We start from the raw sequence: 133,799 nt of genomic DNA, 5'->3' as shown, positions 1-133,799 counted from the left end.
AGTTCCCTCATCTGTAAAATGGGAATTAAGATCGTGAGCCCTATGTGGGACAGGGACTGTGTCCAACCCGTTGATCTTGAATAATAATAATAATAATAATAATAATAATAATGGCATTTATTAAGTGCTTACTATGCACAAAGCACTGTTCTAAGTGCTGGGGAAGTTACAAGGTGATCTGGTTGTCCCACGTGGGGCTCAAAGTCTTAATACCCATTTTACAGATGAGGTAACTGAGGCACAGAGAAGTTAAGTGACTCGCCCAAAGTCACCCAGCTGACAATTGGCAGAGCCAAGATTTGAGACTCTAAAGCCCGGGCTCATTCCACTGAGCCATGCTACTTCTCTCCCTCGAAACCCCCTGCCCCATCATATCTGACAGACTACCACTCTCCTCATCTTCACAGCCCAACTAAAATCATTATCTGTTCTAGAAAGCCTTTCCTGGCCACAGTCTCTCATCTCCACCAATCCTGTTCTCTCTTCCTTCAGCATCACCTATGCACCTGAGTTGTGCAGAGCTGGGATTTGAGCCCCTGACCTCTGACTCCAAAGCCCATGCTCTTTCCACGGAGCCACGCTGCTTCTCTCCAGCTCTTAGAAGAGTGCCTGGCATTTTGTAAGCGCCTAACAAATACTATTATTATTACTTAAATACCACAGTTATTAGAGGCTGCTACCCTTCAGTAGTAATAAGTCTTATCAAGCCGCCATTGGATGTGATGCACCATTTTAAGCCTTACAAAAAGTATACAGAAGCATGAGAAAAGTTCCCTGCTTCCAAGGAGCTTATACTCAACAGGGGGGAAAAATGAAAAAAAAAATTAAAAACAAAGTAATCAGAATAAATAATTGAATATACAACTGAATCTACATCTATTCGCAAGTGCTGAGGTTGGATATAAATAAATACAAGAATGCTAGAGGCGGCTGTGGAATCCATATGACTGAGTATTGTGACAATAGTGGAAGGCTTCTTGAAGGAGGTGAGATTTTAGGTAGCTTTGAACATCAGGAGAGCTGTGGGCTGAAGGATTTGGGGGAGGTGGGGGAAAGTTCCAGGCTAGGGGAACAACATGAACCAGAAATAGGAGGTGGGAGAGTTAAGAGCAAAATACAGTTGTAAGGTTATTTTGGTAGTTTGTGAGTCCCCCGAGGGACAGGGACCATGTCTAATTTCCACCTCTGTATTCTCTCCCACTTCTTATTACATATATTGTTTTGCACCCAGAAAATGCTTAACAAATACTATTATTCATTCATTCTTATTTATTGAGCACTTACTGTGTGCAGAGCACTGTATAAGCGCTTGGAAAATACAATTCAGCAACAAATAGAGGCAATCCCTGCCCACAACGGGCTCACAGTCAAGAAGTGGGGAGGCAGACATCAAAACAAGTTAACAGATATCAAGCATCAAGATAAACAAGTAAACAGGCATCAAGAAAAATAAATAGGATATTATTAATAGTAAGCTCCCTTGTGGACAGGGTTCCCAACATTACTGTATTGGACTTTCCCGAACAGTGCAGCACTCTGCACCCAGTAAGTACTCAGTAAATACCAATGATTGATTGATTAAGTGATAGCAATAGTGGTATTTATTGAACATCCACTTGATGCAGTGCACTATACTAGGCACTTGAGAAGTAGAGAATAAAGAAGTGAAATGTTCTGTAATGACAAGGAGCTTATAATAATAATAATAATGTCATTTATTAAGCGCTTACTACGTGCAAAGCAATGTTCTTAGCGCTGAGGAGGTTACAAAGTGATCAGGTTGTCCCACGGGGGGCTCACAGTCTTAATCCCCATTTTACAGATAAGGGAACTGAGGCCCAGAGAAGTTAAGTGACTTGCCCAAAGTCACACAACTGACAAGTGGCAGAGCCAGGATTTGAACCCATGACCTCGGACTCCAAAGCCCGTGCTCTTTCCACTGAGCCACGCTGCTTCTCATATACACTAATAAGAGACACCAACCGGAAGGTATTTACAACTAGAGTAGACAAAATAAATAATTGAACAGATGTACAAGAGTGCTGAGAACTGGGATAAATGAATTTGTAAATGCTAGATTTGGCTGATGGTTTTGTACAGTTTAGGGGGCTGGGGAATTAATCAGGGAAGGCTTTTTGGAGGAGGTGGGAGTTAAAGAAGAGCACGAGCCTGGGAGTCAGAAGGACCTGGGTTCTAATTATGGCTCCACCACTTGTCTGATGTGTGACCTTGGTCAAGTCACTTCACTTCTCTGGGCCTCAGTTACCTCATCTGTAAAGTGGGAATAATGACTGTGAGCCCCGTGTGGGACATGGACTGTGTCCAACCTGATTACCTTGTATCTACCCCAGCACTTAGAACAGTGCCTGTTACACAAGTGAGGAAATCTCATAGAAAAACTTTTTAAAAATTCTGGTGTCTTGAGCAACACATTTTGGGGTGTTAATACTAAGCATGTCTATTTATATATTTTTGTTCATTTATATTTTGGGGGCTAATGATGGGTATCTTGCCTGTTTTGTTTTGTTGTCTGTCTCCCCCTTGTAGACTGTGAGCCTGTTGTTGGGTAGGGACAGTCTACATATGTTGCCAATTTGTACTTCCCAAACACTTAGTACAGTGCTCTGCACACAGTAAGCGCTCAAGAAATATGAAAGATAGGAAGGAAGGAAGGAAGGAAGGAAGGAAGGAAGAAAGAAAGAAAGAAAGAAAGAAAGAAAGAAAGAAAGAAAGAAAGAAAGAAAGAAAGAAAGAAAGAAAGAAAGAAAGAAAGAAAGAAAGAAAGAAAGAAAGAGAGAGAGAGAAAGAAGGAAAAAGAGAAAGAGAGAAAGAAAGAAGGAAAAAGAGAGAGAGAAAGAGAGGAAAGAGAGGAAAGAGAGGAAAGAAAGAAAGAAAGAAAGAAAAAGGAAGGAAGGAGGAAAGAAAGAAAGAAAGAAAGAAAGAACGAAAGAAAGAAAGAAAGAAAGAGAGAGAAAGAAAGAAAAAGCAAGCAAGAAAGAAAGAAAGAAAGAAGGAAAAAGAGAAAGAGAGGAAAGAAAGAAAGAGAGGAAAGAAAGAAAGAAAGAAAGAAGAAGGAAGGAAGGAAGGAAGGAAGGAAGGAAGGAAGGAAGAAAGAAAGAAAGAAAGAAAGAAAGAAAGAAAGAAAGAAAGAAAGAAAGAAAGAAAGAAAGAAAGAAAGAAAGAAAGAGAAAGAAGGAAAAAGAGAGATAGAAAGAAAGAAGGAAAAAGAGAGAGAAAGAGAGGAAAGAGAGGAAAGAAAGAAAGAAAGAAAAAGGAAGGAAGGAAGAAAGAAAGAAAGAAAGAAAGAAAGAAAGAAAGAAAGAAAGAAAGAAAGAAAGAGAAAGAGAGAGAGAGAGAAAAAGCAAGCAAGCAAGCAAGAAAGAAAGAACGAAGGAAAAAGAGAAAGAGAGGAAAGAAAGAAAGAAAGAAAGAAAGAAAGAAAGAAAGAAAGAAAGAAAGAAAGAAAGAAGAAGGAAGGAAGGAAGGAAGGAAGGAAGGAAGGAAGAAAGAAAGAAAGAAAGAAAGAAAGAAAGAAAGATAGAAAGAAAGAAAGAAAGAAAGAAAGAAAGAAAGAAAGAAAGAAAGAAAAAGAAAGGAAAGAGAGAGAGAGAAAGAAAGAAAAAGCAAGCAAGCAAGCAAGCAAGCAAGAAGGAAGGCAATAAAGAATAGTAAGCACTTAACGAATACCACAAAAAAGTTTATATAGTGGAAGAGCTGTGGTCTGTCCGATTTGGGGAAGGAGGGAATTCCAAGCCGGGGGGACAGTGTGAGAGAGGAGACAGAGGAAAGAGAGAGACGCAAGTGAGGGAGGAGCAAAGAAAACAAGCTGGAAAAGAGCAGTTTATGAGACCAACTAGGAGAGGCGGGATGAGTTGGTGGAGAGCCTCGACGCTAATTATGAGGAATTGCTCTCTGATGCCAAGAGGCACAGGAAGCCAGTGGAGAGATGTGAGGGGGGAGAGGCCGGAGGTCCAGGGAGGAGGAGGATGCAACAGCCTAGCCGAGATCTGACAAAAGCTGGGTCCCAAGTGGTCGCAGTTTGGATGGAGAGGCATGGGCCAATCCAGGAAATGTTGTAGAAGGAGAACCGGCAGAATTTCACATGGATTGAATGTGAGAGCCGAAAGGCAGTGAGGAATCGAGGATGACACGGAGACTGCAAGCTTCAGAAAGGCTCCTCCGTAAACGGAGATCTTAAAGCAAAGACCACACATTTCCCTAAGGACCATTTTTGCTCTGTGTAGAAATCCTTATAAACAACCATTGTCTTAGAAACCCTAATTATCCATCTGCATTTGGTGACCAAGAAAATTCAGCTGGTTGGAATAAACAGATGTCCTGGCCTCATCTTTAAATATCCCGTGCTTTGATTCCTGGGTTTTGGTACCACCCGCTCTGTACCCCCTTTCAGCATACAGACCTCACTCCTGAGAGATTAAACTCTATTTACAGTGTGTACGTGAAAAATGGGCTATGCCCTTTACCCCATATCTGACCTTCAGGGGCCTGAGTATGCACAGTTGTAAAGCACTTTCATTTTCTCTGTGGATTCCAACATGTTCTATTTTTAAAGACAGAGGCTGACATAAAAATCCCCTAGAGATAAAATACAGTCTAAGTGCTGGCCAGAGTTGACTTGTCTTTAGGAGAGGATAATATTTTCTAAACATCCTGTTGAGACCAGCAATTTAGGAATACAAAAGTCAAAGTGGCAAAATGGCAACTACCAGTTCTTTCTCCAGCGCTTAGAACAGTGCTTTGCACATAGTAAGCGCCTAACAAATGCCATTATTATTATTATTATTATATTGTTCTCTATGCCTTCACTGCGGCCTGAACAGTGTCTACAGGGGCCATGAGACACGATTCATTTAGTATAGGTAGTCCAACTAGATTGAAAAAGAGCAGTTGGTAAATCTCTGCTAGTTCTGAACCACTGGGAAGGTTGACTGCCACTTGATTTACAGAGCTAAAGTTCCATTACTGTTGCCTGAGAAGCTACAGTCAGCATATATCAATCAATCATATTTATTGAGCGCTTACTCTGGGCAGAGGACTATACTAAGGGCTTAGGAGAGTTCACTATAACACCATAATGGGCTTATGTGCTCTGGTTCTCCAGAAGTAGTGATTCTCATTACAACTTAATATTTAGCAGGGGAAGAAAGGGAACAGTGTGGCCCCATGGAAAGAGCACAGACTTGGAAGTCAGAGGACTTGGGTTCAAGTCCCAGTTCTGCTACTTGTCTGCAGTGTGACCTTGGGCAACTCACTTAACTTCTCTGGGCCTCAATTCCCACATCTGAAAAACTGGGATTCAATACCTGTTCTCCCTCCAGCTTAGACTGTAAAACCAATATGGGAGCTGATTATCTTTTACCTACCCCGTGTTTAATACAGTGCTTGGCGCATAGTGAGTGCTTAATAAATACCATTATTATTTTTAAATCGTTCAGGCTTCCAACATTGTCTTCTTTAGTAGCAGAGTTTTCCTTCCTGAATGATGCGGATAATCATCTCAATTGCCTCGTTGTATAGACCCAGCCCATAGCACAGGAGATATGAAAACTCCCTCCCAAAATGAATATTTCGAGGGTGGTTGTATTTTCAATTGTTCTGAGCAGTAGTGCTGACCTGGGTTTTCTCTTCATACTAGGAAAAGGGTCTCTCTCTTGAACTGTGATATACCATAGTCTAGGGGAAAAAGCACGGGACCGTAAATCAGGAGACCTGGATTCTAATCCCACCCCTTCCATACCCATCTCTTCTTTCTTTTTTCCTTTTTTTAAATGGTATTTGTTAAGTGCTATGTGCCTGCTACTGCTAAACTAAGTGCTGGGATAAATGTAAAATAATCAGGTTTGACACAGTCCATGTTTCACATGGGGCTCACAGTCTTAATCACCATTTTGCAGATGAGGGAATTGAGGCACAGAGAAGTGACTTGCCCAAAGTGACACAGCAGACATGTAGCAGAGCTGGGATTAGAAACCAGGTCCTTCTGGCTCCCAGGATCAAGCCCTTTCCAAAAGGCCACATTGCTGCCCTGCTGTGTCATCCCTCTAGACTGTAAGCTCGTTGTGGGCAAGGAATGTGTCTGTTTATTATTGTATTGTACTCTCCCAAGCTTTTAGTACAGCTCTTTGCGCACAGTAAGAGTTCAATAAATATGATTGAATGAATGAACTATGCTGAGGGATAGAGAGAGGTGGCCACTCCTGCAGGCTAGATCCAGCACTTAATACAGTGCCTGGCACATAGTAAATGCCCATCATCATCATTATTATTATTATCTATTAGTTGCAATGGCCTGGGTGCGAAAGCTTTAAAAATACAAGAGTGGGTGGGCCAGGCTGGCTAGAAGGAGAAAGGGAGCAGAGCAAAGGTCAGAAAATATAATTTTGTCACCAGTTTAGGAATTCTTGTACACATCCTTCACCCCAACTCAGCACATCTACTGTCCTGGACTCTGCATGTGAATTTCCCCATTTGCACACCCCTTGACCCCCCACCCCCAGACACACCTACACATACAGACTCATCCATGAACATGTACACACATACACTCGTGTGTGAACATGTACAAACTCTTGCACACAAACTTACTCAGACACAGAGATGTACACACACTTATGCAAACACACCTCCACACGCATATACTCTATTGCCCTGGAGAAAATGAGCAGGAGACAAGATGAAAAGCAGTGACATCAATGAAGATGCTGTTTTGTTAATATTTCATAGGACCGTCTTCCAGCATCTCATTAGAGCAGACTCCCTAGTGGTTTGCCAGAAGTCATGATGACGGAGAAGCGGGAGATGTATGTTTCTGAAACTTGAGAGCCCTCTTCATGGAGCTCCAACAGCTCTTGGGGCTCGGTGCCCTGAAGGATCTGAAATTTTGCTGAACATTTTTGGGGTTTCTTTCATTCCACCCAGAACAGATAGATGGAGTTGCACCTGCTAAACTTCTTTCTTTTCCTCTTTGTCTGTGTTCCTCATCAGAATAATAACTACCGGGTCTCTCCCCTTGGGAAGATAAGATTTATAGGCCTCTTGCCTGCCTATGAATTTAAATGAAAATTTTCCATACCTTTGTATTCACAGCAGGAACAATCTGCAATCTTATTACATTTTGCTAGCCTAGAGTTTTGCTTTGTGGGGAACCTCCTCCAATGTATTTTTCTCGCTCTCAAGAGGATATTTTTCTTTTTTTAAAGATCTAAAGAAGGGTTGGATTTTCGCAGCCTCTTTTGGGGGAAGGTTAAATGTGGGAAACCCAGGAACAGGACATATCTCCTTTTTTTTGAAAGCAGAGGTGGACAGGTGGAAAGCGTAAGGGCTGGACATTGATCTGCCCCTCATAAAACAAACAGGCATGATTTTCCATCAAAATTCACTCGCAGGGAGGGTGAATTTGTTGGTTCTATTTCCTGTTGGTTTTAGTAAGTTCCTTGTGGTCAGGTAGGGTGTCTTCCAACCACAAAAAAGATCACCTAGACAATGAAGGGAGAGGAAAAATTTAGGTAGTCTGCAGGCAGTGACACAGATTACAATGACATTGGTATATTTGTTGGAGGGGAGAGTGGGGTTTTTATTTTAATTTTTTGCCTTTGAATCCCCCAAGACTCTTTCAAGATGTGTTTTTCCTGGCTCTGACACACATATTCGTTTCTGGAGATATTTTTATTAGGCCCCCTAATATGTTTCCGGCTAAAAATCTTTAGGCTCTGACAAGCTTTCTGAAGACAGCTTTCTGAGCTTGGAGAGAGATTTTCAAAGGGGCTTTGTTTATCAAATACAAACGCTTTCCTGGCTCCCTTCCACCTACATGCCTCTAAGGATTTCCCCCAGGCTATCCCTTGACATATGGTTTTCTCACCTGGCGCTTCCAGGAGAATCCTCGGGCTTGGAAACCTGGGCCGTGATGGGGGGAGACAGCGGTGCAGAGCAAAGAGGTAGTCGCCAGGGCAGTCTTGTGAGTTTGGCCTGGTGCCTGTAGAATAGCGAGGGGAAGTGGTCAATGCTGCCAGATCTAATAAAAAAACACAAAACAAAAACAATCTGCTGCTGTGCAGAGCAGAAGTGATTTGGTTTCGAAATGAAGGGAAACGTGGCAGGCCTCATAATACCGTGGCCTCCTTATCCCTTCCCTGCTCCAGTTCTCTCTCCCTCGCACACCTGCTGCTTGGTATTAAACCCTTGTCCTCACAGAAGCCCTTTCTCCTAAAGAAGCCCTTTCTCCTAAAAGGAGAAGGCGCAAAGAAGCAGTGCAGCCTAATGGGAACAGTAAGGCGCTGGGAATCACAACCTGGGGTCTAATCCTGGCTCTTCCACTTACCTGCTGTGTGACTTTGGGCAAGTCACTTCACTTCTCTGTGTCTCCATAACCTCATCTGTAATATGGGGATTAAGATCGTGAGCCCCTTGAGGGACAGGGATTGTGTCCAACCCAATTTGCTTGTATCTACCCCAGTGCTTAGAATACCCCAGCACTTAGAACTGTGCCTGGAACGTAGTAAGCGCCTAACAAAAACCACAGTTATTATTAATGAGAACGATGGGGGTGTTTCCTTCTTTGTCTCTCCCAGGGTTGTGAGTTGAGCAGAGCACCGCATAGGTGCCTATAAGGGCAGCTGCGTTAAGTGAATAATTGAAAGAGAAATCCACCACAGGCTGTCCAGAGTAACTCCTGATTGGGATGGCATCATGACCAGTCCTTATTCCCCTACTCACATCCACCCTCTGGCCTGGAGCACCCTCCCTCCTCATATCAGACAGACAATTACTCTTCCCTACTTCAAAGCCTTATTGAAGGCACATCTCCTCCAAAAGGTCTTCCCTAACTAAGCCCTCTTTTCCTTTTCTTCCACTCCCTTCTGCGTCATCGCCCTGACTTGCTCCCTTTATTCATGGCTTCTAATCCCAGCTCCACCACTGTTCAGCTGTGTGACCTTGGGCAAATCCCTTGATTTCTCTGTGCCTCAGTTCCCTCATCTGTAAAATGGGGTTTAAGACTGTGAGCCCCACATGGAACAACCTGATTACCTTGTATCTACCCAACACTTAGAAAAGTGCTGGGCACAATAGTAAGAACTTGACAAATGCCATCATTATTATCCCCCCTCCCAGCCCTATGTACATATCTGTAATTTATTTATTTATATTGTCTGTCTCCCCTTCTAAGCTCATTGGGCAGGGAATGTATCTGCTGTATTGTTATAGTGTACTCTCCCGAGCACTTGGTACAGTGCTCTTTGCACAGTAAGTTCTCAGAAAATATGACTGATTGACTGCCTCCTTGCCTGGCCAGCCCCTCCCACCTGGGCTCTGCTTGCCCAGTGATTTGGTTGCCTGGAGAGGCGAGTTGCGGGAGCACGTTGGTGCCTAGGCCCTATTGTACCCAGTCCTGTCAGCTGGATGGGCAGGCCTGGGGCAGTTATGGGTTGATGGTCTGTGACCTTAGCTCGGGAACAGCATTAAATACAGTTCTCTTATGCCAGTATCTTACAGACAACCATGCAGACGCTGGAGTTCTTCCCCCTGATGGAGAGCGTTCCCAGTAAGGGCTCGGCCTGGATTAACGGGACGATTATTTTTTTAAAACATAAACATTTGTTAAGCACTCACTATGTGCCAGGAACTGTTCTAAGCACTGGGGAATCCAGTTGGACACAGTCCCTGTCCTACATGGGGCTCACAGTCTTAACTCCCATTTTGCAGATGAGGTAACCGAGGCCCAGAGAATTGAAGTGACTTGCCCAAGGTCACAAAGCAGACAAGTGGCAGAGCCGGGATTAGAACCGAGATCCTTCTGACTCCCAGGCCTGTGCTTTAACTACTAGGCCACGCTGCTTTTCTAGAGTTCCCTGCTTCAGAAGAATATATTTCAGGAATAGCTCCTGCCAAGATTTACCCACTGCCCCAGCTGCCCGGCAAGATTGGAAGTGCCCATTTCACACCATATCTGAGGGCAGCAAGTGCTTAGGGCCTGGTCTTCCAGCTGCCCCAGGGGGCACGGTGTCCTGGGCTGGGGGACCTGGGAAGCTGAAGACATTGCTTGGTCCTGAAAAGATGGTGAGGAATCTTTGAATAATCAAAGGTAGCCCTCATTTAAGAACCAGTTCGCTTAAGATTCCTCTTCGAAGAAGAATCTGACATCCAGGGATGCACCAGAGAACATGAGGGAATTTACGAGCTGAATTTTAAACATTCACAAACCAGAGCCCCTGAGCAACTTGAGAGCTGCTTTAGATTTTCTTCAGGGAGGCAGGCCCCCAGACCCCGCCTGAGCCTTCCAATCAAACTGTGTCCACAGACTATGTGGTGGGCAGGTGTCTGGACTCTGTGGTGGGCAGGGAGACGTCCAGGCTCCTAGCTCAAGAGCTCCAGGTCTCAGCCCTGAGCATGACAGTCTTCTGGGTCTGAGGCAGCCTCAAAGTGTCCTTCTGCTTCAAAGAAGCCTTCTTGGAATTGCATGTCAACTTACTGAATCACCACCTGATTTCCTGGAGTCAGATCTGGGGGGGTTCAGAAAGGGGTCCTGGAAAACGTGGAGACAAGACAGGCCTTCTGTCTTGAAATTCTCAGGATGGGATTAACTCCAGAAAATGGTTTAGCCAATTTTGAACCTCTTCCCCCCAAAAGGTCATAAAATAGTCCCTTTGCAAAGCATTTTGAACTGTTTTCTATCATAGGTCATGAGGTTTTACAGCTCTAGGGTGAGAGCTAACAGTCTTTTCAAGCTTATGTTTGGATAACTAGAGAAGCAACATGGCTCAGTGGAAAAAGCCCAGGTTTGGGATTCAGAGGTCATGGGTCCTAATCCCAGCTCTGCCACCTATCAGCTGTGTGACTTTGGGCAAGTCACTTAACTTCTCTGGGCCTCAGTTACCTCATCTGTAAAATGGGGTTTAAGACTGTGAGCCTCAAGTAGGACAACCTGATTACCTTGTATCCCCCCAGAGCTTAGAACAGTGCATGGCACATAGTAGGTGCTTAACAAAGCTATTATTATTATTATTATTAAAAGGGAGCTGTTGGAGGAAAATATTCAAAATCCAATAGAAAGAAAAGAAAAATAAGCCTGGTGAGTACAGAGGCAGAGCAACATGACCAACAGTAGCAAAAGTAAAATCCTTCATCTAAGTTCCCTACTCCTCTAAACTCTATTCTTTCCCCTAGGACTGCCCAGGCCATCTTCTCCCTCATTATTATTGTTATGGTTAATAATAACAATAAACACTATGTGCCAAGCACTATACTAAGTGCTGGAGTAGATACAAGTGAATCAGGTTGGACACAGTCCCTGTCCCACATGGGGCTCAAAGTCTAAATAGGAGGGAGTAGGATTTAATGCCATTTTATAGATGAGGTAACTGAGGTACAAAGAAGTTAAGTGGCTTGCCCAAAGCCACACAGCAGGCAAATGGCAGAGCTGGAATTAGAACCCAAGTTCTCTGGTTCCCAGGCCTGCTCTCTTTCCACTAGGCAACACTGCTTCTTTCGCCAAACCTTCTTATCCGAGCTGCTCATCAATCAATCAATCAATCGTATTTATTAAGCACTTACTGTGTGCAGAGCACTGTACTAAGAGAGTAGACTATAACAATATAATATAATATAACAATATAACAGAAACTTTCCCTCAGAAACAATCCCAAATGCCTGATGGTTCGTTCCTTCCAAGAAACGTGTCTGTGCAGTGAAACAGCCCAAAGGCTGGCAGGGTTGAGAGAGAAGCCAGGGAACTGAAAAGTCCACAAAATAGACAATGAGCTCCTCCATGAAAACACAAACCTCTCATTTAAGACAGGTGACCTACAGACAGGGCTCTAAGCATTAGTGTAAACTGCACTCCATCTGCTTGGTAGATTAAGACTTGGAGATACTCTTTAAAAGAAATTTAAAGTACCCATTTTTGTGGCATACTTGAAAAATCTGATTGCAAGAAAAACCCAGACTCTCAGAGCGTGGTATCCTAAATAAAAGATTTTTGCGTAAAATTTGTGGTGCAGCTGTAGCACATGATTTCTGGAGGAGCAGAGAGAGCTGGGTTCTAAATCCGACTACACCTTTTGCCTTTTGTAAGACCTTGGACAAGTCATTTAATGTCTCTGTGCCTCAGTTATCCCATCTGTTCAATACCCAATCCCCCTCCTACTTAGACTGTGTGGGACAAGGAGTGTGTCTGACCTGATTATCTTGTATGTTCCTCAATGCTGAGGAAAGTGTTTGGCACATAGAAAGTGCTAAACAAATGCCACAGTTATTATTATTCTGGTTTGGATTTGGAGAGGTTTTTTTTAAGCCTAACCTTAAAAAAGAAACTTTTGCAGGCTACAATGTGAACTCGTATTCTATTTAGATTTACCGGTATCAATAGCATTGAAAAATCCTGAGCTTAGGTAGCCATCTTCCATTACTTTGGAACACGATAGGTCACCCAGAAAAGTTGCCCTGACTCTGAGCTTCCAAGCTGGGCCGATCCCCTGCTGACAGAGGTGAGGTCAAAAATCTTAACTTAGAAACTCACATCCTGTTCCCGGCCTGGCTTACCCCAGAGTCAGTGTTGGGGGGCGGTGGTGTAGAAACTATCTGGCCTGCAATGTGAGTTGACGTCAAATGTCCTAAGAAACTGGTTCCAGGAGAGGCCAGAGGAAAGCGATGTGAGTTGATGTCAAATGTCCTAAGAGACTGGTTCCAGGAGGGGCCAGAGGAAAGCTCCACAGATTCCCTGAAAAATACAAACCTTCCGAGTGCCTGCCCAACTCCATTTTATCCTTGAGTGGGCTCCCTCAGAACCTGAGGGGTAGTAGCAGTAGTAGTAGTAGTAGTATAAATTCATTCATTCATTCATTCAATCGTATTTATTGAGCACTTAGTGTGCGCAGAGCACTGTACTAAGCGCTTGGGAAGTACAAGTTGGCAACACATAGAGACGGTCCCTACCCAACAGCGGGCTCACAGTCTAGAAGGGGGAGACAGACAAAAAAACAAAACATATTAACAAAATAAAATAAATAGAATAAATATGTACAAATAAAATAGAGTAATAAATTAGTACAAACATATATACATAAATAGTAGTAGTAGTCGCAGCCAATCAGTCAATCAACAGGAACCCCCTAAGAACAAATGAAGTCATTTGGTCAGTCAGTCAGTCATATTTATTGTGCATTTACTGCACGCAGAGTACTGTATTAAGTGCATGAAAGAATACAGTATAACAATATTACCGACACATTCCCTCCCACAGTGAGTCTACAGTCTAGAGGTAGCAATAGTAGTAGCAAGTCTTGTCTTGTCTAATGCCGTCTTGAACCCATAGTGCCGCCATGGACACATCTCTCCCAGAACGCCCCACCTCCACCTGCAATCGTTCTGGGAGTGTATCCATAAAATTTTCTTGGTAAAAATATGGAAGCGGTTTACCATTGCCTCCTTCTGCACAGTAAACTTAAGTCTTCTCCCTTGATTCTCTCCCATGCTGCTGCTGCCCAGCACAGGTGAGTTTTGATTGGTAACAGATTGCCTTCCACTTGCTAGCTACTGCCCAAGCTAGGAATGGAATACAGGAATTCCTCCTGTATTCGAGACTGGTAGAGTACTGGAAACTCTCCAGGCGTGACCCCGAGAGGAAAGTAGCAAGTAGAAATAATAATAGCAGTAGACTGTGAGCCCCCTCTGGGAAAAGGACTGTGCCCCCCCTCCATTACCTTGTTTCTACCCCAGCACTTAGTACAATCACTCATATTTATTAAGCAGCACCCTATACTAAATGCTTTGGAGAGTGCAATATAACCGAGGTGGTAGAAACATTGCTTTGCACATTGTAAGTGCTTAACAAATACCATGATTATTAATATTAGTAGCATTAGTAGTAGTGAAATTTACTGAGCACCTACCTACCTAGACTCTTGAGGAGTACAGAGGGACACATTCCCTACCCAAGAAGAGCTTACACTTTTATAGAAGAATATTTACAACTAAAGTGGCCAAAATAAATCAATAAGTACATATGTATCCATGAAGGCAAAGGAAGGTGTAAATATGTTCATAAGTGCTGGCGGTTAGCTTAGGGGATTTGTTGAGTGCTTACTATGCCCAGAGCACTGTACTAAGCACTTGAAAAAGTACAATAAAATAGAGTTGTTAGATGTGATCTCTGTTTGCAGGAGGAGACAGATATTTAAATGCATTAGGGATAGGAGAAACAGTAGGGTATATGCATATTTACATAAGCGATGTGGGGCAGGGGTGAGTGTCAAAGTAGTTAAGAGGTACATGGCTTATAGATGACTCAAAAGTGAGGGCAGATAGGGGAAGTCCTCCTGGAGGAGATGGGATTTTTAAGAGAATTTTGAAGGTGGGGAAAGTGGTGAATGGCCCCTATGAAGGGGGAAGGAACTCCAGGCCAGAGGGATGATATGGGCAAGGGTTTTTTTTTTTGGTAATAATGACATTTGTTAAGTGCTTATTCTGTGCTGGGCACTGTGCTAAGCACTGGGGTAGGTACAAGAAGCAGCGTGAGAAGCAGCGTGGCTCAGTGGAAAGAGCACGGGCTTGGGAGGCAGCGGTCATGGGTTCTAATCCCAGCTCTGCCACTTGTCAGCTGTGTGACTTTGGGCAGGTCACTTCACTTCTCGGTGCCTCAGTTACCTCATCTGTGAAATGGGGATTAAGACTGTGAGCCCCACATGGGACAACCTGATCACCGTGTATCCCCCCAGTGCTTAGAACAGTGGTTCGCACATAGTAAGTGCTTAACAAATGCCATCATTATTATTATTATTACAAGTTAATCAGGTTAGACATAGTCCATGTCCCACATGGGGCTCACAGTCTTTATCTCCATTTTACAGAAGAAGTAACTGAGACACAGAGAAATTAAGTGACTTGCTCAAGGTCACACAGCAGACAAGTGGTGGAGCCGGGATTAGAACCCAGATCCCTCTGTCTTCCGGGCCCATACTCTGTCCACTAGGATATACTGCCTCTTTGGTGGCAGAATAGACAAAATCAAGGTATTGTGTGCAGGTTGTCATTTAGAGGAGCAAAGTGTGTGGGCTGGGTTTTAGTAATCCTTTTCGCTTTTCTTCGTTCTCCCACTGTTTGTACATCAGTTTAGTCTGTCCACCCCAGTAGATTTTAAGCTCCTGGGTAGCCATGATTTTGCTTCTGTCATATTTTCCCAAGTGCTTAGTTCAGTGGTTCACACTCAGTAGCTGCTTACTAAATACCACTGATGATGATGAAGATGACCAGACCACCTTTCTCCCCGCTTTCAAAACCTTCCTAAAATCAGATCTCCTCCAAAAAGCTTTCCCAGATTAAGCCCTTTATTTCCCCTCCCTGTCCTCGCCAATGAGTCAATCAATCAATCGTATTTATTGAGCACTTACTGTGTGCAGAGCACTGTACTAAGCGCTTGGGAAGTGCAAGTTGGCAACACATAGAGACGGTCATCATCATCATCATCAATCGTATTTATTAAGCGCTTACTATGTGCAGAGCACTGTACTAAGCGCTTGGGAAGTACAAATTGGCAACATATAGAGACAGTCCCTACCCAACAGTGGGCTCACAGTCTAAAAGGGGGAGAGAGAGAACAAAACCAAACATACTAACAAAATAAAATAAATAGAATAGGTATGTACAAGTAAAATAAATAGAGTAATAAATACGTACGAACATATATACATATATAGAGGTGCTGTGGAGAAGAGAAGGAGGTAAGGCGGGAGGGATGGAGAGGGGGAGGAGGGGGAGAGGAAGGAGGGGGCTCAGTCTGGGAAGGCCTCCTGGAGGAGGTGAGCTCTCAGTAGGGCCTTGAAGGGAGGAAGAGAGCTAGCTTGGCGGATGGGGGGGTGGGGGCATTCCAGGCCAGGGGGTGTATGGCGGATGTGTAGTGGGCCAAAAGCGAGTAAATTGAGGAGCTGGATGTTCCCCAATACTGCAGGTGCCAGATCCAATTTTTCTTCATAAAACCGAGTAACTAAGCAGAAGCCATCATGAGGCCAAAATGAAAGGGTTCTGCTGAAGCAGTAGCAAGCCGAAACTAGATGGCTCCATCTTCACGCCTCCTAAAGATGATTTCTTACTTTGTCATCGGCAGGCATTGACTGAAAACGTCTGTCTGCGGGGTGTAATGAAACCGATCCAATAATCTGTTTTTAACGCCCAACTCCTCCTCTAAACTCCCTGTGGGCAGGGGTCCCATCGACCGACTCTGTTGGAGTGTACCCTCCCGAGCGTTTTGTGCGGGGCTCTCCACAAAGCAAGCGAGCGCTCAGTACATAGCAGAGATCAATCGATAACCATTGACAGATAAAGCAGTACGGCATGGGAATATGGCACGGGCCTGGGAGTCAGGAGGTTTGCTGCCATTTGTCTGCTGCATGGGGATGGGGCACGGGCCTGGGAGTCACAAGGTTTGCTGCCATTTGTCTGCTGCATGGGGATGTGTGTATATATATATATTAATATATATATAATATATATATTATATATATTATATATGTATATATGTATATATATGTGTGTGTGTGTATATATACATATATGTTTGTACATATTTATTACTCTATTTATTTATTTATTTTACTTGTACCTATCTATTCTATTTATTTTATTTTTTTAGTATGTTTGGTTTTGTTCTCTGTCTCCCCCTTCTAGACTGTGAGCCCACTGTTGGGTAGGGACTGTCTCTATATGTTGCCAGCTTGTACTTCCCAAGCGCTTAGTACAGTGCTCTGCACACAGTAAGTGCACAATAAACACAATTGATTGATTGATTGATTGATTGATGGGGCACGGGCCTGGGAGTCAGAAGGTTTGCTGCCATTTGTCTGCTGCATGGGGATGTGTATATATATATATATATATATATATATATATATGTGTGTGTGTGTGTGTGTGTGTGTGTGTGTGTGTGTACATATACACACACACACATTTATATATGCATATATGTACATGTACGTATATATGTTTGTACATATTTATTACTCTTTATTTTACTTGTACCTATCTATTCTATTTATTTTATTTTGTTAATATGTTTTGTGTTGTTCTCTGTATCCCCTTTCTAGACTGTGAGCCCACTGTTGGGTAGGGACTGTCTCTATATGTTGCCAACTTGTACTTCCCAAGCGCTTAGTACAGTGCTCTGCACACAGTAAGCGTTCAATAAATACGATTGATTGATTGATTGATTGATTGATTAACAGGGCATGGGCCTGGGAGTCAGGTTTGCTGCCATTTGTCTGCTGTATGGGGTTAGGGCACGGGCCTGGGAGTCACAAGGTTTGCTGCCATTTGTCTGCTGCATAGGGACAGCTGTATATATGTATATACGTTTGTACATATTTATTACTCTATTTATTTATTTATTTATTTTACTTGTACATATCTATTCTATTTATTTTGTTTTGTTAGTATGTTTGGTTTTGTTCTCTGTCTCCCTCTTCTAGACTGTGAGATCACTGTTGGGTAGGGACTGTCTTTATATGTTGCCAGCTTGTACTTCCCAAGCGCTTAGTAGAGTGCTCTGCACACAGTAAGCGCTCAATAAATACGATTGATTGATTGATTGATTGATGGGGCTCGGGTCCGGGAGTCACAAGGTTTGCTGCGATTTGTCTGCTGCATGGGGATGTGTATACATATATATGATTGATTGATTGATTGATTGTGGCCCAGAGAAGTGAAAACTCTATTTATTTTATTTGTGCATACTTATTCTATTTATTTTATTTTGTTAATATGCTTTGTGTTGTTCTCTGTCTCCCCTTTCTAGACTGTGAGCCCACTGTTGGGTAGGGACTGTCTCTATATGTTGCCAACTTGTACTTCCCAAGCGCTTAGTACAGTGCTCTGCACACAGTAAGCACTCAATAAATATGATTGATTGATTGATTGATTGATTGATTAACAGGGCATGGGCCTGGGAGTCAGGTTTGCTGCCCTTTGTCTGCTGCATGGGGTTAGGGCATGGGCCTGGGAGTCACAAGGTTTGCTGCCATTTGTCTGCTGCATAGGGACAGCTGTATATATGTATATATGTTTGTACACATTTATTACTCTATTTATTTATTTTACTTGTACATATCTATTCTATTTATTTTATTTTGTTAGTATGTTTGGTTTTGTTCTCTGTCTCCCTCTTCTAGACTGTGAGACCACTGTTGGGTAGGGACTGTCTCTATATGTTGTCAGCTTGTACTTCCCAAGCGCTTAGTACAGTGCTCTGCACACAGTAAGCACTCAATAAATACGATTGACTGATTGATTGATTGATTGATGGGCACGGGCCTGGGAGTCAGAAGGTTTGCTGCCATTTGTCTGCTGCATGGGGATGGGGCACGGGCCTGGGAGTCACAGGGTTTGCTGCCATTTGTCTGCTGCATGGGGATGTATATATATGTATATATATGTGTGTGTATATGTCTAAATATATATATATATATATATATACACACATACACACACACACACATATATATACACACACACATATATATACACATATATAGGTATGTATATTTGTTTGTACATATTTATTACTCTATTTATTTATTTTACTTATACCTATCTATTCTATTTATTTTATTTTGTAAGTATATTTGGTTTTATTCTCTGTCTCCCCCTTCTAGACTGTGAGCCCACTGTTGGGTAGGGACTATCTCTATATGTTGCCAGCTTGTACTTCCCAAGCACTTAGTACAGTGCTCTGCACACAGTAAGTGCACTATAAATACGACTGATTGATTGATTGACGGGGCACGGGCCTGGGAGTCAGAAGGTTTGCTGCCATTTGTCTGCTGCATAGGGATGTATATGTGTGTGTGTGTGTGTGTGTGTGTGTGTGTGTGTGTGTGTACATATACACACACATATATATGTGTATATGTTTGTACCTATTTATTACTCTATTTATTTTACTTGTACCTATCTATTCTATTTATTTTATTTTGTTAGTGTGTTTGGTTTTGTTCTCTGTCTCCCCCTTCTAGACTGTGAGCTCACTGTTGGGTAGGGACCATCTCCATATGTTGCCAGCTTGTACTTCCCAAGCGCTTAGTACAGTGCTCTGCACATAGTGAGTGCTCAAAAAATACAATTGATTGATTGATTGATTGATTGATGGGGCACGGGCCTGGGAGTCAGAAGGTTTGCAGCCATTTGTCTGCTGCATGGGGATGGGGCACGGGCCTGGGAGTCACAAGGTTTGCTGCCATTTGTCTGCTGCATGGGGATGTGTATATATATATATATAAATACATATATATGTATTTGTATGTATGTATATATATATATATATACATACATACAAATACATATATATACATATATATACATATATATACACACACATATATATACACAAATATATATACATCTATATGTATATATGTTTGTACATATTTATTACTCTATTTATTTATTTTACTTGTACCTATCTATTCCATTTATTTTATTTTGTTAGTATGATTGGTTTTGTTCTCTCCCCCTTCTAGACTGGTTTTGTTCTCTGTCTCCCCCTTCTAGACTGTGAGCCCGCTGTCGGGTAGGGACCGTCTCTATATGTTGCCAGCTTGTACTTCCCAAGCGCTTAGTACAGTGCTCTGCACACAGTAAGTGCTAAATAAATACGATTGATTGTTTGATTGATTGATTGATTGAGCACGGGCCTGGGAGTCAGAAGGTTTGCTGCCATTTGTCTGCTGCAAGGGGATGTGTATATATATACACACATACAAATACATATATACATATATACACACACACATATACACATATATATACATATATGTGTATATATGTTTGTACACATTTATTACTCTATTTATTTATTTATTTTACTTATACCTATCTATTCTATTTATTTTATTTTGTTAGTATGTTTGGTTTTGTTCTCTGTCTCCCCCTTCTAGACTGTGAGCCCGCTGTCGGGTAGGGACCGTCTCTATATGTTGCCAGCTTGTACTTCCCAAGCGCTTAGTACAGTGCTCTGCACACAGTAAGTGCTCAATAAATATGATTGATTGATTGATTGAATGATTGATGGGGCACGGGCCTGGGAGTCAGAAGGTTTGCTGCCATTTGTCTGCTGCATGGGGATGGGGCACCGGCCTGGGAGTCACAAAGTTTGCTGCCATTTGTCTGCTGCATGGGGATGTGTGTGTATATATATTTATATATATTTATGTATATATATATTTATGTATATATATGTGTGTGTGTATGTATATGTATATATGTATGTATACACACATATATACATATACATATATATACACACATATATACATATATATACACACAGATATATATACACATATATCATCATCATCATCATCATCAATCGTATTTATTGAGCGCTTACTGTGTGCAGAGCACTGTACTAAGCGCTTGGGAAGCACAAATTGGCAACATATAGAGACGGTCCCTACCCGACAGTGGGCTCACAGTCTAGAAGGGGGAGACAGGGAACAAAACCAAACATACTAACAAAATAAAATAAATAGAATGGCTAGGTACAAGTAAAATAAATAAATAAATAAATAGAGTAATAAATATGTACAAACATATATACATATATACATATATACATATATATGTATATATGTTTGTACATATTTATTACTCTATTTATTTATTTATTTATTTTACTTGTACCTAGCCATTCTATTTATTTTATTTTGTTAGTATGTTTGTTTTTGTTCCCTGTCTCCCCCTTCTAGACTGTGAGCCCACTGTCGGGTAGGGACCGTCTCTATTTGTTGCCAGCTTGTGCTTCCCAAGCGCTTAGTACAGTGCTCTGCACACAGTAAGCTCTCAATAAATACGATTGATTGATTGATTGATTGATGGGCACGGGCCTGGGAGTCATAAGGTTGCTGCCATTTGTCTGCTGCATGGGGATGGGGCACGGGCCTGGGAGTCACAGGGTTTGCTGCCATTTGCCTGCTGCATGACCTTGGGCGAGTCACTTAACTCCTCTGTGCCTCAGTTCCCTCATCTGCAAAATGGGGATGGAGCCTGTGAGCCCCACATGGGTTAAGGAGAGGGTCCAACCCAATTTGCCAGTTTCCACCCCAGCTCCTAGAATGGTGCCTGGCACGTGGTAAGTGCCTAGCAAACAAATAATAATGGTCAACAATAAGTTCAACAATGAAGTTGGCTGTGTACCTCTAAGCACCCTGTTACTCCCCCCAGCTCCACAATATGGGAAGCAGTATAGCCTACTGGAAAGATAACACAGGCCTGGGAGTCAGAAGGAACTGGGTTCTAATCCTGCCTCTGCTACCTGTCTGCTGTGTGACCTTGGGCAAATCACTTCACTTGTCTGGGCCTAATTTCCCTCATCTGTAAAACTGGGGTTAAGACTGTAAATCCCCAAAGGGCATGGATTGTGTCCAATCTGATTAGCTTGTATCTATTCCAGCACTTAGTACAGCGTCTTGCGCATAATGAACACTTAACAAATAGCTTTAAAAAATACTTATGTAGACATTTTATTCTACACTAGTTCCCCTATGCCTAATTTATTTTAATGTCTTTCTCCCCCTGGAGATTGTAAACTCCTTGTGGGCAAGGATTGTGTCTATAATAATAAATAATAATGATGGCATTTATTAAGCGCTTACTATGGGCAAAGCACTGTTTTAAGCGCTGGGGAGGTTACAAGGCAACCAGGTTGTCCCACGGGGGGCTCACAGTCTTAATCCCTATTTTACAGATGAGGTAACTGAGGCACAGAGAATTTAAGCGACTTGCCCAAAGTCACACAGCTGGCAATTGACGGAGCCGGGATTTGAACCCATGACCTCCGACTCCAAAGCCCGTGCTCTTTCCACTGAGCCACACCACTTGTATCATACTCTCCCAAGCACTTAGTACAGTGCTCTGCACACAGTAAGTGCTCAGTAATTACCATTGATTGATTGATGATGATGTAACTCTTGTGACTCTTGTCACCCCATGGCTGCCCTAACGAAACCTCTAGACTGTAAGCTCATTGTGGGCAGGAAATGTGTCTGTTTATTGTTCCATTGTACTCTCCCAAGCGCTTAGTACAGTAGTCTGCGCAAAGTAAGCACCCAATGCAATTGAATGAACTAACCTCTTTGCTTGCACACAGCCTAAGTGCATTATAGACTTTGCTTATTTATTTAATCTACGCTATTCCTTTATCTGAATTTTCATAGTACACTTACCCTTTAGCTTAGATATCACCTAAGTGCACTACAAAACTTTGCTTATTTATCAATTCGGTAGTTGTTCCTTTACACTTTTCACCTAGCCTCTCTAAACACGTGTGACACTTTTTACGATTTTAGCCTTTTATTTATCCAAGCCCCCACTGCCCATTGGATAGAGCATTTCTCAGAGAAACTGAAGACCGATATTTGAATTCATTCATTCGATTGTATTTATTGAGCGCTTACTGTGTGCAGAGCACTGCACTAAGCGCTTGGGAAGTACAAGTTGGCAACATATAGAGACAATCCCTACCCAACAGTGGGCTCACAGTCTAGAAGAGTGCCCTCATAATAATAATGATGGCATTTGTTAAGCGCTTACTATGTGCAAAGCATTGTTCTAAGCGCTGGGGAGGCTACAAGTTGATCAGTTTGTCCCACGTGGGGCTCACAGTCTTCATCCCCATTTTACAGATGAGGTAACTAAGGCACGGAGAAGTTAAGTGACTTGCCCAAAGTCACACAGCTGACAATTGGCAGAGCCGGGATTTGAACCCATGACCTCTGACTCCCAAGCCCAGGCTCTTTCCACTGAGCCACGCTGCTTCTCTGTTGGCTGTGTGACCTTGGGCAAGTCACTTAACTACTCTGGGCTTCGGTTTTTCCATCCCCTTCACCTAGCCGCTTTAAGCATCAAGAAGGAACTTGTTGAGCTTTTTGTCCAGAGATACTTTTCCATCTGACTTGCCTGCAAGAATAGTGACAGAAAAGCCCCAACAGGGGCCTATGGACTAATGCTGGGCCTACCAGCAGTGAGGTTCTGGACCAATAGGGACAATCATTTCCCGGATGGAGCCCAGGTGAGTGGGAGGCGGAGTGTGAGCTGACTCACTAAAAGGGTTTGCTGTACTAACATTATTTAAGGAGGAAAAAAATTGCTGCTTGCCGGGAAAATCCAGGGTGAGGATTGACTTTTTCTCATCAAGCTAGCCTTTTACTGTCCCGTCACCACTCCTCTCAGGCAACTGAGAATATTTAACAGAAGCGAGGCAAGACATCGCCCGCCACTCTCACCCGTGTCCAATTGGTAGAAAGTTGCTCCAAAGAGGTTATCTCGTCCACTCCTTCCCAAACCGTACCGCAGCCAGAGTCTGCTATTTCCTTTTTTTCTTGTTTATTTAAACTTTCTTTTTAAAGCAGAAAATTCCAGAAGGCCCCCAGCCCAATCGCCGCAGCCTGTGGGGAGAGTTTGAGATTCAGAGTTGTGATTTCTGCTCCCTTTCCAACCAATCTCTAAACCTCTTGTCTGTTGTTTCAGTTTGATCCCTGGCTGATGGACTTATGGAATGTAACTTCCTGCATTCAAAACTTTCTGGCCAGCAACTGGGAGAGGAAATGAATCATGCTTTTATTTCTGTAGCAGAGGTCTGAATGAAGGGAAGGACGTTCCGCTTCTCATTCACAATGTCCTGGGTCCTATTTGAATGAATATCAACCCCTCTATCCATCTACCTCTCTCCCTCTCCCTTCAAGGAACTCCCATTTGGGCTTTTGGAAAGAGGGTGCTAAAATCCCATAATAAGAATAATTTTAAAGCACTAGTAAGCACACCGTAATGCTTTAAGTTCTGTGGTTAATGCCGGGTAAATAGAGTATAATCAGATCAGAAAGAGACCCTTTCCCACATGGGACTCACAGTCTAAGCAGGAGGGAGAACAAGCATTTAATCCCCAATTTACAGATGAGGAAACTGAGGCTCAGAGAAGTTAAGTAACTTATTCTAGGTCACACAGGAGGCAAGCTTAGAATCCCATTTTTTGACTCTGGCCTCTGCTCTATTCACTAGGCCATGCTGCTTCCCAGTTCCATGCAGGCTCACTGATGGAAGTCCACCTATTCACCAGGTGTTTCCTTGAGATAATTAGAGCTGTCCCAGACTGCCCCCACTCCATCTCTGCTAGAATTTAGCAACAGTTGCCTTTTAACTCTAGTGGTTCTAGTTGAGGTCTTCATCGGGCAACGTAGAGTGAACTGAGGGTGCTTTATCTGAGAATTTGGAAAGGAGGAAGCTCACCACCCAAATTAGGCAGATTCTGACTCCTAATCATTTCTCAAAAAAACCCCAAACTTCTGCAAATAAATCACAAAGACTTCCTCAGAAGCAGAGCAAGTCATTCACCTACTTAAACAGTGCAAAATATCACCAGAGATTGCCAAGCTGTTTGTTTCTAACCCCGCAACCGATGTGTTTTCATTGTGTTTTAAGCTCATTTTTGTTTTTAATAACAATAATAATAATAGTATTCCAGAGACTCATCCTTTGTCATGTAATCCTGGACACTCTAGATTTTGAAAATACTCCAGCACTTATGAGTCTGACACTGGCATTTTTTTTTAATGTTGGGTGCTTTTTCCCCTCCTGCAGACACCCAGGGGTAAAGGAGAGGAAAAGGACATGAAATATTCATGAACCTGCTCCTTTGAAATGGGTGTGCATAGAAAATTTCTAAGGTAGGCACCCTAAGAGACATGCATTTTGTGTTTACCCCAACTCTTGGGATTTTAGAGCTTTTGGGGAGAATGTGGCCCCAATGACAAGCTTCACAATGACTTGTAGGCCATTTTTATTTAGGTTTCTCTTTCTGGGGGCTGAGGGAAGAGGCAATCCCATGTTGAACTAGATTCCTTCTCCACCAGGCTATTTCATTTCACCATGGAGCTCCCACTAGGGGCCTGAACCTCGGACCTTCATTTTCTTCCATGTCCCTGCCTAGTTGAGGCTGTCCTCCAAGGACCACCAAGCCCCCGGAAGCTGATGGTTACCCCTCCCCTCATTCCTAGGAGAGAAGCAGGGAGCTATGGTACAGCGGGGAGTGGGAGGCAAGGGAGATTATGAACCCAGTCCCCAAACAAAAAGCATTCCTAGTGCCAAGGCAGGAGAGCTGTTTCTAAAGCCTCCTCTGTTCCGCTCTAGTACAGGAAGTGAAGTGTCCGGGCTTCCAGAAAAGTCTGCTGATGTTTATTCCGTGATGTTGAGTTATGGTTAGGCCGGGGATGAATGATTTTGGCATTTACTTCCGGAACTCTTTCCCCCACACTGATGTCATTCTCCTCCATGCTGTGCTGTTCCAGAGTATATTACCAGAGCAGCTAGAGAAGGCTCAGGAGATCGGAGAGATCCAGGGTAGGGCCAAAGCTAGAAATCCCAAGATGCCACTAGGAGTTTAAGGTTAACAGGCAGGAGTTCACCTCAGCCTGCAAATCCAGGGCCATAACCTGACTTTACTTATCGTTTCGGTCGCCACTTGTGCCTCTCCTTTTGAGCTAAGAGTTTCTTCTCTTCCCTGCAGAATGAAAAAGTCAGCTGAAAAATTGGCAGCCACAGAATACTGTGGAGGGAAACCTGCTTACAGTCCAATAAGGTAGACAAAAATAACAACCACCAGGGATATTTAGAAAGCTACCTCTTCCAGAAACTCCAAGGGCTTCATGGATACTGGACGATTAATCATCCCATCCTGTGAAGTTAGGGACAGTCAGGCGTTATCATCCCCGTTTTACAGAGGAGAAGATTGAAGCTTGAAAAGCCTGGGTGACTTTCTTAAAATCAGACAGCACACTGGTGTCCTGATTCCCAAACCAGGACTCTTCTGACCAAACTTGCCAACACTTAGAAAAGTTACAAATACCCTCCACCTATCTTTTGTTTTCCTCAATCCAAATGAGTCATATTTGATAGATACAGTAAGCCCACCCCCTCAGGCAAATCTAATTTGCATGACTGGTATTTAACCAGCAAGTTACTGCTAGTCTCAAGGACCTTGCTTCCAACATAAGCGTTAAATTTCCCTCTGAGTGAATAGGCTTTGAACTCACCCTTTCCTGGACCCCAGGCATGTGACTTCTTTATTCTGGATATCTTTTCTTTTAGCAAACATTTACCACCCAAAGGAAACAGAAGGCCTCATGGAGATTTTTGCTCAGCCTTGGGTTGTGGAAGGAGGGTTCCTGGAGGACTGTAGAGAACAGAATTCACGGTCTTGGTTCCACTCTATAGGAGGGTGTACAGAAGTAATGTGGCTCAGTGGAAAGAGCTTTGGAGTCAGAGGTCATGGGTTCAAACCCCAGCTCTGCCAATTGTCAGCTGTGTGACTTTGGGCAAGTCATTTAACTTCTCTGTGCCTCAGTTACCTCAACTGTAAAATGGGGATTAAGACTGTAAGCCCCCCGTGGGACAACCTGATCACCTTGTAACCTCCCCAGTGCTTAGAACAGTGCTTCGCACATAGTAAGCACTTAATACATGCTTTCATTATTATTATTATAATCGGTGGCATGACGACAGAGAAAACAGCCTGAAAGAGAAGAAGCAGGGTAAAAGACCCACCTGTTCCCAGGGCTTCTATAATATCTGAATTGGGTAATTCTGGTTCAAGGCCATGACCCCTATCGGCTGGATTAGCCACTCCTGGGGCCTGCTTCCTCTGCTTACCTTGGCATGGCTCTGTCCCACTTCAGCAAATAAGAGAAACAATAATCAATCAGTTGTATTTATTGAGCACTTACTGGGTGCAGATCACTATACTAAGCACTTGGGAGAGTACACTCCAACAGAGTTGGTAATCATCAATGCATTCCTCTAAACTGTAAACTCGTTGTGGGCAGGTAACTTGTCTGCTAACTGTTGTACTGCACTCTTCCAAGCTATTAGTACAGTGCTTTGCACATGATAAGTATTCAATAAGTACCGTTGATTGGCTGGTCACATGTTTTGATTTGTTTTCTGTCTCCGTCTTCTAGACTGTGAGCCCGTTGTTGGGTAGGGACCGTCTCTATACGTTGCCAACTTGTACTTCCCAAGCGCTTAGTACAGTGCTCTGCACACAGTAAGCGCTCAATAAATACGATTGAATGAATGAATAGTCTTTTGGAGCAGGAGTTCCAGTCACAGTTAAACCTATGGCAGGATTTCATTCATTCATTCAATCGCATTTATTATGGACTTACTATGTGCAGAGCACTGTATTAACCACTTAACAACAGTGCAACCACAAACAGTGACAATCCCTGCCCACAACAAGCTCAGAGTCTAGAGGTGGGGAAACAGGCATCAATGCAAATAAATAAAATGATAGCTACACATAGAAGTTCTGTGGGGCTGGGGTGGGGAGAGCAAAGGGAGAAAGTCAGGGCAATGCAGAAGGGAGTGGGAGATGAGGAAAAGTGGGGCTTAGTCTGGGAAGGTATCTTGGAGGAGGTGTGCCTTCAATAAGACTTTGAAGTGGGGGAGAGTCATTGTCTGGCAGATTTGAGGAGGGAGGGAGTTCCAGGCCAGAGGCAGGATGTGGGCCAGGGGTCGACAGGTGAGAACGAGGCCCAGTGAGGAGGTTACCGGTGAGGAGGTTAGCGGCAGAGGAGCGGAGTGTGCGGGCTGGGCTGGAGAAGGAGAGGAGGTGAGGTAGGAGGGGGCGAGGTGATGGACAGCCTTGAAGCCGAGAGTGAGGAGTTTTTGTTTGATACAGAGGTGGATAAGCAACCACTGGAGATTTTTGAGGAGGCGGATGACACAGCTTGAACTTGGGCCAGATCGCCTAAATCCTCTCCCATCGTAGACTGTGAGCCCCACGTGGGACGGGGACTGTATCTGATCTGATTGTACTGTATCTACCCCAGCCCTTGGGACACAGTAAGCATTTTTTAAAATGCTGCAGTGATTATTATCATTACTCAAGTAAGATTTAATGAGAGACGCAAACGGGCATAAGAAGACTTTCATCCCACAAATTCACCAGAGGCCAGAGCTTTCAAAATGACTATTTATTAATAGAGTGAGATATTAAAAGCCACTTTAAAGTCATCTTTTTCCTAATAAAAAGTGCAAATTTTTTTGGACCTCAAATAGAAAATGAAGGCCAGATTTTAGCTGTTCTTAAACCTGCCAAAATATTCAGCATGAAAACATTTTTTTCCCCAGCAATAGCCAACTGAATGACATATTTGGTGAACTCTGATCCTGATTATCAACTAATCAGGATACCATGAAAGTTTGTTTCCAATGAATAGAAAGTAGTGTTCACTTTGTGTCACAATGCAGTATTTTCAAAACTAGGAATGCTTTAAGATTTAAGGCATCATTACAAAAACAAACAAAAGTACACTGAAAGACATACCTCAGCCTCTGATTTTTAGGAAGAGAGATATGACTATCTTAACTGATTCTGCTGAAATCTGTAATCTTCCTTTTCCATGGCTAATGGAGCATTATAGCCATGCCTTATTGACACTTTGGGCCTGCAACAATATGCTATGGAGTCATAAAAATAAACAGTGCCTAAGTAGCAGACATGCTTTCAAAAAAGAGCCAAAATGATGACATGAATGCAGCATTTTCACTTTGAAAATGTATTTGCAAACAACAGTAGACTATGCCACTCCTACCATCACCTTGTAAAATAGTGATTTTTTCAAAATTCCTTTCCTGTGAGGTAGGAAAGTATTATTCCCCTTATTTTAAAGGACGGAGTGACTGAAGCAAAAAAGCAAAGCCACTTGCTCAAGGATGTCAAGAGGCTCGCTCTAATTGAACTTTCAGAGTTCTTGGGCCACAGCACTGAGGGGGAACTTGCCTGGATGGAAACAAGGCACTTTGGGAGCTGCATTCTTTCCTCTAGGCTACTACAGTACTTGCTAATAAATTTCTGCTTCAGCATACCTAGTGGCCTGGAAGAATCAATGCAACTACGCAAATTAGCACAGGCCTGCAAGCTCAAAAATCCAGCTGCAGACAAGGAGGAACTCCTATAAATATGTTTAAGATTAGCCTGAGCCCTGGGATTAGCTTCCTTCAGGCTACTGATCAATTCGATCAAACCACCAAGAGGGCATGGGCTGCTTAAACATAAACAGGTTTGGGTGTTTACAGATTCCCCTGCCCCCCCTCCAAAAAATCAACTTGCAAAGACAAGTTAAAGTAGCTCCAAAGTGTCTGACTTGCATCCAGCAGGAGAAAGGACTTGACCTTTCACCTCCCAAGGGGGAGCTTGACTATGGCCCTCTATTAGCTAAACGGGCATTTCCGACCAACTTGGCTTCATCGCTCAATGCGCAGAACCAACGGTCTCAGCCCAAGAGCGTGAGAAAGGGGCATGCATTCTCACTCTCCTGGGCTGAGGCTGACTGCATTTCCTTTGATACAAAAATAGAATAACACTGCAACTTCTTGCCAGGCACCTTGGGTCTAGCAGGTGAAGAGGTCCACTCTTTGGCCTTGTTAATCTGTTTTTCTTTACAGTAATTTTAGATGTGAGATAGTTAATACTTAAAGATTACACCCCCAAGTATATATAACAGTACTATCATAATACAAACCAAGTTATATATATTTGGGGGGGTGCTAAACATGGTGAAAACAGAATCACCCATCACCAATCATTCTTGCACTTCTTCTTCTTCCTCTCCTCCCAGCAAACTTTCTCTTCTTTCTTCTTCTTCTCTCTGGCCCACTGCTTTAGGTCCACTTTACCGATCTCCGTGCGTTCCTCGGATCCACTTCTCATCTTCATTTCCTCCTGTATGAGTCTCATTTGGCAAAGCCATTTGAAAGCCAAATTTCCTCCTCGTCCCCCCAGACCTCCAATGCTGGGCGTCTGAGGACAGATCGGAGGGCTCCTCTTTCCCAGACAATTTTTCGTTGTAACACTCCTACGCAAGCACCTGAAGCTACAAGAGTTAACACAGAACCATATTTCTTTACGTAAACATTTGAGAGGTTTCCACGTATTCTATCCTCCACTCTTGAACACACACCAAAATGTGGATGTTCCAAATCAAGTGAGATATATGTTGGACTGAACCACCACATAGCTCATGAAGGTCATAATGGTGCCATAATAAAATATTAAAATTAATTTAAGTGCCTTAAGCATCCATTATACCTTGTTTATATGCCATATTATTTCATGTGTACACAGTACATGCTTTGGATTACTAAATATTGACCAAAATTGATCTAAATCTCTAGGCTTTGGTTACCATGTACAAGAGAACAAATGCTCACCATGGCATATAAGTTAAAATATATTTAGAACACACACATATGTTCACACACACACACACGCATACACATACATACATACACACACATTCCACTACAATGCCCCGTGAATAAAAAAGTTGAGAATAAATGTGGCTTTCGATTAACTACCTGATAATTAAGCTCCTAAGGCAGCATGATAACAGAAAAATATTTTTAAAATCACTGCAGCATTAAAAAAAAAATCCATGAACCCAGCTGGAATTTTCAATTTGGACAATTAAACTAACAAAAGTTTTAAGAAGCAGTGTTTGTTTAGTTCCCCTCCATAAAATTAGATTAAAAATTATTTAAAAATATAGAAAGAGTTTGAAATTACAGTACTGAAAGTTGTTCCCAGCTCTTCCAGATCTACGTATCTAGCTGCATTGGAAACACTGCAGGCTGGTAACGATCAGCTTTTTTGTAGAGGTAAAAGTATGTAGTTATGGCATTCACAAAAACAAAGACAGTTTATCTTTATAAAAAAAAATAGTTTTTCAGTTATTTGGTAGATACATCTCTTTGGTCGATTTAGTACCTATTTCCTAACACTGATATAGTTTAAAAAAAACCCTAGTAATGGCTTTTTCCATTCAAAATAAAACTTTCCTCTGCTCTTCCACAAATGGAACTGTCTCCTCAGCCTCCCTCTCTGAAGCAACCAGACTTTTTCAGCTCATTTCCTAATTTTCCAGGTGTAGGCTGCACAAGCACTGTTTGGTAGAACACAGTTTGAAATTCATCTAGAAAATACTTCTGACTCAAGGAAAAGTGCCCAGTTGCTCATAAAATGATGTTTTGTTTCGTTTTTCAAGGGGCGTCAATTCTCCGCCCTACTAAAGAATAGCCTTGGGCTCAAGTCTTACCTCTAAGGATCCTGGGCGCTGCATTTCCTTGCTAATTAAAATAAAATTAAGGTCCACCGAAACTTCCCAATTATCCCATTGCCAAATTCAAATTAAGCCCTTGCCAGAAAGTAAGCGCTCGTTAAATACTGTCGATTGACTCACGGGGCTGCATCAGTCACCGAGACTGCAAATCCATTGGTGAATCTGACAGGTGATGCAGCAAAATCAAAGTCTGTTCATTCCAAAAGTGAGAATGAGCTTTTTGCCCATCATTCGTCCCAACTGCCTTAAGAAACACATTTCATGGTTTCTCCCCTAACGTTTTGTGCTATTCTAGCATTTTTTTTCCGGCTCCTGGCACTTTATCAACATGAATAATTCTGCCCGAGGAATCCCACAGCTGTGCAATGTTAATCATAAATTACGACCTTTTTGGAAAACTCAGTGCATGGGTTTCCATGACACGAAGGCGTTTATCAAAATAAAGTGCTCTTTTCTCTCCTGGAATTTCTCTTGAACAAACTCTGCCTGCTAACTTTTTAGCAGATCTGTGCATAAATTAATTCTTTATCGTCCTCCTAAATTTGCTCTCGCATTACGCAGCTCAATTTTATGTTTACATCAATTTGTATGCTCTACCCCTCGAGTTTACATAGAGCCTCCCAAATTATTCCACTGAACTTAATACCCGTTATGATTTAGGAACTAAGTTTACATCTACACACACACAAAAAAAGAGACCAAATCAAAATCAACTACCCGCCACCTGGAAAAAACAGGAAATCTTTGCTGACTTAATTTGGCTTCTCTAAAACTCTCAGAGAAACTCGAATGGTGAATTTAAAGTAAGGCGGGACAAATCCCATCACCTCCCCATTTCCAACTGGCCTCACACCCTGGTCAGAGCGTGGTTGTCCTTGCGTGCCACCTTCTTCTACCGGCTTCGTTAAAAGGGTGCGAAGTCGGGGTAGTGACGATGCTCTGATAGCAATGGGTTGCGTTCCTAAATCTCGCCTTCTCGGCAGCCAGTGAAGACATTAAACAACTGGAAGCCAGAGAGATGTCCCAGGCCCATTCCAATCGCGATTGTCCCTTAAGGATGCGGTCCCCGGCAACGAAGGGAGGAAAGTGCTGGAAAGAAGGCTGTCGCTTTCCAAGGGTTGAGTCTTTTTCCCCCCTCCCCTGCCTCCACCCCTATTTCCCTTTGGGGGCTGCAGCCCCCAACCCCGGTGGGACGGGCCCTGTCCCTTCCCCTCTGGGGAGGGCGGGGATCGGATAATAAGAACGATGATGGTATTTGTCAAGCGCTTACTATGTGCCAAGCACTGGGGTAGATGCCAGGTAATCAAGTCGGCCCACGTGGGGCTCACAGTCTTAATCCCCATTTTACAGACAAGGTCACCGAGGCCCAGAGAAGTGAAGTGACTGGCCCAAAGTCACCCAGCTGATTAGTGGCGGAGCCGGGATGAGAACCCACGACCTCTGACTCCCAAGCCCGGGGTCTTTCCACTAAGCCACGCTGCTTCGGACGGGAAGGGAAAGCCGGGTGGAGCCCCCCGGCTCCTCCCTGGGGGCCGGGGTCAAGGTTGCTGAATAATAATAATAATAATAATAATAATAATAATAATAATAATTTTTAGACTGTGAGCCCACTGTTGGGTAGGGACTGTCTCTATGTGTTGCCAATTTGTACTTCCCAAGCGCTTAGTACAGTGCTCTGCACATAGTAAGCGCTCAATAAATACGATTGATGATGATGATGATGATGATAATAATAATAATAATAATAATAATAATGGCATTTACTAAGTGCAAAGCACTGTTCTAAGCTCTGGGGAGGTTACAAGGTGATCAGGTTGTCCCACGTGGGGCTCACAGTCTTAATCCCCATTTTACAGTTGAGGTAACTGAGGCACAGGGAAGTAAAGTGACTTGCCCAAAGTCACACAGCTGACAATCGGCAGAGCCGGGATTTGAACCCATGACCTCTGACTCCAAAACCCGTGCTCTTTCCACTGAGCCACGCTGCTGATAATCAAAAGAATGATAACGATGGTGGGATTTGTTGAGCGCATACCGTGAGCCAAACACTGTTCTAAGCGCTGGGGGGGGATACAAGGTGATCAGGTTGTCTCACGTGGGGCTCACGGCCTCAGTCCCCATTTTACAGACGAGGTCACCGAGGCCCGGAGGAGTGAAGCGGCCTGCCCGGGGCGACCCGGGCGACGACTGACCCAGAGCCCAGGTGGTCCGACCGACTCCCACGCCCGGGCTCTCGCCCCTCGCTAAGCGGGGGGCAGGTCCCGGGGGAGGCCCCGGGCGCGCTGGTCCCGCGGAGGGCTGCTGGTGAGCAGGTAGCGGGGGCCCCCATAGGCGGCCAGGAGCTCAGGCAGGTGGTGCCACGTGTGCAGCAGCCGGGCGGCCACCTGCTCCCTGCAGCGCACGCCGAAGCCGGCCAGCAGGTCAACCGGGGGCGCCTCGCGGAGCACCTGGGGTAAAGGCAGGGCCTCGACCCCGGCAACCCCGGCGCCCAGGAGGCAGTGCAGGAGCGGGCGACGGCGCAGCAGACAGTCCCTGAGGTGCAGCACCAGTTCCTCCAGGCGGTCCGGCAGGCTCTCCTCCTCCCAGCCCTGCAGGGGCCCGCGCAGCAGCAGGGCCAGCCAGGCCATCTTGAGGCCGAAGGAGGAGAGGACCTGCCCCCAGCGTGCGGCGGCCTCAGCCTCCAGCCCCCGGGCGCCCAGGTCCCGCAGGGCCTTGAGCAGCCGCAGGCACTTGAGGTGGCAGGCCTCGGGCGGGGCCCGGTCCTGTAGCCAGGCCAGCAGGCGCTGCTCGTGGCGGGCCGTGTTCACCCCCCAGAGCACCTGGGGCGGCGGGCCGGGCGGCCGGTCCAGCGGCGGGGCCACCAGGAAGACCCCGTCGCCCAGGTGCACGGCGGGGATGAGTCGCACGGCCATGGACAGGCGGCAGCAGCCGTAGTCGGTGCGGCAGGGCAGGACGTGGAGGGTGGGAGGCCGGTCGTGGCCGCCCGGGGCCAGGCTGACCCGGCAGCGCTCCTCCAGCCGGTAGCGCACGGTGCCCAGGCAGCGCTGCAGCTGCGCCTGGAACCAGCGCAGCACCAGGCCGGACGACAGGTGGGGCCGGCCCCACAGGTCCACGCAGAACTGGTCGGCGAAGGGCCGGCAGTCGCGGGCCCACTGGGCCCCGGCCGCCCGCGGGGCCCTCAGGGCGCACACGAAGCAGGCCCTGGGCGCAGGGGCCGGGCCCGGCCGGGCAACCCAGGCCCGGGGCTCGAGCGCCACGAGGGGCGGCAGCCGCAGGGGCACCAGCACGTCGAAGGCGTCGGGCTGCCCGATCTTGTGGCGCTCGTAGGCGCTGCCCACCCGGACGAAGTCCCCGCGGAAGGCCAGCGCCAGGCGACCCTGGGGACCCTGGGCCCGGCCGGCCCGCACCAGCTCGCCCACGATGCGGCTGACGTGCGCCTTGCTGTGGCCCAGCACGTGGGGGGACAGGCGCACCTCGTGCTCGTAGTAGCTCTCCAGCAGGACCCGCAGCCCCGGTCCCCGGGTGGCGGGCCGGGCCGTCGACGGAGAGGCCCAGCCGGCCCGGGGGCCCGCGGCCGCGAAGCGCTGGCGGACGGCGTGGCGGCAGCGCAGGACCAGGTATCCGAGCAGCAGCAGCAGGGCGGCCTTGAACACCGGGAAGCCGGGGTCCCCGCCGTCGGGGGGTCGGGCGCCGGGGTCCCCGCCCCCGCCGCTCAGGGCGCGGTAGAAGCAGACGAGGGCCGTGCATAGGCCGGTGACCAGCGGCCAGAAGACGCGCAGGTTGAGGGTATAGTGTACCGACATGCCGGGGCCCCGGGGCAGCGGGGTGAGGTCAGCCCATGGCCCGAGCGGCGTCCGACTGGGCCCCGCAGGCGGATGAAGGCCCGGGCCGGGGCGGTCTGACCGTCGGAGCGGCTCCGATGGGTCCCGGCCCTGGCCCTGGCCCTGGCTCAGCTCCTTGCCGTGGCCCTGGCTCAGTCTCTGGCCCTGGCTCTGGCCCTTGTTCAGTCTCTGGTCTGGGCTCTGGCCCTTGCCCAGGCCCTGGCCCTTGCCCAGGTCCTGGCCCTGGCTCTGGCCCTTGCCCAGGTCCTGGCTCCGGCTTGATCTCTGGCTCTGGCCCTTGCCCAGGTCCTGGCCCTGGCTCGATCTCTGGCCCTGGCTCAGGCCCTGGCCCTGGCCCTGGCCCCCTCCCGTGGCCGTCCCGGCGTCCGTGTTGGCCCCCGATCTGGTCCGGTGGGCTCAGTCCTGCAGCTGGGCTGGGCGCTCCCCTCCCCTTCTGTCCTGTCCTCTCCTGTCCTGTCCTGCCCTGTCCTCTCCAGACCTGTCCTGTCCCCTCCAGGCCTGTCCTGTCCCCTCCTGTCCTGTCCTCCCCTCTCCAGGCCTGTCCTGTCCTCCCCTGTCCTGCCCTCTCCAGGTCTGTCCCCTCCCGTCCCCTCCTGTCCTGTCCAGTCCTGTCCCCTCCTGTCCCCTCCTGTCCTGTCCTGTCCTCTCCTGCCCAGGCCTGTCCCCTCCCGTCGCCTCCTGTCCTGTCCAGTCCCGTCCCGTCCTCTCCTGTCCTGTCCCCTCCCGTCCCCTCCTGTCCTGTCCAGGTCTGTCCCCTCCTGTCCTCTCCTGTCCAGGCCTGTCCCCTCCTGTCCCCTCCCGTCGTCGTGTCCCGTCCCGTCCCGTCCCCTCCCGTCGTCGTGTCCCCTCCGGGCCTGTCCCGTCGTGCGGCCGCTGTCCCCTCGGCTCTGGGCCCCAGGCGCGGCCCCCGCTGGCCCTGGGCGGGGGTCCCTTTCCTGTTCCGAGGGGAGCGGGCCAAGGCGGGGCCCAGCTCCGGGAGCCCCGGACCCACCCTCCAACGGCGCCGCCTCAAAGGCCGCCCAGCCCGGGAGCGGGGGAGACGCCCCTGGGCGGGCCCCGAACCGACCCGACCCGCCCCCCGCTCAAATGCCAAACTGGAAACGTGGAAAGTGGAAGCCAAGGAAGGACGGGGATGGGGCGGGGGGGGAAGGGAATCCCGGAGGAAGGGGTCGGAACACCCCACGGGAAACGAGCATCGTAATGATCGTTATGGCATTTATTAATAATAATCACAATGGCATTTGTTAAGCGCTTACTACGTGCCAAGAACTGTTCTAAACGCTGGCGGGGATATAAGCTAATCAGGTTGTCCCACGCGGGACTCACAGTCTTTAATTCCCATTTTACAGATAATAATAATAATGATGATAGTATTTGTTAAGCGCTTACTATGTGCAAAGCACTGTTTTAAGCGCTGGGGAGGGGGGAATACAAGCTAATCAGGTTGTCCCGCGTGGGGCTCACACTCTTTAATCCCCATTTTGCAGATGAGGGGACTGAGGCCCAGAGAATAATAATAATAATAATGATAGCATTTGTTATGCACTTCCGATGTGCAAAGCACTGTTCTATGCACTGGGGAGGATACACTAATAGGAATGATGGCATTTATTAAGCACTTACTATGTGGAAAGCACTGTTCTAAGCGCTGGGGGGGGGGGATACAGAGTGATCAGGCTGTCCCACATGGGGCTCACAATCTTAATCCCCATTTTACAGATGAGGTAATTGAGGCACAGAGAAGTGAAGTGACTTGCCCAAAGTCACACAGCTGACAACTGGCGGAGCCGGGATTTGAACCCACGACCTCTGACTCCAAAGCCCGGGCTCTTTGAGAGAACTGAGGCCCAGAGAATGATAATAATAATAATGATGATGGCATTTGTTAAGTGTTTTCTATGTGCAAAGCACTGTTTTAAGTGCTGGGGGTCGGGGGGAATACAAGCTAATCAGGTTGTCCCATGTGGGGCTCACCCTCTTTAATCCCCATTTTGCAGATGAGGGGACTGAGGCCCAGAGAATAATAATAATGATAGCATTTATTAAGCGCTTCCAATGTGCAAAGCACTGTTCTGTGTGCTGGGGAGGATACAATAATAACAATGATGGCATTTGTTAAACACTATGTGGAAAGCACTGTTCTAAGCGCTGGGGGGGGGGGGGGATAAAGGGTGATCAGGTTGTCCCACGTGGGGCTCACAGTCTGAATCCCCATTTTAAAGATGTGGTAACTGAGGCATAGAGAAGTGAAGTGACTTGCCCAAAGCCACACAGCTGACAAGTGGCGGGGTCGGTATTAGAACCCATGACCTCTGACTCCCAAGCCCCTGCTCTTTCCATTGAGCCATGCTGCTTCTCTAGGGTGATCAGGTTGTCCCACGTGGGGCTCACAGTCTTTAATTCCCATTTTACAGATGACCCATTTTACAGATAAGGGAACTGAGGCCCAGAGAATAATGATAATAATAATAATAACAATAATAATAGTAATAATAATAATGGCATTTGTTAAGCACTTACTATGTGCAGAGCACTGTTCTAAGCGCTGGGGAGGATACAAAGTGATCAGGTTGTCCCACGGGGGGCTCACAGTCTTTAATCCCCATTTTGCAAATGAGGGAACTGAGGCCCAGAGAAGTGAAGTGACTTGCCCAGAGTCACACAGCTGACAAGTGGCAGAGCTGGGATTAGAACCCATGACCTCTGACTCTGAAACCCGGGCTCTTTCCACTGAGCCACACTGCTTCTCAATAATATTCGTTAAGTGCTTACTATGTGCCAAGCACTGTTCTAAGCTCTGAGTTGGATACAGGGTAATCCCAGGCTCTTGGAGATGCCTGCTCGTGTGACCTTGGGCAAATCACTTAACTTCACTGTGCTTCAATTACCTCATCTGTCAAATGGGGATTAATTCATTCTCTCTCCTACTTAGACTGTGAGCCCCATGTGGGACAAAGACTGTGTCCAACCAGATTACAGAGAAGTAGCGTGGCTCAATGGAAAGAGCCCGGGCTTTGGAGTCAGAGGTCATGGATTCAAATCCTGGCTCCACCAATTGTCACCTGTGTGACTTTGGGCAAGTCACTTAACCTCTCTGGGCCTCAGTTACCTCATCTGTAAAATGGGGATTAAGACTGTGAGCCCTCCTATGGGACAACGTGATCATCCTGTAACCTCCCCAGCTCTTAGAACAGTGCTTTGTACATAGTAAGCGCTTAATAAATGCCATTATTATTATTATTATTACCTTGTTTCTACCCCAGTGCTTAGAACATTGCTTGTCGGATAGTAAGTGCTTAAGAAGTGACAATACTATTATTAATTATTAGTAGAAGTACAGTGCTGTGCACACAGTAGGTGCTCAGAAAAACCTATTGATTGATTGGTCTTATTTTTCCTACTTGGAGTTGGATTTTTTTTTAATATTACAAGTGATATAAGGCTGGACAGGATCTTTAGAGGTCAACTGACCTCGGTCCCTGCCTCAGGCAGGTGAATCACTAAAAACAGGTGATTGTCTGTTCTTACAGATCTCCAGGAGAACCTTCTCCTTAGTAGCCTGTCCCAGGGCCTACCCGATAGTTCTTCTTTCTGACCAGTTCATTCATTCATTCATTCAATCGTATTTATTGAGCGCTTACTGTGTGCAGAGCACTGTACTAAGCGCTTGGGAAGTACAAGTCGGCAACATATAGAGACGGTCCCTACCCAACAATGGGCTCACAATCTAGAAGGGGGAGACAGACAACAAAACAAAACAAGTAGACAGGTGCCAGTACTAATAAGGCTCTCCTTTCCTTTCAGCCTGTTTCCTTTTTCTCATTTCTCTTCGGGCTTCCAGACCAACAACCTCGTTATAAAACTGAAATTTTTGCTCCTGGGACAAGATCTCTCTCTGCAAGGTGCCCTGTCTTCCATGCTGCATATGCAGTCTTATCAGTTGGACTGCTGTGCACACAAGAGAACTCCAGAGATGAGAAGGAGAAGCAGTGTGGCCTAGTGGAAAGAGCACAGGCCAGTCAGAGGACCTGGATTCTAATCTCGGCTCTGCCATTCGTCTGCTGTGTGACCTCGGGCAGTCCTCTAGACTGTGTTTGTTGTAGGTAGAGAACACATCTACCAACTCTGTTATACTGTACTCTTCCACGCACTTCTACAGTGCTCTGCACACAGTAAGAGCTCAATAAATACCATAGATTGATTGAATTAACGTCTCTGTGCCTCAGTTCCTTTATCTGCAAAATGGAAATTCAATACTTGTTCTTCCCCCTACTCTTCCCCTTGGGGTTAGCCACTCATCAATCTTCCACTACTATGCTAAAACACCTTCCCAGTTGGCCAAGCAAAAAGTCAGGAGTGACGATTCTGGATTGACAAGGCCCGCTCTCTCCTTCCGCTCCTATTATTATCAGTAGAAACAAAAGAAGTATGCCAGTACATCCCCAATCCACCCCAGTAGCCTCGTCCTCGTTACTGGACCCTGAAGTCTGGCATAGTGGATAGTGTACACTGCGCTCTCAAAGGTCACCAATGACCTCCTGCTTGCCAAATCCAACGGCTCATACTCTGTCCTAATCCTCCTCGACCTCTCAGCTGCCTTTGACACTGTGGACCACCCCCTTCTCCTCAACACGTTATCTGACCTTGGCTTCACAGACTCCGTCCTCTCCTGGTTCTCCTCTTATCTCTCCGGTCGTTCTTTCTCAGTCTCTTTTGCAGGCTCCTCCTCCCCCTCCCATCCTCTTACTGTGGGGGTTCCCCAAGGTTCAGTGCTTGGTCCCCTTCTGTTCTCAATCTACACTCACTCCCTTGGTGACCTCATTCGCTCCCACGGCTTCAACTATCATCTCTACGCTGATGACACCCAGATCTACATCTCTGCCCCTGCTCTCTCCCCCTCCCTCCAGGCTCGCATCTCCTCCTGCCTTCAGGACATCTCCATCTGGATGTCCGCCCGCCACCTAAAGCTCAACATGTCGAAGACTGAGCTCCTTGTCTTCCCTCCCAAACCTTGTCCTCTCCCTGACTTTCCCATCTCTGTTGACGGCACTACCATCCTTCCCGTCTCACAAGCCCGCAACCTTGGTGTCATCCTCGACTCCGCTCTCTCATTCACCCCTCACATCCAAGCCGTCACCAAAACCTGCCGGTCTCAGCTCCGCAACATTGCCAAGATCCGCCCTTTCCTCTCCATCCAAACCGCTACCCTGCTAATTCAAGCTCTCATCCTATCCCGTCTGGACTACTGCACTAGCCTTCTCTCTGATCTCCCATCCTCGTGTCTCTCTCCACTTCAATCCATACTTCATGCTGCTGCCCGGATTATCTTTGTCCAGAAACGCTCTGGACATATTACTCCCCTCCTCAAAAACCTCCAATGGCTACCGATCAATCTGCGCATCAGGCAGAAACTCCTCACCCTGGGTTTCAAGGCTGTCCATCACCTCGCCCCCTCCTACCTCATCTCCCTTCTCTCCTTCTACTGCCCAGCCCGCACCCTCCGCTCCTCCACCACTAATCTCCTCACCGTACCTCGCTCTCGCCTGTCCCGCCATCGACCCCCGGCCCACGTCATCCCCCGGGCCTGGAATGCCCTCCCTCTGCCCATCCGCCAAGCTAGCTCTCTTCCTCCCTTCAAGGCCCTGCTGAGAGCTCACCTCCTCCAGGAGGCCTTCCCAGACTGAGCCCCTTCTTTCCTGTCCCTCTCGTCCCCCTCTCCATCCCCCCATCTTACCTCCTTCCCTTCCCCACAGCACCTGTATATATGTATATATGGTTGTACATATTTATTACTCTATTTATTTATTTATTTATTTATTTTACTTGTACATTTCTAGCCTACTTATTTTATTTTGTTGGTATGTTTGATTCTGTTCTCTGTCTCCCCCTTTTAGACTGTGAGCCCACTGTTGGGCAGGGACTGTCTCTATGTGATGCCAATTTGTACTTCCCAAGCGCTTAGTACAGTGCTCTGCACATAGTAAGCGCTCAATAAATACGATTGATTGATTGATTGATTGATTGATTGTACACGCCTGGGAGCCAGGAGGGTATGGGTTCTAATCCTGGCTCAGCCGCTTGTCTGCTGTGTGACCTTGGGCAAGTCACTTCACTTTCCTGTACCTCAGTTACCTCATCTGCAAAATGGGGATTGAGACTGGGAGCCCGAAGTGGGACAGGGACTGTGTCCAACCTGATTAACGTGTACCTACCCCAGTGCTTCGAACTGTGCTTGGCACATAGTAAACCCTTAGCAAGTACCATCGTTATTATTATTATTACCATAATTATTATTGTTAGTAATAGCAGTACAGATTACCCAGAACATTATTACTCTATTTATTTTATTAATGATGTGTATATAGCTATAATTCTATTTATGTCTATGGTATTGACACCTCTCTACTTGTTTCGTTTTGCTGTCTATCTTCCCCTTCTAGACTGTGAGCCCATTGTTGGATAGGGACCGTCTCTATATGTTGCCGAATTGTACTTTCCAAGTGGTTAGAAGAGTGCTCTGCACACAGTAAGTGCTCAATAAATACGATTGAATGAATGAATGAACATTAGGGGACTCTAAGCCCATAACTCTCCCCAACCCTCCAGTCTCTTAATCAACTGAGACACCTAGTTCAGAATGATATCCTGATGCCCAGGTTTCATAACAGTATGGTCAGTGAGAGGAAATAGAGATTCCTGAGAATTGAATAGTGGATAGAGCACAGTCCTGAGAGTCAGAAGGACCTAGGTTCTAATCCTGGCCTCCACACTTCTCTGCTGTTTGACCTTGGACAAGTCACTTAACTTCTCTATGCCTCAGTTACCTCATCTGTAAAATGGGGATTAAGAATATGAGCCCCACGTGGGACACGGACTACGTCCAACCTGATTCGTTCATATCTATCCCAGCATTTAGAACAGTGCCCGGAACATAGTAAGTGCTTTCCAAATGCCATTAAAAAAATAGTAGAGAACGAATCCATTTTCCCTACCACATTTTATATGTTGTCCTTCACACGCGAGCCGATGGTATAATTGAGAAATCATTTATGGATCACCTGACTATACTGGAGTTTGCTCACAAAATTTTCCAGAAGGGGGGAACTTGACAAATCCCTTTTGCAAGAAAAGGCAAATGGATGTCATTCCCACCACAAATGTTCCAATTGGCCTGCAATGGAAAATTTCAGAGTAAGTCAGATGCTTTGTTTCAGAGTTTATGTTTTTTTCTCTTTTTATGGGAAAATCTGTCTCTTCACATGGGCGATATTTTTCTATTCATAGCTTTCCCCATGGACTTCTGTTGCTTCGGCCCAGCTCTAACCAGAGACTAATGGGACCCTACCAGAGTCAGTCACACTCAGAGCAGACACCGCTAGGTAAAGGAAAGCTTTGGCCTGGCAAACACAAAGCAATAAATGGAGGCTAATGAGCATGTAATGCAATTTTGTGCCCATAAAATGGTGCAGTATTTAATTCAGGCCCATGAGAATTAAACTAAAAACATAACACAATTAGACATTAATAAGCAAACGGATAGTTCAACTCCCCTCAGCTCCATCTTGCGTTTATCCTGAGATTTTTGAGCTCTAGGAAAGTCAGTTTCTTACTGGTGGATGACATGATTTGGATGTTTTGCTCATTTTAATTCCCTTTGGATACATAGATAACAGGATTGGTGAGGGGTGTGTGAAGTGAGATTCAGCCTTAGTGAGATCAATCAATAAAGGCTCACTGTGTGCAGAGCACTGTAACTCGGGATAGTCTCACTCAATCAGTGGTATTTATTGAGCACTTATGTGCAGAACAGTGTACAGAGTACTTGAGAGGGTACAATACAATAGAGTTGGTAATCATGAGCCCTACCAAAAAGGGCACATAGTAAGTGCTCAACAAATACTTTTTTTACAAAAATAGGGGGAGTGCCTTAAAGCCAATAGTAAGGAGTTTCTGTCTGATGCAGAGATGGATGGGCAACCACTGGGGGATTTTGAGGAGTGAGGAGATGTGTGCAGGATCAGTTTTTTGGAAAATGATCCAGGCAGCAGAGTGAAATATGGACTGGAGTGGGAAGTGACTGGAGGCAGGGAGGTCGGCAAGGAGATTGATGCAGCAGCCGAGACAAGATATGACAGTGCTTGGACCAACATGGTGGTAGTTTGGTTGGAGATGAAGGGGCAGATTTTAGAGAGATGAAGGTAGAACTGACAGGATTGGTGACAAACTGAATGTGTGGGTTTAATGAGAGATATGAGATGAGGATAATGCCCGGGTTATCGGCTTGGGAGACGGGGAGGATGGTGGTTTTGTTTAAAATGATGGGAAAGTCTCGGGGAGGGCAGGGTTTGGGTGGGAAATTGAGGAGTTCTGTTTTGGACATGTTAAGTGTAAGATGTCGGTCAGACTTCTAAGTAGAGCTGTCCTGAAGGCAGGAGGAAATGGGAGCTTGCAGAGAAAGAAGGAGGTTCAGGCTGGAGAGTTAGATTTAAGAATCATCCTCAAAGACGAGGTACATGGGAGCGAATGAGTTCTCCAAGGGAGTGGGTGTAGATGGAGAATAGAAGGGGACCCAGAACTGAGCCTTAAAACTTAAAGCACTGTACCAAAGGCAACATCATCCTAAAGTAATAGTAAAATTATGTTTTGGATCCCACCTGAGCCTCTTCAGTCACACACATCTGCACTCATAGGTGAACTTGAACTTGATGATGACTGTATTAAGCTTTGTTAAGCGCCTACTCTGTGCCGGGCACTGAACTAAACGATGGGGTGGATACAGGCAAATCGGGTTAGACACAGTCCCTGTCCCGCGTGGAGCTCCCAATCTTAATCCCCATTTTACAGATGAGGTAGAGAGAAATCAAGGTCCCAAAGCAGACAAGTGGTGGAGCTGGGAATAGAACCCAGGTCCTCCTGACTTCCAGCCCTACGCTCTATCCATTAGGCCAAGTGGCTTCCAATCACACTTCAAGCACACACACGTGTGTGTGTTTTGGGGGTCATCTTTTCTTTTTTTGGTTTGTATAATATCTGAGGCTAACCAGACTCAAAGTATCTATGTGCCCAACTGCACTGTTGCTTGCTGCCCAACTGCTCAGTTGTGTTTGAAGTGCAAATCAACACCCTACAGTGATTCCTGTGATGATGGAACTAAGTGACAGCCTTCATGGGGCTCTGATCAGCAGGAAAACACATGCTGCTCAGGATTGGGCCCGGCTCTCAGTCACACTCGGTAATTTTCCCTTGGGTTGGTTTTTCCAAGGACGAAAATAATTGCTGCGTTTGAGAGACTCCAAGAACCAAATGGAGACCTGTGCGTTTTCATTCCCAAACGGACTCTTTTGGCGGAGGCGCTGGGGCTTCCCGGCAGGAAGGAGGTAGGTTCAAGCTGGCTGGTTTTCTTGGTGGAGGAGAAAGAATAGAGAATAACTGGGAAAAGGAAGATTTCTCCAGGTGAAGCAATAGGCTTAGCCAAAGGAATAAATCAAGAGAGAAGTCGGTGCTGGTGTTTTGAGGGCGTTGCAGGTCTAGGCTGTTTTCCAAGCTCTCACTTCCCCTAACTGCCCTCCACCCAATGCTATCTCCCTTCTCTCCTTCCCCAGCCCAGCCCGCACCTTCCGCTTCTCTGCCGCTAACCTCCACACTGTACCTCGTTCTCGCCTGTCCCGCCGTTGCCCCCCGGCCCAGGTCCTCCCCTTGGCCTGGAATACCCTCCCTCCACACATCCACCAAGCTAGCTCTCTTCCTCCCTCCAAAGCCCTATTGAGAGCTCACCTCCTCCAGGAGGCCTTCCCAGACTGTGCCCCCTTTTTCCTCTCCTCCTCCCCGTCCCCCCACCCTACCTCCTTCCCCTCCCCACAGCACCTGTATATATGTTTGTACAGATTTATTACTCTATTTATTTGACTTGTACATATTTACTACTCTATTTTGTTAATGATGTGCATCTAGCTTTATTTCTAATTATTCTGATGACACCTGTCCACATGTTTTGTTTTGTTGTCTGTCTCCCACTTCTAGATTGTGAGCCCGTTGTTGGGTAGGGACCGTCTCTATATGTTGCCGACTTGTACTTCCCAAGTGCTTAGTACAGTGCTCTGCACACAGTAAGCACTCAATAAATGATTGAATGAATGAATCCATTGAGTGTTTACTGTGTGCAGCATACTGTACTAAGCACTTGACCTGTTCTCTGCCCAATCAGCTCACCCCTCCTCCTCCTCCTCCTACTAATAATGATAGCATTTATTAAGCGCTTACTATGTGCAAAGCACTGTTCTAAGCACTGGGGAGGTTACAAGGTGATCAGATTGTCCCACGGGGGGCTCACAGTCTTAATCCCCATTTTCCAGATGAGGTAACTGAGGCCCAGAGAAGTGAAGTGACTTGCCCAAAGTCACACAGCTGGCAATTGGTGGAGTCGGGATTTGAACCCATGACCTCGGACTCCAAAGCCCGGGCTCCTTCCGCTGAGCCACGCTATTACACCCCAGCACCCACACTTTGCTCAACCTACTCACTGCACCTTCATTTCCTCCATCTTGCTGTGCACACCTTGCCTATGTCCCCCCTCTGGCCTGGAGCCCCCCCACCCCCGCCTTCATATATGACTGATCACCACCCTCCCCACCATCAAAGCCTTATTAAAATCACATCTCCTCCAAGAGATCTTGGAGCTGATGGGGTGATCAAAGTGTGTTTGGGGTACACAGCTAAGTTCATAGTTGATGTATGGGAGAGTGGATAAGGGAAATAAAGGGCTTAGCCTGGAGAGACTTCTCGGTCGTGTAAATTTTCGTACTCCACTATTTAAGCTTGAATGCATCCTCCTAGCCATCTCTCCATTCACTCTTTCTTCCTTTTTTGCAATTGTTTTGTGTCTGTGTTTTTCACTAGATTGTCAGTTTTCATTCAGTCACATCTATTGAGTGCTTACTTTGTGCAGAGCACTGTATTAAGTGCTTGAAGTGTGGTGATTGCGTCTTCATACTCCTCTAAGTGCCTAGCATAGTGTGCTGCACACAGACTGAGCCCCCTCCTTCCTCTCCCCCTCCTCCCGCTCCCCATCCCCCCAGCCTTACCTCCTTCCCCTCCCCACAGCACCTGTATATATGTTTGTTTCTATTCATTTATTTTATTTGTACATATTTATTCTATTTATTTTATTTTATTAATACGTTTTGTTCTGTTGTCTTTCTCCCCCTTCTAGACTGTGAGCCCGCTGTTGGGTAGGGACCGTCTCTATATGTTGCCAACTTGTACTTCCAAGCGCTTAGTACAGTGCTCTGCACACAGTAAGCGCTCAATAAATACAATTGAATGAATGAATGAATCTTCCCCGACTAAGCCTTCATTTCCCTTCTGCCCTGTCCCTTTTGTGTCACCTCTTCACTTGGATCTGTACCCTATAAAGCACTTGATATTCACCCCCGTACAAGCACTGCATCCGACTTTATTAACTCATTTTTACTCTGAGGGCTGAGAACAGTGCTTGACCCAGAGTAAGAACTCATCAAATTCCTTCAATAACAAATAGTTTTGGGGTGGAATGTCACAACCTTAGAGAAGCAGCGTGGCTCAGTGGAAAGAGCCCGGGCTTTGGAGTCAGAGGTCAGGGGTTCAAATCCCGGCTCCGCCACTTGTCAGCTGTGTGACTTTGGGCAAGTCACTTAACTTCTCTGGGCCTCAGTTACCTCATCTGTAAAATGGGGATTGACTGTGAGCCCCATGTGGGACAACCTGATCACCTTGTAACCTCCCCAGCGCTTAGAACAGTGCTTTGCACATAGTAAGCGCTTAATAAATGCCATTAAAAAAAGCCTACCTTAGTGAATCTAACTGAGCTTATCCCAAAGCTTGGAGGGTGTCACTAGAAGCAGGATGGCCTAATGGACAGAGCACAGGCCTGGGAGGTAGATGGACATGGGTTCTAATTCTGGCTCTGCCACTTGTCTGCTGTGGGACCTTGGGCAAGTCATTTCACTTCTCAAAATAGGGATTAAGACTGAGCTACATGGGACATGGGGGTGTCCAACCTGATTAGCCTCTATCAACCCCAGCTCTTGGTACAGGATCTGACACATAGTAAGCACTTAAATGCCATCAAAACAATAATTGTGGTATTTGTTAAGTGCTTACTATGTGCCAAGCACTGTTCTAAGCCCTGGAAAACAAAACAAAACTGGAAAAGCTCCCATTATTCCATGCCCCTTTCTCTGCCTGAAAGATTTCAATTGACTCTCCTTGGCTTGGGTCTGAGATCTGTCGTTGATCTGGTGGGGAGGGCAACTCTCTGGGCACCAGGAGACCTGGGTTTCTAGTCCCGGTTCTGCCCGTGGCTGCATAATGTGGGCTGAGACCGTGATGCTCTTCACCTCTGCCTGCCTAAGCACTCGTGGCACTCCTTCCCCCAGCGGAAACGTGACTGGCAGGGACGAAAGAGGAGCAGTGATGCCCCACAAGCCACTGGTACTATAATCAACTCCTCTGGGAGGTCTCAGGGCCGAGGCTCCTCTGTCATCCCTGACATCCTAAGAAGTGGTGTGGATTTGTAAGTCAGGAGCTCAGAGTCCTAGTTTTGTGATTTTTTGGGGTGCAGGGGGTTGAATTTAAGTGCTTACTATGTGCCAGGTACTGTTCTAAGCATTGGGGTAGATAGAAGATAATAATAATTATTATAATAATGGCATTTGTAAAACGCTTACTATGTGCAAAGCACTGTTCTAAGCGCTGGAGGGGGATACAAGGTGATCAGGTTGTCCCACGTGGGGCTCACAGTCTTAAACCCCATTTTACAGATGAGGTAACTGAGGCTCACAGAAGTGACTTGCCCAAGGTCACACAGCAGACACGTGGCAGTGCCGGGATTAGAACCCATGACCTCTGACTCCCAAGCCCAGGCTCTTTCCACTGAGCCACGCCGCTTCCCAAGATAATCAGGTTGGACACAGTTCATGTCCCACATCAGGCTCACAGTCTTAATCCCCATTTTACGGATGAGGTAACAGAGAAGTGCTTTGCCTAAGGTCACGCATGGGACAAGTGGCAGAGCCATAATTAGAACCCAAGTCCTTCTGGTTCCCAGGCCCATGCTCTGTCCACTAGACAACACTGCTTCTCTGCTGTGTGACCTTGGGTAAGTCACTTCACACCCTTACAACTGTTCCTCATCCGTGAACTGGGACAAAAACCTGCCCCTCTCTACCCCACATGAGGGCTGCTATGACAAAATGAGATCACTGAAGGGAAAAGCTTGGAGAAAATAAACAACTCTAATCAGATCCACGGCGTTTTTATCATTATAATCACGCTTCCCATGATTATGCAGAACCCGATGCTTTCTATGCTAACACCCCGTAGCACCAGACCGTTCCAGATAAAGGTGGCCTGGTGCTGAAGTAACCGACATCTGGTTTAACAATAATAATAATAATAATAATAATAATAATAATAATAATAATAATAATAGCATTTATTAAGCACTTACTATGTGCAAAGCACTGTTCTAAGTGCTGGGGAGGTTACAAGGTGATCAGGTTGTCCCACTGGTGGCTCACAGTCTTCATCCTCATTTTACAGATGAGGTAACTGAGGCACAGAGAAGTGAAGTGATTTGCCCAAAGTCACACAGCTGGCAGTTGGCGGAGCCAGGATTTGAACCCCTGACCTCTGACTCCAAAGCCCAGGCTCTTTCCACTAAGCCACACTGCTTCTCCTGATAGCATTTGTTAGCGCTTACTATGAGCAAAGCACTGTTCTAAGCTCTGGGGAGGTTACAAGGTGATCAGGTTGTCCCACGTGGGGCTCACAGTCTTAATCCCCATTTTCCAGATGAGGGAACCGAGGCCCAGAGAAGTGAAGTGACTTGCCCCAAGTCACACAGCTGACAGTTGGCGGAGTCGGGATTTGAACCCATGACCTCTGACTCCAAAGCCCGTGCTCTTTCCACTGAGTCACGCTGTTTCTGACTTAGTTCTGCTACTTCTGGCTCTCCCAAGGAGCCCGCCTGGCAGCAGGAATAGTCCCACACCCCCTTTTCTGTATGCACTGCACTTAGCCCTGTGCTCTTTCTCCTACTCCCTCTGGCCTTTGTTAAGAGTGCTATTGTGGTGTGCGCTTTCTGTCTTTTTATAGACCTTTCCAAAGGTCACTCATTCTTCAGTAGCTGGAATCGGCATGCAACATACTGCGGGAACAAAATGGGTGGATTACCAGCCATGCCCTCGAGTCCGGAACGGTCCTGAACACATAATGGCCTCTCTTTTCTTTAGCAAAGCCACCTGTGGTCTCTAATTCGTACATTTCCTATTTGAACCCCCACGGAGGACTGGTCCTGTACCCCGTCCTTTAAGAGGAGTCCAACAGTGCTCACCTTTATCATTTTAATCTTAACCATCAGTGCCCGAAGAGTATAATACCTCAGTAATCGTAACCATCAGTGCCCATGTGCCTGAAGAGTACAATACCTCAGTGACGGATATATCATGTCTGCTGGGAGAAGCTGACATTGGGCCCAACTCCCACCCCGTGAATCACACGGTGGGGTGGGCAGGCTGGACACCAAATTTTCTGCGGAGAGTGGGCTTCTCCATGGAGGCATTAACTCCTTTAGAGCACTCTTGCCATCTGGTGCTAAGGGACGTTACCCACCGCTACCCAAGTGGCTATGAAACAGCGAATGTAAGATCGCCTCAAAACCGTAAGCTCATGTGGGCAGGGAATATTTCTGTTGTTTTGTTGTACTGTACTCTCCCAAGCGCTTAGTACAGTGCTCTGCACACTCAGTAAATACTCAATAAATACCACTGAATGAATGAATGAATCAGACATCTATTCCCAGGCTAAAGGGCTGACATATTGGGTTCAATCCTTCCATCTCAGGCCCCGGTGATCTGTTTTTTTACACTGTGCCACTGGAGTTTCCTCATTTGATGAACGATCACCCTCTGCCAGGCTCCTCTCTTCTCCAAGTACGATAAGACCTGAGTTTTATATAGAACTTTTACTTCCAAAGCGTCCTCCCATTACTGCCCTCATTTTTGCCCTCACGACAACCCTGTGGGGCAGGTGGTATTATTCCCTTTTTGCAGATGATGAAACTGATGTACCGAGAGGTTGAGGGCCTCAGTCGCGGTCACAGGGTTCGACTCAAACCCAGGTCGGCCCGTTTCCAGACAGGTAGGCACCCTGCCATTCTGCCACGCTGCTTTGCCTGTGACCCGAGGGGCCTTCCCCTTCCTTCATCAGAAATCTTCTTGGAGGCGTTTAACCAGGCCAGGATTCTTGGAGTGTAGAACGGACCTAACAGTGACAGAAACGCTCACTCAACATTTATATTCACACAACAAATTCTACAAAGTGCTTTTTATGGCCTGTTCGCTCAACCTCGATAGAACTAGCTGCCACCTCTTTGAGTCCAGGGATAGGGTCTTTTCCACAATCTGCCAACCCTTGCACCTCAAAGCACTTAGAATAGTACTGTGAGCCCTGAGGGCATGCGAACATAATAATTAATTGATGATGGCTATGCCCTTGCCCTATTTCTCGAGCCCCACATACACCAGATGACACCTCCAAGCAATCCACCATTGTTTCCATAAATACGCTAGGAAATTAGGAATGGAAACTCCACCGCAAAAGCTGGGCGGTTCTCCTGAATGTAAGGGTGAAATTGTCCTGAATATCACCACTACTGATTCAGGGAATTCAGCCTGCATGTTTCCAGCTGTCAGAGCAGTGAATGGAGTGAAGAAAATAAGAAACACAAGCCACATCCTCTGCAAATCAAGAGAACACAATTCAGGAAAAGCAGAGCAATGCAGTAACCCAGACGTAGTTGAGCTTGGAAATCTAGCCGAAGGAAACAGCTGCTATTTGTTGCTTTAAAATAAAATCCTTGGTTTGAAAACCCAGAAAAGGCTTGAATAAAGTTGCTTTTTTTAAAAAAAATAGCATGAGAGAAATGACACAATCTGCTTAATAGTTCATTTTCAAAGGAAAATTGGGAGTCACAGTAGGATAACTAGGGTAACTTCTAGACTGTGAGCCTGTTGTTGGGTAGGGACCGTCTCTATATGTTGCCAACTTGTACTTCCCAAGTGCTTAGTACAGTGCTCTGCACACAGTAAGCACTTAGTAAATATGACTGATTGAATGAATGATAATGAATGAATGATCATTCACTCACCCAATTTTCAGCTGGGTGACTTTGGGCAAGTCACTTCACTTCTCTGTGTCTCAGTGACCTCATCTGTAAAATGGGGATGAAGCCTGTGAGCACCCCGTGGGACAACTTGGTCACCTTGTAACCTCCCCAGAGCTTAGAACAGTGCTTGGCACATAGTAACTGCTTAATAAATGCCATTATTAGTAGTAGTATTAGTCTCCGCTTCAGTTCCCTCATCTGTAAAATAGGGATGAAGCCTGTGAGCCCCCCGTGGGACAACCTGATCACCTTGTAACCTCCCCAGCACTTACAACAGTGTTTGGCACATAGTAACTGCTTAATAAATGCCGTTATTATTATTATTATTATTATTATTATTATTATTATTATTAGTCTCTGCTTCAGTTCCCTCATCCGTAAAATGGGGATGAAGGCTGTGAGCCCCTCATGGGACAACCTGATCACCTTGTAACCCCAGCGCTTAGAACAGTGCTATGCACATAGTAAGCGCTTAATAAATGCCATTATTGTTATTCTTATTATTATTATTATTATTATTATTATTATTATTAATGATGACACCTGCCTTTAGGACCAAAGAACGAGCAATCTTTTCTGCTGTCCTGTAAGCGTTAGCCTGAGAGCAAAATGCCAGCTATGGATCATGGATTTAGGCCGTTCATTCATTCAGTTGTATTTATTGAGCGCTTACGGTGTGCAGAGCACTGTACTAAGCGCTTGGGAAGTCCCAGTTGGCAACATGTAGAGACGGTCCCTACCCAACAGCGGGCTCACAGTCTAGAAGGGGGAGACAGACAACAAAATAAAACATATTAACAAAATAAAATAAATAGAATATGTAGCCAAGTGCAGGCGGGGGTAGAATGGCCACTGGGGCCATCATTGGTGGGCAAGGTCATTGTGGGCACCATGGTCACTCATGAGCCAGGTGGCCCCGCCAGTTCTAAATGACCTGGGACGGCTGTAGGAGGAGAGAAGGACAAGTGAAAGGAGTCAGCCTAGGGAGAGAGGCAGGCAAAAGGGTTCACAGGCCAAGGCAACAGCAATTATCTTCTCTTTCCCCAAGGGAATGCCTGAATGAAATATCCCGGCAGCGTGGCTCAGTGGAAAGAGCCTGGGCTTTGGAGTTAGAGGTCATGGGTTCAAATCCCGGCTCCCCCAATTGTCAGCTGTGTGACTTCGGGCAAGTCACTTAACTTCTCTGGGCCTCAGTTCCCTCATCTGTAAAATGGGGATGAAGACTGTGAGCCCCACGTGGGACAACCTGATCACCTTGTAACCTCCTCAGCGCTTAGAACAGTGCTTTGCACATGGTAAGCACTTAACAAATACTATTATTATTCTTTGTGCCTCAGTTCCCTCATCTGTAAAATGGGGATTAAGACTGTGAGCCCCACGTGGGACAACCTGATCACCTTGTAACCTCCCCAGCGTTTCGAACAGTGCTTGGCACATAGTAAGCACTTAACAAATACCATTATTATTATTATTCTCTGTGCCTCAGTTCCCTCATCTGTAAAATGGGGATTAAGACTGTGAGCCCCACTTGGGACAACCTGATCACCTTGTAACCTCCTCAGCACTTAGAACAGTGCTTTGCACATAGTAAGCACTTAACAAATACCATTATTATTATTATTCTCTGTGCCTCAGTTCCCTCATATGTAAAATGGGGATTAAGACTGTGAGCCCCACTTGGGACAACCTGATCACCTTGTAACCTCCTCAGCACTTAGAACAGTGCTTTGCACATAGTAAGCACTTAACAAATACCATTATTATTATTATTCTCTGTGCCTCAGTTCCCTCATATGTAAAATGGGGATTAAGACTGTGAGCCCCACTTGGGACAACCTGATCACCTTGTAACCTCCTCAGCACTTAGAACAGTGCTTTGCACATAGTAAGCACTTAACAAATACCATTATTATTATTATTCTCTGTGCCTCCGTTCCCTCATCTGTAAAATGGGGATTAAGACTGTAAGTACCACGTGGGACAACCTGATCACCTTGTAACCTCCTCAGAGCTTAGAACAGTGCTTTGCACACAGTAAGCACTTAACAAATACCATTATTATTATTCTCTGTGCCTCAGTTCCCTCATCTGTAAAATGGGGATTAAGACTGTGAGCCCCACGTGGGACAACCTGATCACCTTGTATCCTCCCCAGTGTTTGGAACAGTGCTTGGCACATAGTAAGCACTTAACAAATACCATTATTATTATTATTATTCTCTGTGCCTCAGTTCCCTCATCTGTAAAATGGGGATTAAGACTGTGAGCCCCACTTGGGACAACCTGATCACCTTGTATCCTCCCCAGAGCTTAGAACAGTGCTTGGCACATAGTAAGCGCTTAACAAATGCCATCATTATTATTATTATTCCCGAAATCAATCCCAGTGCTGGCTAAGCAACCTGAAAACTTGCAGGAGTCGGTAGGAATTCTGGGGCTGGGGCGCCCTCTGCAGGCCAATGCAGGCTTTGCAAACCACGCCGCCTACCTTCCTAATAATAAAATAATAATAATAATAATAATAACATTTGTTAATAGCTTACTATGTGCCAAGCACTGTTCTAAGCGCTAGGGGGGATACGAGGTAATCAGGTTGTCCCACATGGGGCTCACAGTATTAATCCCCATTTTGCTGATGAGGTAACTGAGGAGCACCTGTATATATGTTTGTACATATTTATTACTCTTTATTTTACTTGTACATATCTATTCTATTTATTTTATTTTGTTAATGTGTTTGGTTTTGTTCGCTGTCTCCCCCTTCTAGACTGTGAGCCACTGTTGGGTAAGGACTGTCTCTATATGTTGCCAACTTGTATTTCCCAAGTGCTTAGTACAGTGCTCTGCACACAGTAAACGCTCAATCAATACGATTGATTGATTGATTGAGGCCCAGAGAAGTGAAAACTCTATTTATTTATTTTATTTGTGCATATTTATTCTATTTATTTTATTAATATGTTTTGTGTTGTTCTCTGTCTCCCCTTTCTAGACTGTGAGCCCACTGTTGGGTAGGGACTGTCTCTATATGTTGCCAACTTGTACTTCCCAAGCGCTTCGTACAGTGCTCTGCACACAGTAAGTGCTCAATAAATACGATTGAATGAATGAATGAATGAAGGGACTCGCCCAAAATCACACAGCTGACAAGTGGCGGAGTCGGCAGTAGAACCCATGACCTTTGACTCCCAAGCCCGTGCTCTTTCCATTGAGCCACGCTGCTTCTCTATAGTGACAACTGTGGGATTTGTTGAGAGCTTACTGTGTGCTAAGAGCTCAGGGGGAGCCAATATAAGCAGACTGGACACAGTCCCTGTCCTGCATGGGCCTCACAAGCTAAGCAGGATCTCACTCCCATTCTATGGCGGAGAAAACTGATCTTTAAGCTCCTTGTGGGCAGGAATCCTGTCTTCCAATTCTATTTTACTGTACTCTCCTAAGTGCTGAGTACAGTCCTCTGCACAAAGTAAGCGCTCAATAAATAGCACTGACTGATTGAGACCCAGAGAGGTGACATTCCCAAGGTCACACACGGCAGGCAAGTGGCGGGGTTTCCCGGGGTGAGAAGCAGTGGGGTCTACTGGAAAGAGCACAGGCCTGGGAGTTAGACGGACCTGGGTTCTAATCCTGGCTCTGCCAGGTAACCTTGGGCAAGTCACTTCGATTCTTTAAGCCTGTTTCCTCATCTGTAAAATGGGCATTCAAAACCTATTCTCGCTCAGACTGTGAGCTCCGTGTGGGACCCGGATTATGTCCAACCTGATTATCTTGTATCTTATCCCAGCGCTGAGTTCAGTGCTTGATACCTAATAAGTCCTAACAAATATCACAATTATTATTATTAGGTGTCCTAATTTCCAGGCCCACGCTCTTTCCTCTAGGTCCCAGAACACAGCTTCTTGGGACCCAAAGCCCATATCATTCCTTACACAGCACAGCAGGGATGCCATAGAGAAGCAGCATGGCTCGAGGAAAGAGCACAGGCTTTGGAGTCAGAGGTCATGGGTTCGAATCCCGGCTCCGCCACATGTCTGCTGTGTGACACTGGGCAAGTCACTTAACCTCAGTTCCCTCATCTGTAAAATGGGGATGAAGACTGTGAGCCCCACATGGGACAACCTGATCACCTTGTATCCCCCCAGCGCTTAGAACAGTGCTTTGCACATAGTAAGCGCTTAACAAATGCCATCATTATTATTATTATTATTTTGGATTTAGGAACGGGAAAGGGCAAACCTAAGAGGATTTTTAAATTTTAAAAAAATATTACTGAGAAACTGCTTTCTTGTTCAAGACGACTTTACAGTAAAACCAAAGGGGGGCAGGGGGCTGGGAGGAAGTATTTTGACAGCTGGAAAACTCCTTGATTCTTGCTTACTTTGAGGGATAGATTATTGCCTTACCAAAATCCTCTTGTAACTCCCCATTACCCTCTCCAGCGGCCCCAAAACTGCTAATTAGAGGACAGACTGGGCCAGCGCAGGAAAATAATTGCAGGCCACCCAGATAACCATTTTAACCACACTTATTCCCATACATTGAAACACTCCCTGAAATGGCGTATTAAAATAAGAAAGACAGTAATAGTATCCAATCTTGACATCAGAAGAGAGGACTAGGGTTGGTCCCCATTTAAAGGCAAGATGTAACATCGTTAAAACCCGATCGGTTAGTATGGTGCCTCGCACATAGTAAGCGTTTAACAAATACCATTAAAACCACTCAGGGGAATCTGAAGACTGTAATCGCTCTGCCCCGACTCTATTAAACATTGTATTTATAACCTTTTAAGGCCAGCCTTGGTTTAAAGGCATTAACATGTCTAATAATAATAATAATAATAAATGGCATTTATTAAGCCCTTACTATGTGCAAAGCACTGTTCTAAACACCGACTATTCCCGCTGTTGTACTCTCCCAAGCACTTAATATAGTCCTTGGCATGGAGTAAGCACTCAGAAAATATTATTGGTTGAGTAAACAGTAACAAACTCAGGTTTTTAATGTCATGCAAACCCAATGTAAAGTATACTTGCATATGTTCACCAATCAACCAGTGGCATTTATTGAGTGCTTTCTGTGTGCCTAGCACTGTACTAAGTGCTTGGGAGAGTACAACACAAAAGAGTTGGTAGTTACGTTCCCTGCCCACAACAAGATTAAAATCCTAATCAACAATGAAAATAGAAGTACAGAAGAGCAAGTCACAGAATCTTTCACTGTATAGACCAGAGATTCTGCGTACTACAAGAGTCTTTAAGGTATTTGTTAAGCACTTACTATGTGCCAGGCCCTGTACTAAGCGCTGGAGTATACAGTTATAGTCTCACAGTCTTAGTCCCCAATTTGCATATGATGTAACTAAGGCCCAGAGAAGCAAAGTGACTTCCCCAAGATCACACAGCAGACAAGTGGCAGAGCCGGGATCAGAACCCAGGTCTTCTGACTCCAGGCCCGTGATCTTCCCACTTGACCACGCTGCTCCTCAGGCAGATTGAATACACTTTGTTTAAGAAATGGTTTTGCCAAATGATGATGTAGGTTAAGGACATGGTTTTCTGCAAATCAAATTATTCGGTCATTCCCGAGGACATATTTGATGTGAAAGCCCGACTGTAAGAACCGGGTGGGTCACAGACTGCATCGGATCTGACTTTTTTTAATGCTATTTGTTAGGGGCTTACTCTGTACTGAGGCATTGTACTAAGCACTGGAGTAAATTCAAGTTATTCAGTTTGGAAACACTCCCTGTCCCACACGGGGCTCAGTCTTAATCCCCATTTTTAACACATGAGGTAAAAGGCACAGAGTAGTTAAATGAGTCGCTCAAGTTCACAAAGAAGACAAGTGGCCAAACTGGGATTAGAACCAAGGTCCTTCTGTCTCCCAAGCCCGTGCTCTTATCCACTAGGCCACACTGCTTCTCTGGGTACTGTACCTACCCAGTGCCTAGTAGTGCTTGGCACACAGTAAGTATTTAACAGATATCACAAATATTAAGCCCATACAAAGGCAGACAGCCTGGCTTTTTCTTGGATTTTCCTACCTTTGCCAATATCCTGTAAATTAGCAGCCTCTGCTGATGCAGCTGTGTAAAGATGGACCTTGCGATATCCTCAAAGACCAGTTGGTTCTGGGCATTTGGCAGCCGATTTCTCACATGCCTTCTAAAAACAAGGACCACCTACCGCCAAGCCCTCTCGCATCACAACCCAGGGAAAGAGAATGTTCCAACCAGTTCCAACTGCGAGGATGAGGAGTGGCAGGAGGGTAATTCTTTCATTTTGGTTGGAATCTCTTTTATGTCCTTCAGCAATCAATCAATCGTATTTATTGAGCGCTTACTGCGTGCAGAGCACTGTACTAAGCGCTGGGGAAGTACAAGTTGGCAACATATAGAGACAGTCCCTACCCAACAGTGGGCTCACAGTCTAAAAGGATGATGCAGAGGGGAGCAGGAAAAGAGGAAATGAGGGCCTAGTCGGGGAAGGCCTATTGGAACACATGTGTCTTCAATAAGGCTTTGAAGGTGGGCAGAGTGATTGTGTGTCTGATATGGATGGCGAAAGTATTCAGCAAGAACACCCAAATAAAACCCGAAAGCTCAACTCTTTCCACTCATTTGGAACTTGAAAATTACATATATTGGTAATTTGTTAAGCGCTCACTAAGCACTGGGCAGATATAAGCCAAGCAGGTTGGACACAGTTCATGTCCCACATGGGTCTCACAGTCTCAATCCCCATTTTACAGATGAGGGAACTGAGGTACAGAAGTGAAGTGACTTGCTCAAGGTCACAGAGCAGACCAGTTGCAGAGCCAGATCTAGAACCCAGGTCCTTCTGATTTCCAGGCCCATGCTCTATCCACTAAGCCATGCTGCTTTCCAAATGTTGTTTTTAAAACGTTGTCAAAAAAATAAAAGAAAACATTTTGAAAGCTTTGCCCCAAAGTTTATGAAACTTCATTGATCAGTCAATGGTATTTAATGAGGGCTTATGGAGAACACTTACTGATTGGGAAAGTACAATATAGAAAAATTGGTAGAAATGATCCTTGCCCCAAGGAAGTTAAAGTCTACAGGAAGAGACACACATTAAAATAGATTAGGGATAGAGATTATACCAACAGACATAAAGTAGGTATCTCTTCTAGCAGCGGGCCAAGCGGCCATGATCTAGAGGGGGAAATAGTCATTATGACAGAAAAATAACTAGCCTCCCAAGAAAGCAGCAGCTACTACTGGAAAAAGGGAGAATGAATTTTGCTCAGTGCCCCAGAGCTTTTAGGTATAGCAGGAGCAAATTTTTAATCACCTTTTTTGGTTGCTACTGCTTCTTGAGTCTCCCGCAAAGTGGCTTAGAGTCATTGAGAGAGAGGGAGAGAGTATAGCCCATGAATCAATAATATTTGAGTACTTACTGTGTGCAAAGTACTTCATGTGGGAGAGTAAAACAGAGTTAGGGAGATAGACGTTGAAGTTAGTTATTGGTAGGGTAAGCAGAAACTATATATGCATTTAAGTGCTGGGGTGGCTGGGGTGTCAGAGTGTTTAGGGGGCACAACTCAGGTGCATAGGCGATGCTGAAGGAAGAGAGAACAGGACTGGTGGAGATGAGAGATTGTGGCCAGGGAAGGCTTCCTGGAACATTCATTCATTCATTCAATTGTATTTATTGAGCGCTTACTGTGTGCAGAGCACTGTACTAAGCGCTTGGGAAGTACAAGTTGGCAACATATAGAGAGGAACAGATAATGATTTTAGTTGGGCTGTGAAGATGAGGAGAGTGGTGGCCTGTCAGATATGGTGGGGCAGGGGGTTTCGAGGGAGAGAAGCAGCGTGGCTCAGTGGAACGAGCCCGGGCTTTGGAGTCAAAGGTCATGGGTTTAAATCCCGGCTCCGCCAACTGTCAGCAGTGTGACTTTGGGCAAGTCACTTCACTTCTCTGGGCCTCAGTTCCCCCATCTGTAAAATGGGGATTAAGACTGTGAGCCCCACGTGGGACAACCTGATCACCTTGTATCCTCCCCAGTGCTTAGAACAGTGCTTTGTACATAGTAAGCACTTAATAAATGCCAACATTACTATTATTATTATTAAATGAGGTAGTCTGTAAGGTTCTTCACACTAGACTGTAAATTCATTTAGGGTAGGGAACATGTCTACCAACTCTGCTCTATTGTACTCTCTCAAAGGCTTAGTGCAGTGGTCTGCACACAGTAAGCACCCAATAAATACGAACGACTGACTGATTGAGGTAGGGCTGTCGACAGTGAGGCAGATGAGATTGGGGTACAATAAGTAGGTTGGTGTAAGTGTGCTGCCTGGGTTCTGAGTGGGAGGGAAGCAAGGATAGGTAGGAGGAAGAGGGCTGTTTGAGTGCTTTAAAGTTGATGGTGAGGAGCTTCTGTTGGGTGCTGAAGAGGAGATATCGCTGGAGGTTTTTGAGGAGTGGAGTGATGAGTGCAGAATTATTCTTTTTTTTTAATAATCTGGGCAGCAGAGTGAGGTATGAACTGGAAAGGGGAGAAGCTGGAGGCAGGGAGGTCAGCGAGGAGGCTGATGTAGGAGTTGAGATGGGATATGGCAAATGCCTGGACCAGTATGGTGGCAGTTTGCGTGGAGAGGGAGGGTTGGATTCTCTAGATGTCTAGACAGAACTGACCGGATTTGGTGACTGAAGAGAGATGGACAAAGAGGGAGAGAGAGTCGAGGTGGGAGGAGACAATGTGAAGGGAGAAATGTGAAACTTTGAGACTGAAGGAGCTCAATTTCCAAAAGAGGTCAAAAATCCCTGGACCAGCTAACTCTCTAAATTTTCTAATAATATAGTACTGGAATTAAAAATACTCTATTAGCATTTTTTCCATTCTGATTTACCTGAAACAGTATTGAGAAATACGTTTCACACCTAGGGGAGCCAAAGATGAAAGCACCTCAAAATACACTGGGAGAATTTTCAGGAAAAGCTCTAGGAATGAACAAATTTAAACTTGGTGCTGGGGTTACTGTCCTGATGCTTGAAAAGAACGTTGCTATGAGTCAAAAAAGATGAGCACGTGAAAGATTAGTACCCTTCCGTTTTGCATAGAAATGTTACAATGTCTCCCGTGGGTGCAAAACAATCATTTTAAAATCCATTTGACCAAGATTTCAATGAAGGAGCCTTATAAAGACACTCTCTTCCTATGTTCCTAAGGAATAAATATTACAGATGTGATTAGTTAACAAAACAATGTAATCCAGGGGGAAAAAAACCATTATTTCAGCCCCTCAATTGGCCTGGTGGAATAACTAGTGGTTTCTGATTTTTCCTACAAAGAGTCCTGATAAGATACTAACACTTAAACTTGATCACAACAGCAGGATTGGAGGGTGGAAGTACAATGATTCAATTGTGACTTGATGACATCCAATGAAGATGGAGAAAGTCGAATGTTTTTCGTTAAAAAAAGATTAGCGGTCTTGCGTTTATTACCAAAAATCTCCCAAGATTGGCAAACACCATATCATTTCACAATTGCATGTGACTTCTTAAATTAAGGAGTGGCAAAAGGAGGAGGGATAGTCTAAATTCGTTCTGATAAATATATTGCAGCGGTACATCCAACTTGAATAGCACTCTTCAGAAGAGTGTATGCTGGTGCCTGAAAAATAAAATAATAATAATCATAATGATGGCATTTATTAAGCACTTACTATGTGCAAAGCACTGTTCTAAGCGCTGGGGGGGTACAAGGTGATCAGGTTGTCCCACGTGGGGCTCACAGTCTTCATCCCCATTTTACAGATGAGGGAACTGAGGCACAGAGAAGTGAAGTGACTTGCCCAAAGTCACTCAGAGTCGGGATTTGAACCCATGACCTCTGACTCCAAAGCCCGGGCTCCTTCCACGGCGCCACGCTGCTTCTCCGTGCAACAGAAGTGCAAAATTGGTTTGGTTAGATCTAGGCAGGCGTGTGAGTGATTGGTGGGGGCAATGTAAACCTCACTGGGAGAGAACAAACTAGCTTTTGAAAAATGATTCACCCTTAATTATGTATGAACTTTTCAAATGATAGACTGCTTCAGCGGCCGCTGCCAGGACATTTGAATCAATTTGCTTCTCCCAGCAGGGAGGAAGAAATGCTGCTGGGGAAAGAGAGATAAGAGAGAAAAACATGTGCCTCCTTTGCAGAAATAACATTCTAACTGCGAACAATCCCATCATCAAACTTAGACCTCCTCTGGTCCTATTATTCTTATCAGAGATCATGCGGTCCCCTCCTTCTTCCAGATTACCACCCCAAAGAGAAGAGGACAAATTGCCGTAACTGCGTGTTCCGAGTCCATTTGCCCAAGTGGGAATTTTCCAATGCTCAGTGCAACGGTCCCCGACGCTCCGCAGCAAAAGTAATAAGGACTTTTTATGTGCCGAGCACTGCGCTGAATGCTAGGGTGGCTACAGACAGCCCAATCGGACCCAATCTCTGTCCCACACGGGGCTCAGAGTCTAAGAGAGGAGGTGTTTTATTCCCATCTGACAGATGAAGAAACTGAGGCTCAGAGAAGTTATAATAATAATAATAATAATGATAGCATTTGTTAAGCGCTTACTACGTGCAGAGCACTGTTCTAAGCGCTGGTGGAGGATACAAGGTGATCAAGTTGTGAGTGACTTGCCTAAGGTCCCAGAGGAAAGTGGCAGAGGGGTGCCTAGAATGAGAATCTCCAGATTCCCAGCTCTGTACTCTTTCCACCAGGCCCCTCTGCTTCCAGAAATTCAACGTTAGAGCCTTACCAGTTCCGCGTCGTATTCGAGCCCCGTGTCATGGTGCTCCAGCTCTTCGTCGCGGAATTTCTTTATTATCTTGGTCAATAAAAATAGAATCAATCAATCAATCGTATTTATTGAGCGCTTACTGTGTGCACAGCACTGTACTAAGTGCTTGGGAAGTACAAGTTGGCAACATATAGAGACAGTCCCTACCCAAGTCACAGTCTAGAAGGGGGAGACAGAGAACAAAACCAAACATACTAACAAAATAAAATAAATAGAATAGATATGTACAAGTAAAATAAATAAACAGAGTAATAAATATGTACAAATATATATACATATATACAGGTGCTGTGGGGAAGGGAAGGAGGTAAGATGCGGGGGGATGGAGAAGAGGACGAGGGGGAGAGGAAGGAAGGGGCTCAGTGTGGGAAGGCCTCCTGGAGGAGGTGAGCTCTCAGTAGGGCCTTGAAGGGAGGAAGAGAGCTAGCTTGGCGGATGGGCAGAGGGAGGGCATTCCAGGCCCGGGGAAAGCAGAAGCTTTGGTCTAGTGATACAATTAAATGCCCCCGGGGAGTCTGAGCAGGAAAACTTTGAGAGGAATCTGATTTCTTGACCAGAGGGAGAAGCTAGAGAATAAGGAAGAGATTCCTTGGTGAACAACTGAGAATTGGTCAAGGGAGTCGGGAGATGTGTGATAGCAACACCCCGGATGTGGATAATCCTTACACTACCTTTTTTAGGTTTATAATAGACATCTTTTTTGGGAGGAAAATCAATATCGGCCGTATCTTGTCATCCATTATCAAAGAAGCGCATCAGCTTCTTATGGGACAACAAGACTCATCACAAAGAATTTCATAACTCATATTTGACCAATAGTGGAAAGTTAGGAAACAGCTCCAAAAGCAGCAGGCAGCTGGTCCTTTCAAAAATGACCACTGCAGAGAAGTTTCTTTCTGTTATACTCCCCGCAAGTGCTTAGTACAGTACATTGCCCACCCTAGGTACTCAATAAATATCACTCCTACTACTACAATCACTACCATGGACAACTGTTGTTATTGGAGGCAGAAGCACATCGGTCCAGTGATATTCCGGGGGTGAGGGGGAGGTGTGGAACGCCAAAGACTGGGGAATAATGATGAGCATGCAGAGCACTCGGGCAAGTAAAATATAACAGAATTGGTACTTTCGATCCCTGCCCACAAGGACCTTACAGTCTATAGGGGGAGGCAGACATTAAAATGAATTACTCCTCCCCTTCAAGTTTTTCCATCCCCCTCCGTTCCTTCCTCTAGTACCTGAAGAAGTTCTTCATATTTTTCTGGATCCTCTTCCATTAGTGCCCTAATCTGGTTGTTGTAGTGGTTTGCTATTGACTCTTCCACGGCCACAGTGCAAGCCATTGCTCCTTCTCTCCCAAGAAAGGCCGTTCCCGCACCTGGAATTTTCAATCAAAGGGGAGTCACACTCTTGCATTCCCCGTGTCCCGTCTGGTGCTGTCAGCTCACTGGTTCAGGTACTCACCCAGCGCAAAGCCCACCACATTCCACAAGGGCATCAGGAGGGTTGGTCGAACTCTAAATGTAATCATCAAGTCATTAAATTTTTTCAAGTGGTCCTTTTCTTGATCCCACATTTTCTGCAGGAAAAAAAGAATTACAAGATTGGATTAAATTCAACCCCTCTTCTCTTCAAAACATAACCCAACGGGGAATGTGTTTAGGGCTCAGAGAAGGCATTTTTGGCTTAACAGGAAAACTGAAGTGGAGATGTGGAAAAGAAAAACATTGCAAGAGACGTTTTTCTTCGTGCTTAGTCACCCCATATGAAGGTCCAATAAATGTAACTGTTTCACTCTGCTTTTAAAATGCACTGTGGGCAGGGAACGAGTCTGCCGACTCTGTAAAACTGCACCCTCCCAGGCATTTAGTGCAGTACTCTGCAGATAGTAAGCGCTCGATAAATACCATTGATAATGAATGTACCAGTTAAAGGAATAGGATTGTGAACAATAGTGTTGATGCGGAATTAAAGGAAGGAGACACACTCTACCCAAAGCATCTTTAACAACTTCCCAGGAGAGACTGAGAGCTGTATGGTCATTTCCTCTCAACTGGTAGAATGTAAAAGCTGCATTTTGCATGTCCCGGTCATCTTACAATATCTATCGGTTGTCACATATCTTTTAACACGCTCCTTTTACTTCCTGCTTTCTACCTTTACTGTGTGCTAACCTAAGACAGGGTTTTTCTAAAAACACATTTTCAAAACAAAGCGAGGCCTTTTATCAAATTGTTATTCCTCTGGATTTGGGCTCAGAAAAAAGAAACCGTAACAAATACACACAAACACTCAAATCTTCTCGTTATTAAAAAAAAAAAAAAACGCTTTGGGGGATGACTCCCAAATCCATCTTTCCAGCTCCAAAATCTCACATCTCCTCTACCCTCTGGACATCTCCATAAGGTTTTCCCAACACCTTAAAGGCGAAAACCAAATTCTGCAACTTCCTTCAAATCCTGCCAGTTTTTCGTCCACAATATTTCCTCTCCACCCACAGGACTACTGCTCTGGTTCCAACTTTTATCAGCCCCTGGCTAGATGACTGCATGGGACGTTTCCTTGCTCTCTCCCTGACACCAACTTTTTCCCTTTTCAGTCCCTTTCAGCCTGCATCAATCAATCAATCAATCAATCAATCGTATTTATTGAGCACTTACTGTGTGCAGAGCACTGTACTAAGCGCTTGGGAAGTACAAGTCGGCAACACAGAGACAGTCCCTACCCAACAGCGGGCTCACAATCTAGAAGGGGGAGACAGAGAACAAAACCAAACATACTAACAAAATTAAATAAATAGAATAGATATGTACAAGATAAATAAATAAATAAATAGCATCACTATACTATTTAAAATCCACTGGCTACCGAAGGCCTTCCCTGGCTAAGCCCTCATTTCCTCTACTCCCTCTCCCTTCTGTGTCACCTTGCACTTAGATGTGTATTCTTTAAGCACTTGATATTCATTCCACCCTCAGTCCCGTGGTACTAACGAACATATCCATAACTAATTTTAATGTATGTCTCCCCTTCTAGACTGTAAACTTCTTGTGGGCAGGGAACGTGTCTACTAACTCTGTTGTACTGTACTCTCCCAAACGCTCAGTACAGTACTCTGCACACAGTAAGCGCTCAAATACCACTGACTGATTCCACATCGGAGAGAATCTTCTGACCACTGGCTTCAAAACTCTCTACTGCCGTTATACTCTTCCAAATGATACTACAGTGGTCTTCACATAGTAGGTTCTCAATAAATACTACTGATTGAAATACTTCATGGCCTCCACCCTGGTACCTTTAAATTAGGTCTTAACCCCACTACAAATCAGCTACTTCACAGAGGTGTTGTAAAGACTACATGAGACGGCAAATAGACATGTCAGAGAAGCAGCGTGGCTCAGTGGAAAGAGCCCGGGCTTTGGAGTCAGAGGTCATGGATTCAAATCCCGACTCTGGCAATTGTCAGCTGTGTGACTTTGGGCAAGTCACTTAACTTCTCTGTGCCTCAGTTCCCTCATCTGTAAAATGGGGATTAAGACTGTGAGCCCCCCGTGGGACAACCTGATCACCTTGTAACCTCCCCAGCGCTTAGAACATGTACTTTGTACATAGTAAGCACTTAATAAATGCCATCATTATTATTATTATTATTCTGTTTTAGAAAATTAAAGCGCTAGATACGTTCACTCTCCTATGAATCGATGCCTTATCGTGGAAAGAGAGCTTGCGTAGGCTGATGAAGCTTAGAGCGATGCCAATGAGAGATACGCTCTCATTAGGGTTACCCATAATGGAAACGTCTAAGCCGAGGTGTCAGACAAAGTCAGTTCACCTGTACTGGGCCACAGCAGCATGGGAAGGAGTCAAAGGCGGATGATCAAAACACTGATCAAAGACAACGGCAGAGACTCAAGTTTTTACTGTGCGGAAGAAGGCCATGGTAAACCACTTCTGTATTTTTAACATGAAAACTCTATGGATACACATACCAGAACGACCTTACGGCAGAAGATGGGACTTTTTGGCGAGGGAGTCCTACGCGTCGGAAACGACTCGACGGCATTTGATGAAGAGGAGGCACGTTCAAGGTATTTTAGTGTGCCATTTCCAGTAAACAACATTTCAGGACGCCAGAACTGAACAGAACAGATTTCCCCAAAGGCCAAGCCATTAAGCTCTTTGGGGCATAAAAGGGTGATCCATAGATACTAACCTGAATAACTGGACCTACACTTGTTCTTCCTAAGACGGCCATCTGACCAGCATAGATGCGGTTGGCTCCATACTCTCCTGCGTGATCAACCCGAATGATGCGATCCACCATTGCCCTGTTGACATTCTCCAAGGTCATTCCCGTGCTGCAAAACCGTCTGAGCCTGCCTCCACATCCTCCTCTGTAACCTAGGAAATGGAAAGGTTTTCTTCATTAGAACCAGCTGAACAATTACAACCCAAAGGGGCAATCCAGGGGGACCTCTCCCCAGCAAATACTGACGGGCAAGCACGAGGTAGTCACAAAAGTAACGCCATCCGAACGCTTCCGATGGGCAAAGCAGGCTCAATTCTGCCACAATGTATCTTTTTGCTATGTGTTTTGGCAAAGAACGACGCCAGGGAATTGGGGAATGTTGGTCCGACGAATCAAGCCTGTGTCGATAACGATGGCGGGCCACAGCGTCGGAAAATAATGTCTTGTGCACAGGCTGCTGGAATAGGTGAGGACCATAGCACGAATCCTCCTCAACAGAATATTGCAAGGATGCAAATCCCACATTATAAGATAACTGGGAGGACTATTTTAATGGCTGAGGAGACATACAAGTGTGCTACTTCGGACACAGTCCCTGGACACTGGGGACTCACAGTCTACAAGTGAGGGAAAGGAATACTGCACTCAGCAAGATAATAGAACAAACAATAGTGCTAAGAACATCAGGGCATTACTGCGGGGAGGGAATAATTTTCAGTTTCACACCTCCGTGCTGGGCCACCAACAACTTTCTCAACCTCTCTTCCTAACTGTCTGTAGGTGCTTCCACCTGCTCCATACCCCTGCAAGGGCCAAGTCTTATCTGCTCGGAAAAGGAGGCTGCTCTGCTCTAAAAGAGCCTGTCTTATCGGTGTCATCACTTAGGGGCCGGTGTCTAAATAATAATAATAATAATGATAGCATTTATTAAGCGCTTACTATGTGCAAAGCACTGTTCTAAGCGCTGGGGGGGGTTACAAGGTGATCAGGTTGTCCCACGGGGGGCTCACATTCTTCATCCCCATTTTACAGATGAGGGAACTGAGGCCCAGAGAAGTGAAGTGACTTGCCCAAAGTCACACAGCTGACAGTTGGCGGAGCCGGGATTCAAACCCACAACCTCTGACTCCAAAGCCCGGGCTCTTTCCACTGAGCCACGCTGCTTCTCTCTTGAAGACTAGGAAGGAATGGGCGCCCATTTAACATTCATTCATTCAATCATTTATTGAGCGCTTACTGTGTGCAGAGCACTGTACTAAGCGCTTGGAAAGTACAATCCGGCAACAGAGACAGTCCCTACCCAACAATGGGCTCACAGACTTTGGGTGCTTAGTAAAGATAATTCTTGATGTTAAAAATTGTAGCACTTATCAAATGTGAAAAAGCTTCATTTTGTTGTATAGCAATGTTCTGCACACCATAAGTGCTCAAAAAATACCAATGATTGGCAGAATTAATACTAATGGTTTTCTCAACACGATTCACTGCGAGCTTAAATTGTGATCACATATACTAACTCTACTGCATTGTGAATAGAGACTGGAAATTGAGAAGCAGCGTGGCCTGAAAGAGCACCGGCCTGGGGGTCAGAGGACCTGGGTTCTAATCCTACCTCCTCCACTTACCTGCTGTGTGACCTTGACAAGTCACTCCACTTTTCAGTACCTCAGTTCCCTCATCTGCAGAATGGGAATTCAGTATCTGCTCTCCCTTCTACTTACTCTGTGGGCCCCACGTGGAACAGGGACTGTGTCCACCCTAATTATCTTGTATCTCACTCAGTTCTAAGTACAGCGCTTGATACTTAGTAAGCACTTAAATACCACAGATAATAATTATCATTACTGTAATCGCCCAAACCCTTTGTACAGTGTTCTTCACACATTAAGCACTCAATAAATATGAATGAGGTCATCATCATTATTACTATTATCTCATCTGTCAAATGGGGATAAAGACTGTGTGAGCCCTACATGGGGCAACCTGATGACCTTGTATCTCCCCCAGCACTTAGAACATATGAAAACTGCGAGCCCCATGTGGGACAACCTGATGACCTTGTATCTCCGCCAGTGCTTAGAACAGTGCTTGGCACATAGTCAGCACTTAACAAATACCAACATAATTATTACTACTATTCCCTCACCTGTCAAATGGGAATGAAGACTGTGTGAGCCCTACATGGGGCAACCTGATGACCTTGTATCTACCCCAGTGGTTGGAACAGTGCTTGGTTCACAGTCAGCACTTAACAAATACCAACATCATTATTATTACTCTTCCCTCATCTGTCAAATGGGGATGAAGACTGTGTGAGCCCTACATGGGACAACCTGATGACCTTGCATCTCCTCCAGCACTTAGAACAGTGCTTGGCACATATGAAGACTGTTAGCCCTACATGGAACAACCTGATGACCTTGTATCTCCCCCAGCGCTTGGAACAGTGCTTGGCACATAGTCAGCACTTCACAAATACCAACATCATTATTATTACTATTCCCTCATCCGACAAATGAGGATGAAGACTGTGAGCCCCACGTGGGACAAACTGATGACCTCTTATCTCCCCCAGCACTTGGCACATGGTCAGCACTTAACAAATACCAACATCATTATTATTACTACTATTCCCTCGTCTGTCAAATGGGGATGAAGACTGTGCGAGCCCTACATGGGGCAACCTGATGACCTTGTATCTCTTCCCAGAGCTTGGAATCAATCAATCAATCAATCAATCGTATTTATTGAGCACTTACTGTGTGCAGAGCACTGTACTAAGCGCTTGGGAAGTACAAATTGGCATCACATAGAGACAGTCCCTACCCAACAGTGGGCTCACAGTCTAAAAGGGGGAGACAGAGAACAGAACCAAACATACCAACAAAATAAAATAAGTAGGATAGAAATGTACAAGTAAAATAAATAAATAGATAAATAGAGTAATAAATATGTACAACCATATATACATATATACAGGTGCTGTGGGGAAGGGAAGGAGGTAAGACGGGAGGATGGAGAGGGGGACGAGGGGGAGAGGAAAGAAGGGGCTCAGTCTGGGAAGGCCTCCTGGAGGAGGTGAGCTCTCAGCAGGGCCTTGAAGGGAGGAAGAGAGCTAGCGCGGCGGATGGGCAGAGGGAGGGCATTCCAGGCCCGGGGGATGACGTGGGCCGGGGGTCGATGGCGGGACAGGCGAGAGCGAGGTACAGTGAGGAGATTAGTGGTGGAGGAGCGGAGGGTGCGGGCTGGGCAGTAGAAGGAGAGAAGGGAGGTGAGGTAGGAGGGGGCGAGGTGATGGACAGCCTTGAAGCCCAGGGTGAGGAGTTTCTGCTTGATGCGCAGATTGATCGGTAGCCATTGGAGGTTTTTGAGGAGGGGAGTAATATGTCCAGAGCGTTTCTGGACAAAGATAATCCGGGCAGCAGCATGAAGTATGGATTGAAGTGGAGAGAGACACGAGGATGGGAGATCAGAGAGAAGGCTAGTGCAGTAGTCCAGACGGGATAGGATGAGAGCTTGAATTAGCAGGGTAGCGGTTTGGATGGAGAGGAAAGGGCGGATCTTGGCAATGTTGCGGAGCTGAGACCGGCAGGTTTTGGTGACGGCTTGGATGTGAGGGGTGAATGAGAGAGCGGAGTCGAGGATGACACCAAGGTTGCGGGCTTGTGAGACGGGAAGGATGGTAGTGCCGTCAACAGAGATGGGAAAGTCAGGGAGAGGACAAGGTTTGGGAGGGAAGACAAGGAGCTCAGTCTTCGACATGTTGAGCTTTAGGTGGCGGGCGGACATCCAGATGGAGATGTCCTGAAGGCAGGAGGAGATGCGAGCCTGGAGGGAGGGGGAGAGAGCAGGGGCAGAGATGGAGATCTGGGTGTCATCAGCGTAGAGATGATAGTTGAAGCCGTGGGAGCGAATGAGGTCACCAAGGGAGTGAGTGTAGATTGAGAACAGAAGGGGACCAAGCACTGAACCTTGGGGAACCCCCACAGTAAGAGGATGGGAGGGGGAGGAGGAGCCTGCAAAAGAGACTGAGAAAGAACGACCGGAGAGATAAGAGGAGAACCAGGAGAGGACGGAGTCTGTGAAGCCAAGGTCAGATAACATGTTGAGGAGAAGGGGGTGGTCCACAGTGTCAAAGGCAGCTGAGAGGTCGAGGAGGATTAGGACAGAGTATGAGCCGTTGGATTTGGCAAGCAGGAGGTCATTGGTGACCTTTGAGAGCGCAGTTTCCGTTGAATGAAGGGGACGGAAGCCAGACTGGAGGGGGTCGAGGAGAGAGTTGTTGTTGAGGAATTCTAGGCAGCGCGTGTAGACAACTCGTTCAAGGAGTTTGGAAAGGAATGGTAGGAGGGATATGGGACGATAACTAGAAGGTGAGGTGGGGTCAAGAGAGGGTTTTTTTAGGATGGGAGAGACATGGGCATGTTTGAAGGCAGAGGGGAAGGAACCAGTGGAGAGTGAGCGGTTGAAGATGGAAGTTAAGGAGGGGAGAAGGGATGGAGCGAGAGATTTCATAAGATGAGAGGGAATGGGGTCAGAAGCACAGGTGGCCGGAGTAGCACTTGAGAGGAGGGAGGAGTGTTCCTCTGAGGATACCGCTGGGAAGGATGGGAGAGTAGCAGAGAGTGTTGAGAGCCGGGGGGTTGGAGAAAGGGGGGAAGAGACTTTGGGGAGGTCGGACCTGATGGATTTAATTTTGTTAATGAAGTAGGAGGCCAGATCGTTGGGGGTGAGGGAAGGAGGAGGGGGAGGAACCGGGGGCCTGAGAAGGGAGTTGAATGTACGGAAGAGCTGGCGGGGGTGATGGGCATTGGTGTCAATAAGGGAGGAGAAATAGTTTTGTCTGGCAGAAGAGAGGGCTGAGTTAAGGCAGGAAAGGATAAACTTGAAGTGAACGAGGTTGGCATGGTGTTTAGACTTTCGCCAGCAGCGTTCAGCAGCTCGAGCATAAGAGCGAAGGAGGCGGACAGTGGCAGTGATCCAGAGCTGTGGGTTAGTGGTGCGAGAGCGGCGAAGGGAAAGGGGAGCGAGCGAGTCTAGCTGAGTAGAAAGGGTAGAGTTGAGAGCAGTAATCTGATCATCAAGACTGGGTAGAGAGGAGAGGGAGGCGAGGTGGGGTGTGAGGCGCTCCAAAAGATGGGTGGGGTCCAGAGAGCCGAGATCTCTGTGAGGGAGTAATACGGATTTACGGGGGAAAGGAGTGTGAGTGAGGAGGCAGGTGAGAAGATTATGATCAGAGAGAGGGATCACAGAGTTGGTGAGGGTGGACACAGTGCAGCGGTAGGAGATGATGAGGTCGAGGGTATGACCAAGTTGGTGAGTGGGTGAGGTGGGGTGGAGGAAGAGGTTGGCAGCGTCAAGGAGAGATAGAAGGCGGGCGGCAGAGGAGTCGTTAGGGATATCCATGTGGATATTGAAGTCTCCGAGGATCAGAGTGGGCATGGAGAAGGAGAGAAGGAATGTGAGGAAGGGGTCAAAGTCGTTAAAGAAGTTGGAAGTGGGGCCCGGAGGGCGGTAGATGACGGCTACAAGAATCTGGAGGGGGTGGTAGAGGCGAATAATGTGGGCTTCAAAGGAAGGGAAGGAAAGGGAAGGGGGAGGAGGGATAGTGCGAAAGCGACATTGGGGGGCGAGAAGGAAACCGACACCTCCTCCTTTTCCGGTGAGTCTGGGGGAGTGGGAGAAGAAGAGGCCTGCACTGCAGAGAGCAGCAGAAGAGACCGTGTCGTCCGGCGACAGCCATGTTTCAGTTAGGGCGAGGAGGAGTAGAGAACTGGAAAGGAAAAGGTCCAGGATGAAAGGGATCTTACTTAAAACGGAGCGGGGGTTCCAGAGGCCACACTTGGCATCAGCTGTCGAGGGTGGGGAGGGAGGGGGAAGGGTGCGAGGGGTGGGGAGGGTTTGGATTGGGATGAGTTGGCGGGGGCCTGGGCGGGGAGAGTGGGAAGGGGGGTGGCGATGGGAAAGGAGAACTGGGATGGGGTGGGGACGGGGAGAAGGGGAGGAGGGGGGCCGGGAGGGAGAAGCGGAGGACCTGCACTGGTACAGAGGAATCCTTGGTAGGGGTTGAGGGGGAGCGGTCTTGGTGGGTGAGAGGGAGGGAAACAGCTGGGTGGGAGAGGGGAAGGGGAAGGTGAGGAATGGGAATGGCAGTTGGGAGCAAGGGAACTGAAAATTCATAGTGAGGTCAGCAGGGCGAGTGACAGTACCGCGGGGGGTTAACAATTGAGATGCAGAAGCAATAAAACAGTAGCAATGATAAAAGTAGGCGATGGCATCACAGGGTGTAGTTGAGCAATCAATATGCTATGGCAATAATAGAATTGGCAGACAATGATGCCACAGAGAGCAGATACAAACTATTAAGAGCTGGAGTAGGGTGGGCCAGTTAAGGGGGGTCAGGGAGCAGAGATACCTGGGGAGGGGAGCGAACAGTCAACTAGCATGGGAGGGCTGAGGAGGTGTGAATGAGGTTGTCGTTAATGTAACATGTAACATGGTGCTAACATGGTGCTAACAAGGTGCTAACAAGGGCTTTTTACCTGGGGGCGGGGGGAGAGTCAGTCAGGACCGGACCGGGAAGGTGGGGGGGGGATGAGGGGCGCTTTACGGAAGGCCTCCGAAGTAGGGGGGTGGAAGCAGGGGGGGCGTCCGTGGGGGCGCTGAGATGGCGGGCCTCTCGGGAACGGAGTCCCGGGCGTCAATGGCGGCGCTCTGAGGAGAGGAGCCTTCCGGGAGCGGCAAGGCCGCGCGGTGTGATGGGGGCGGGCGGGAGGGCCTCTCGGGAACGGAGTCCCGGGCGTCTATGGCGGCGCGCTCTGAGGAGAGGAACCTTCCGGGAGCAGCAAGGCCGCACAGTGCTTGGCACATAATGAGCACTTAACAAATACCAACGTCATTATTATTACTCTTCCCTCATGTCAAATGGGGATAAAGACTGTGTGAGCCCTACATGGGGCAACCTGATGACCTTGTATCTCCCCCCAGCACTTAGAACAGTGGTTGGCACATAGGAATCAATCAATCAATCGTATTTTTGAGCGCTTACAATGTGCAGAGCACTGTACTGTACATAGGAAGACTGTTAGCCCTACATGGAACAACCTGATGACCTTGTATCTCCCCCCAGCGCTTAGAACAGTGCTTGGCACATAATGAGCACTTCACAAATACCAACATCATTATTATTACTACTATTCCCTCGTCTGTCAAATGGGGATGAAGACTGTGTGAGCCCTACATGGGGCAACCTGATGACCTTGTATCTCCCCCCCGCGCTTGGAACAGTGCTTGGCACATAATGAGCACTTCACAAATACCAACATCATTATTATTACTACTATTCCCTCGTCTGTCAAATGGGGATGAAGACTGTGCGAGTCCTACATGGGGCAACCTGATGACCTTGTATCTCTCCCCAGAGCTTGGAACAGTGCTTGGCACATAATGAGCACTTAAATACCAACACCATTATTATTACTCTTCCCTCATCTGTCAAATGGGGATAAAGACTGTGTGAGCCCTACATGGGGCAACCTGATGACCTTGTATCTCCCCCTAGCACTTAGAACAGTGCTTGGCACATAGGAATCAATCAATCAATCGTATTTATTGAGCGCTTACAGTGTGCAGAGCACTGTACTGTACATAGGAAGACTGTTAGCCCTACATGGAACAACCTGATGACCTTGTATCTCCCCCCAGCGCTTAGGATGGTGCTTGGCACATAATGAGCACTTAATAAATACCAATATCATTATTATTACTCTTCCCTCATCTGTCAAATGGGGATGAAGACTGTGTGAGCCCTACATGGGGCAACCTGATGACCTTGTTCCTACCCCAGCACTTAGAACAGTACTTGGCACATAGGAATCAATCAATCGTATTTATTGAGTGCTTACTGTGTGCAGAGCACTGTACTGTACATAGGAAGACTGTTAGCCCTACATGGAACAACCTGATGACCTTGTATCTCTCCCCAGCGCTTAGAACAGTGCTTGGCACATAATGAGCACTTCATAAATACCAATATCATTATTATTACTCTCCCCTCATCTGTCAAATGGGGATGAAGACTGTGTGAGCCCAACATGGGGCAACCTGATGACCTTGTATCTCCCTCAGAGCTTAGAACAGTGCTTGGCACATAATGAGCACTTCACAAATACCGTCATTATTATTACTCTTCCCTCGTCTGTCAAATGGGGATGAAGACTGTGTGAGCCCTACATGGGGCAACCTGATGACCTTGTATCTCCTCCAGCACTTAGAACAGTGCTTGGCACATAATAAGCACTTAACAAATACCAACGTCATTATTATTACTCTTCCCTCATCTGTCAAATGGGGATGAAGACTGTGTGAGCCCTACGTGGAGCAACCTGATGACCTTGTATCTCCCCCCAGAGCTTAGAACAGTGCTTGGCACATAATGAGCACTTAACAAACACCAACGTCATTATTATTACTCTTCCCTCATCTGTCAAATGGGAATGAAGACTGTGTGAGCCCTACATGGGGCAACCTGATGACCTTGTTTCTACCCCAGCACTTAGAACAGTGCTTGGCACATAGGAATCAATCAATCAATCGTATTTATTGAGCGCTTACTGTGTGCAGAGCACTGTACTGTACTGTACATAGGAAGACTGTTAGCCCTACATGGAACAACCTGATGACCTTGTATCTCCCCCCAGCGCTTAGAACAGTGCTTGGCACATAATGAGCACTTAATAAATACCAACATCATTATTATTACTCTTCCCTCATCTGTCAAATGGGGATGAAGACTGTGTGAGCCCTACATGGGGCACCCTGATGACCTTGTATCTCCCCCCAGTGCTTAGAACAGTGCTTGGCACATAATGAGCACTTAATAAATACCAACATCATTATTATTACTCTTCCCTCATCTGTCAAATGGGGATGAAGACTGTGTGAGCCCTACATGGGGCAACCTGATGACCTTGTATCTCCCCCCAGGGCTTGGAACAGTGCTTGGCACATAGTCAATCAATCAATCGTATTTATTGAGCGCTTACTGTGTGCAAAGCACTGTACTAAGCGCTTGGGAAGTTCAAGTTGGCAAATCCCCTCTTTATTAGTCTTATTAAGTGCCACACCATTGCCTCCTCCCCCCTCATCATTTGGCCCAACGGCCTTGGTAGGCCCCACTATGGGGGAGGGGGGACGCGTGACGTCATCACGTGACGTCCAGGACTGGCCTCCTCGAGGAGCCGCCCGGATGTGACGTCACCGCGCCCCCCTTGGCGTCACGGCCCTGCCAAGGTGAGGCCTGTCCGCGCGCCCCCCCCCCCCCGCATCCGGGTACCTGAAGGACACCGCCGCCAGGCGCCTGCGCACAACCGTCCCAGGCCCCCCGCGCGCCGCATCGCGCCGCTCCCGCTTCTCCCGGCGCTCCCCGATGACGTCAGCCCTCCGCGGGCGCCCGCCGATCGCGTCATCGCGTCCTTGGGTGCCCGTAAAAGGGTCCCCCCGAGGAACGAGCCGGAAGAAACCATGTCGATTCCGAGGGGGGGGGGGGTGGGAAGAATCACCGACTTGATGTATATGGGGAACCTTAGGCCAACATCTCAGTACTCCCCCTTCAGAGACATGCGCGCTTGGTTTCGTCCGCGGGGGGCGGGTTAGGCCACGCCCCCGGACGCTCCTATTGGCTGCTTGGCTACGCCTGCGTGTTTTGATTGGCCTTCGTCGCTGTCAATCAGGCGAGGGTCGCCTAACGCGTTGCCGTGGATTCAATCAATTGTATTTATTGAGCGCCTACCGTGTGCAGAGCACTGTACTAAGCGCTTGGGAAGTGCAAGTCGGCAACATATAGAGACGGTCCCTACCCAACAGTGGGCTCACAGTCTAGAAGGGAGAGACAGAGAACAAAACATATTAACAAAATAAATAGAATAAATATGTACAAATAAAATAAATGGAGTAATAAATACATACAAACATATATACATATATATGCTTACTATGTGCAAAGCACTGTTCTAAGCGCTGGGGGAGGTTACGAGGTGATCAGGTTGTCCCACGTGGGGCTCACAGTCTTCATCCCCATTTTACAGATGAGGGAAGTGAGGCCCAGAGAAGTGAAGTGACTTCATTCATTCATTCAATTGTACTTATTGAGCGCTTACTGTGTGCAGAGCACTGTACGAAGCGCTTGGGAAGTATAAGCTGGCAACATATAGAGACGGTCCCTACCCAACAACGGGCTCACGGTCTAGAAGGGGGAGACTGTGAGCCCACCTTTTAGACTGTGAGCCCACTGTTGGGTAGGGACTGTCTCTATATGTTGCCAACTTGTACTTCCCAAGCGCTTAGTACAGTGCTCTGCACACAGTAAGCGCTCAATAAATATGATTGATGATGATGATGAAGGGGGAGACAGACAACAAAACAAAACGTGGACAGCTGTCATCAGAATAAATAGAAATAAAGCTAGATGCACACCATCTTACCTCCTTCCCTTCCCTACAGCACCTGTATATATGTATATATGTTTGTACATATTTACTACTCTATTTATTTTACTTGTACCTATCTATTCTATTTATGTTATTTTGTTAGTATGTTTGATTTTGTTCTCTGTCTCCCCCTTCTAGACTGTGAGCCCACTGTTGGGTAGAGACTGTCTCTATATTTTGCCAGCTTGTACTTCCCAAGCGCTTAGTACAGTGCTCTGCACACAGTAAGCGCTCAATAAATACGATTGTCTGATTGATCATCTAGCTTTATGATGCACATCATCTGCACTAGGGCAGACCACTAGTCTCTTCTGTCTCACTGCAGTCAACTCAGGTTAACCATCCCCTCCCTCTCCCAATGGGAGGTTTGATTATAGGTGGGGAAAACCCTCCTCCCTGCAGCTTCAAATCAAATGGGGAAAACCCTCCTCCCTGCAGCTTCAAATCAACTGAACTGGATTTCTCGATGGTTACCGTCATGAGACATGGCTTCCAGCTGGCTTCTTCCACTCACCCACCCTTGGGAATTCTGCAGAGCTAACGATAGTGCCATCACGTCCTACGACATCTTCAAGCCAAAACCGGGGCCGAGCCTTGAGATAACTGGACTTTCCACAGAGACCCACGGCTAATGTTCTCAAAAATGTTTAAAGCATATGCTCCGCAGCTAAAACAAACCCGGGGGCTTGGCAAACACTTTTCTGAACCTGAGATTAATCCCAAGAAGATGGGGGCATTCATCTTTTCTGTTCTCCTTTTCTGTTTTAGACTGTGAGCCCGCTGTTGGGTAGGGACTGTCTCTATGTGTTGCCAACTTGTACTTCCCAAGTGCTTAGTACAGTGCTCTGCACACAGTAAGCGCTCAATAAATACGATTGATTGATTCTCCTATTTTGAGACTATAGCAGAAGATGACTTAGAAAGTAGATATCTGATGACCATGACCGCATAATAGAGAAGCACACTCATGTACTCGTTACAAAAAAGAAAAAAAATTTCACTTTAATCAGTAGTCCAAATGCACAATTAGGAGGGCTGTATTAAAAAACCAGCCTTATCCTGTTATTAAATAGTTGACCAAAAAAATTCAAGTAAAATCACAATTGGCAGCAGTTTGCAACAACAAATACTACATTGATCAGTCTTAAAAGGGAAATGTAACAGTTGTATATTTTCATCTGTGGAAAGCAGCAAAATTTCATAACACGAATGACACTTTAAAAAATGTTGATCCAGGACAGAAATAAAAAGGAGTTTGAAGTGGGCCAAATAACCAATGTTATTCCGAATGCCCGGCATACTGATGGACAGGTAAGGCCACAGTCACAAGCTTCGATACCTGCTTATTTGGTAATTTACTCTCACGATTCTCTTGGAAAAATAAAAATAGATTTCTGGGTGATTCGATTTTGTCTGTAAAAGAGGATGAAGGCCACTGAAGTTTCTGAAAAAGTGCATTTATAAACATGCAATGGCTATAAATGACCAAGGGCTCTCAGTTGCTGGACCAGGAAATGAGGTGGTCTCTGTTGGTCAGGGAGGAGATCTTATTCTGTAATACTTCAGTTCTCCAAGAGAAGCTTTAGTCCCTAGGACTGGATCACAGTAAATCACTTCTTGAAGACCCAACCAACCTTGGATTCTTGTAAAGGCTAACGTTTGCAGAGGGTTTGGATTAATGTAAATGGAACTTAAAAGCACAAATAAACGCCAAGCAGTCAGTGTTAAAATGTGTTAAAAGATAAAGTTTGTATGCCCTAAAAGGTTTAAGCGTTATTGTTTTTCTTTTCGATAAAGTGCATAGCACTGGATGTTCATGTTGAGTCGGGGAGAGATTTGTTTAGATTTGTTTATGCACTCCAGGCACCCAACATGGGATTCTCACTGTTACTGAAAATTCTTGCATAGATGTACCGGCAATAAGAGCCACATAAAACGATCAACATGTTAACAATGATCTTTAAGGAAAAAGCAACTTATTCATGTTGCAACAGCAGCAGTTGTTTACAGTGGTTGAGTCTCACGAGGTTCCGGGCAAGAGTTACAATTTTCCCCAATCCAATCAGGGGCAAGAGGGTTGAACATGAAAAGCACTGTCAAATTCCCAAATATTTGACCACAGTCCAGCTGAAGTTCAAAGAGGGATCATGTATGTACGTGTTGGTATTTACACCTCAAAAACTAGAATCAATTCAGGAAAGTGAATTTCCACCTTTCCTATCACCACCTCAGTGGTGAAAGTAATCAGTCATTCAGCGTTCATTGTGTCAACAGGCTCCTGACCTTCTCAGGTACCTTCAGCTTAAAATGAAATCTTCTTTCCATTCAGGGTTCACAAGTTTGTGTCACCCTTCCTATGGGTTTCTAAAGTTCGGAGCATATTGTATTTTCTGCATATGTAGCTTAAGTGACCAAGGACAGTCTTCTGTCTTTCCCTCTGGACCCTCACTGTGAGGGCCATGAATTGTGTGTATTCCTGTCAGAACTCTACACCTGGAAACCAAGGAAAAATCAGAGGTCCAGCCCGACCTACCCTGAGTTCGCTTGAATCCTTCTTGATCTAAGCAATCAGACTGATATGGTATGACACCTCTTTTCTGTGAAAAGAGGGATCATGTATGTGTTGGTATTTACACCTCAAAAACTAGAATCAAGTCAGGAAAGTGAATTTCCATCTTTCCTATCACCACCTCAGTGGTGAAAGTAATTAGTCGTTCAATGTTCATTGTGTCAACAGGCTCTTGACCTTCTCAACATTGATTCCACTAAGCATAATGGTTAAACAATCTTTCTCATCAATGATCTATAAAACAAAAGGAAATCTAAAAATTATGTTCAGGAAATGTCGCCGAAGTTTTGCCCATAAATGCCAACCTGAGATCATGCGTTAGTGACTGCCAGTGAATAATTTAAAATCACTTTTCAAATAAACTGGATGAATTCCTTTCTTCCCTTCTTGCAATGTCAAAACCCCAGCCTAACAGATTTATCAAACAGAGGGCCAAGACAAAGTCTGGACACATTTTTATGGTTTACAAAATCCTGAAACTAGGGACTGATTCTACAAACACTGGCCATATCCTGAAATTCAGGGGCAAAACAGCAGCCCCCAGAAAATCTGGTGCAGATGCAGAAGGCACACATGAGTCCTCAGAATTGTATTTACAAAGATATTGGGGGGCTCAGAGGGCCCATGCGGGGCCTGCATAAGATTTTGGCCAGTTCCCTGGCAGCAGCAGGTGGTATCGTGTGAAAATCAACGGATTCCCACCTCTTTCTGGGCCTCTGTTAACTTCCGGATTAGAAAGAGTTTGTCACGGCTTTCCTGGAAAAAAAAAATTCAAAACAAGAGAAGTGTGGATTATGATGCACGTGTCAGGATGGATATCAACTTATTTTCCATTTAATTAGCTGGACAAAAGATCAGGGACAGACTTGGGCTCCAATCCCAGCTCTGACTGTGTGATAATAATAATAATAATAATAGCATTTGTTAAGTGCTTACTATGTGCAAAGCACTGTTCTAAGCACTGGGGGGGATACAAGGTAATCAGGTTGTCCCACATGGGGCTCACAGTCTTAATCCCCATTTTACAGATGAGGTAATTGAGGTACAGAGAAGTTAAGTGACTTGTCCAAAGTCACACAGCTGACAAGTGGCGGAGTCGGAATTCGAACCCATGACCTGTGACTCTTTCCACTGAGCCACGATGCTTCTTTCAGCAGTGACAGTGATCCTGCGGAGTCACTTCACTTCTATCCCGGGGGGAAAAGAAAAATCCAGGTTGCCAACGATGGGAGTGAGGAGGAAAAGGAGGAGCATGACGAAGGGGATTTCTCCATGGAGGACAAAGAATTCAGCCAACACTTTAGTCACCCTTGGTGATTCTAAATGACAGCCTGAGCTCCTCCCTTCTTTGAAGAGTGAATGTCTCTCACATTCAAAGGCCAAGACTCAGCAGTTGGAATTCCCTCAAGGTCCAGAACTTTTCCAGAGAACTAGTGAAGTCCTATCTGTTTTCTGAGAGTGTTTGACATTTTCCCTTACAAGCCGCAGGATGGTTAGGCCCCTATGACCACATGGAGGCCCATTTCCCATCAGAAATCAATCAATCAACGGTATTTATTGAGCGCTTACTGTGTGCAGAATACTGTACTAACTTCGGGAGGGTAACCAATCGTATTTATAGCGGACGTACTCTTGGGCAGAGCACTGTACTAAGCGCTTGGGAGGGTAATCAATCGATCAGTCATATTTACTGAGAGCTTACTGTTCTGCAGGGTACCATATTGAGCACTTTGGAGAGTATAATACAATAGAATCAGCAGACAAGTTCCCTACGCACAACAAGTTTACAATCTCAAGGATAAGACAGACATTAAGATAAATTGTGGATGTATTCATAAGTGCTGCGGGGCTGAGGTTGGGGTGAATATCAGGTGCTGAAAGGGTAGAAATCCAATTGCAAGGGTGACAGAAGGGAGAGGGAGTAGGAGAAATGAAGACTTAGTTGGGGAAGACCTCTAGACTGTAAACTTGCTGTGGGCATGGAATGCATCTTTATCGTTGTATTGTACTCTCCCAAGTGCTTAGTATAGTGCTCTGCACACGTGCTCAATAAATATGACTGAATTAAATCAAGTGCTTAAAGGGTAGAAATCCAATTGCAAGGGTGACACAGAACGGAGAGGGAGTAGGAGAAATGAAGACTTAGTTGGGGAAGACCTCTAGACTGTAAACTTGTTGTGGGCAGGGAATATGTCTGTTTATCATTGCATTGTACTCTCCCAAGTGTTTAGTACAATGCGCTGCACACAGTAAGCGCTCAGTAAATATGACTGAATTAATGAATGAACCTCTTGGAAGGGACGTGGTTTTAATACGGCTTTGAAGGTGGGGAGAGGGGTGGTCTAGACTGTGAGCCCACTGTTGGGTAGGGGCCGTCTCTATATGTTGCCAACTTGTACTTCCCAAGAGCTTAGTGCTCTGCACACAGTAAGTGCTCAATAAATACAATTGATTGATTGACTGATTGGTCTGTCCTGAGAGGGGGAAAAGCTTCACTCCAGGAAACAGAGGCTGATCTTACCAGAGCTAACTGCTCCCTGAGCTGATCCACAACTCGCTTGTGAGCGCCAGCCAGTGCAACAAAGTAGAACATGATGAGGCTGCAGACAGAGGGCAAGACGGGGGGCAAGTTATCCAAGGAGAAAAGACACACAAAGAATCCACATCATTAGTAGTTTTAGATTTCCGTAGCAGAATTTTTTATTTCACACCATTTTAAATATTCTATATGCTGTCTTCCCTCTCCTTGAGGGCAAGGATTGGGCCTAATTCAGCTCTTTGCAATGTCACCTTCAGTCGGTCAGTCAATCGATCATAGAACAGTGCTTTGCACATAGTAAGCACTTAATAAATGCTATCATTATTATTATTATTGAAGGCTTACTCTGTGCAGAACACTGTACTAAGCACTTGGGAGGGTACAATGAGCACCTAGAATGCTGCTGAGTGTGTAAAATAAATTGGTTTATCTTAATGGAAACAGAAGCCACGTTAGCTCTGAAAGTCGAGCGTATAGGCAAAAGCAAATAGGGGAAAAACCGCATTGTGGGAAAGCACCGAACGTGTCCTCTTTGTGCGACAAAAGGCTTCACCACATTTCACGTGTATTTTTTTTCAATGATATTTATTAATCACTTAACTATGTGCCAAGCACTGTTCTAAGCACTGGAGTAGATACAAGCTAATCAGGTTGCCCACAGTCCTTGTCCCACATGGGCCTCCCAGTCTTAATTCCCATTTTACAGACGAAGTAACTGAGGCACAGAGAAATCAAGTGATTTCCCCAAGTGGCGGAGCCGGGATTAGAACTTCTGATTCCCAGGCCGGTGCTCTATCCACTAGGCCACGCTGCTTCTCTTTTCATCTATTGATGTTGAATAAGTCAAACTGTGAGCTTGCCCAAGGGAAAGAGTTTGAGGAGATCCAACCCCCCCATTCCAGGGCATGTCTAACCCGACTCATCCGGAGGAGATAGCGGATTCACTTACCAGACGACCATGAAGAAAGGCAGGGCGAAGGCTTCTGAGGTGATACCATAAACCACCTTCTGCAGGGCATTTGGGAAGGTGTGGACTGTCTGTGGGATAACGTCCCAAGAGCTGTTATAATGAACAAAGGGTCCACAGGCTTTGGAGGATGGAATACTGTTAAGACAGTGAGGTTTGGGTTAATAAACTCAAGTAAATTTCCTGGCTCAAAATCACTTTGAATTTTGAACACTCATCACTGGTACTTGGGGGAACTGCACCTTTTTATATTAAATACCACCAAATGATGGGGGCGGGAAGTGGCAGGGATGGCAGGCACATCAAAAGATTCATGTATTCATTCAGTCGTATTTATTGAGCACTTACTAGGGGTTCATTCATTCATTCAATCGTATTTATTGAGTGCTTACTGTGTGCAGAGCACTGTACTAAGCGCTTGGGAAGTACAAGTTGGCAACAGTTGGCCTTTCTTGGGAAAGGCCCAGTCACTCCATGGCATGGCTGTGGTGGGGAAAAGCATTTCTGTCGTAGAATGGTCATTCATTCATTCATTCAATCGTATTTATTGAGCGCTTACTGTGTGCAGAGCACTGTACTAAGCGCTTAGTCATGCAGAATGGTCATGCACGACCCTGCCTTTGTGGCCCATGTTCCAACTCCAAAGGCTTCTTTTTTCTTTTTATTTTTTTTAATCAATTAGTGGTATCTATTGAGCACTTACTATGTGCAGAGCACTGAACAAAGCACACAATATGACAGAGTTGGTAGACACGTTCCCTGCCAGCAACGAGCTTTTAAAAGGCATTAATTTATTAAGGACTTATTAGGCGTGATGTTAAGCACTGGGGTAGTTGCAGGAGGGAGAGCAGGTATCTTACTCCTAGCTTGAAGGTGAGGGAACTGCAGCACAGAGAGGATAAGTGACTTGTCAAGTGTCACACAGCAAGTCAAGGGCAGAGCTATGATTTGAACCTGGGTCTCCTTAAATACCAGTCCTATGCTCTTTCCAGTAGGGCACGGTGCCTGCCCTGTTTGTGGGACGTTACTAAGATGGCCTTTCCCAGCATTTGGGGCAGAGAGCACCATTCCCTCCTGCAAAAAACACATAGCCTCCTGAAGGCACCTCAGAACCAACGTGGCCTAGTGGACAGACCATGGGGATTGGGAGTCAGGAGACCTGAATTCTACATCCTGCTCTGCCACTTGCCTACTTATGTGATCTTGGGCAAGTCACTTAACCTCTCTGTGCCTTGGTTTCCTCATATTTAAAATGAAGTTACCTCTAGACTGTAAGCTCACTGTGGGCAGGGAATATGTGTATTCTCCCAAGCACTTAGGACTGTGCTCTGCCCACAGCAAGTGCTCAATAAATATCATGGACTGATTGATCTGTTCTCCCTCTCCCTTAGATTGTGTGCCTCATGTGGGACAGAAACTGTGTCTGCCCCAGCACTTAGCATTATGACACATAGTGCGTGCTTAACAAATACCATGGTTATTATTAGAAATTTAATATGAGGAAACTGAGGTCCAAAGAAGTTAGTGTTTTCCCCAGTCACACAGCTGGGAAAAATATGAATAGACCCTGCATCTCCTGACTCCTAGGCTCTCGCTCTTTCTATTAGGCTTTGCTGCCTCCCTACTATTCATTCATTCATTCAATGGTATTTATTGAGCACTTAATGTATGCAGAGCACTGTACTAAGCACTTGGAAAGTACAATTGGAAAGTACAAGTACCAGGCTAAGCTACACAAGTATCAGGAATGTCTAACCGGTTAAAATCCACCCTGTTCCTCCTGACAAGATGAGGCAGAATGAGTTATCTGTTCTCTCTTGCTCTTAGATTATGAGTCCTGTGTACTCCAGCATTTGATTCAGTATTTTGGCCCAGAGGGAAGCTGTTAATAAATACTACAGTTGTATTATTATTGGGTCCGGGTTTGATATTCAACCAACGTCCTTACTGGATGAACAAAGAAGATGCTCATGCAAATACAGAAGATATAAAAATATATGTGCTCTTTAACACACATATTCTTCCTTCTTTTTTCTTTTGTTCCAGCAGTGGCAGGAATTTCCCTTTCAGATTTTAGAAAGAAATGTGCCCAGAATTAAAATGTAATGGCAGACGACATCATATTTACTGTGCAATGCTGAGTTCAAGAGGAATGAAGGTCAAAATCAGCCCAATCAATAACACCAGCAGGAAGAAAAAGTTCGAATTTGATGCTCTGAAAGGCCTCGTGGAAGGTCTACAGGTGTAGATCAGGCTTATCTGGAGAGGGGAAAAAAGAAAAAATGATTAGCGTTGCATTAGAATTTTCAACAACACTCTCCCCATGCAAGAAAAAGAACACTCTTTCTAGAGGAAGTCATTGGATAAACAATAAAATACCATCCACCTTTTCGGATAAAGTCAAATTCTTCCAAGACAGAAATTAGGGTTTCAAGAGACACAGTGTGGAAAGAGCATATCCCTGGGAGTCAGAGGACCTGGGTTCTAATCCTGGCTCTGCCACTGTCCTCTGTGTGACCTTGGGCAAGACAATTAACTTCTCTGTGCCTCAGTACCTCATCCATAAAATGGGGATTAAGACTGTCAACCCTATGAGGGACAGGGATTGTGTCCAACCCTATTATTAGTACCGTACGTGGCTCATAGTTAGTGCTTAACAAATTTCATAAAGAAAAAAAGAGGATGGGCTTGAAGATGCCACAGGTAACTACAGAGCAATCACAAAGGTAGAGATGCCCTAACCTTCCAATCTCATTTCTCAGGCACTTAAAGGCCCAAACCAACATTAAAAACACACATCCTCAGATTGTTTCAATCCAGATTCCTTTCATCCTACATTACCAAAGAGTGTCTTGGGAATTTTCCTTCACCCTCCTGCTCAAAAGTGGCAAGTTAGTCTTGTCTTTTGTTCAAAACTTGAAATTTCTGTCTGAGGGCACAGAAAGGGAGCCAGAAGCAAGCCCCAAATTCTAGTATTCCCCTTCCATTCCTCCCCACCATACCCCTCCACCTGCTACTTTTCCCACCTTATCTATTACCTTTTTTACATAAAAAATGATAATATATTTCAGGGTTGCTATGGCAGGAAGAAGGGGTGAATAAAAGGTCCCAATCCAGCAGACTGTCTGTCCATACACAATTCCCAGGACATTATCAGGAATGCCAAACTCCTGATTACCCCAAAACTTAATCAGCTTGTAAGAAGAGTAGTAGGTCACCAACAGCCTGAAAGAAAGAAGGAAATGACAATTTGGCTATCCACACGTAATTCAGTTAAAGGAAGAGGAATCTCCTGGGAAATAGATTGAAGTCTTATCATTGAGCAATCCCAAGGGAGGCATTGTATTAAAGCTATGGAGGCAACTCAGCCATATTCTTCAGACTGGCCCCAAAGGATGACGGGTATAGATTAAAAAGAGAACCAAAGCTGTGTTTTCAAAACTCAAATGGGTGCCCTGGAGGTAACTTGAAGGCCGAATAGGCAGACTGAAGAAGAAAAATGTAAATTCTCAGAGTCCGGTTATGCTGCTTGATGCCAAATCCAGGTAACAAGGAAAAGGAGAAGGGATTTATATTACAGGCCAGCTCACACAACTATCTCTCCGGCTGCTCCCATTTATTGAGTCTGGATTTGGCATTTTTGAACAGTTCAGCTTCCCGTTCTGCTCATCCGTCTATTACAGACTTCTTAAGAAAGGTGCACAGCAAATTCAAATCCTTTCCAGAAGCACGGATACTTGTTGGGAAAAGCAGGTCACTGCGACTCCAGTTTTAGATCAAAGAGGAGCCTTCTTTCAGTTTTCTGTTGTCTTGAGAATCTGACTAGCGTTGAGTTGGTACCAGCAGATTATCCAGATAATTAAGGTCCCTAAAACTCACTTTGATCTGAATTACCTAGAGCTCAAACTCTGGCTTTTGTCACCAAGAGTCAGCCTCTCTGTGAGTACAGTGGTTCTAGGTGTCAATAGACTCCCCATACTTACTTTCTAGGAAAATCAATGAACACAGTCACTGCCATGATCATGATCAGATCGAAGATCATCAGTTTGTACATTTCCTGCCCAACTTGAGATTCCCAGCACTGAAACCAAACAGAGAGTGAGAGGAATGAACAGTGGCTAAAGGAAATGATTCTCCTTAGGTCACTAGATTCTGCAGGGAGTCAGAGTTGGCCGGCTGCTAGGCTATGAAGATGGCTATCCTCCTGGAGTAGTAGGAGATGAGGCTACCTCAGAATTCTTTGGGAAAACAAAGAGATTCGGGGAATTCAGTCAGTCACCGAATCTTGTTAGCTCTTCCTTCACATCATCTCTAAAATCCATCCCTTCCTCTCCAAACTGCTAACCACTCTAGTCCAAGCACTTGTCATAGCGCATCTGAAATCAGCCTCCTCCCTGACCTCCTTGCCTCCAGCCTCTCCCCTCACCCTGCTGTCTGGATCATTTTCCTAAAATTTCATTCTGCGCACATCTCCCTGCTCCTCTAAATCTCCAGTGGCTGCCCTTCTATCTCTGCCACAAACAGAACCTCCTCCTTGAGGGCAGGGATCACAGCGAGAAGCAGCATGGCTTAATAGAAAGAGCACGGACTTTGGAGTCAGAGGTCACGGGTTCTAATCCCTGCTCTGCCACTTGTCAGCTATGTGACCTTGGGCAAGTCACTTAACTTCTCTGTGCCTCAGTTACCTCATCTGTAAAATGGGGATGAAGACTGAGAGTCCCACGTGGGACAACCTGATTACCTTGTATCTACCCCAGCGCTTAGAACAGTTTTGGGCACATAGTAAGTGCTTAACAAATACCAACGTTATTATTATTATTATGTCTACCAACTGTGTGCACTCTCATCATCATCATCATCATCATCAATTGTATTTATTGAGCACTTACTGTGTGCAGAGCACTGTACTAAGCGCTTGGGAAGTACAAGTAGGCAACATATAGAGACAGTCCCTACCCAACAGTGGGCTCACAGTCTAAAAGGGGGAGACAGAGAACAAAACCAAACATACTAACAAAATAAAATAAATAGAATAGATATGTACACAAGTAAAATAAATAAATAAATAAATAGAGTAATAAATATGTACAAACATATATACATATATACAGGTGCTGTGGGGAAGGGAAGGAGGTAAGATGGGGGTTTCCCAAGCACTTAGTACAGTGCTCGGCACACAGTAAGCGCTCAATGAATACCCCTAATTGATTGAGTTGGGCCCAATCCTGCCCTCCTTCTTGACTTTCCTCTGAAGACTGACTTAACTGGCGGACCCAGTTTATAGTTGTGATTGTACATGGAAGGACTAATACAACACATAGTTGCTGACTTAGCCTTTGGTTCCATTTTCATGAGATAAAATCAACCCAAAAACCCATGCTGATAAATGCTGACATAGCTTGGCAAAAACGGAGAAGCTCCCCTGAAGAGACAGATAGTGGCTGATGCCAATCACTGACGCCAGCCCTGTGTTTCAGGGCACAGAAGCTTGTGTTCTTAGAAAACCCACTGAGGGGAAATGTAAGAGGATCCCACCTAGAGAACCTTGATTCCTTGGTGCCTGGAGCAGCTAAGGTGTCTGCAGAAAAGCTCAACTGAGTGGCTGAATTAGGCGAGTATCTCTCAGACTTTTTCATACCATAAACCCCTGTTGCCACTCAACCCAAAAACCACAAGGTCACGCAATCTTTCATTCAATAGTGTTTGTTGGGTAGGGACCATCTCTATATGTTGCTAACTTGTACTTCCCAAGCGCTTAGTACAGTGCTCTGCACACAGTAAGAGCTCAATAAGTACGATTGAATGAATGAACCTAGTACAGTTCTCTGTAGAGAGTTAGTGTTCAATTAATGCTATTGATTGAGTGACTGGTCATAGAGGACCTGAGCAATTAGAGTGATAATAATAATAATAATGGCATTTGTTAAGCACTTACTATGTGCAGAGCACTAACTTACCGGGTAGAGCTTGTAGTTGTAGCCACAGGTCTGACACTTGTCATTTTTGCAGGTGATCCGGGCCCACAAGGAGAAGAAAAGCACGTAAACACTGGCCAGTCGCACAAAGACGCACCTGGCAGAGAGGAGAAGAGTGGGGCTCTGTCCTGACGTCTCGCCAGAGAGCCGACAGAGCTATAAGTAGAACTGGGGCCCACTTGTTTTTCCTGATGTTTCGGCTTTTGTTGTGGAAAACAACGGGCGGGCCTCTTGTCATCCCAATACAACAGCATGGCAAAAGGCCATTAGAGCAGCTTCAAACCCTCCTTGGAAAGAAGCAAAACTTACTGGGAATCATAGGGTTTTCTCCCCCCTTGCAGACCCCTCCCAGCTGAGACACTCTTAGCCAGGAATTTCAACTTAGAGAAGCAGCGTGATTTAGTAGGTAGACCATGGGCTTGGGAGTCAGAAGGACCTGAGTTCTAATCTCGGCTCTGCCACTTGTCAGCTGAGTGACCTTGGGCAAGTCACTTCACTTCTCTGTGCCTCAGTTACCTCATCTGTAAAATGGGGATGAAAACCACAAGCTTCATGTGAGACATGGACCGTGTCCAACCTGATTAGCTTGTATCTACCCCTGTACTTAGTATAGTGTCTGGCATACAGTACAGTGTTCTACACACAGTAAGCGCTCAATAAATAAGATTGAATGAATGAATAAATGAAATGCCATTAATTAATTAATTAACTGAGCAGATAGGGGCCAGTTCTCCAGTAAACTGCAGTTTTAAAAAGTAAATGATTTCTGCACCCTCCACAATGAGTAGACAACTCTGGGGGGAAGGAGAAGACCTGGAGAGCCGAGGGAAGTGGTCTGAAGGGAGGAGAATTGGCAATTTGTTTCAAAAGATCAGCAAACCTTGTGACACCATAGAGATGCTTTTATTTCAGAGCAGGAGGGATGAGGACAGAAAGATTCTTTAGACCGTAAGCTCATTGTACTGTACTCTCCCAACCATTTAGTACACTACTCTGCTCACAGTAAGCACTCAATAAATACGATTGACTGACTGAAAGTGAAACTAATATGGCCTGCACGTTGCATCAGATGGAGTGGTGGGAACTCTGTGCAAGCTTGGTGGCCATCTGAAGTGGGTCAGGAGGCTCCCCATTACTCCAGCTTACCTGGCTTACAGTCAGAAGCCAGGCCTAACTAGAGTTGAGAACACTACGGGCAGGAAAAGAGAAAAGAAAATCAAGGTCTCACCTCATGAGGGTCAGGCGGATTTCAAAAGCCGGTGAATAGTCTTCATAGTAGATGATGATGGAAAAGATGATGGGAGTGATGAAGTTGGCCAGCGTGATCACAATTGACGGTAAATACTGCACAAGGAGGTTCTTTCCAAATATTAGCGTCTTGCTCTCCTGCAGATGCAAAATATCTCACCCGAGTTAAAATGAATGACAGCTGTCCTATTCATTCATTTAAATCCCATCTCCTCACCCACTGACATATTCACTACCTCTTGGACCATAAACTTTCTATCAATGGGAATTTTGTTTTTCACGGTATTTGTTAAGCACTTACTAGGTGCCAGGCACTGTACAAAGTGCTGGGGTAGAGGCAAGCTAATCAGGTTGGAAACAGTCCGTGTCCCACACGGGGCTCACAATCTTAATCCCCATTTCACAGATGAGTTAATTGAGGCACAGAGACTAGTCCAAGGTTACACACAGCTGACAAGTGTTGGAGCCAGGATTGGAACCCAGGTCCTTCTAACTCCAGACCCATGCTCTATCCACTAGGTCATGCTTCTTCTCAAAGTCTTTAACAAAGATTCTTTCCCAACTCATTGCTCCCATGAAAGTCAACCATGATTCCATGATTTTTTCTTTAGCTGTAGAGATTTAGAAGTACAGAGAGTAAAAGAGTCAATCCAAAACAGTCAAGACGGACTCTTTGACTCCTGAATTTGGGACTCAGACTTCCCGTGTCCTGGACTTTATCCAGGTCCTTACCATGTACATGTTTTCCTGGGAGTACACTGTTGCTTGGTAGATAGAGTAAAAACATCCTATCAAGACTGCCACGACTATAGTGTTCAAAATCAGCCTTAAAGAATAGATCCACAGCTTTTGTTCCGGAGTCCTTTCGGCTATCTTCTGCCTCAGTCTTTCTTCCTCCAAATCGGTCTACAAACAAAAGGAAATTCATTTTTATGAGTGGATCACTTGGGCAGCAAAAGACACTGGCATGGTCAGAATTTCATCACGACTATCTAAATCTAGTAGGATGAGAAAGGATTTGAACATTTTCTCCAAATGACTCTCATGCCAGCCCAGTTCAATCACCCTGTGTGTTACAGTGAGAGCGGATAGAACTGTACAGATGTTCAGGTTTGTTTGAGATTGAGAGGAGAGAGAAGGGGGCAGCGAGTTGGGAGCAGGATGGAGGTGGAAGATGGATATTAAGGAATTTACCTGGAAAGTGCTTTGGACACTTTCCAAATGATAACAGAAGAGAGCGACAGCCTAAGCTTGTCCTTATGTTTGCCATGCAGAACAAAACCTGTTCCCGGGACTCTTGGACTTAGTGGCAGCTTCACTTAGTCACTTGGCATTCTAGGAATTTGCTTGGCATGTTAGATGGGGGTACTGCGATCCTTGGTTTAAAACTCTGAGAGAACTCCTTGGCTGGAGTAGAAAAGTTTTTATCCAGAGAACAATTTCACGTGACGCTGTGAGACAGCATCCTGAAGAAGCACCTCTCCCCAAGTTCTTCAGCAAGTTCCTCCCCTTTATCTTTGCTCAATGTACATAGACAAGATCCTCTGCTATTGTTCCTTACTAGGTAGAAAAAGCCTTGTTTGCTTGCTTTGTGGTCCTTCCAGGAACATCTCCCCCAAATAGGTTTTCCATTATGTGGTGGCTTCAAAGCTGGGAATGTGTGTTTATGATGTAATTCTTGATGACAGAATGGCATTTGTTATGTGATTTCCATGTGCTCGGCACTAGCCCTGTGGTAAGCGATGGAGGTTTATACAATTCAATCAGATCAGATACACAGGGCTCACAATTTAATGGGGAGGGAGAAGAGGGATTTAACTGCCATTTTACAGAAGAGGAAATGCCTGGAGCAGTTAAGTGAATTGCCCGAAGTCACACAGGAGGCAAGCAATAGTTGGGATGAGAACCCTGGTCTCCTGACTCCCAATCCTGTGTTCTTTCCCCGGGTCATATCGTGCTGCCTCTCACTCTCAAATCTTAACTCTGCAAGGACTGCTAAGGAAAGCTCCAAGTGACTTACTTTGAGCTCATACTGCAAACTGCTGTGCTTGAGCTGAGCAGTGTTCAGATCTGTTATACAGAAGTCCCATCCGGCAAAGATTTTATTGCAGTAACTCTGGAACTGATCTTCACCACGGACTAGGTTTTGTTTGAATCCTTCCACTGACCTGAGCCGACAGAAAAATGTTTATTGCCTTTGAAAATTCAGGAAAAATTGTACAACAGCACATTTCATTATGCTAACTTAAAAAGGGCTAGGTGTGATCCCAGAGTTTCTATGCTTAGAATAAAAGTGCTCTCTTACCTCTTCCAAGGAGCAGGAAGTGGATAATGAAACATATACGCCACCTGCATAAGCCTCTTATTCATGCAATTGTATTTATTGAGCGCTTACTGTGTGCGGAGCACTGTACTAAGCGCTTGGGAAGTTTGTACCTCCACTGTCCAAAATCATTCCTTCCCCAACTAAACCCTCATTCCCCTACTCCCTCTCCCCTCTGTGTCACCTATGCACTTGGATCTGGTCCCTTTCAACACTTGATAGTCTTTTTTTAATGGTATTTGATAAGCGCTTACTATGTTCCAGGCACTGTACTAAGCACTGGGGTGGAAAAAAGCAAATCAGTTGGACACAGTTCCTCCTGCATGGGGCTCACAGTCTTAATCCTTATTTTACAGATGAGGTAACTGAGGCACAAAAAAGTGAAGTGACTTGCTCAAGATCACAAGTGGCAATGCCAGGTCCTCCTCTCTTCCAGACCCTTGTTCTATCTACTAGGCCACCCTGCTTCACTCTCCACCCTCAGCTTCATAACACTTATACGTATCCGTAATTTATTTTAATGTCTGTCTCTCCCCATAAACTGTAAGCTCCTTGGGGGCAGGAAACTAGTCTAACAACTCTGTTGCACTGTACTTTCCCAAGCGCTTAGTACAGTGTTCTGCCCACAGTAAGCGCACAGTACTTTGACTGATTGATTGATTCTGAGCCTTGAAGAGGGAAAAGCCATCCTGCTTCCCAGGTAAGAGTTGGAGGGAGTCTCAGGTCTGTTGGAGGGGTCTCTTCCTCCAACTCCCCCAGCTGTTGTTAGACACTCCAGTTCGTATTTGCGATAGAGACCGGGATGAGGTGGTAAAACCCTAGATTCAGGTGGGAGTCTCCCCCAACATCCTGGCCTTCACCCAGGGGGCAGTGAGGCCAAGCTGGAGTTGGAACAGGCCGGGGAAGAGATGCGCTGTGTATGAGGTACTAAACAGTGAAGGGGATTGTAGGGGAAGGCATGGCTTAAGAAATCAATCAATCAATCAATCATATTTATTGAGCGCTTACTGTGTGCAAAGCACTGTACTAAGCGCTTGGGAAGTGCAAGTTGGCAACATATAGAGACAGTCCCTACCCAACAGTGGGCTCACAGCTTAGTAGATAGAGCTCAGGCCTGGGAATCAGAAGAACCGGCGTTTTAATCCTGGCTCTGCCACACGTCTGCAGTGTGACCTTGGGTAAGTTATTTAACTTTTCTGTGCCGCAGTTACCTCATCTGTAAAATGGGGATTAAGAGTGTGAGCCCCACGTGGAACAGGGACTGTGTCCAATCTGATTGACTTGTATCTACCCCAGGGCTTAGAACAGTAAAGGCTTAATAAGTAGTATAATTGTTATTATTATTCTCTAGTCCCCACTATCACCCACCATTTCAATTCTCCTCCTTCCCCCACAGTGTTTCAGCCAAACCCTGAGGCCCTCGCTACCCACCTTTGCCAGTGGCCATGAACTACAGCAATCTTAAGCGGCAAATAATAATAATAATAATGGCATCTATTAAGCACTTACTATGTGCAAAGCACCGTTCTAAGCGCTGGGGAGGTTACAAGGTGATCAGGTTGTCCCACGGGGGGCTCACAGTCTTAATCCCCATTTTACAGATGAGGGAACTGAGGCACAGAGAAGTTAAGTGACTTGCCCAAAGTCACACAGCTGACAATTGGCAGAGCCGGGGTTTGAACCCATGATCTCTGACTCCAAAGCCCGTGCTCTTTCCACTGAGCCACACGGCTTCTCTGTGGCAAACAAGCCATAAATAAGTAGACTTTACCTTTTCACTATCCAGATGAGGCTCAATGCTAGATAAGCAAAAGTGCTCAGTAAATATGCCAGGGGGATATTGTAGGTGATGCCTTTGAATTTCACTGCATCCAGAGAGTAATATCCATAAAACAAGCTGGTGCGCTCCAGGAAACCCTGCACATGGGGACAAAGGGCACAGGACAACATTTGGGTTACAAAAGAGCAGTGTACTGTCAAGGTTATAAAACTGCCTGGCACCTCCAGCTGTTGAAGCAAGATATCTCTGCCTGCGTAGGGTCCTTCATGACATGTTGCTGACTGAGCATCTGAGCATTTAAGGCAAAAAAGCTTTCTCTTCAGAATAATAATAATGATGGCATTTATTAAGTGCTTACTATGTGCAAAGCACTGTTCTAAGCACTGGGGGGGGATACAAGGGGATCAGGTTGTCCCACGTGGGGCTCACAGTCTTCATCCCCATTTTACAGATGAGGTAACTGAGGCCCACAGAAGTTAAGTGATTTGCCCAAAGTCACACAGCTGACAGTTGGCAGAGCCGGGATTTGAACCCATGACCTCTGACTCCAAAGCCTGGGCTCTTTCCACTGAGCCACGCTGTTTCTTCATCACAGCCACATGGTCCTAGTTTACTTCCAAGGCCACCAGGAGAACAACTGTGTGTCAGTGCATCTTTGAATTTAACAGTATAAGAATAATTGTGGCATTTTTAAGGGCTTAAGAGAAGCAGATGATTGAGCACGGGACTGGGAATAAGAAGGCCCTGGGTTCTAATCCTGGCTCAGTCACTTGTTTGCTGTGTGACTTTTTTTTGCATGGTATTTGTTAAGCGCTTACAATGTGGCAAATTCTGTTCTAAGTGCTGGGATACGTACCAGTTAAATAGGACGGACACAGTTCCTGTCCCACATGGGGCTCAAGTCTAAGTAGGAGGGAGAACAGGAGAACTGAGGCACAGAGAAGTTAAGTGACTTTCCCCTAAGACTGTGAGTCCCGTGTGGGAAATGGACCATGGATAACTTGATTAGCTTATACCTACACCAGACCTTAGTACAGTGCCTTGCACATAGTAAGCGCTAACGAAGACCTTAAAAAAAGAGTTCTTACTATGTTTCAAGACTGAGCCCCATTTTTCCTCTCCTCCTCCCCAACTCCCCCACCCTACCTCCTTCCCCTCCCCACAGCACTTGTATATATATTTATACAGATTTATTACTCTATTTATTTTACTTGTACATATTTACTATTCTATTTATCTTGTTAATGATGTGCATACAGCCTTTAATTCTATTTGTTCTGATGACTTTGACACCTGCCTACATGTTTTGTTTTGTTGTCTGTCTCTCCCTCCTAGACTGTGAGCCCGTTGTTGGGTAGGGACAGTCTTTATATGTTGCCAACTTGTACTTCCCAAGCGCTTAGTACAGTGCTCTGCACACAGCAAGCGCTCAATACAATTGAATGGATGAATGAATGTGCCAAGTACTGGAGTAGGTACAAAATACTCGGATTACACCTACAGACTCACAGTCTCCCACTGAGATAAGGATAAGGAAATTGAGGCAAAAGAGAAGAGAGATTTGCCCAAAGTCTCGCAGCAGGTATGTAGTGGAGTTGGGATTAGAACCCAGCTATCCCTATTCCCAGCCCAGTGCTCTTTCCCAAAATTAGGCCAAAGAGAATAAAGAAATTAAAGGTCTCGCCTCGAAGTTAGTACACTGACTTGAGGGCCTTCTCTACACCACAGCAGCATTCAGGGATGGCTCCCTTCTGGCCTCAGTTATCCAAATAGTTTGCATGGCAAAGTATAGAATGGCACAATTCTAATCAGCCTGGTATTTTAATAGATGCCCACATCCACACCCACACACCAAAAGACCGCTCATGATTGAGGTCTTTTGTACAACTACTCAGTACACCTATTATAACTGACTTCTGTTTGAGAAAGCTTCCATGATATGCTAGCCAACTCTCACCTCACTGGGAGTCAAATTGATGTGTTGACCCTCCTCGGTCTCTGCCTAGCGATCAGGCAACAACCCCCACTCCCTCCTTATCCCCTCCTCTCAGTCCCTTTTAAACTTTTCCTCTCTCCATCATGGGCTTTTGAAATTATTTCCCCATTTCCCCGTAGTCCCATGCTTCCCGCCCCTTCAAATGGCTCCATACTGGAGGCTGGTGTTGTAATCTCAGGCTTCTAATCCTAGCTCTGCCACTTTGTTTACTGTGTGACCCTGGGCAAGTCACTTAAGTTGTCTGTAAAATGGGGATTAAGACTGTGAGCCCCACGTGGGACAGGGGCTGTGTGCAACCTGATTAGTTTGTATGTACCCCAGGGCTTAGTGTAGTGCTTGGCATATAGTAAGCACTTAAGAGATACCATAAAAAAGGCAAAATTGATGTGTTGTAAAACTGAGACACTTAAAATTCTTAGTATTTATTGGGGCTGGAAATCAATGGTGGTCATTAGAGGGCACTGTATGCCAAGGTTGATTCCCACACCCCGTTTCCTTTTTTTGGTACTTTCCAAAATAGGCGCGTGTCATTTAAACTGCCCTGTTTCAGAATGTTCTCTGTCATGAGAGACACAAGTCCTACCAAGCTCATCTATTTTCAACGGTCAAAGCCCCAAACATTACAACGAGCAACTCATAAAACTTGATTGATGCAATCAATCAATATCGAGTTTTCCCTCACAGAGCAATAATGATAATAATTATGGTATTTGTTAAGCGCTTACTATGTGCCGAGCACTGTTCTAAGCACTGGGGTAGATACAAGCTAATCAGGTTGTCCCATGTGGGGCTCACAGTCTTCATCTCCATTTTCCAGATGAGGTAACTGAGGCCCAGAGAAGTTAAATGACTTGCCCAAAGTCACACAGCTGACAAGTGAAGGAGCCGGAATTAGAACCCACAACTAACTCCCAAGCCCGTGCTCCTTCCACTGAGCCACATTGCTTTTCTACAAAACAACTTCTCAATCATGAATCCACAAAGTAGTTTTCTCTACACCAAACATTTTCTTAGGATTTGTTTTGCTTGAGTCATTAAATAAGCGGTATAATGGAGTGCCGCAGGATGAAAAGACCACTTATTTCACAGGTCAAGAAGAAACTCAGAGTAATTACTTGACATTTGTTTAGGCTGTTTAGGATGGCATGCTTAAATATCTTTGAAAATAGTGCATTTCCCATAGTCAAGGAATACTGGCTAAAGAGGATCAGAATTGGAGTTGATATAGTGGATAAGTTTCCCAACCCTACAACACATTTTTTAATATGTTTCATTAAGGTTTTTCCTCAAGTGTATTACAAAGGTACATAAACATAAGTATATATTTTCACATAAATGAAAATTTTTAAAAGAATTTAGTGTTTTTTGACTTTATGATGCCATTTTTGAAAGAAATAATAAAATATCCGGGTTGGCTTCAGGATTGCTATACCAAATAGAAGAAACAACTTTTTAAAGGTAGCCATACTCACTACAGATCAGGAGGTCTTAAAGAAATTAAGATGCAAATCTAGGAGAATTCAGTTAACTTTGCATTCATTCACTCCAATTTATTTTTTGAACACGTACTATGTGCAAAAACACTGGGGAAGGATATAATATACAGTAGTCCTTTGCCTCAGAATAATGAAGTTCTCCCTAAAGTGCATGCATGTGTGGCTGAATATAAAAATCAGTCAATTATATTTATTGAGCAATTACTGTGTGTAGAGCACTGTACTAAGTTCTTGACAGAGTACAATAGAACAATATAACAGAGTTGATACACGTTCCCTGCCCAAAACGAGCTTAATAAAGAATAAATACAACTCAGCCGGGCCCTCAAAGACCTTGCAATCTAAAAGTAGGTGCTGGAGGTTGATTTGTTTTTTCTTAACCAGAGTTGTCAGTGCGGTTGGACAACTCTGACTGTTGCAGACCAGTACTTGGGTTCCTTTAATTTTATTATTATTGTTATTATGATACTTGTTATGTGCTTACTATGTGCCAAGTACTGTTCTAAGCACTGATGTCGATACAAGTCAATCAGACTGGACACAGTCCCTGTCCCATGTGGGGCTCACACTCTTTATCACCATTTTGACAGATGAGGTAATTGAAGTCCAGAGAAATAAAGTGACTTGCCCAAGGTCACACAGCAAACACGTGGCAGAGGCGGGATTAGAAACCAGGTCCTCTGACTCCTAGGCCTGTGCTGTATCCACTAAGCCACTAAGACTGGGAACGGTACTGGAGGAGAATGGCAATAGCGGGGTCAGGGGAACACCATTTATAAACACGGGCAGAGAGAAAGAATTTTGGCCTGTACCCAACCTGCTGATTCATAGGTGATATAAATAATCCTTAACAAAAATTCAGAAAATTATTTTCCCTGGGAAAAACCCCTGCTCTGGGTTGTTCTAGAACACAAACAGATAATTAATTTAAATACTTACTGTACCAGAAAGCAAGTCTATTATGTAGCTGTAGAAATAAATGAGTCCACTGCTCACAACTCTATACACTGTGCAATGAGGTTCTGCCAAAGGAAAAATACATTACAGAAGGGGGTAACTCAGAGATCAAGCTTTTGTTTCCCGTTTAATCTCAAAGTGTTTGTAGTTCTAACACACCTAAGGCTTTTGCAGACACCAAAACCTTCCCCTGGAGAACAGGGGTGTCATTTTGAAAGAGCAAAGGGTTTAGAAGAGGCTTACCTAGGGCTACGAACTCACAGGGGGCAAAGGGGACGATCACTTCCCTGGAATAGGAATTGTGGGAAGAACCATTGACTGTGAGCCCACTGTTGGGTAGGGACCGTCTCTATGTGTTGCCAGCTTGTACTTCCCAAGCGCATAGTACAGTGCTCTGCACACAGTAAGCGCTCAATAAATATGGTTGATTGATTGATTGATTGACTGCAATTCCACAGCTTTTTGGGCAAGGGGGAGAGCCACCTGGCCCACCCCACCTCCTGGAGCTGGATGGGAGCCAGAAGCAGAGCTAAGATGGCAGTTCCACCTTTGGTCCCCTACCAGTGGATTGTGACCCTCTGGTTTAGCCTGGCTTAGACATCCAGCAGGGTTTCTCTTGCTCCCAATGGGCTCCAGAGCCATGCCAGAGGTTCCCCTCAGCCCAACTAGGCTAATGGGCTGGAGTTTCTTCTCCCTCTATCAGGCACTGGATGAGGTGCTTTTGTGACTCTCATCTGGACTCAGTGCTGGGGACTTTTCTACCCGCCAGCATGCTCCTGGGACAGTCATGAGGGCAAATGAGGAGCCACCACCATGTAAACCTCACCTCCTGGACATCATCACTTCTCAAAGCCCCATCCCAAGTTCACCCCCCTGGCCGGTACCTGTCCAAGCCACTGGAATGGCATTTATTGAGCACTTACTACATGCAGAACACTGTACTAAGTGCTTGGGAGAGTACAATACAACAGAATCCCTGCCCGTAACGAGCTTACAGTCCCCACAGCTTTGCAACTCAACTCCAAGACTTCCTTGTTCCAGGGCTCTGACTGAGAGTTTCCAGTCAGGGTGGAAAAGACCCCACTTGCGGTTTTCTAACTTAGCTCTTTGAAGCCTGTCCCCTCCCGGTCTCCTCAGCCCTCCACTCCCCAAATCACTGCCACTTATTTGCCCCCAGACTCATAATGAAAAGTGCTCCCTCCCCGCTCCAAATACTTACCCACATTTTTAGGAGGAGATGACACAAAACTGCTTTCAATAACCCCGTGCTTAGAAATAATGATCGGGAGTATAATAAACCCAAACATCACAAGAAATATGACAAAATTCAAAACCACCAGGAACCGCAGGAAGGAGAAATAAGACTGAATCCCTGTGCCAAATTTTCCTGGAAAACAGAGCCATAAACATGCATTTTCCACCACCAGCAGAGAAATCTGATTGCCTTAATTAATTGGAACTGAGACAAATTTAAATAACTAAACAAACTAGGTATGGCTATCTCAGACAAGCCAAGACCACTCTGTTTGTCTTTCTGAGCTTTTTTTTTTCTTTTCTCCAATATTCTACACTGCCTTCATTCAGATCCCCATGATCTGGATAAACTTTTCAATTATTAGTATTATGTATTTAAGTGCTTACTATGTGCCAGGCACTGTAATATGTGCTGAGGAACACACAAGCTAATTCGGTTGGACCCATTACATGTCCCACATGGGACTTGTATTATTGATTCCCATTTTACAGATGAGGGAACTGAGGCACAGATAAATGACTTCCCCAAGGTCACACAGCACACAAGTGTCAGAGGTGGGATTAGAACCCAGGTCCTTCTGTCACCCAGGCTCCTGCTCTTTCCACTAGATCACGCTGCTTCTCCACTATTACAGTCAAATCAATCAACTAATGGTATTTATTGAGTGCTTACTATTTGCAGAGCACTGTACTAAGCACTTGAAAGAGTACAACACAACAGTCAACCCTGCCCCAGCTTGAAACCAGCCCAAATCGCACAAGATTCTCTGCAGACTGCCAGGCTGGGTGTGGAGCCTTATTTAGGTCTCGAATCTGGAGAAACCAGCAAGCTAGTCTCACTGAAGCTCCAGGATAATAACGAGCTCTTTAAAAGAGGGGGAAAAATTATGTTATTTGGTAAGCGCTTACTATGTGCCAGGCACTGTACTAAGTGTTGGGTCACCCAGACTGAGCCCCCTCATTCCTCTCCTCCTCCACCTCCCCCCCTGCCTTAGCTCCTTCCCCTCCACACAGCACCTGTATATATGTTTGCACAGATTAATTACTCTATTTTACTTGAACATATTTACCATTCTATTTATTTTATTTTGTTAATATGTTTTGTTTTGTTGTCTGTCTCCCCCTTCTAGACTGTGAGCCCACTGTTGGGTAGGGACCGTCTCTATATGTTGCCAACTTGGACTTCCCAAGCGCTTAGTACAGTGCTCTGCACACAGTAAGCACTCAATAAATACAATTGAATGAATGAATCAATGAATGCTGGGGTGATTACAAACAAATTAGGTTGGACACAGTCCCCATCCACGTAGGACTCACAGTCTCAATCCCCATTTTAGAGGTGAGGTAACTGAGGCCCAGAAAAGTGAAGTGACTGGCCCAAGGTCACACAGCAGACAAGTGGCAGAGCCAGGATTAGAACCCATGACCTTCGGAATCCCAGGCCCACGCGCTATCTACTACACCATGCTGCTTCTCTTCGGAGACACGTGAAAATGTTTCCAATAGGTTGTGGAAAGTCTTCTGGTATTCTTTAAGGCTGGAGTCTCATTCGACTAGGATACTTTAGAGACAGTCTGTCCGGAAGGGGTATTTTGTCCTCTGAGCCTGAAGGGGTTAATGATAATGATAATACTTCATCTTTATTATCCATTTTTATTTCCAAAGTGCTTTCTCTCATTTTAACCTCACATCATCCTTGGGAGTGAGGGGCAGGGGTTATCACCCCCATTTTACAGAAGGTCAAACTGAGGCTCAGAGAGGTGAAGTGACCTGCTCAGGTCATACGGTGACTTCGTAGGAAAACTGGTCTAGAACGCAATCCCAGGTCCAATCCCGGCTCTGAAAGACATTCCCAGTCATTTGCGCTTAGTACAGTGCTTTGCACGTAGTAAGCGCTTAATAAATGCCATCGTTATTTGCATTGCCTAGGAAAGAGCTTGGGCCTGGGAGCCAGAGGATCTGGGCTCTAATCCCAGCTCTGCCACAGGTCTACTGTGTGACCTTGGGTAAGTCATTTAACTTCTCTACACCTCAGCTCCCTCAACCGCAAAATGGAGATTCAATGACTGTTCTGCCTCTGCTTAGACTGTGAGTCCCATCTTGGATCTGATTATCTTCAACTGACCCCAATGCTCAGTATAGTGTTTGACACATAGTAAGCACTTAAAAATACCATTATTATTGTTATTATTATTTGGCAGGTAAAGCCCTTTCTCACATCTCCTAGCACCTCAGCCTCCTGACTGGATTCATGCACCACAGTAAGGCAAAGTGAGTATCACAGAGCATAAAATCTTCGAAATGGTGCTCTGACAAAAATCCCTCCTACCACCCCAAGGCCACATTCATTGGTCATCCCCAAAAATCACACATTCGACCCCAATACCCTCAATACTGCGAATGTCATTCCTCCACAGCTCCAGATGAGACGACAGCTCCTTAGCTTCATCTATAAATTTCTTCCACGACTTGCTGCTGTACTGTTTCCACTGGTCCCATTCAGATAAATATTGGGTCTGGGTCTCCTGAATTTCCCTAAGAAAACAATAATAATGGCATTAATAATTCTAACATGTTCAGGATTTATTATATGCTGGAATCAATTCTGAACGCAGTTCTATTAGAAATCTCTCACACAAGATTACTATATACAGCCTGTTAAGACACAAAAATACTGTGACACAATGTCATAAAATAGTATCAATATAATCTTCTGAATTTTTAAAATATCTTTTGTATACCTGCCTAGAGGACATGCATGTCTTTATTCATTACTTTATTCCCAACAATACTTTACATAAATATTGGCTCAATCGACAATAGTTGGGCTGCCACAGGAACTCAAGTCTTCTTGTAAAACAGCATAGCAGAAGGCCAGAGAGGACAGACTTCCTCAGGTCTGATTCCTCAGGACTTTCAGCCCGAGACTTGGTTCTAGAGCTCACAAGTAACACTTCTGGGTGTGGGAGTAGATATGTCCAGAGAAAGATCATAAATACATAACCCCGACTTCATCCAGTTAACTGACTTCATCCTTAGAGTCAGAGGAACTGGGTTCTAATCCTGATTCTACCATTTGTCTGCTCTGTGACGTTAAGCAAGTCACTCAGCTTCACTGTAAAATGGGGATTAAATCCTACTCCTTCCTACTCAGAGTGTGAGCCCCATGTGGATAGCGTCTATGGCTGACCTGATTAACTCTTATCTAACCCAGAGCTTAGAGCAGTGCTTGACACATAGTGCTTAACCACACTGTAATTATTATTATTAACAATGCACATATTTCTATTTTCCATTCTAGTCGCATCTTTGCCTTCGCCTCTGCCCTCCCTTTCCTACCTCCAAGCTCAGGCTGCCCAGAAAAGCATGGAACCTCTCTCCAGTCTACTATCTAACATGTTATAGATTCCCCCTCCTATTAAATTGCAATTCACAGTCCATCTCCTCCAAGAAACTGCTCTACATTAGCACTCTTTCTTTACAGTGTCAATCTCTTAGTTTCAACACGATTATAAATTTTCTGCCTTACACTGTCCTACTAGATTGCAGGCTCCCTAAGAGCATTAACTGTGACTATTCTTTACAATAACTAGCTCAACACTACACCCTGGGGTTGTTCAGTCAATCGTATTTATTGAGCGCTTACTTTGTGCACAGCACTGTACAATTGGGAGAGTACAATATAACAATATAACAGTCACATTCCCTTCCCACAGTGAGCAGATGGGTGATTGGAAGTTTGGTTAAATTAAAAATCTTTATGACTCCTTTATACCTACTGGATCATCTTCAAGCTTCCTGAGCAGACTCATGACTGATTCTGTGAAGGGTACAGATGGAAAAAGTTGTGTGATCTAAAATCCATCTTGAGCTTATCAGCCCAGAATTAAATGAATCGGTCTCAAGTTCTGATTGTGACCTGATATACTGGCAGGCTGGGTGTTCTGGATAGTGACATCCCTACCCCTGATGAGAGCTTGCTGTGAGAGTGGTGTGGGTGGATGGGCTACCCAGTTTACTGAATAAATATAAATGGCGCCAAGAATCTTGACTCCAAAGGAAAGAATTCTAGACAATCTTGAAGATATTCAAATGCCCTTTTCTTATTCTGGAGCTGAACTGAGGCCATTTCCAATTAACGTCCAGTACTGGATTAGACCAATGAAGAGAAGCGGCATGGCCAAGCAGCATTGCTGAATGGATGGAGCATGCGGCTGGAAATCAGAAGGACTTGGGTTCTAATCTCAGCTCCCCATTTGTCTGCTGTGTGACCTTGGGTAAGTCACTTCACTTCTCTGTGCCTCAGTTACCTCTTTCGTAAAATGGGGATTAAGACTGTAAACTTTGTGTGGAACAAGGACTGATTACCCCATATCTACGCCAGCGCTTAGTACAGTGCCTAGCACGTAGTAAGCTCTTAACAAATACCACAATTACTATTATTGTTATTATTGTGGAGACTGTGGTGGTCTTTCACCCAACTAAGGTTTTCACCTAAAGCATGAAATGCCTGAAGATTGCCCCTAACTCACTCATATCTTCTAGACTGTGAGCCCATTGCTGTGGAGGGACCCGTCTCTATATGTTGCCGACTTGTACTTCCCAAGCGCTTAGTACAGTGCTCTGCACACAGTAATTGCTCAAATATGATTGAATGAATGAATATTTCTTATTTCTGACTGGTTTAATTTTAACCTGCTTTCTTATTTTGATCACATTCTCTCTGTCCTATCTGCCTATCTTCCCCATCAGCCTATGAGCCCATTAGGGACCAGGGATCCTGCCTTAATTGCTTTGTGTAATCCCTTGGGCATCTATTAAAGTGCTTTGTCCACTGTGTTTACTGTGATAATAACAGCAACACTAAAATACTTTTCAATGGCACCTGGGGCAGGTGTCACACCCTCGACCCAGCCTGTCATCCAGGAAGAATGGTTTTCCTCCACCTTCAGTATCTAATTTAATTTAATTTAAAGGGAGAAGCAGCATGACATAGTGGATAGAGCCCAGGCCTTGGAGCCAGAAGGTCATAGTCTCGGTTCCGCCACTTGTCTGCTGTTCTTTGTGCCTCTGTGCCACTTCTTTGTGCCTCAGCTACCTCATCTGTAAAATCAATCAATCAATCGTATTTATTGAGCGCTTACTGTGTGCAGAGCACTGTACTAAGCGCTTGGGAAGTACAAAATGGGAATTGAGCCTGGAAGCCCCACGTGGGACAGGAACTATGTCTAACCTGACTATCCTGTGTCCACCCCAGCACATAGTACATTGCCTGGAAAATAGTAAGCACTTAACAAATACCAATTATTATTATTATTTCAGCAAAAAAAATTCAGAACGTGAATCAATTTTGGAAAGCCTTATTGTTAAGGAGGCAAGGATAATCTTTCCGTTCCGACTTCCACGTCCCGTCGCAGCACCTCTGGAAAAGCTTATTATGCAGCTGAAAGATGACTGTTGAACAAACCTCAGTCTCCTCTTCTCAGAGATATTCATCGCAAATTCTCTTATTGACTGTCCTCTGAAATTATTCGCCTCCCTCAAATCTTCCGATGGAGTCCTGACCTCGGCTGTCTCCTGCCTCTGCAGGATGATTTTCTGCTGGTCTCTCCCAGTCATAGACATCCTCCGTCTCACGATGGATCGGTAACTGGGCAGTTGTTGTAGAAAAGCCACAGTGGGCAGAGCCAAGGAATCCATTTCTGGAGCGAAAATATCTGGGAAAACAGCCAGAGAGAGAAAACAGTTCCCTGGTGAACTGCGGCGGAAAACCAGATCAAAATGACAGTGAAGCCCTGACATCAAGCAGGAAAGTAGGAAATCACGTACCATAGCAAGTCTTTGTTGATGGCGACCTGACCAGGCCAGTAAAGTATGTTGGTATGAACTGTTTGACTTACCTGTGACTAGCTGAATGGCTTAGTGGAAAGAGCACAGGCCTGGGAGTTGGAAGAGCTGGTTTTTATTCCCTTCTGTGTGACCCTGGGCAAGTCACTTAACTTCTCTGTATCTCGGTTTCCTCATCTGAAAATGGGAATTCAATGCCTGATTTCCCTCCCTCTTAGACTGAGCCCCACGAGGGACAGGACCAGTGTCTGACATAGTTAATTTGTATCTAGCCCAGTGCTGACAACAGTGCTTGGCACATAGCAAGCTCTTACAAAATATAAAGATGATGATGGTAAAATAATAATAATAATAATAAGAGAGGCAAGTACAATTCTGCCCACCAAAGATATCAAAGCTGCCACCTATGCAAAGTCACAGTACTAGGAATAGTATTTAATAAGAGACCGCTCTTCTAGACTGTGAGCCTGCTGTTGGGTAAGGACTGTCTCTATGTGTTGCTGACTTGTACTTCCCAAGCGCTAGGAATAGTATTTATTAAGGACTTATGATGAGTAAAGCACTGAACTAAGCACTGGAAAAAGAACACAAAGATGAGTACAGACACAAATCTAAGAATTAGAATGGGGTGGGATGTGGGTGGCAGACACATGAGGAATGACGAACAAAAATACGAGACAAAGATGAAATCAACACAAAAGCAATATAGCAAGATTTCAGGCTCTTTGCGGCTCAGACCAAAGAAGTCACACACGGTTGTATCTTCGGTAAGCTACAGGAGAATAAATGCCAACTAGCTAACGTGGGTACCTCCCCTGCCTATCTACTCCAGGAAGCCTCTCCTGATTAATCCTCACGGAGGAGATGTACCTTCAATAAGGGTTTGAAGGCAGGCAGAGTACTTGTCAGATTTGAGGATGGAAGGCACTCCAGGCCAGAGGCAGGACTTGGCTGAGGGGTCGGCCGGGAGATAGACGAGATTGAGGCACAGTGAGAAGGTGTGCAGGCTGGGTTGTAGTAGGAGAGTAGCGAGGTGAGGAAGGAGGTGGTGAGGTGATTGAGGGCTTTAAAGCCAATGGAGAGTTTTTGTTGGATGCGGAGCTGGATGGGCAACCACTGGAGTATTTTGAGGAGTGGGGAAACATGTCCTGAACATTTTTGCACAAAAGTCATCCGGGCAGCAGAGAGAAGTTTGGGCTGTTTATTGTTGCACTGTACTCTCCCAAGTGCTTAGTACGGAGCTCTGCACACAGTAAGCCCTCAAAAAATATGACTGACTGACTCCCAAATCTGTGCTTTATCCACTAATAATAATGATAATAATGATGGTATTTATTAAGTGCTTACTATGTGCCAAGCACTATTCTAAGAGCTGGGGAGGTTACAGGGTGAACAGGTTGTCCCACGGGAACTCACAGTCTTAATCCCCACTTTACAGATGAGGTAACTGAGGCACAGAGAAGTGAAGTGACTTGCCCAAAGCCACACGGCTGACAAGTGGTGGAGCCAGAATTTGAACCCACAATCTCTGACTCCAAAGCCCATGCTCCTTCCACAGGGCCAGGCTGCTTCTCATTCGGCAGCCCTTCTGGGTGGGGGTCATTCATTCAATGGTATTTATTGAGCACTTACTGTGTGCAGAGCACTGTACTAAGCGCTTGGGTCATGCCTAGCAGCTCTATCCTACTGTACTCTCCCAAGTGCTTAGTACAATGCTCTGCACACAGTCAAAGCTCAATAAATACCATTGATTAATTGATTGTCCTTTCATTCATTAAGACAGCCCTAACAGGATCCTTTCTGCTTTCTGTCTCCAATCATCCTGGGTGCATAGTTATTTCCCTACATCACAGAAGACAATGAAGGGCTATAAACAAAGAATACCATCCTTTCAAGTATGAAGCAGGGCCTTCTCTGAAGCCCCATTGTGCCTTCTTTCTCAAAGGAAGTGGCTAGCAATGACCCCCAGTCATAAGAAATGTTTTTAATTTGGACTGTTGAATTTTTAATTTGCTTTTGTTGTTTTTTGTAATGCATTCTTATTGTCCTTTATGGGTCTGACCTCACTCACTTGGACTGTGGGCCTTTCCTGGTTTTGGGAACCGTTTTTTAGCAGATTATCTTTTCTATACTCCAGCAGTTAAGTGTTTAGCACATAGTACTTAATTATTATTCTTCTTACTAATAGTAATTAATAATAATAATAAAAACACTTGTCAGAGATCACAGCTAGTCCATTGCTTATGAAAAAAATTTATTTCCTCCAGCAAGGGAGGAAAGACAGCAAAAGAGAAGCAGCAGAACCTAGTGGACAGAACACCGGCCTGGGAATCAGAAGGACCTGGGCTTTAATCTCAGTCTGCAGTGTGACCTTGAACAAGTCACTTAACTTCTCTGTGCCTCATCTGTTAAATGGGGATTATGGCTGTGAGCACCATATGGGACGACCCCAGCACTTAGTACAGTGCCTGGCGTATAGTAAGTGCTTAACAAATACCATTAAAAAAAGAAACAAACAAAAAACAGGTCCTGCCCTCCTGAAGGTGGCCATCTAACTCCCCAGTATTCACTAGGGTTTCTCCCAGGAGGCTCATCCGGGTGGATGAATTTGTTCAGAGGGCCATGCACGGGTGGCATTAAATAACACTCAATTGGAATACATCCTCCATTATGACCCAGCCACCAGCTTCTCAGCCATGATGAGAAGCAGTGTGGCTCAGTGGAAAGAGCACGGGCTTTGGAGCCAGAGGTTATGGGTTCAAATCCCGGCTCCGCCAACTGTCAGCTGTGTGACTTTGGGCAAGTCACTTCACTTCTCTGTGCATCAGTTACCTCATCTGTAAAATGGGGATTAAAAACTGTGAGCCCCCCCTGGGACAACCTCATCACCTTGTAACCTCCCCAATGCTTAGAACAGTGCTTTGCACATAGTAAGCGCTTAACAAATACCAGTAACTGGCCTCACTCGCTACGATAAAATGTGTAACAGCAGCATTTACTCAGTGCCTTCTTTGGATCCTGGCTTCAAAACTCTGACACCTGGCACAACTCTATTGGAGCTAAATATATGGATTTTTCCCTTTGGGATACACAGACAAGGCCCCATCTGTGTCAAGACCTGCTCCAAGAGGAGTAATTTGAATTGATTTTTACACAAGGGGATTTTGCAGTTTAATTTACATTTGAATGCTAGGCCCTGGGCTCTAGTCATCTGCATTAAGAGCTCCCGCTTTCCTTTGTGAAGCTCTGGATCACTTTTTCAGTCCATCAGCTCCATGGTTTGCCCTTGCTTAAGGAGGAGATGAAAGGCCTCATTCCGCCTCTGACCTTCTGAGAATCAATTAAGAAGAGGCAAGTTAGGTTTGAGCTGCCTCTGAATCATTTTTTGTCCTGATCCTTGAAATGCAGCTTCCATCCCTCCCTGCCAGACCAGTTGGAAGGCTCCTGGACTATCATACCTACCCAAAGTTGCTCCTGCATTTTCTATGGTCTCTGTTAAGCACTTATTATATGCCAGACACTGACTAAACACTCAGGCGTATTCAAGCAAATCAGGAGGGTGTTGATGATGGTATTTGTTAAAGGCTTACTATGTGCCAAACACTATTCTAAGCGCTGGGGTAGTTACAAGGTAATCAAGTTGTGCCATGTGGAGCTCACAGTCTTAATCCCCATTTTACAGATGAGGTAACTGAGGCACGTTCATTCATTCATTCATTCATTCAATCGTATTTATTGAGCGCTTATTGTGTGCAGAGCACTGTACTAAGCGCTTGGGAAGTACAAGTTGGCAACATATAGAGACGGTCCCTACCCAACAACGGGCTCACAATCTAGAAGGGGGAGAAGGCACAGAGGCAGAGGGAAGTTAAGCGACTTGCCCAAAGTCACACAGCTGCCAAGTGGCGGAGCAGGGATTAGAACCCATGGCCTCTGACTCCCAAGACTGTGCTCTTTCCACTAAGCCACACTGCTTCTCACATAAGGCTCACAGTCTTAATCCCCATTTTACAGATGAGGAAACCTAAGCAGAGAGAAATTAAGTGACTTGCCCAAAGTAGACGATAATAATAATAATAATAATAATACTTGTTAAGTGCTCACTATGTGCCAAGTACTGTGGTAAGTACAAGTTAATCAGGTTGGACAAAGTCCCTGTCCCACATGGGGCTCACACTCTTAGGTCAAGTGGCAGAGCAGGGATTAGACCCCGTGACCCATGCTCTACCCATTATTCATTCAATCGTATTTATTGAGCGCTTACACTAAGCGCTTGGGAAGTACAAATCAGCAACATATAGACAAGGTCCCTACCCAACAATGGGCTCACAGTCTAGAAGTCTAGATCACAGGTAATCAGCCTGGACACTGTCCGTGTCCCAAATGGGGCTCACTGTCTTAATCCCCATTTTACAGATGAGGTAACTGAGGCCCAGAGAAGTGAAGTGACTTGCCCAAGGTCACGCGGCAGACAGGCGGCAGAGCTGGGATTACACTGAAGGGTGAGAGGAAGATCCAAGGCCTCGAGCCCCCATCCCTTAAAAGTTCCATTCCTAACATTCAGGAAAAGTCGCTCTAGAGCAAGGAGCTAGCTCATATCCCAATTCTTCCCTGCTTCCACTGTGAAGAGCAGCACTATGTGGGTTCATTGGTGGAGCTAATAATAATAATAATAATAATGGCATTTGTTAAGTGCTTACTATGTGCAAAGTACTGTTCTAAGCGCTGGGGAGGATACAAGCTAATCCACCTCTAAGGGGATGATTTGCATTTTCCAAACTACCGGAAAAGTTTAGGAAACAAGTCCCCCCCCTCCCAGAGAAAGAAGCATAAGAGGCCTGCTTATGCCATTATGGGGCCATTATGCCATGCTGATCCTGCAGGGAGCCCAGGACAGCTCTGGGTGAGTGCAACTAGACTGTGAGCCCACTGTTGGGTAGGGACCGTCTCTATACGTTGCTAACTTGTACTTCTCAAGCGCTTAGTACAGTGCTCTGCACACAGTAAGCGCTCAATAAATACGACTGAATGAATGAATGAAATGCAACCCTCTCTGAGTGGCCGGTAAGGGGGAGAAGGAGAAGGAAGAAGGTGACCTGCGCTCTGGCTATGGCACGCGGTTTGTCCAGACCCTTGAGGATTCCTTGCGTCCACACTGGGCTACAGGGTGAGCTGGGCAGCTCTGTCCCCTTCCCCCACTGCTCAATCCATCAATCGATCCACTGCATTCAATGAGCACTTACTGTGTGCAGAGCATGGTACTAAACACTTGGAAGAGTACAAGACAACAGAGTTGGTAGGTATGTTCCCAGCCCGCAGGGAGTTTACAGTCTAGAAGGGGAGACAGACATTAAAATGAATTATGGATGTCTACATTAAGTGCCTACTCAACGCCTCAACCTTAGACCTGGGTTCTAGTCCCAGCTCCACTTCGTACCTGCTGTGGGACCCTGGGCAAGTCACTTAACTTCTCTGTGCCCCAGTTCCCTCATCTGCAAAACGGGGATTCAATACCTGTTACTTTTAAGGTGCTTGTTATGCACTTCCTATGTATCAAACACTGTTACTTGTACTTCCCAAGCACTTACTACAGTGCTCTGCACACAGTAAGCGCTCAATAAATATGATTGATTGATTGGAGTAGATATAAGTTATTAGGTAGGACAGAGTGGGATGTGGGATCCAATTATCTTGTATCTACCTCAGCACTTAGTAGCGTGCCTGACACATAGTAAGTGCTTAACAAATACCACAAATAAATGTCTGTACATCCTAGCAAGAGATGTTTCTCATTTTTGCCCTGCTCACCACTTCCTCCTTCCTGCCCATTCTCCCCTTTCATTCATTCATTCATTCAATCGTATTTATTGAGCGCTTACTGTGTGCACAGCACTGTACTAAGCACTTGGGAAGTACAAGTTGGCAACATATAGAGACGGTCCCTACCCAACAGTGGGCTCACAGTCTTCACTAAATGGACTCCCTTTCCAGTCAGTCAGTGGTATTTTTTCTAGACTGTGAGCCCACTGTTGGGTAGGGACCGTCTCTATATGTTGCCAACTTGTACTTCCCAAGCTCTTAGTACAGTGCTCTGCACACAGTAAGCGCTCAATAAATACGACTGAATGAATGAATGAACTGAAGAATACTGTACTAAGCTCTTGGGAGAGTATAATACAACGGAGCTGGTGGACAGGATGCCTGCTCTCAAGAAGCTTACAGTTTCGCTCATGGTGTATTACTCCGAGAAGCAGCGTGGCACAATGGAAAGAGCACAGGCTTTGGAGTCAGAGGTCATGGGTTCTAATCCCGGCTCCACCAACTGTCAGCTGTGTGACTTTGGGCAAGTCACTTAACTTCTCTGTGCCTCAGTTACCTCATCTGTAAAATGGGGATTAAAACTGTGAGCCCCCCGTGGGACAACCTGATCACCTTGTAACCTCCCCAGCGCTTAGAAAAGTGCTTTGCACATAGTAGCACTTAACAAATACCATCATTATTATTATTATTACTCCAAGGATTACTGAGTTCCCTACCCACTTACCCCAAGTTCTGGCTATCTGCCTTGAGGCGATGAAAGGCTCTGGCTCACTCGCTCTTTTGGCAACCCAACAGTCCAGCCACAAGTTTCCCTTTTGGTCAAGGACAAGGCAGGACCTCAGGGCCCCTTGAGGGACAGGGGAGGACATGTACCCAAACCTCAAGGCCAGAGATTCAGAGCCAGATTATTTTCTGCTCTTCTGGGACCCAACAGATTGTTGGAGTGTGCTTTGGCTGCTGGATTACAACAAAGGTTTTGAAAAGTCATTTCCTCTCTTTCTCCAAGATCTTATCTTTTCTTTTCCCTTCCCTTCCAGACAACAAACCAAACTGCACAACCCTAAATCCTTGATCTGCCCATTCCCTTGGGGCTCCCCAGAAGGCCCTTTATCTTTCCCCTATGATTTATTATAATGTCTGTCTCCCTTGTAAACTATAAGATCCTTTCTTATGGGCAGGGATCATATCTACCAAGTCTGTTGAATTTTCCCAAGCAGTTGAAGGAAAGTGTAGGCATGCTAGGAAACGTTCAGAAATACCTTTTTTTTAAAAAAAATGGACCATCACTCCCCCGACCTTTGAAGCATTATTAAGGTCATAGCTCCTCCAAGAGACCTTCCCCAATTAAGCCCTCTTTTCCCCAGTTCGCTCTCCCTTCTGCATCATCTATGCACTTGGATCTGTGACCTTTGTGCATTTAATATTCACCCCAACCCTAACCCCGCAGAACTTACGTACATATCTTTAAATTGTCTCTTGTAAATTACTAACATGTGCGCTAATTTTGTTGTATTGTACCCTCCCAGGATATTAAGAACATCCCTTATTTTGAAATGTGGTGCTGGAGACGGCTTTTGTCAATAACCTGGACTGCCCAAAAGACAAATAAATGAATTTTAGAGCAAATTAAACCAAAGTGGTCTTTGGAAGGCCAATTGACTCGATTTAGATTACCATATTTTGGACACATAATCAGGAGGACTAATTCTCTGGAGAAGACACTAATGCTAGGAAAAGTCCAGGGAAAACGTGGAAGAGGCAGACCAGCAGCTAGATGGATCGAGACCATAACAACAATAACGAAAGAACCATTAGAAAGGTTGCAGATTATGGCAGAGGATGGGACGTGCTGGAGAAAGTATATCCATGGAGTCGCTATGAATCGGAAATGACTCAATGGCACTTAATAATAATAAACTCTCCCAAGTGCTTGGTACAGTGCTCTGCACATAATAAGGGCTCAATAAATACCATTGATTAATTGACCTCTGTTTCCTTTCCCTAATCTGCTGCACAGATAATTTTCCTAAGAGTTCAATAATAACAATAATAATGTTGGTATTTGTTAAGCGCTCACTAGGTGCCAAGCACTGTTCTAAGCACTGGGGGGATACAAGGTAATCAAGGTTGTCCCACGTGGGGCTCATAATCTTAATCCCCATTTTACAGTTGAGGGAACCGAGGTCCGGAGAAGTTAAGTGACTTGCCCAAAGTCACACAGCTGACAAGTGGCAAAACCGGGATTAGATCCATGACCTCTGACTCCCAAGGCTGGCCACTCCTCAAAAGCCTCCAGTTGTCATCCATATACCTCCTCATCAAAAAGAAACTCGTATTTCAGGCACTCAATCAACTCTCCCCATCCTACTTACCTCTCTGATTTCCTAATATAACCCAGCCCACACACTTTATTCCTCTAAAGCCAACATGCTTTCTGTACCCAATTAAGAACTTGGCTGTGGATCCTTACGCACTTTGATTGAATCTCCAGCCCCACAGTAGTTATTTAAATATTCTTACACTCTCCTATTTCCCCCATTCCTAATCTTGAGATTCTCCAAAAATCCATTTTAATGCCTGTCCCCGCCTGTAGATTGTAATAATAATTACGGTATTTAAGTGTCTACTACATACTAAGCCGTGGGGTGGATACAAGCAAATTGGGGCTCACGTGGGGCTCACAGTCTCAAGCCCCATTCTACAGTTGCGGTCTCTGAGGCCCAGAGAAGCGAAGTGACTTGTCCAAGGTCACACAGCAGAGAAGTGGCGGAGCCAGGATTAGAATCCATGACCTTCTGACTCCCAAAACTCCTTCTGGGCAGGGATCCCATCTACCAATTCTGTTGTATTATACTTTTAATAATAATAATAATAATAATGGCATTTGTTAAGCGCTTACTATGTACAAAGCGCTGTTCTAAGCGCTGGGGAGGTTACAAGGTGATTCCCACGGGAGGCTCACAGTTTTAATCCCCATTTTACAAGATGAGGTAACTGAGGCACAGAGAAGTGACTTGCCCAAAGCCACACAGCTGACATTCCAAGTGCTTAGTACAGTGCTCTGCACTTAGTAAGTGCTCAATAAATACCACTGAGTGATTGATTTGTCCTCACAACCCCCGTGTCTTGCTTCTATTGCATTTTCCCAAGAGCTTCTTACTACACTTAGTTGCATATACAGTGATGATGAAAGATACTCCACAAAATCCACACCACCTCTCCATGAACTCCAAATGAAGTTGGCAGAGAAGCTCCTTGAGGGCAGGGATCATGTCAACATACTCTACTGATCCACCCCAGGTGCTGAAAAGCAGCCTGGTCTAACAGAAAAAGCACGGAGCTGTGAGTCAGAGCACTTGGCTTCTAAACCTGGCTCTGCCACTTGTCTACTGTGCGGCCTTGGGCAAGACACTTAATTTACCTGGGCCTGTTACCTCACTGGTATAATTGGGATTGAAACGTAAACTCTAAATAAGAAGGGGACCGTATCCAACCTAATTAAATTGTACCTACCCCAGCGCTTGACACATAGTAAGCACTTTATAAATACCATTTGTTTTCCCAAAATGCTAACTCCAGTCTCTGCCCATAGTAAGTATTACACAAATACTACTGGTTGATTGAAGTGCTTAGTACAGTGCTCTACACACAGTAAGCGCTCAATAAATACGATTGATTGATTGATTGAAGGGGCTTGGGAGTTTTTGGGTACCACAACTCTGGAGCTCACACGTAGCTGCAGATCTAGGGTGGTGGATAGAGCCTGGGCCTGAAACTCAGAAGGCTGTGGGTTCTAATCCTGACTCAACCACTTGTCTGCTGTGTGACCTCGGGCAAGTCACTTCATTCATTCAGTCGTATTTATTGAGCACTTACTGTGTGCAGTGCCCTGTACGAAGTACTCGGGAGAATACGCTAAAACAATAAATGGACACATTCCCTGCCCACAACGAGTTTACAGTCTAGAGGGGAGGACTGAGGTACTTCTCTGTACTTCAGTTATCTATAAAACGGGGTTTGAGACCTGGAGCTCCATGTGGCAGCAGCGTGGCTCAGTGGAAAGAGCAGAGGCTTTGGAGTCAGAGGTCATGGGTTCAAATCTCTACCGCCACTTGTCAGCTATGTGACTTTGGGCAAGTCACTTCACTTCTCTGGGCCTCAGTTACCTCTTCTGTAAAATGGGGATTAAGACTGTGAACCCCCATGGGACAACCTGATCACCTTGTAACTTTCCCAGCACTTAGAACAGTGTTTTGCATTTCATTCATTCATTCAATCGTATTTATTGAGCGTTTACTGGGTGCAGAGCACTGTACTAAGCACTTGGGAAGTACAAGTTGGCAAAATATAGAGATGGTCCCTACCCAACAGAGGGCTCACAGTCTAGAAGGGGGAAACAGACAACAAAACAAAACATATTAACAAAATAAAATAAATAGAATGAATATGTACAAGTAAAAAAATAAAATAAATAGAATATGTACAAGTAAAATAGAGTAATAAATATGTACAAACATATATATATATATACTATATACTTTGCGCATAGTAAGCACTTAATAAAATGCCATCATTATTATTAATGAGGTTATTATTATTATGTGAGACAGGGATTGTGTCCAACCCAATGCTTGGCACACAAGTGCTTTAACCAATACCACAATTACTATTATCTAGGAGATTCAGATTATTTTTTCAGATTGAATTTGATGGCGGTTCGTATGGATGACACCAGTGGGAAAGGTGTGCTTGGCCATGCATCCTCATGCGCCCGAGGGAGAAGGAAGTGGGAGGGGAGGCTTCATGCCCGGGACAGGCCATAGGTGAGTAAAGAGGCAGTAAGTAGGTGTAAGAAAGTGAATAAGCAGCTGGCTGGGATGAGTTGGAGGTGGGGAGGGAGTTTTCCCAATTTAAAAATCTGGGAAGGGTTCACTGAATCAGTTCTTTACCAGAGGCTACAGTAGGTTTTAAAGAAGCATTTTCTTTTAACACCCAGGGAGCAAAAAGAGGCCTTCCCAGACTGAGCCCCTTCCTTCCTCTCCCCCTCATCCCCCTCTCCTTCCCCCCCATCTTACCCCCTTCCCTTCCCCACAGCATCTGTATATATGTATATATCTTTGTACATATTTATTACTCTATTTATTTATTTATTTATTTTACTTGTACATATCTATTCTATGTATTTTATTTTGTTAGTATGTTTGGTTTTGTTCTCTGTCTACCCCTTCTAGACTGTGAGCCCACTGTTGGGTAGGGACTATCTCTATATGTTGCCAACTTGTACTTCCCAAGCAGTTAGTCCAGTGCTCTGCACACAGTAAGCGCTCAATAAATACGATTGATTGATTGATTGACAGGCCATGGGTGAGTAAAGAGGCAGTAAGTAGGTGTAAGAAAGTGAATAAGCAGCTGGCTGGTTGGAGGCGGGGAGGGAGTTTTCCCAATTTAAAAATCTGGGATGGGTTCACGGGAATCAGTTCTTTATCATCATAGGCTATAGTAGGTTTTAAATAAGCATTTTCTTTTAACACCCGGGGAGCAAAAAGATTACATACGAAGGCCCGAGGAAGGGTGAAGCCCTCTCCACCCTGCCAACAATGGCCTTGCTAACTGCTCTCCCCAACAGGTTTGGCAAGGAGCAGAGCCTCTTTGCAAAGATCAAAACCAAATCCCCTCCCGCTGCCCCAGGCAGTATCCAAGCTGCGAGGAGCAACTTATTTGAACCTAAATATGTTCCACCTCGGGACCTCTCGCAGGTTGTCTTTTTTCCGCCCCACTAAACCAAGGAAAGTGAAGAAAGCCGCTAACCAAATCTTCCCTAAAGCTCAGGCCCAGATCCAAAGTCCGGGATAGTTGGAGACCCGCAACTGAACCTTCCCCATGGAAACTCCCCCAATCATCCCCATCCAAATTCCGTCTCCAGGCGGATCAAACACCTGGGCAAGTCACTCATCTTCTCTGTGCCTCAGTCTCTTCTTCTGGAAAATTGGGGTAAAATACCCGTTCTCCCTCCTCCTTAGACTGTGAGTCCGGTGTAACAATAAGAATGGTATTTGTTAAGCGGCATTAGAGAAGCTGTATGGCTCCCTGCTCCCACACATGTCAGCTGGGTGACTTTGGGCAAGTCACTTCACTTCTCTGTGCCTCAGTTCCCTCATCTGTAAAATGGAGATAATAATAATAATAATAATTTGTTAAGCACTTACTTTGTGCAAAGCACTGTTCTAAGCGCTGGGGGGATACAAAGCGATCAAGTTGTCCCATGTGGGACTCACAATCTTAATCCCCATTTTACAGATGAGGTAACTGAGGCCCAGAGAAGTGAAGTGACTTGCCCAAAGTCACACAGCTGACAATTGGCGGAGCCGGGATTTGAAACCATGAACTCTGACTCCAAAGCCCGGGCTCTTTCCATTGAGCCACACCGCTTCTCCATGAAGACTGTGATGAAGACTGTGATGGGATGAAGACTGTGAGCCCCACGTGGGACAACCTGATGACCTTGTATCTCCCCCAGCGCTTAGAACTGTGTTTGGCACATAGTAAGCGCTTAACAAATACCAACATTTTTATTATTATATTATTAAGCGCTTACTATGTGCCAGGCACTGTACTAAAAAACAGGGAGTGTGTCTGCCCTGCTCATCTTGTATCTTTCCCAGCACTTAGTGCTTGGCATTAGTAAGAGTTTATTAAGTACTGCCATTATTATTATTATTATTAATAATAATAATATTCACTGAGCGCTTACTGTGTATAAAGCATTAATAATAATAATAATGGCATTTATTAAGCACTTACTATGTGCAAAGCACTGTGATCAGGTTGTCCCACAGGGGGCTCACAGTCTTCATCCCCATTTTACAGATGAGGTAACTGAGGCCCAGAGAAGTTAAGTGACTTGCCCAAAGTCACACAGTTGACAATTGGAGGAGCCGAAATTTGAACCCATGACCTCTGACTCCAAAGCCCGCGATCTTTCCACTGAGGCACAACGAGCCCACAGCCTAGAGGGGGAGACAGACATTAATGTAAATAAATAGATAAATAAATAAGTAAATGACGACTATATACAGATATATACATATGTACCATGGGGAAGGGAGAGAAGAGGAATAAAGGAGTAAATAGGAGCGGTGCAGAAGGGAGTGCATATCTATCTACATATAGATAATAGATATCTACATAATAGATATCTACATATCTATTCTATTTATTTTATTTTGTTAATATGTTTGGTTTTGTTCTCTGTCTCCCCCTTCTAGACTGTGAGCCCACTGTGGGTAGGGACCCTCTCTATGTTGCCAGCTTGTACTTCCCAAGCGCTTAGTACAGTGTTCTGCACACAGTAAGCGCTCAATAAATACGATTGATTGATTGATTGAGTGGGAGAAGAGAAGAGCATGGCCTAGTGGCTACAGCCTGGGTGCCAGAGGTCATGGATTCTAATCCCGCCTCCGACACTTGTCTGCTGTGTGACCTTGGGCAAGTTACTTCACTTCTCTGGGCCTCAGTGCCCTCATCTGTAAAATGGGGATTAAGACTGTGAGCCCCATGTGGGACAGCCTGATTACCTTGTATCTACCCAAGGGCTTAGAACAGTGCTTGGCACATAGTAAGGGCTTAATAAATGCCATTATTATTATTATTATTATTATTATTACTAAGGCTTCCTGTGGGGGTGGGGGGAGTGCCTGGAACATGGTAAGCACTTAGTAAATATGTTTGGTTTTGTTCTCTGTCTCCCCCTTCTAGACTGTGAGCCCACTGTTGGTTAGGGACTGTCTCTATATGTTGCCAACTTGTACTTCCCAAGCGCTTAGTACAGTGCTCTGCACACAGTAAGTGCTCAATAAATACGATTGAATGAATGAATGAATAAATACCATTATTAAGGCTTTTTGGAGGGGGGAGTATCTAGCACATAGTAAGTGCTTAACAGATACTATAATAATAATTATTAAGGCTTTTTGGAGGGGGAGGGGGTGCCTAGTACATAGTAAGCGCTCAATAAATACGATTGGATGAATGAATGACTAATACCATTATTAAGGCTTTTTGGAGGGGGGGAGTACCTAGCACATAGTAAGTGCTTAACAGATACTATAATAATTATTAAGGCTTTTTGGGGGGGGAGTGCCTAGTACATAGTAAGCACTTAACAGATACTATAATAATAATTATTAAGGTTTTTGGAGGGGGAGGAGTGCCTGGCACATAGTAAGCACTTAGTAAATACCATTATTAAGGTTTTTGGAGGTGGGGAGTGCCTAGCACATAGTAAGTGCTTAACAGATACTATAATAATTATTATTGAGGCTTTTTGGAGGTGGGCGGGGAGTGCCCAGCACATAGTAAACACTTAACAACAGATACCATAATAATTATTATTAAGGCTTTTTGGAGGAGAAGCAGCGTGGCTTAGTGGTAAGAGCCTGGGTTTTGGGAATCAGAGGTCATGGGTTCAAATCCCAGTTCCGCCAATTGTTAGCTGTGTGACTTTGGGCAAATCACTTAACTTCTCTGTGCCTCAGTTACCTCATCTGTAAAATGGGGATTAAGATTGTGAGCCCCACATGGGACAACCTGATCACCTTGTATCCTCCCCAGCGCTTAGAACAGTGCTTTGCACATAGTAAGCGCTTAACAAATACCAAAATTATTATTAGTAGTAGTAATAGTAAGCACTTAATAAATTCCAGTATTAAGGCTTCCTGGTGGTGGGGGGGAGTGCCTGGTACATAGTAAGCACTTATTATGGGGAGTGCCTGGTACATAGTAAGTGCTTAATTGTCATCTGTCTCCCCCTTCTAGACTGTGAGCCCATTGTTGGGTAGGGACCGTTTCTATATGTTGCCAACTTGCACTTCGCAAGCGCTTAGTACAGTGCTCTGCACACAGTAAGCGTTCAATAAATAGGATTGAATGAATGAAATACCATTATTAAGGCTTATTGGAGGGGGAGGAGTGGTCGGCAGAGAGAAAGGGGGGCCCTGAGGAGCAGTCTGGGGCTCTGGGGAGCCACTGCGGTAGGGCACAAGGGGCCTCCCCGTTCACAGAGTGGGTGCCCACACCCCCGGGACGAGGGGCAGGGGCAGGGGTAATCAATCAATCGTATTTATTGAGCGCTTACTGTGTGCAGAGCACTGTACTAAGCATTTGGGAAAGTACAAGTTGGCAACATATAGAGAGTGTCCCTACCCAACGGTGGGATGGGAGCAGAGACAGGGCAGGGACAGGGGCATTCATTTGTATTTCATTCATTCATTCATTCATTCGTATTTATTGAGCGCTTACTGTGTGCTGAGCACTGTACTAAGCGCTTGGGAAGTCCAAGATGGCAACATATAGAGACGGTCCCTACCCAACAGTGGGCTCACATTCCAGGAGGGGGAGACAGACAACAAAACAAAACGTGTGGACATTCATTCATTCACTCAATCGTATTTATTGAGCACTTACTGTGTGCTGAGCACTGTACCAGGCGCTTGGGAAGCAATAATAATAATAATAATAATGGCATTTATTAAGCGCTTACTATGTGCAAAGCACTGTTCTAAGCGCTGCACAAGTCGGCAACATATAGTGCCGGTCCCTACCCACCAACGGGCTCCCAGTTGAGAAGGGGCAGAGACAGGACAGGGGCAGGGACGGGGGCAGGGGTAGGGGCAGGGACGAGGCAGGGACGAGGCAGGGGCAGGGACAGGGACAGGGACAGGGGCAGGGACAGGGGCAGAGAAGGGGGCAGGGGCAGGGCCAGGGGCAGAGGCAGGGCCGGGGATAGGGGCAGAGAAAGAGGCAGGGGCATCATCATCATCACCATCAATCGTATTTATTGAGCGCTTACTATGTGCAGAACACTGTACTAAGCGCTTGGGAAGTACAAATTGGCAACATATAGAGACAGTCCCTACCCAACAGTGGGCTCACAGTCTAAAAGTGGCAGGAGGCAGGGGCAGAGAAAGGGGCAGGGCCAGGGGCAGAGGTAGGGCAGTGGACAGGGGCAGAGAAAGTGCCTGGGGCAGGGCCAGGGCCAGGGGCAGAGAAAGGGGCAGGGCCAGGGGCAGGGGCAGAGAAAGGGCCAGGGCCAGGGGCAGAGGTAGGGCAGGGGGCAGGAGCAGAGAAAGAGCCTGGGGCAGGGGCAGAGGTGGGGCAGGGGGCAGGGGCAGAGAAAGAGCCTGGGGCAGGGCCAGGGGCAGGGGCAGAGAAAGGGCCAGGGCCAGGGGCAGAGGTAGGGCAGGGGGCAGGAGCAGAGAAAGAGCCTGGGGCAGGGGCAGAGGTGGGGCAGGGGGCAGGGGCAGAGAAAGAGCCTGGGGCAGGGCCAGGGCCAGGGGCAGAGAAAGGGCCAGGGCCAGGGGCAGAGGTAGGGCAGGGGGCAGGAGCAGAGAAAGAGCCTGGGGCAGGGGCAGAGGTAGGGCAGGGGGCAGGGGCAGAGAAAGAGCCTGGGGCAGGGCCAGGGCCAGGGGCAGGGGCAGAGAAAGAGCCTGGTGCAGGGACAGGGACGGGGCAGAGATAGGGGCAGGGGGCAGGGGCAGAGAAAGGGGCAGGAGCAGAGAAAAAGAGGCAGGGGCAGAGAAAGGGGCAGGGACAGGGGCAGAGGTGGGGCAAGGGACAGGGGCAGAGGCAGGTGCAAGGGGCAGGGGCAGAGAAAAGGGCAGGGCAGGGCTGGGGCAGAGGTAGGACAGGGGCAGAGAAAGAGGCAGGGGCAGGGCCAGGTCCAGGGGCAGAGAGCAGGGGCAGAGAAAGGAGCAGGGCCAGGGGCAGAGGTAGGGCAGGGGCAGGGCCAGGGGCAGAGGCAGGGACAGGGCCGGGGGTAGGGGAAGGGGGCAGGGGCAGAGAAAGAGGCTGGGGCAGGGATAGAGGTAGGGACAGGAGCAGAGAAAGGGGCAGGGACAGAGGCAGGGGTAGGGCCAGGGCCAGGGGGTAGGGGCAGGGCAGGGGCAGGGGCAGGGGCAGGGGCAGGGGCAGGGTCCCCCCCCCACCCCGGTGGAGCCTTTCCCCTCTTACCGCTGTCCGGTCCGTGTCGGGGCGCCCCCCGGGTTGGGGGCGGGGTCCGGGCCATCTCCCTCCTTGCCCAGGGCCCGGCAGGGCGGCCCAGCCCCCCAACCTCTGCCCCGGCCCCGGCCCGATCCCTATCCCGATCCCGATCCCGATCCCAGCCCCGGCTCGGCGGGAATTCCAGGTTCCGGGCACGTCACAGAGGCCGGGCACGGGGCGGAGCAGCAGGGCCCCAACCGCTTGGTACAGGGCTCTGCACACTGTAACCATCATCATCATCATCATCCATCATCATCATGGTACTTGTTGTTAAGCGCTTACTGTGTGCCAAGCACTCTTCTAATAATAATGATGATGGCGTTTGTTAAGTGCTTACTACTACTATCATCATCATCATGGTACTTGTCAAGCGCTTATCGTGTGCCAAGCACTCTTCTAATAATAATAATGATGATGACGTTTGTTAAGTGCTTACTACTACTAATAATAATAATGATGGCATTTATTAAGTGCTTACTCTGTGCAAAGCACTGTTCTAAGCGCTGGGGAGGTTACAAGGTGATCAGGTTGTCCCACAGGGGGCTCACAGTCTTCAACCCCATTTTACAGATGAGGGAACTGAGGCACAGAGAAGTTAAATGACTTGCCCATAGTCACACAGCTGACAATTGGCAGAGCCGGAATTTGAACCCGTGACCTCTGACTCCAAAGCCCGGGCTCTTTCCACTGAGCCACGCTGCTTCTCATATGTGCTTCTCATACTATGTGCCAAGCACTCTTCTAAGCACTGGTGGAGATACAAGTTCCTCAGATTGTCCCATGTGGGGCTCACAGTCTTCATCCCATTTGACAGATAACTGAGGCCCAGAGAAGTGCAGTGACTTGCCCAAAGTCGCACAGCTGACAAGCGGCAGAGCTGGGATTAGAACCTACAACCTCTGACTCCCAAGCCCGTGTGCCCATTCCACTGAGCCACACTGCTTCTCTATCATAATGATGGTATTTGTTAAGCAGTTACTATGTGCCAAGCACTGTTCCAAGTACCTGGGGAGACACAAGGGATTCGCTTAATAAATAGAATTGGATGAAGGAATGAAGAGCTTGGTCCTGGCTTACTGGAGTCAGAGGACCTGGGTTCTAATCCTGATTCTGCCACTTGGCTGCTGTGTGACTTTGGGCAAGCCGTTTCATTTCTCAGGGCCTCAGTTCCCTCATCTGTAAAATAGGGATGAAGACAGTGAGCCCCACATGGGACAACCTCATTACCTCGTATCTCCCCCAGCGCTTAGAAGAGTGCTTGGCACATAGTAACTGCTTAACAAATACCATCATTATGATTATTATTATTATTATTAGGGGAGCTAGGCCACCTCCCCCAACCCTCAGCCTCCCACAGACCCTCCCTTTGGGCTTGGATTCGACACCGGTTCCCTTCCACACTGCCCTTGGTTCCATTCTTGACTCCACTCTCATTCACCCCACATAGCCAATCCATCTCCAAAGCCTGCAGGTCTCACTTTTACAACATTCCAGTTATAAATTTGAGTCAGGGGATTGTAATTACAGATGGCTTCCGTAGGGAATTTTGCCTGATGAAATAAAAAATGCAAATGAGTGCCAAGTCTACTCTACTTCTGAAGTAACGTAAAGAATTATTTTGTTACTCTACTTCATGTAGATTAATTCATTCATTCATTCAATCGTATTGAGCGCTTGCTGTGTGCAGAGCACGTACTAAGCGCTTGGGAAGTACAAGTTGGCAACATACAGAGACGGTCCCTACCCAACAGCGGGCTCACAGTCTAGAAGTCTATCTATGTGGATATTTTTAGTTTTCCTGTTCTCCCTTTTATGTAGCTTGTGAGCCCCGTCTGGGACCTGATTATCTTGTATCCACCCAAGCACTTAGTAAGTGCTTAATAAATACTACAGTTATTATTGTTGCTGTTTCACTCAGCTAGTTTTTTTAAAGGGGGCTCTTTAATGATAATAAAAATAATAATAATAATAGTATTTGTTAAGCTCTTACTATGTGCAAAGCACTGTTCTAAGCACTGGGGGGATACAAGGTGATCAGGTTGTCCCACGTGGGGCTCGCAATCTTAATCCCCATTTTGCAGATGAGGTAACTGAGGCCCAGAGAAGTGAAGTGACTTGCCCAAAGTCACACAGCCGATAAGTGGCAGAGCCAGGATTAGAACCCATGACCTCTGACTCCCAAGCCCGGGCTCTTTCCACTGAGCCACGCTGCCACAGCTTTTGATGCTTACATTTATTATGGTCATTGTAAGGTGAAACCTGCATTAGCTGATGGATGTTCAAAAGTGCTCTGGGCCACGCCAAAGTGTAAAATGAATATACAGTATTTTAACAGTAAGTTCATTGAATTCATAATGGCATGTCAGTGACTGATCTGCCCAGTCCTCCTAGATTGTATGCTCCTTGTAGGCAGGGACTATATGTACCAACTCAACTGTAGTCTCCCAAGCACTCAGTACATGCTCTGCATACTAAGTGCTCAATAAATATTGGTTGATCTGCACATTTTCTCTAGACTTTAAACTGCCGGTGGGCAGGGAACAGGTCTCTGCCGTATCATACTCTTTCAAGCCCTTAGCGCAGTGCTCTGCACTCAATACCATTGCTTGATGCATCGATTGATTTTAAGTTCTTCTCATCGTACAGATATCTACTCTGCTTTCTCCAGAACCCTCTCCAAAAGAATACCAATGATCAAAATACAATTCAGCAACAGATAGAGACAATCCCTACCCAACAGGGCTTACCTTATGGCTCCAGGGATGTGTTTTCCTGTCTTTGGAAACTGTCCCAAGGATATCACCAAACTGGGCCACTTCTATTCCACCTAAGCGCTTGGGTAATAATAATAACAATAATTGTGGTACTTGTTCATTCATTTATTCATTCAATCGTGTTTATTGAGTGCTTACTGTGTGCAGAGCACTGTACTAAGCACTTGGGAAGTACAAATTGGCAACATATAGAGATGATCCCTACCCAACCGTGGGCTCACAGTCTTGTTAAGCGCTTACTATTTAATATAATAGTAGTAATATATTTACTATTCTATTTATTTTATTTTGTTAATATGTTTTGTTTTGTTGTCTGTCTCCCCCTTCTAGACTGTGAGCCCGTTGTTGGGTAGGGACCGTCTCTGTATGTTGCCGACTTGTACTTCCCAAGCGCTTAGTACAGTGCTCTGCACACAGTAAGCACTCAATAAATACAATTGAATGAATGAATGAATGAATATGTGCCAAGCACTGTTCTGAGCACTGGGATAGAGACAAGTTAATAAGGTTGGACACGGTCCTCGTCCCACATGGGGCTCACAGTCTTAATCCCCATTTTACAGATGAGGTAACTGGGGTCCAGAGAAGTTAAGTGATTTGCCCAAGGTCGCACAGCAGAACTGGGATTAGAACTCAGGTCCTTCTAACTACCACTTCCATTCTCTATCCACTAGACCATGCTGCTTCTCATGAGGTGGGGTAGTCCGTCCCCCCCACCCCACCCCAGCAGCAATGATGAAGATACCTCTCAACTATATTACTTCCTCCTACACGTAATTTATTTTAGGGTCTCTCTCTTCCCTCCCAGCCACTCCTTAAGGGCAGGGATTATTCCTATTATCTCTATTATCTTCCCCCTCTGACCTTACCCGCACTGCTCTCCTACAGACTTCATAATGTCAACCCACTCACTCACTGTACCTCGATCTCATCCATCCCGCCACTGACCTCTCGCCCACATCCTCTCTCTGGACGCCCTTCCTCTTCAACGGATGATCACTCACCCCACCTTCAAAGCCTTATTGAAGGCACGTCACCTCCAATCAATCAATCGCATTTACTGAGCGCTTACTGTGTGCAGAGCACTGTCCTAAGCACTTGGAAAGTACAATTCGGCAACAGATAGAGACAATCCCTGCCCTACCCAACAACAGGCTCCCAGTCTACATGTTTTGTTTTGTTGTCTGTCTCCCCCTTCTAGACTGCGAGCTCGTTATTGGGTAGGGACCGTCTCTACATTTTGCCGACTTGTAATGATAATAATAATGGTGGCATTTGTTAAGTGCTTACTATGTGCAAAGCACTGTTCTAAGCGCCGGTGTACTTCCCAAGCACTTAGTACAGTGCGCTGCACACAGTAAGCGCTCAATAAATACGATTGAATGAATGAATGAAAGAGGGAGACAGACAACAAAACAAGTAGACAGGCATCAACAGCACAGACAGCCATCAGTAGCATAGACAGGCATCAATAGCATTCCCTGCTCACAGCAAACTTATGGTCTAGAGGGGGAGACGGACATTAATATAAATTAAATAAATGACAGATATGTACAAATGTGCTGTGGGGCTAGTGGAGGGTAAATAAAGGGAGCAAGTCAGGGTGAAGGGAGCAGGAAAAGAGAAAATTAGGGCTTAGGGAAGGCCTCTTGGAGGAGATGTGTCTTCAATAAGGCTTTGAAGGTGGGAAAAGTAATTGTTTGTTGGATATGAAAAGGGAAGGCATTCCAGGCATCCTTCCCTGAAGAAGCCCTCATTTCCTCTTCTCCCACTCCCTTCTGTGTTGCCCTTGCACTTGGATTTGCTCCCTTTATTCACCCTTCCCTCAGCCCCACAGCACTTATGTGCGTATCCACAATATAATTATTTATATTAATGTCTGTCTTCCCCCCCCTTGACTGTAAGCTTGTTGTGGCCAGGGAACATGTCTACCAACTCTATTAGACTGTACTCTCCCAAGCACTCAGTGCAGTGCTCTACACACAGTAAGTGTTTGATAAATATGATTGATTGATTGATACATCTCAAGTGCTTAGTACAGGTCTCTGCAAGAGCTCAACAAGTACAATTTAATGATTAACTGGAAGCAAAACCCAGATTCCTGGAAGGGATGTCTGTTTATTGTTGTACTGTACTCTCCCAAGCACTTAGTTCAGTACTCTGCACACAGAAAGCACTCAATAAATATGACAGTGGATGAGGAGGAGGACAAGATCCCAAGATTCTGAACCTTGAGAGCTGCTGTAGACTTTACCCTTTCTGTTCTTTGACCTTGGGCAAGTCACTTAACTTCTCTGGGCCTCAGTTACTTCATCTGTAAAATGAGGATTGGGCTGTGAGCCCCATATGGGACAGGGACTGTCCAACCTGATTTTCTTGTGTCCACCCCAATGCTTAGTAATAATGATAATAATAATGATAATGGCATTTTATTAAGCGCTTACTATGTACAAAGCACTGTTCTAAGCGCTGGGGAGTTTACAAGGTGATCAGGTTGTCCCACGTGGGGCTCACAGTCTTAATCCCCATTTTACAGATGAGGGAACTGAGGCACAGAGAAGTTAAGTGACTTGCCCAAAGTCACACAGCTGCCAAGTGGCGGAGCCGGGATTTGAACCGATGACCTACTTCCCAAGCGCTTAGTACAGTGCTCTGCACACGGTAAGCGCTCAATAAATACGATTGATGATGATGATGATGATGACCTCTCACTCCAAAGCCCATGCTCTTTCCACTGAGCCACGCTGCTTCCCAGTACAGTGCCTGGCACATAGTAAGTGCTTAGCAAATACCACAATTATTATTATTATTGTTATCCTTGCCTGTGGGATAGTCTCAAATTTGTCCTATCCCCATCTTGATGAGCTGATGAAAATTTAGCTGTAATTTTGCTGTAATTTTCACTAGGTCCAAAATATGTCAGTTAACAACAGGTGTTAAAATGGTTCAGTTATATTGACTTGCGATTTGTGTCTAGAGCAAGGAATACATCCAGTAGGGTTACTCACTATCTTAGTAACCTACCCAGAGCAAGAAGAGTTAAAACAGCTACTCTGCACCCGTTTCTAGCCATCAGACCCTTTTATGGAATCTAGACAGAGGGTGAGACAGAGAGGAAAGTTTAGCTAAATGAAAGGCTTACCTGTTTATAAGACAATTTCTTCCTAACATGACTAAATGATTGCTCTTAATAGGGTGACTGAAGGTGAGGTAGTCTGAAGATTAGCTTGGGAGGGGCAATGGGTGGATTTTCATGGAGGAAAAGAGTGGGTAGCTCAAGGGGACACAGCTGGTGGAGAGCCTTGAAGCCAGTGGTTAGGAATGTTTGCTTTATGGAAGAAGAGATGGTCCTTTTTTACGTTATTTGTTAAGCGCTTACTATGTGCCAGTGCTGCAGTGGATACAAGCTAATTGCGTTGGACACAGTCTTAATCCCCATTTTAGAGATGAGGGAACTGGGGCACAGAGAAGTTAAGTGTCTTGCCCAAGGTCATACAGCAAACAAGCGGTGGAGCTAGGATTAGAGAAGCAGCGTGGCTCAGTGGAAAGAGCCCAGGCTTTGGAGTCAGAGGTCATGGGTTCAAATCCCGGCCCTGCCAATTGTCAGCTGTGCGACCTTGGGCAAGTCGCTTACCTTCTCTGGGCCTCAGTTACCTCATCTAGAAAATGGGGATTAAGACTGTGAGCCCCCCGTGGGACAACCTGATCACCTTGTAACCTCCCCAGCGCTTAGAACAGTGCTCTGCACATAGTAAGCACTTAATAAATGCCATTATTATTATTATTATTATTATTATTAGAACCCAGATCCTTCTAACTCCCAGGCCCCTGCTCTACCCATTAGGCCATGCTGCTTCTCATGGAGGTTTGGAGGCCACTGGAGATTTTCGAGAAGGGGAGTAATAAGTTCAAATAATGTTTTAAGACAGTACACAAAACTGAATGTTGTATAAACTCAAGAAGGGAGAACTTAAAATAGAGAAGCCAAGCTGATACAGTAGCCCATTCAGGAGGTTCTGAGGATTTGAACACCGGTCATGGTTGTAATGGAGGAGAAGTGAAAGACACAGATATGTGAAATATTGAGGAGCAGTGTGGCTTAACGAAAAGAGACGAGCTTGGGAGTCAGAGCACCTGTGTTCTAATCCTGGCTCTGCCAATTGCCCGCTGTGTGACCTTGGACAAGTTGCTTCTCTGGGCCTCAGTTACCTCATCTGTAAAATAGGGATTCAATACCTGTTCTCCCTCCTACCTAGATTGTGAGCCCTGACTGGGATAGGGACTGTGTCTGACTAGTATCTTCCCCAGCGCTTAGAATAGTGCTTGTCACATAATAAGCACTTACCAAATATTATTCATTCATTCAATCGTATTTATTGAGCGCTTACTGTTTGCAGAGCACTGAACTAAGCGCTCGGGAAGTACAAGTTGGCAACGTATAGAGACGGTCCCTACCCAACAACGGGCTCACGGTCTAGAAGTATTATAATTATTATTGGTAGTGGTAATAGTAGTAATGAACTAGCAAGATTTCAAAAATGACACCAAGGCAGTGAGCTTCTGGGAAAGGAAGGATGTTGATAGTGTCGACAGTGGTGAGATAGGAAAAGGAGGCAGTTTAGTCGGGAAGATGAAGAATTCACTTTGGGACATATTGATAGCATTTAGGATCTTGGTGGATCATTCCCATGCAGATGTCCAGGAGGCAGGAGGAAATACAAAATTGTAAAGCAGGTAAAAGGACAGGGCTGGAGAAGGAGATATGGTGGTGGGGAGTCTTCACCCTGTGAAGATGAAGTTCTCCAGGGAATGACTGAAGAGCAAAAAGCAGAGGACCCAGGATTTAATCTTGAACATCCTCAATTAAAGGATGAAAGGAAGAAGAGGAACAGTTTTAGAATGAGAAGCAGTGTGGCCTAGTGCATAGAACACGAGCCTGGGAATCAGAAAGACCTCGGTTCTAGACCCAGATCTGCCACTTTTCTGCTACGTGACCTTGGGCAAGTCACTTCACTTCTCTGTGCCTCAGTTACCTTGTCTGTAAAATGGGGATTAAGACTGTGAGGCCCATGTGGAACATGGACTGTGTCCAACCTGATTAGCTTGTCCCTACCCCAATGCTCGAAACATAGTAAGCGCTTAACAAATACCATAAAAAAAACTACCAGGGGAGGCTGAGGAGTGATCAGCCTGGAAGGAAGAAAACCAGGAGAATAATAATAATAATTATGGAATTTGTTAAGCACATAATATGTGCCATGCACTGTACTAAGGGCTGGAGTGGATACAAGCAACTCAGGAGAGTATTATAATGACTGAATCAAATACCATAACCAATCAATGGTATTTATTGAGCGCTTACTGTGTGCAGAGCATTGGACTAAATGCTTAAAGGAATACAGTATAACAGAGTTGGCAGACACGTTCCCTGCTCATAATGACTACTATAGTCTACAGTGTAGGCATTAAAATACCTGCCCATAGTAGCCTTACTACAGTCTAGAGGGGGAAACAGACATTAAAATAAATTAATAACTAACATTGGGAAGGGTTTCTAGGAGGAAAGAGAGGTCTACAGTATGATAGGCGATGGAACGATAAAGTGGGATTATGTCATTCTATTTACACAGGAGATCACTGGAGACCTTGAAGCGATTTCAGAAGAGTGAAGAGGATGAACTCCAGATTGCAGGAGATTGGAGAAGAGAGTTAAAAGCGAGGGTATGGAGGCAGCGAGCCTGTACAAATAAATGATTTAAAGAGTCTGTGAAGCTTTCAGGCAATGGCTGTTGTTCATGGAGTTCTTCAAATGCAAGTCCAGGCCTGGCCCTTAAAGCATCCAGCAGACCATAAAAATCTGGGAGGAGTTGCCTCCTAGCTCCAAGCAAATGAGAAACGAAACAGTGACCCTTAGGCTCAAGCTAGAATTCTGTAATTAGTGCAACAAATTCTGCATTTGATGGTTATTGCTAGGGAATGATTAAGAAGAGTTGGAAAAGTTCATTGACTTTGCCCCCTTGTCAGTGGGTGGGTAGTGGGTATTCACTATGCATTGGTGACCTTAAGCAAATCAGTCATCCCAGCCCTGTCGGTCTCTCTAATTTTGAGAATGCACAAGTCCCAGCCCCACCCGCTAATTTCGAGAGCAGGAATAAGAGAGGACAAGGCACACTGTGGAAAGAGAATGGAACTCCATAAAGCCAATAGTTAATGCTGGACTTGCTTACATCTCTTTCCTTTGAGTTGCATCATCATAATCCTCATCATCATTTATGATGTAACTCATCTGTACGTGCTGTTGCATGGGCTGACCCCTTACAAAATGAACTCAGATCTGATTTATTGGACTGTCAACTCCTTGAGGACAGGGACTGTATTTTAAACTGCTGTCTTGTCTTGTCTTATGCCGTCAAGTCATCTCCGACCCATAGCGACACCCAGGACACATCTCTCCCAGAACGCCCCACCTCCATCTGCAATCGTTCTGGTAGTGGATCCATAGAGTTTTCTTGGTAAAAATATGGAAGTCATTTACCATTACCTCCTTCCACATAGTCAACTTGAGTCTCTGATCTTGGGCAAGTCACTTCACTTCTCTGTGCCTCAGTTACCTCATCTGTAAAATGGGGCTTAAGACTGTGGGCTCCACATGGGAAAGGGACTGTGTCCAACCTGATTTGCTTGTATCCACACCAGTGCTTAGTACAGTGCCTTAAGCACAGTAAGCACGTTAACAAATATCATAATTATTATTTAAGTCCTACTCTCTCTACTTAGACTGTGAGCCCCCATGTAATTGGGAATACTGATAGGGAATGTGTTCAACCAAGTTATCTTGTATCTACGCTGGCACTTACTACAGTGAGTGTTTGGTAAATAATAAGCTAATAACAAGTACCATAATTATTAGTAGTAATAATAGCAATCCAAGGATGCTTTCATACCAGAGGTGAAATATACTTGGAAACCCAGTTGATCATCTTAACACCTGCTCTTATCATCATCATCAATCGTATTTATTGAGCGCTTACTGTGTGCGGAGCACTGTACTAAGCGCTTGGGAAGTACAAGCTGGCAACACATAGAGACAGTCCCTACCCAACAGTGGGCTCACAGTCTAGAAGGGGGAGACAGAGAACAAAACCAAACATACTAACAAAATAAAATAAGTAGAATAGATAGGTACAAGTAAAATAAATAAATAAATAAATAGAGATCACTCTTCTCCTCTACCACCCCTTCTGTTCCATGTTCTGGCTGCCCACTGAAGCTCCCCTCTGCTAGACAGACTGCCTCGGCTCTCTTTTATTATTATAAAATGCCGTCGAGTCGTTTCTGATTCATGGCTACTCTGTGGGCATATTTTCTCTAGGACGTCCTACCTTCCGCTATAATCCATAACCTTGCTAACAGTCCTACCGTTATCGTTGTGTCGGTTTCTACTCTTCTGGCTGCCGGTCCGCCTCTTCCATATTTCCCTGGACTTTTCCTAGTGTTAGCGTCTTCTCCAGAGAATCAGTCCTCTTGAAGATTCGCCCAAAATATGCTTATTTAAGTCGAGTCATTTGGCCTTCCAAAGACCACACTGGCTTAATTTGCTCCAAAAACCTATCTGAAATAAACTGTACTTCTTTTAAGGGGCAGGTCATAATTTGCACAGCTTGAGTCAAATTATGATGCCCTGAGGTTAATGTTATGGCTTTAATAAAATATAATATGAAGAAATCTGTTAAGTACTACTAATACAATAATTTTTCTTTCCAAGTTCCACTGTGACCTCTGGTGTGTTGTGATGGGTAATTCAAATTAACCCAACCACTTTTAGGCATGAGCTTTTTAGCTAGATCTGCAATCCAGGGAAAGAAAGCATCTATGGGTTTTTGTGGTGGTGGTGTTTTTGTTTGGGTTAAGAATTGTGTACACTAGTCATTCATTCAATCATATTTATTGAGCGCTTACTGTGTGCAGAGCACTGTACTAAGCGCTTAATGTCATAATGACTGCTGACACATCAATATCAATACAGTATTTTATTTTTTATTTGTATTAGTGTAAAGTTGCTTACACTAACCATAATGACTGCAGATATTTTTCAATATCAATATTGTATTTTGTTATTTTCATTTGGGTTAGTGTAAAGTTCTGTACACTAGTCATAATGACTGTTGGCATTTGTCAATATCAATACTGCATTAGCTGCCAGACTATGTTGCACTTTGGGAGAATTTCTTTGGGTCAGATTTTCACTCCCTTCAACCCACATGGTGAAAGGAGACGAAACTTGACAACTCCCCAGGGCCGTTAACTGGCTGCATCAGGTCACCAGCCTGGGTCACTGACTGAATGACTGAGAACCGCTTCAGACGATGGAACTTGGGAAGAAGAGGTTTTCTGGAGTCAACTCAGCTCTCTCGGGTGTCCTCAAAATGAAGGA

The 133,799-nt window shown here is 45.5% G+C and overlaps 3 protein-coding genes across 5 annotated transcripts; all 3 read right to left on the bottom strand.

Moving 5' to 3' along the window:
* Positions 1-33,324: 33,324 nt before the first annotated feature.
* On the bottom strand, positions 33,325-35,459 carry ITPRIPL2 (ITPRIP like 2). The gene has a single exon (XM_038763646.1). It carries the CDS (start codon positions 34,973-34,975, stop codon positions 33,416-33,418), a length of 1,560 nt encoding a protein of 519 aa, XP_038619574.1. The 5' UTR covers positions 34,976-35,459; the 3' UTR covers positions 33,325-33,415.
* A 14,578-nt stretch (positions 35,460-50,037) lies between these two features.
* Positions 50,038-75,779, bottom strand: COQ7 (coenzyme Q7, hydroxylase). Of its 2 annotated transcripts, none has more exons than XM_038763939.1 (6): positions 75,631-75,779; positions 66,261-66,448; positions 63,509-63,623; positions 63,283-63,422; positions 62,000-62,068; positions 50,038-50,314 (listed from the first exon to the last, which is right to left on the bottom strand). In XM_038763939.1, the coding sequence occupies exons 1-6, from the start codon at positions 75,761-75,763 to the stop codon at positions 50,279-50,281; spliced, it is 681 nt and encodes a 226-aa protein (XP_038619867.1). In that variant the 5' UTR covers positions 75,764-75,779; the 3' UTR covers positions 50,038-50,278. The 2 variants fall into 2 exon arrangements, with proteins under 2 accessions (XP_038619867.1, XP_038619866.1); XM_038763938.1 differs by lacking the exon at positions 50,038-50,314 and adding an exon at positions 60,665-60,866 and having other exon boundaries at positions 75,631-75,774.
* Positions 75,780-77,840: 2,061 nt separating this feature from the next.
* On the bottom strand, positions 77,841-122,628 carry TMC7 (transmembrane channel like 7). Of its 2 annotated transcripts, XM_038763852.1 has the most exons (17): positions 122,562-122,628; positions 105,355-105,604; positions 102,274-102,422; positions 99,853-100,020; positions 98,616-98,698; positions 94,176-94,321; positions 92,102-92,249; positions 90,814-90,987; positions 90,062-90,219; positions 88,816-88,930; positions 86,842-86,939; positions 85,897-86,083; positions 84,987-85,117; positions 82,841-82,996; positions 81,874-81,952; positions 80,055-80,108; positions 77,841-78,196 (listed from the first exon to the last, which is right to left on the bottom strand). In XM_038763852.1, exons 1-17 carry the CDS (start codon positions 122,614-122,616, stop codon positions 78,107-78,109), a joined length of 2,241 nt encoding a protein of 746 aa, XP_038619780.1. In that variant the 5' UTR covers positions 122,617-122,628; the 3' UTR covers positions 77,841-78,106. The 2 variants fall into 2 exon arrangements, with proteins under 2 accessions (XP_038619780.1, XP_038619782.1); XM_038763854.1 differs by lacking the exon at positions 77,841-78,196 and having other exon boundaries at positions 79,801-80,108.
* Positions 122,629-133,799: the final 11,171 nt, after the last annotated feature.

This window comes from Tachyglossus aculeatus, chromosome 21 (genome assembly GCF_015852505.1).
Source record: "Tachyglossus aculeatus isolate mTacAcu1 chromosome 21, mTacAcu1.pri, whole genome shotgun sequence".
Lineage (NCBI taxonomy): Eukaryota > Metazoa > Chordata > Mammalia > Monotremata > Tachyglossidae > Tachyglossus > Tachyglossus aculeatus.
Note: the sequence above shows the minus strand (reverse complement) of the source record. Positions and strands in the feature narration are given on the sequence as shown.

What these genes read in the sequence shown, in the direction of transcription:
- TMC7 (XM_038763852.1), bottom strand. Translation starts at nt 122,616, where the DNA reads ATGGCCCGGACCCCGCCCCCAACCCGGGGGGCGCCCCGACACGGACCG. An exon ending in TGACATTCGCAGTATTGAGG is followed by an intron (nt 100,021 to 102,273) that starts GTATTGGGGTCG and finishes TCTGTTTTCCAG; the next exon opens with GAAAATTTGGCACAGGGATT. An exon ending in CTCATCTGGATAGTGAAAAG is followed by an intron (nt 92,250 to 94,175) that starts GTAAAGTCTACT and finishes CTGTCGGCTCAG; the next exon opens with GTCAGTGGAAGGATTCAAAC.
- COQ7 (XM_038763938.1), bottom strand. Translation starts at nt 75,763, where the DNA reads ATGACGCGATCGGCGGGCGCCCGCGGAGGGCTGACGTCATCGGGGAGC. An exon ending in GTGTAGGTCCAGTTATTCAG is followed by an intron (nt 63,624 to 66,260) that starts GTTAGTATCTAT and finishes TTTTTCCTGCAG; the next exon opens with AAAATGTGGGATCAAGAAAA. An exon ending in TGTGGTGGGCTTTGCGCTGG is followed by an intron (nt 63,423 to 63,508) that starts GTGAGTACCTGA and finishes TGAAAATTCCAG; the next exon opens with GTGCGGGAACGGCCTTTCTT.
- ITPRIPL2 (XM_038763646.1), bottom strand. Translation starts at nt 34,975, where the DNA reads ATGTCGGTACACTATACCCTCAACCTGCGCGTCTTCTGGCCGCTGGTC.